Consider the following 134766-nt stretch of genomic DNA (forward strand, 5'->3'; position numbering starts at 1 on the left):
AACATCTCTGTTGATGACTGACATCAAGCTCCTCATTAATGGTGCTTTTTGGCTGTGCTGTGCGGTCACCTGCCCTTACCAGCTCCTCACCTGCAGCACACGTGAGAGGTGAGCCAGGCTCCAACCCCAAGCTCCTGCTGGGGTTCAGTTTCACCCCATTTGCAAGGGCTGAGCTGGGAGTCAGGGGCCATGGGGCTCACAGAGCATAATTTGTGTCTGGTGACAAAGAAGAGTGAGGTGCCATGAGCCTGGAGGTATCATGATCCTTGTCACCGGCATGGCTTAAACCAGGGGAAAGTCACAAGAGCAGAAGTGTTCTTGTAGGTGCCACAGCATTTGTGACAGAGATTTTGGGGGTGACTCCATTTGGTGGGGAACAGCAGTGTAGCATAGCAGTCACCAGCACAAGCACAGTCTCGGGGCTTCTCCCACACTGGGGGCCAGTGTGACTGGAGCCAACGCAGCCCCTTCCCTGCCTGCAAGGCAGGACACTCTGGGCAGGACTGGGAGGATGTTTGAGCACCCCGGGCTGCCGCTCACAATGGGCGCTGCGCAGTCAGTGCCCGAGATAACCCAGCAGGAGGCGGGAGGAAACAGCTTGGGGCCCCCTTGCCAGCCAGTGAGCGGCGCCGCTCCGGCCCCTCGGCATCGCTCCGGCTGTGGTCGACCAGCCTCCCTGCGGCCCCACTGGGCTGAAAGCATCCATTTCAGGTGCCTGTCGGCGGCGATTAAGGAGCACAATGCTGACGGCCGTGCGGGGGGAGCCCACGGCCACGCGGTGCTGGGGCTGCCGCAGGGGGAGCGGGAGGGGAGGACTGGCTGCCCAGCACGTCCCAGCGCGGGCGCTGCGGCTGCCGCGGGTCGTGCGAGGCTGCGGGGCCGTTACGCAAGGGCTGGCGAGCGGCGGAGCACGGCCCCGGGTGCCGGGACATCCTGTGTCCCACGCCGGCTCGGGGTGGCCCCAGGCTGCTGGACACCTGTGGACATGAGCCACAGGAAAACCTCGTGGCTGCAGGATGCGGCTCAGCCTCGTGATGCTTTTCGCATTGTGGGTGGCAGTTGTAGCACTGGAGGCTCCCAGCTGCTGTGACCAGCTCAGGCATCTGGGATTTGGGGCAGAGGATCTGCGCAAAGGGAGAAACTGATTGTGGCTACTCAGGTGGCAGTTCTCCTGGGCATTTTCCTTGTGTAGTTTGCAGGCACCTCTAGAGTGGGCAGGCAACTGGGTGAGGGGCTGCTCATGCTTTCTGGCTCCTGAACCATGGAGTTGCCAGCTTGTGGCCAGATGGGGAGGAAGGGGCAGGATGGGGAGGTGCCTCTGTGTGGGCAGAGGCCAAACTTGCCCATCCCGCTGATAACAATGTCCTAGTTGGTGTCTGCATCAAGAATGGGGCTAATCCTAATCCAGGGCAAGCATAAAGGGCCACAAGTGCTGCACGCCAGGGAGCCACGTTCTGGTTGGCACTGGCCAGTGTGCCTTAGTTTAGTGTCCTAAGCCCCGAGGTCAGGCCAGCTAGCCCAGTTCCAGCTCAGGCTTAGCTGAACCTGCCCTCCAGGATGGAGGCAGAGCTGCCTTAGGGCCTTGGTCTGCCCACTGCTGCCAGGGACACCCTTTCAACCCCACAGCTGCCAGCACAGCAAAGAACAAACACACAGAGCTCACATTTCAAGTTGTGTGTGGCTTTTCAACCCCATCAAATAACTTTATTCACACAAACGTCCCTTAATTTACAAAGCCTCTGCCATTCATACATATCAGGGGATCCACAGTGTTCAAAGAACTTAAATAGAATGTTTCATACCAACCCAAGTAAATCAAGTACAAAAAATATTTATATAAAGTTGTTCACACATAGGTCCTAGATTACCAGCTTCTGTGCAAAAAAAAAAAAAAGAAAAAAAAAAAGAAAAATACAGATTCATTTACTATTATCTTTAGTTTGGAGTCTGGGTTTAAGCCTTCTGCTCCTTCTAGCACAGGAGCTGTGGGAAGTGGGGAGAGCCCTCAGCAGGGCTGGGGCACGGTGCCCCTGTCCTGGGGCTCACCCAGAACCCCGCTGGTGTGGCAGCGAAGCAGCTCACCCTGCAAAGCTGCTGTTTTCTGCTGAGTGAGTGAGCTGAAGGCCCATGCCAGCCTGGGCAGCTGCTGTGGAGGGAACAGGAGCCAGGCTGGGGACACCAGGCACTCTGGTATGGCCCCTGTGAGCTCTTCCAGCAGCCTAGACACACCCTCAGGGCTAAAAGCATTTGGGCAGGCTCCAGAGAAATGATCCGGCAGATCACAGCTGGAAGAGAGCAGCTCCCTGCACTTCCCTTCCAGCTACACCCACCATACCTCAGACACCCTGCCCTGAAGTGTGAAATGCTCTGGACATGAAGGGCCCACACACTGGATGTGCCTGTAACCAGCGGAGGAGCACAGGAGCCACTGGCACAACTCTTCCCATGCCAGTGGCACAAGCATTGGCTGCATCCTGGTGCAAAGGAAATGGGGGCTCTGCTTTCCCAGTGCTGCCCTGGCTGATGGGATGGGGGCTGTGAGGAGTGGAGCACAGCACTGAACTCCACTCACCCATCCCTTGCCAGCATTGCTGAAAAGGGGACCAGGAGCACCCTTGCCCTGGGCAGCTGTAGTGTGAGACTTGGGCAGCACAGGTCTGGGGTAAGGAAGGAAAGCAGCAGCATGTTTCCCTGTTCTCCTGACCTGCAGAAAGCCCAGGGAAACAAATCCCAGTTTGTGCCCTGCAGCAGCTGTCCTGTGACGGAGGCTTAAACCCAGACTCGTACTGCATACGGAGGAGACAGACACTGCACACAACGGAGGATTTCCACGACGATGGTAATGCTTGTTTTACATCTTATTGCTCCAGAAAGGCTCTGGGAGCCTGTGATATGTAAAGGAGCTGGGTCCTGAGGAGTAAAGGAAGACCACAGGGGTAACTCTTATCTGTCACTAGCACTGCTGAACCTCAAACACAGCAGCAAGGGGATATAGGGGAGCTAATCTAACCCCTCTAGGCTAGAGCCACCTCTGCTTTCCTCCCCATGGACCAAAGCTGGCCGCGAGATCCCCGTGACACCTGCACGATGCCGGTGGATTCGGCCCTGCTGCAGGCTGGTGCAGATAACACGTTTCCCAATCCTCCTGAGGCTTGGCTTGTTCCCCCCACCCACCCCACATCCCTCTTGTAAACAGCAAAATCAGAAGTAAACAGTTTCATACAATCACTCCCCCGGCATGAGAACCATCTGGGGCCACATGAGCCCGGCAAGTTCTCCAAGGGGGGCTTGGCTCCCCCCACACTAACCAGCTACCCCCAGCACCTTGATGCTCAGCTTCACTGCAGCCAGGAAGAAACAGACAGCAAGGCCCTGGGCTGGGAAAAGGGCCACAGGCTCGGTGCTGCTTTCTTAAACTTGGGTTTTCCCAGCGGTGCATCCTAGTGCCAAACATCCACAGCAGAGTTTGGCCTGCAGGAGTTGGCAGGTGACGCCCAACAGATCCACCTGGGAAGAGAAGCCTAAACATTCTCCATCCCACAGCATATGCAGGTTTGAGCTGCTCCCTGTTCCCACCTTGTTCTAGAGGGAGTGCTGGTCTGGGCCAAAGTAACTGAAGGAGAGATGTGGGGAGCTGTAAACAAAAGGTTCCTGTATAGTCTGGGGAGTTGAGCACAAACAGCAGCAAAATCAGAGAGAAATGCTCTTAAAAGGATCAACTAATCAGGGAAACATCCACATTGGCCAAAGGCTAGCAGCCCTAGGACTTCTCCTTGGAAGTGTTTGCTAAATCCTAAGTAAGGCACTACGGTCTAGCTCACTAACATCAAGCTGCTTGAAAAACACATCTGCAATGCAAAAGCTGAGGTGGAGATGTGTGGTTCGAAGATGGCCTGAAACAGCAGTGCACCAAGAGGGCTGACCTTCCCAGGGCCGGCTGGACTCACTCCTCTTCTGAGAAGAATGGGGCAGTCCACTCACTGCCTTCCAGCTTCACCTCCTGCCCTCTTACTGCACCCCTTCAGGTCAGGGTTCGGTTAGAACAGCTGTAACAGTCAGGAGCAAAGGCTCTGCCAGGTGGAGGAAGGACGGTCCAGTGATCAGGGCACTAACACTGCACTTGTGAGTTAAATGGTTCACTCTCCCCTTCCTGTGGGATGCAGCATAGGAAGCTGCAGGAATCCCACCCAGCTGCAGCCCATAGAAGCATCACTAGGGACAAACACAAGCACAAGTGTGAGAACAAGGGCTTGGTAGTGTATTTGTGCTGCCCAAACCTTCACAAGTCACAGACAGCCAGTCTGGAGCCTCCTGGTCCTCCTAAGAAGGACCAGGCCTTCCTGCAGCCACAGCTTAGCCTTATATCCTGGAAAAGATGGAAAAGAAAGAAACCCCTCCATACTTTCCCTGCTCTGCCTGAGCCCACCTGAATTTCCTCCATTTCTGTTCATTCCTGTGAGATCAGCATAGTACACTGAGGAGGAGACACATGGAGCTGCTGCCAGTTAGGAACCTTCCAGTGATGGCAGAGGAAAGTTGCAGGCAATGAGCAGTTTCCACAGCCAGGGATGAGGGGACTAGGGGGACTGTTTCCTGCTTGTGGCCATGGCCAGCTCCAGACTGAGCACCCTGGCAGCTCAAGAGTGATGCTGGGTCAGACCAGCCCACTTGCCAGACCACTGCTGGGTGATTTCACCTGCTGAGAAACATTTTAGGTGGTTCAGAAGCTGCAGGGTAGAGAAGAGGTGGTGCTTTACATTGCATTTACAGTGAGCAAAGTCTAAAGATCATCAGCACAGGGTAGTCCCAGAGTAGGAGCTTTGCTTTAAATACAGGCAAGGAAATTGAGTATTAACTGCTCAGCCTGAGGTTCCAATCTCCTGACCTGAGCTGTACTGTAACACACCCTGAACAGCAGCATTGCCTTTTGCTTCCTGGAGATCATTAGCTAGCAGGTAAAAGTGTCCTGTGGGAGGCTAGAATCCAGTTCATGACCCATAAAGGCCAAACCTTCCCTCCACAGCATTGTTCCTATCAACTGAAGTTTGGCATTAAATGGATCAGAGCAGTGGACTGCTTTCTGTTTCTTTTGTAATCAGATTATGTCAACCTGAAAATGTACTCAGCTGCTCCCCAGTTCCCTCTGTATAGCAAGACAGTAACAAAGATGATCATGAAATCCAGCTTGGGAAGACCAGCTTTGCCAAATGGCTTTCCAGCTTGTTTATCCTACTCTATCCTAAAGTCAGCTGCTCACAAGCCTGGGCAGCACCACCTATTCAGGAGCTGCCTGGCTATGAAGTTATTTAGCTGCTTGCAACATGTGGTTCAAGAGACTCATTTTTCCTAAAGCACTGCACTCCCAATGCAAACCTAGCCACCACTTTGCTCCCATTTTTCCTAAGCAAAATCAATAGCTTTGAACTCAAAAATTGTGCACAGCTGGACTCAGAGCTGATGTCTGGCAGCACACCTTACCATCAGCCTGCTGATTCCCACTTCCTTACAGAACCACATTCCTGGAAACATCTACTGAGTCACAGAGCAGCACAGGAGACACAGGGAGGGCTGGGCAAGGGCAGCGCTGCTCTCTGGATCTTGTTTCAAAGTCTCATGAATGCAACAGTTGCCAGCTTGTGTTATTCCACAGGCCCCTGCAGCCCCCTCCCACACCCCCATAACACCCTTCCCAACACAAAAAAGTAACACTCAAATATTTCACATTGCCAGAGATCCTGCAGACCAGGGATCTTCTGTATCAGCATCTTCCCTTATCTTTGACTTCCTTGTCGTATGTAAATAATGGAGATTATGGGTCCCTGGTAAATAAATCTGCAAGAAAAAAAACAAGAGAGGAGAAAGAGAGGTCAGGTTTGTCAGTGGTTTGTCTCAGTTACTACACTGTGACTCCAGGAATTGGCTCCTGGATGGAAGAGATGTAGTACACTACTCCTGCCACCTGCTCACTCATCATCCCAGTTAGTCCAAAACAGGTGCTGCCACATCTGTCTACTATCCATTGCTTTTGCTATCAATCCAGATAGGAACTGGACTCAGTTTACAGTCAGTTTTTTCCCAGAGGGACTCAGACAGCAGTGTATGGAGCACACTGCCAAGGACAGCGCATATCCAGCTGCCCCAGGGCAGGAGCTGAGCTGGGACAGGCTGGTTGGGGCTGAGCATCTCCCCACACCCCCACAACTGAGCCCCATCCCACACAGCTCCCCACAGTGACAGTCCTGCTGGAACAAGGACAAGTGCTCCCACGGCAAAGCCTGGCCTTGAGAGTCCATGTGATGTGTCTGTGAGTGCTGGCTCCCTGTACTTCACCAGGAAAGGTGGAACAAGCTGCAACCCCTGAGATGCCTCGCACCGCGCGCCCGCTGCGTCAGCAGCAGCTCAGGCATCGCAAGTGACTCTGCAAGAAGTGAGTAAAATCCAGGTTGGTGAAACTGGAAGCAGAGCAGGAGAGGTTCACAGCTCAGCCCACAAGGATGCTCAATGCCAGGGATTTTAGAGCAGAACAGGCAGGTATTTGCTGCACCAATCCCTGCTTTGGCCAAAGCCTCAACACACAACAGCCCCCATGGTCCCTGTGGCAGCAGAGGTGCTGCACCCCTTCATCCACAGCCCTGGCACTCTCCTGTCCTCTGAGCTCAGGGACATGGGAATGCTCAACTCTGCACATAAGCCACCAGCGTTTTCCACATGATTTGTTTGCAACCCAGAAAACTCCCTGTGGACAGCAGAAGAACAGCACACATACACATGATGTCATTTCTATACTGAAAATACATCCTTTAGGATGTCCCAAACTCAACGAGGCACCAGGGCAGAGCCCTGGGCAGCAGTTGTGCTGGGAACCAGCAGGGGTGGTCCATGAGCTCTAAACTCAGACAATTACACAGAAAAAAAATGGAGGGGGGGGTGTGGATTGAGCTCCCCATTCAGCAGGGGCAGGTCCCACCCCACCAGGAGTGGGAGAGGGGCTCTGCAGAAACAACAGAGGAGCAGTGGGAAAAACCCACTGCAGAAAAAATGCCACTGCCCAGCAAATTACTCCAATCCCGTAGCCCTAGGAAATCTCATTAAAGAAATCCCTGCCTGAGGAACATTTCTAAAGGACAAGGCTGCTCAGTGCAGAAGGCAGTGTCGTGGGCACACTCCCTTCCAGGAGAGGTTAACCAAGGGATGCCATTTTTGCAAGCTGCCATCGGAATAAAGCCTTTCCGTTTGAGGAGGCAAGAGGCACACAGACATCAGGTCAGGGCAAACATACAAGGATTCTTCTGGAAGTTTTCTCCTATTATGCAGCTTCGTTAGCAAGTAGGGCAGGGTTTCTGTTAGTGCTTCCCTGGAGTAGGAACATTTTCAGGGAAAGTGCTTGCTTGAGCAGCCCTGAGCTCACTGCTCTGAGACAGGAGAGCTCACCCCACTGACGCACGTTTGTGCAGGGGCTTGTTCAAGAGCTTTTAATCCCTCCACTGATGCCACTTATGGTTTTAATCAGCTCGAATGTTCATTCGGCATCAGCAGGACGTGAACCAGTAGCCCATGGAGCCCTCACCCAGCATGCAAGAGGTCACCAGTGTGTGGGTCACACAGAGGGGTAGTGGCAGTGGGGTCTGCACAGCAGAGAGGACTCGGTGCAGAGGAGGGAGAGATAGCCCATCACCTCCTCGTGTTAACCATATCATCTGCCCCTATGTGGGAACACAGAGAAGGAGGGAAGGGGGCTGAGTGCCTGATTTATCTCCTGAGCCTTCCCTCTTGCTCTGTACCTCTACTTGTGATGCATGTCTTGGGTGCATCCTTAAATCCAACTGCAGTAACCTCCCCCAGAAGGCAAAGCAGGGGTGACAGCATACAAACACAAACAGCAAACATGGTCCAGGTCACCCTCAGGGCTTCATTTCACCCCAGGGAGAATCAACACTGCCCAGAAGGGTGCCACCACTCTATGGGGTGGGCCCTGTGATGCTGCATTCACTGTTACGGCTGAGAAGAGGAACTGACCTTGCTTTTACTGTCCTGTGGCTTTCGTCCATGCCAAGATCCACAAACCACACTGAAAACAGTATAAAGTCAAAACCAACATTGTTTTAGGAATGAAATGGCTGTCTTTTGCCTAGCCAGTGAGTAAAACTTGAGCTGAGTGATACTAACAGACAAGATCTAATTTGATGCAGCAGCAACAAGTTCACTGACAGCTCTCAGAGCTGCTGCTGTGTCCCTGATCCCTGTCCACGCTCCAGCTCTGAAATTCCAGAGGGCAGCTGTTTATCAGCAGTGCTGGGAGTGGTTGGGCACAGCACCAGAGAGCTCTGGCCAGGGTAGACACCATCATGCAGGGTGAGCAGACGAGCTTGTTCAGCATCAGCTCCTGGTGCACGTTGAAAATGCAAAGAGCAGAACAATGCAAATACAAACAGTCACTTTCAGCTGAAACTGGAATAATCAAACCCAGTGACAGAGGAGTGCTGGAGAGAGCCGGACTGGCCACAGCTATTGAACACCTTGCTGCTCATGACAGCCCCTCAGATGCTGCAGCCTGCACAGATTCTTGCCATTCATCTTGAGCATCCACCCAAAATCAGACCAACTGTTTTATCCACAGTGAAAATATTATGGAATACAATCTACCAGAACAAGCTGCCTCTACACCAATCACAACCACTGTAGTTTAATGTCCCCTGTGAATTAAAACTACAAAGTTTTTAAACATGTAACTGTCAGTGGCGGGTGATGCTGTACTCACCCTTGGTGTTTCTGTGGCCAAGGCCCCCGTGTCACTGCAGTGAGCAGCAAAAGGCTGCACTGCCACTGAACCTTTTTCCTCTGCAACCTGTCTAAGGGACGCACAAACCCACCCCAACAGAGGATTCCACTGGAGCGACATCTCTGGTAGGCCCCTCACCATCCCCAGGGAATCAGGAGGGCAGCTACAAAGGCAACATAGAAAGAAGATGTTCACACCGCAGGAAAGGAGAGACATTCCAGCTTTTCAGTACTGCGAAGGAGGGGTGAAATACTCAGTGCAGACAGTGCTGGGCATCACACAGTCAGAGAGACCCATCAGCAGATACCCAGCACAACCCAGCCACTCCCTAGTTGTAATAGAAAAGCTTTTGTCCTCTTAGCCCAAAATGCAGCTTTTGCCAACAACTCTAGAGAGCTGTAGATAAAGTTAGCTATACCTAAACATTTGCAGAAGGTAGGGAAGAACTGTTCAAATCAAAAAGAGAATACCTTTGTTTTTCCCACGGAAATGCTGCCCACCTCTGCTGGAACTATTGTCCCTGGGCCACCAGCACAGGGAAGAGCAAGGAGAGTCATCTCCACCTCAGGCAGCCCAGGGTCCAGCATAAACCAAGCCAAAACCACTTTCCTGTCTGAGAATGACATTTCCTATCTGCATTTTGGAAGGATAACAGAGCATGAAGCTCTCAGGTGCGTGCAGCATCCATGGCAGAAATAAAGGCGAAGCTGCTGAGACATGAAGCGAAACCTGAAGAGGTCAGTGGCATAACAAAGCATAAGCAAATATCCAATTTCCTGGGTCAGGGAGGGTTAGAGTTTTCCAGGTTATGACATGAACCAAGGCTGAGCAGGTCTGAACTGTCCTGGGGAAGAACCTGCTGCATAATCCAGCATAGCAAAGCTACACGCCAGTGCCACAAATAAGTTGGAAGAGGTTACGTGAGTTTCTCGGTCAACTAAAATTACCTGAGAGCAGAATTCAGGCTCTGCTCTAAATCCCATTTTAAGCTTCTCAAGCAGGTTTCCAATTTAAGATTTGCATTTAATAGCAGCCAGAAGAAGGCTGATTTGAATGCACAACTACACCAGGAAGACCATACAGCAAAGGGCACCAAATATTCTGGCCGCCCCACGAGTGAGGCGGAGGAACACTCCGGGTTTGCAGGGAGCATATGGCCGGGGCTGGGCTCTATCTGGGCCAAGCGACCACGCTCCATGTGCCAGGTTGGGTTATGTAAGAGCATCCCTGGCTGCTGCAGCTGTGTCACGACGGAGCGATCGGTGCAGACTCACGGATGGAGTGGGGCGGGGGGGGGGGGGGGCTGCAGAAGGCAGCTGGGTTTGAGCAAACAGCCGCGGGGTAGGACTGTCCCCTCGGTGTTTGTTATCCCTTCATGTACTATTCCGCAGATCTGCGCAGGATGAATTTTCCCCCGAGGGCAGGGGCTGGTTGCATAACGCAGCAGCATCGTGTCAGCACAGCGCCAGTGCAGATGGCAGAGCCCAGCCTGACCCTCCACGGGCAGCAGAGCTGCTCCCACAACCCCACGCCTCGCCCCGGGGCACAAGGCAGGGTGTCTGCTCTCGCCCTGGGGCTGAAGCACACCCATCTTAAGGGCTCATATTTCCACAGATACACTCCCCCACCCTAATCCCCAGCCCACACTTGCACTGGGACCAGTATCCAGCCCCAGACAGCAATGCTTGAATCAGCACTTGAGATGGGTGTTAAATATTTGTTCGTGGAAGAGTGCAGAGGGCATGGTCTGTGGACCAGTTTGGACAAACCAACAGAGAAGAAGAAGACCCACCCAATAGGTCTTTTCATTTCTGTCCCTATTTGTCTACAGACAGCACAGAGTGTACCTGGGTACACAGAGGGGGGAGGGTCAGGCACCACAGCATTTTCCATAAGCTCAGGAACCCTCAGGTGGCAGCAATGAGGGGTTTTAGCAAAACCTGCCAAAGTACCTTCACCTTCCCCACTGCCTGCTGCTGGGGGCTTGCTCTCAGAGCTGGACAAGCACGAAACCATTAGCTGAGGGCTGGTAAGTGCTGGCCAGGGACACAATTTCCTCCCTCTTTGCCCTCTTGCATCCATGGTCAGCTCCAGTCCAGCTGGCTGTGTGTGATTTTGGGCTGAGGTGAGGGCTGGGGCCCAAGCTGTGATGCCAGCACCTCACACAGGCAGGCTGTCAAAGATCTCCTGGGACCAGTGCAGGGCAGGCAGCTCTGCAGGAGCCTGAGAAATGATGTGGGCTGGAAAGACGTCAGCCTCACCCCTGGTAATCTGTAATTCTTCAGTTTCATTGAAATGTTTGGCTGGGAGAATCCCGAGTAACAGCTCCTGTTTACAGACAGCTTTGCCATGTAGGCAACACCTCCCAGTCCTTTTGTGTCACTGGTGAGTGACACTGCCAGCTACACCACATCCCTGGGGGTCCTTCCAGACCATGGGTGACCATCCCAGCCTCAGGTTCAGGACCTCTGAGCTTGAGACTGTTTAGCAGGATGGGGAGAAGGGAGGGGACTCTGGACAGAGCTGAGCTCAGTCTGAGCAGCGCTGTTTTTAAGCTTCCTTCCTGAGTAGACACAGGTCTACAAACACAGATGCTGGAGACCAAAGCATCTCCTGGGTTTGGGCCACTAATGTTCACACCAAAGGGAAGTCCTGCCTTTAAAAGGGAAATGAAACAGAGCCACAAGATGGACCCACGTGCCTTGTAGGTGAAAGCAAAGAGTTTTGTGCCAAGACAGATGTGCCACTTGGTGCCTACTCACTGAGCCAGCTGGGCCCTGAGGTGTCCTGTCCAACTGTCACAGGGGAGAGGCATGGTGCTAGACAGGGAGCTCCAGCACAGACCTTGGAAATTACATCACACAGCAGAGGAGGCAGAACTGGCAGATCTGAGACCTGAGAGAGACAGATGTCCCCAAGGCTTATACCAAGTGCTTGCAGCTGTCTCTGCTGTGCCCCAGCCTGCCTCAGCCACCGGCCAGGGCCTCTGAGGCCTGGGCAAGGCACCTGCCCAGCCCTTCCAGCTCCACTGGGCCCTTGGGCAGTGACAGGATGTGCAGCTGCTAATTCTATTTCTCACCTCCATTTTATTTTTGCAGTAGAATAGGTGAAAACAACCTCAGAAGCAGTGCTCTGATGAGTCACTATAGAAATAGCTCTAGGAACATAAAAGACTCCTTTGTGTCACCACAAAGTGCACTTGGGCCAGTAAAGCCCACAGAAATAAGACAAAAAGCGTGAATCACTTACCCAGCTGCAAAGCACAGCGGTGCCTTGCCCTGAATTTAAGCAGCACATGTAACCTGGTCCATTCTGGTTTCAAGCTCAAAGGCATCAGGTCGATCCTGCGGGTTAGCAGCCAACATGTCTTTCAAGAGCTGCTTGATCCCCTCAGACATGGAAGTCCTGCGTTTCTGAGGGATGTGCAGCTCCATCTTTGGGTTTTCTAGCAGCGCTTCCCCAACGGGCACAATCTCAGTCCCCTGCTTGATGTAAGTCCCCAGCAGCTCCTTCTTGGTCTCGGCGTCAATGAAAGTGATCCTCTCAATCATGGCCCAGATGATGATGCCGAGGGCAAAGATGTCAGCCTTGGCAGTGTAGTGTCCCTCCCACACCTCGGGGGCCATGTAGAAATCAGAGCCACAGGCCGAGGACAGCCAGTACTTGTTCACATTCACATTTTTGTTCTCATGCCCACCCTCCTTGCCCCGAGCAGTCAGGCCAGCACAGACCTTGCTCAGCCCAAAGTCAGCCACCTTGAGCACAGGGGTGCCAGATTTCTCAGTTATCAGGATGTTGTCTGGCTTCAGGTCCCGGTGGACAATGTGGTTCTTGTGCAGGAAGGCAATGGCGCTGGTCAGCTGCAGCATGAAGCTCTTGTTGGTGGCTGGGTCAGGCCTTCGGGACAGCACGTACTGGTTGAGGTCTCCCCCTTCACAGAACTCCATGACGAACCACAGGTAGCAAGGCTCCTCTGCATAGCCCAGGATCCTCTCACCTGACCAAAAGGGATGAAAGGGATTTTCAGATACATTTCACAGTCCATACTAACCCAGGATGGCTGAGGAACAGGTCTGATTTATGTGGATAGCAAAAATTTTGGGAATGTGACTGGGACCTATCGCACTGCAGGGCACCAGCAGTGATGCATGCACTGCTGTGGCTTCAAGTGCTTTGAGATCCTGTTCAGCACGAGACACCAGCACCTCGTTTATCCAAACCCAGCGCTGGGAACCAGCTCAGGGACCTCCTCCAGGCAAAGTGCAGAGAAGACATCTTCTTCAGTCCTACCATCAGGCCATTCTCCCCACACTGACAGCCAAAGCAGCAGAGGCTAAAAGCACCATTAGTAGTGAGTCTACAGGAAAAAAAAATCACTTCTGCGAATGCCTCCTCTCCCACCTGAGCTCTGCTGCAGGAGGCAAAAGCTGGCTCATTCCATACACTTTACTGGAACTGCACACAGGGAGTAAATCACAGCCCTTAATACTGTGCCAGCACAGTCTTGCCAAGAGTGGTCACACCAACATCCAAGCCCTGTGGCCCACTGGGTCTTCTGAGACCAAATCTGCGCAGTTAAGGACTGCATTTGTGCTGGGGAAACGCTGCCACTTCATCCAGCTTTCACTGAGTGCCAACAAGTCTTTAATGAGAGGAAACTGGAGGTCCAAGCTGCAAACAATGTTTGCTGAGAGTAATCTCAGCCACACTTGTGACTGTAAGTACTCCTAGTACTCAGTGTTACACCCCAAACAGCTGCTTCCTTCATCAGACATCAAACTGAGCTCTTCAAGCTCAGTGCATCTCAGGCTTTACTCCATAAAACTCCTGCCTAAGGAAGGACTCTCTTGCACATCAATTAGACATGTGAAGAACACAACAGCATCATATCAGCTAATGGGGCCAGGTCTGCCACTGGTGCTCCCCAGAGACGCCAGGATGCCTCAGGGAGCATTGGCAACAGACCCACCCCTGTTAGCTGATGCCAGGAATGCAAACCCCGTGGTCAGACCCCAAACCTCCTCTAGAGAGCACCCAGGTGATTAGCAGAGCCTACACACACCCCCAGAGCAACATTTTGCTCTAGAAATTGATTTTTTTTTTTATCCTCAAGCACCATAAGAGAGAAGCTGGAGGATACCACTCACCTCGGCCACAGTTAAAAAGTCCCACAGCCAAACTCAAGTGTTTTTGAAAGCAGTTAAATAACTCCACCTATTTGACAAAGATGGGTTTTGTTTGAGCAAAGCCCCAGAGAGCATTTGGGAAAGCAAAAAACTTCCAGCAGAGGTAAAGCCAAGGACTACCAGGGACACTCAGCCCTGGGCTGCACTGGTCAGCAGTTGGTGTGGGTGGGAATATTGGTTATTTGCACAAACAGTCTGTATCCATGGCTACTGCTGTGGAAATGGAAATTTGCACAACAGAAGGATTTGGCTGCACCTCCCCATGATCAGCAATCTTTTGCTGAGATTAGGTCTGAAGGTTAGATCTGGGGGATGAAAGAACAGGGTGGAGTTACACAGGGTACTGGCTGCACTTTGGGGTCTCATCTGGCTGGAAAGAGGCTCACCATGAAAGCCCAAGGGCCAGCTGGGAGCAGCACCGGACAGTTTGACTCTGGAGACTAAAATGCTGACCAGGAAAAGCAGCTTCTCTGGTGCAAGCCACCTTTGGCCTGACAGCACAGAAACTGAAGGAGAGGCTGCTTGTCCTGGGAGCAGAGACCCCAGCACAACCAGCACAGCCCCAGCTCACACAGCTGCCACCACCTTGATTTGTTAAACCCTAGGGATATCACAGCAGGACACAGGGTTCAGTTTTCCTGCTCCCCTCTGCAGCCATACAGCCCCAACATAGGGAGCAGGAGTGTCTGTCGCTTCTCTAGGAATCAAACCAAGACAAAGAGCTTGGCAGAGCCCCACATCCCTCACACACAGCCAGGTGGGAGCATCCACACAGCACTGCTGGCAGCCCCTTCCCACAGGAAGTGGCTCAAACACTGGCTCAGCAGCAGCCAGGACCTGTTAGCTCTGACAAGCCAAGGTTTGTTTTTAGCATAAGGAAGGCTCTGATTTAAAATCCGGCCCCTGAACCTCAGCAAGCACAGGAAAGATGACGGGAATCCAGCAGTAGCTGAGCACCAGGCACTTCACTTTGGGTGGAGCATTGTGAGTGGAGGCTTAAGCCAAAAGTAATATTTCCTCATTTTCTTTCTGTAATCTGAAAGTGTTTTAGTTGTTAAATCATCTTCCTGCCTTCAAAACAAACAGCTTTAAACATAAAGAGCTGGCAAGACGCTCCCTAAAGATGAGATGTTAGCAAACTGAAGACAAGCAGTCAAGAGCTGAGGAGATGCCAATGACAGGCTGGACCTGTTCTCTATCACCAAGCCAGCATCCCCATGTGGTCCCTGCCCAAACACATGATGGCACACACTCACACTCCATCTTTCCAGCAGCACACACAAACCTCCCCCACCTCATCCTGGGAACTCATTAGCAATGAGCTAATTTGCTTAGCTTCACAGAGGAAATAAAAATCCAGTGAGAGCAGAAGCAGCATCCCAGCGACCACCACCACATGTAACCTCTGACTCCCTCTGTGTAGGGAGGCTGCACCAGAGAGATGGGAGCTGGCAGCATGGAATTCCAGGTAGTTGGAATGATGGCAATACGTGTAGGTGATTCCAGGGCAGCCCACAGGTGAGGCTGAGTGCTGGTGAGAGGTTCATGGCTGCACAGGTGACATGGGACGAACAGGAAGCAACGCCTTATACCTGTTCACTTAAGGCAGCTGTCACTGCTCTAGGTTAGGAACAAGAGGGGCATGTGATGTGCACAAGCACTGGAGGTTCTCCTGTGTCAGGGCTCTGAGCACATTGCACGGGAACGTGCCTCTCCTCCAGCTCAGCACCGAGCTTTCACCTTCCTTTTCACGCCCTGCCCTTAAATTTAATTACTTCACATCTCGTTAAAATGATAAAGGTTCAGGCTCTGCGCCGTAGCTGAGACCAAACCCTGCCTGATAACCCGACAGTTGTGCTCCCAATTGAGAAAGTCTCGGATTAATCCTGGCCATGCCCTGAGCCCCGGCACGTTGGCACAGCATCTGCGCCGGCCCGTAAATAGCCCAGCTGCGGTCGTGCAGAATGGCACGGCAGCACAGCTCCACGGCCACGGCTCCAGCCCTGCTGCTGGCAGGGAAGGGGAGAGGGAGACCTGCAGGGCTCACCCAGCTCCAGCTTTTGTTTTGAAAATATTTATTCACATCTATCAGACCCAAGGCTTGGGAAGGCAGCAAGCACAGGCCGACTGGCACAACACAGCCCCGAGGGCAGCCAAGCAGACGGAAAGGAGAATGTGTTCCAGCTTGGTGTTAGGAGTTAAACTACTCCTGTGCAGGCTGGGGATGCAGAGCCCAGCTTTGCTCCCCTTTGAGGGACTGCAGTAGGACCAGAGCAGGCAAAGCCCTCCCCACTGCTGGGAATTCAGGAGGCTCAACCCCCTCGAGAGATGGGGCACCTATGGGTCTCCTTCCCCACCTGGAGATGGGGCACCTCCAGCTACCCAGGAGCTTTCCCCAAGCCAAGCCACCTGTCCTTAGGATGTGCAACATGACAGATGGGGGCAGGACTCCCCACTCCTGCTACAGCTGGACACACACGAAGGGAAGAGTTGGCTCTTCTCCCACGGAGCTGTGTGCCCTGGCTGTACAGGAATTTGGACACTGCCCTTCTCAGGGAGCCTCCCTTGGGTGGTTGTGTGAAGGAAGAGCAGAAGCTGGGATGCATGGGGAGAGCCAGACAGGTCTGGACATGTCCAGCCACCAGAGATACAGAGGGGACAGGCAGGGCAGGGACAGCCAGAGCCACAGGTTTGCTCAGAAGATGGATGTCAGGAGCTTTGCATGAACTCTGTGCCTGACACAGGGTCTGAGGGTGCCTACACTGGGGGCTCAGGGAGACTGAGCACCCCAAGGAGCTGACAGGAATCCTGGCACACAAGTTTGGGGAAGGAAGGATTGGGGTGATTGGTTCTGCTCACAGGCTATGGGGGCACAGGGGCATCAAGGCCACAGGGCTCCAGTATTTTTCCACATCTCACAGCACATTGGAAAAGCTGGGTCTGACAAACAGCCAAGGGAGCAAAGGGAGGGAGGGGAGGGAGCATTTTGGAGATGCCACCATCACAACCATCGGCTGTGACAGAAGGTGACCCCTGACAGCCCCGTGATGCTGCTGAGGGACCCCAGGGAATATTAGAGTATTAGCCCAGACTACAGGCGTTAGTGCTTCCAGGGCTGTTCCACAGAGCCAGCAATGGGGGGGACATGGAGACAGTCCTAAAGCTGTGAGATCTTGAGCTGCAACAGGCTGCAGCCTTGGGGTGCTCAGAGATGGGACAGGTTGGGCAGAGAGGGGGAGATGTCCCCTTGGTGTGACTGGGGCACAGGCTGTGAAGATCCTCAAGGGATGTGTGTGGGCTGTGGCACAGGTCAGGGTAGCAGATGGAGTCACAGGATTTGGGGCGTAAGGGAGGTCGAGTCAGTGATGGCCAGGGGTCCAGCACACAGGAATGTCCCCCAAGGGTTAGGTATGAGCCTGGAGGGGACAACAGGACTGGGGGCAGGACTGCAGGGCACATGGAGGGACCCCACTGGTAGTGTTGCTAGACATGGGTGGGATTTAGGGAATGGTTTACTGGGAGCATCATACAGGAAAGTAGAGGGGGTGGCACAGCATGGGGGAACAGGGTCCAGAACAAGGGTCCCTCAGGTGTGTTCAGGGTGAGTGGCAGCAAAGAGACCCTGTGGGGGAGCCCTGCAGGGACAGGACAGAGATGGGTGATGGGTGCAAGCCTAGAGCAGATACCCCAGAGAGGACCCCCAGAGTGCAGAGGTGATGGGTGCTCAGGAGCACAGCAGGGAGAGCCCAGGGGTGGTTACACTGGAAAAGCAGTGAGTTGAGGTGGGAAGAAGGGCATTGTGAGAGCTGGGGGGAGCTTTGAGTGCTCTTAAGCACAGGGAATGCCCAGGAGGGACTTGAGCAATAGGGTGATGGGGAGCAAGTGAGGGCAGCAGCAGTGCCTGAGGTGCAGGTATTGTGGAAGGGTGTCCATGGACAGAATGGGAGACAGAATCAAGATGACCTGCACGGGGCATCCCAGCAGTCAGATGCTCTGGGGGTGTAACCCGGGAGTGGGGCAGGAGGACCTGGGTGTGGAGGCCATTGATGGCAGCAGGAAGGTGGCAGACCCAGGTGCTCAGGGGTAGGGATGGGTGACACAGGTGTCAGGGACAAGGACTCTGGAGGCCCCGGACGTGGGAGGGCAGCCCGGGAGGTGCCCCAGGAGGGCGCTGAGGCCGTGCCGGGGATGCCGGTACCTTTGAGGGAGGTCTCGACGAGGCGCAGGTAGAGCTGGCTGCGCTTGTTGCCGTGGCTCATGCGCTGCCCCAGGCCGTGCCGCTGCAGGACGCACTCCTCGAACCGCACCACGTTGGGGTGCTGCCGCCGGAGGCTCGTCAGGGCCCAGAACTCGGCCAGCGCCAGCTCCACGTTCTCGGGAGCGTCGCAGCGGATCCGCTTCACCGCCAGCCGGGCGCCGCTGCGGCCCGACACCGCCTCGTACACCACGCCGTAGGCGCCGCGGCCGATCTCGGCCAGCAGGCTGTACCGCGGGCCACCGCCGCCGCCGCCGATGCCCGGCCCCGCCACCGCCGCCGCCGCCGCCATGGCCCCGCGCCGCGTCGCCCGCCGCCGCCGCGCCGTTCTTTGTGTCCCGCGGCGGCCGCCGTCCATGGCCCCCCCCGCCCCGCGTGCCGGGCAGCGCCGCGCGGGCGAGGGGGCACGCGCCGATGCCGCCGCCGCGCCGCGGGGCGGAAAAGCGCGCGCTGCCGGCCCCTTTAAGCGCTCGGCCAATCGCGGCCGCGCGGGGCGAACCACCGCGGCGCCGGGGGGGGGCGGCGGCCGCCTCGACGGGGCTCGGCCTCTCCCCGGTGCCGGCCCCGTACTCGGAAAGGGAGGTCCGGGTTTCCCGCCCCGGGCGCGGTAACTGGGTCGCGGCGCCGCCAGCGCGGCTCGGCGCGGCCGGAGCTCAGCGCGGCGGCAGGCTCCTCCCGCTCCCCCGCCACGGTGGTACGCGCCGCGCCGGTGTAAACAGGCCGGTCATGGGGGCCCCGGCGTCCGCCGTGGGTCCCCCGCTGTCCCTCCCTCCTTCCCTCCGGGTGCAGCCCGGGGGAGGCGGTGCGGGCTCAGGCCTGGCCCGCGGGGCTCACCTGGGGAGCGGCGGCGGGGGCTCCGGGCCGGGCGCTGCGCGGCGGCGTGTGAATGGGCGGGGTGGGGGAGCAGCGGCGGCGCCGGCGGTGGGATAAGAGCGTGGCCGCGCGCCCTGACGTAACCCCTTATGTAACGGCGGGGGTGACCCGCCCCCACCAGCCCCCTCCCACCGCCCCGGGACGGGCGGTGAACCGGGGGGGCGGGATGCCCCGGGGTGGGTTGGGAGGCGGTGCACCGAGGTTTGCCGTGCGGTACAAGGGGGCCGGTGCACCGGGGAGGGCTGTGTGTGATGCCGCCAGTGGAGTGATGCTCCGGGACACGATGCTGGGTGCACTGGGGAGGGGGGCGGTGCACACGTTGTAGGTGATGACCCGGCGGGGAGGTGATGCCGTCAGGGTGGTGATTCCCCGGGAGGGGGTGGTACCCTGGGACCCAATAAATCCTCAGGACCCGGTAAATCCCCGGGAGTCGTTGTGTCGGCGGTAGGCGCGGTGCTGGATGTTCGGCTAACCGGCGCTGTGCAGCCGCACCGGGAAGGGCGGGCGCGTGGCTCGGGGGCGGTTTCGCAGCTCCGGCAGCTTCGGGGGCCCTCCCGGGCGCTGCGCTCACCCCGACGGTTCGACCCCATTGCCGGGGATCACCGGGGGCTTTCCAACTGGAAGTTCCCCGGGAAAGTGGCTGCGATCCCGAGAGGATCCCGCTGCCCTGCGGGCCGGCACCGAGGGTTTTGGGGGCACCCCAGGGTGGCGTGGAGCAGCGCGGTACCCACCGGGTGTCCGTGTGGTGGGACGGGCACTGGTCCCAAGAGCGGGACGCGGCGACCGCCCTACGCCGGGACCTCGAGGGGCGGCGACGGCCGGGGGGAAGCCGTGGGGCTGCAGTGTGTCCCCCCGGGATGGCCATGTCCCCGCAGGGTTGAGTATTGGCTCCGCTTGGGGCTGGTTTGGTGACATTTCTCCTGTGAGCAGGTGGGGTGGACCACAGAGGTCCCTTTCCCACGCACAGTGCCCAAATTTCCTTTCGCTTCCCAGGCCGTGGGCATCACGAATATCCCGTCCACTCCGGGCTGCACGGGGGTCTCATCCTGTTCCTGGCGCTGTTGGTGGCTGGCAGCCCCCCGAGCTCGGGGCTTTGCACGCCGCCGTCTCGCTCCCCGTGCATTTGGGGAGGGAGTGGCGATCCAACCCCGCAAAATGTACTTTTCCAGCCACCTCTCCCGCGTTTTCCTGACCCCCGCGCGGTGCCGTTGGCAGCGGGCACTGCGGCCGGTCAAAGACAGCATGTGCAGAGCCGGTTCACGGAGGAGCTCTCAAAATTCCCTGATTTCTTCCCTGCTGAGCCTTGTGCCGCTGCCTTCCCGCAGCCCCAGGAGCTCCCGGCTGCGTCACGCTGGTTCCCCCGGGAAAGGGACGGCGACCCCCGGAGCCACCGGCGACTCCAATGCGGGGTTACCCCGCGGTGTCACGGCGCCGGCTGCGGCTCCTGCAAGTGGTTTGACCTCAATTTGTTTTTAAATGGAGCCACTTCGCCTCCCGGGAAATCTGCGGGGGTCGTGCCGCAGCCCCGTGCCCCCGGTGCCGCTCGGCAGCCTGGAGCGACGGGGACGGTGGCAGCGGCGTGACTCGCCGTGTGTACGAGAGCGCCGCTTCTCGTACCGCCATCGAGTGGCACTTGTGCCTCCTGCCCACGCAGGGAGGTCACCGTGTGCCCGCCTGGGCAGCGCTGACCGCCCCCTGCTCCGGTGCTCCCTTTGCCGGAGGTTCGCTCCTGTGCCGTCACGCTCGATCGGAGCTCCCGGGGGCGGTTTGGAGCAGAACCCCGGGCATCGCCCACCCGGCGTTTTACCCCACGTCCCACAAAATGCGTCTGAACACCTCCCTCTCCTGCCTCCGGCAAGGCCAGGCAGGAGTGCAAACGTTTTGGGACTTTCTGGAAAAGCCCTGTCCCTGAATGGGATAAAGCTGAGCGTGCTGGGAGATCCACAGCACAGCGACTGCCATCCTGGGGAAGCTCCTGCGGGCAGCTCTGGGTTGCCATCCCTCTGCTTGGGGACACTCCCGGCTGCTGGCAGAGCTTGTACCAGCTGCAGGGGCGATTTACCCCATCCCGGGATGGAGAGCCCTGTCTGGTCTTGGGGAAAGTCCTTCGGGGGGGCCTGGGGGCTCAGGGGCAGAGTGGCAGCGCCGTGTGACGTGAGCTGACATTAACTCCCACCTGCTTCCGCGGGTGCCTGGCACGCTCGGCCCCCTCCTCGCCGAACGCACCTTTCACTCATGTAGTTAGGAAAAGTTAACTTTTCTATTACCGCACATTTCACTTATCCAGATACTTAATTACCATTGTCCCAGGGAAATGTCAGTGTGACTCAGAGACACTTTCCCATTAGGAAGAGACAGATGAATATTAAAATGACTTGCTTGTGGGTGGGCTGGCTCCCAGCTCCTCTCCGGGGGGACCCTGTCACCCTCCACATCCTGGACCCATGGAGGACCCTCTTTCCCAGCTCAGTAGACCTGTGGCACTTTGCTCTGGGGACAGGAGTAACTCGACCTCCCACCCGGAGCAAAAGGAAGGAACCTTATTTCAAACGACATTTCCCTTTGCGTCCTTGGGATTTGCTCAATCTCTAACACATCTCCCTCGTGTGCAATTACCCTGTGCGGGGAGGTGACTGCACCCCAGGCCGCTGGGTGCATATATACATATTCATATAAAAATAATGGCTTTGGTGTAGAAATGCTCCACCTCACCGTGTCTGTGGTGCCCGCATGGCCATCAGTCCCAGCAGCAAGGGTTAAACTGCCAGAGAGCTGCCCACAGCCCCTCGCCCAGAGTGTTGTGGTTGTGGTCTATTGCAGATACGTTTTGTTCTTCTCAGCTTTGTTCTGTGCCTGCACAGCCCCAGCACACCCCGACACAGCGAGGCAGGGCTGTGGCCGCCCTCTGCCCCTGCGGGGCCTGAGCTCCATCCCCCCTCCCTGCAGCCCCAAGGATGGAGAGGTAGGTTCCTCCATTGGCCCTGAGGTGGATGCAGGGCTCTGCCCTCACCCCCTACCCCATGCCCTGCTCCCTTGGTCCCTCTGTGTTGGCATAGCCCCAGCCTGGATGAGTTAAAATCCACCTCCAAACAAAATCGTTGGGGTCCCGCCTGCTTTTCAAGGATGCCGACGGACCTGATCACCAGCCCTGACAGAGGACCACATGCGCAGGCTGCCGTGGCTGCTGGATGCCCAGCAGAGGGTCCCAGCAGTGTCGATGGCCCCTACTTCCCTCACCACTGCTGGGAGGGCTGAGCAAGGGGGCACCAGGTCCAGCAGCTGGTGTTCGAGCTGGGAGAACAGCAGGTTGCTGGGAAACATCCCTCTTGAGCTCCGATAAAAATAGCTCCATCTTCAAGGCAAGAGGACTGGCTGCACTGCCAGTGGCACAGGAGATGTGTCTGCACCCACCGGAGTGTGGGGCCAGTGCAGGATGTCCTATGGGGTCTGTGCCTCGGACCCCCATCCCACACATAGTTGTGACATGGTGCAGTGGGACAGTGGTGCAGGGGCTCAGGGATTGCCTGTCACTGCTCTGGTGCTGTTCTCCTTTATCCCCAAATCAGACTTGGAAATGCCTGAGAACAGGAATCAGGGCTGAGTGGGAAAAGTGGGGGTGTCTTTTTCCCCACACCCAGCTCCCCCTGCCTCTTTGGTTCATCTCTGTGTTTGCCCTCATGAGGAAGAGGCTCAGGGAGATGTGAAGCTGGGGGGAAGAAGCCCTGGGGCTCTGAGCCCTGGCATTGCAGACGTTGGGGGGTTTCTATGCAAAGGCTTTTTCACCTGACAGCAGCTAGGCTGGGTGGGTCAGGACATCCCTTTCCCAGGGCATGAAGACCCTTTCTCCCTTCCCAGCATGTTTGGATGGGCTCACTTCTCTCCCCAGCATCTCCATGAGGACGGTGCCTCTCCCCAGCCTGGAGAGCAGCGTGAGAGGAGGTCAGGGTTTCACCTTTCCCCCTCCACCCTTCCTGAACAGGATTTGAATTTGGTGTCCAGGGGATTCACACCCCCAGCAGCCAAACCCCTCTGGGGCGCAGCTGTGTGGGAGGATGGACAGACCCCATCCCAGTCCTCTGCCACCTTCCTTGTTTGGGGCACGCATTTCAGCCCCGAGGACTGAGGCTGGGCACGACAGAAGTCTCCGAGTGATGCAGCCGCAGTGGTGGGATGTGCACCCCGGTTCCCAGGGCGGCTGGGGGCTGCAGGGAGGCCTCGGCGGTGCGGGCGAGCCTGCTCGGGAGGTGGCGGGGATGCTGCGGGGCTGATTATTCACAGCTTCCCTCGCCCCGATTGGCTCTGCCGCCGCGCACAGCCGGGCCCCGCCGCAGGAGGAGACTCCGTGGCCATAAAAGCGGGGTGAGAGGCAGCCGGCGGTGAGTCCGGTGGACAACCCGGGCAGCACCGTGGGGCCACTTGCCAGTGTGGCCTTGCCACCGATGACTGGTGCAGCCTGAAGCCCGTGGAGGGACACCCATCAGCCACGACCCGTCCTGACTTGGCGAAGCGGGTGCTCGGCGGGAAGGGGAGCAGCGGCAGGTAGGGCTGCCGGGGTTGTCATCCTCCTTCCATTGCGTGGGCACAATCAGGGGATCACTCTTGCTCCCCAAAAAGCGACAATTTAAGAACACCCCCTGAGCCGCAGCGCTGAGAGTGGTTTGTGGTTGGACTTGTGTTTTTTTGGGGAGCTTCCACATGTCTGCAGGTCCCTTTCGTCCCTTGAGTGGTTTCAGAGCCCATGAACAGCTGTCCAGAGCTCTGCTGGGGTATTTCCATGCTGCTGCCATGCCTGCCATCCTGGCAGCAGAATTACCCAGGGCTTCAAGGGGCAAAGGGAGTGGGCAGAGAGGATGGGGGGGTTCTGTCTCTCCCTTCTTGGCACAAGAAGGCTGTGGCTTCTTCAGCGTGGCTGCTGTGCTGAGTTTTGAGTAATTATATTCCAAAAGTTACCAGATTTTTGAGAAGCCTTGTCCTGACGGTGTTTCCAGGAAATTTTTAGAGGTGAGGAAAGGAGATGCTGGAAGGTTGATTATTCTTCTCCACCAGAAATATCCAAACCTGTGGAGTTGAACCTGTGTGGGAGGAGGGATCCGCTCAGTCTGGGCGAGCTGTTCACATCCTTTGTTAGGTGTAATCACAGGTTAGTCAAGATGGGGTCAGACTCTGCTGTCCAGCACACACAGTCCTGATTCCTCATCCCTCTTTGGGTCACCAGGTCTGTTATTGGTTCCTGGGGTGCATGGATGCAGCTTGGGGGTTTTCCAAAGCAAAGCCTGGTCTTTGAAGATTCAAGTGGAAATGGGACAGGGGCAGAAGGGACACCAGCAGGCACCTGGCACAGGTAGAATGTGCTGAGAGTGGTAACAGAGGCTGGGACTCAATGCTGGTATTGCCAGACCCTGCCACGATCCTTCCAAGGCTTTTCTCCAGGAGGGATGGCTCCAGAGCCTTGGGCGTCTCCAGGTAACACAGGATTGAGCTCGAACTCTGCTTTTCTTCTTCCTCCCTTTGTGTTCTTTTCGCTTTTTCCTCCCGGCTGCTTCTTTCCTCTTTTGTCCAAAGCCCTTTGTTGTCTTCCCCTTTTCCTGCTCCCGTTTTGCCAGTCCTCCTTATCCCAGCTTCAGGAGCAGGCAGAGCACTGCCGGGACATTTGTAGCACCACCTGGACATGGTACTTTTGCAGTGGGGTGTCCCAGGGTGTCCTTGGCCATGCTGTGCTCGGAAAACCACAGCTCCCCTGAGTGCCATGAAATCCTCCATCTGGAGCAGAGTGACAGGGATGGGACACACTGTGTCCAGAATGCCAGAGGTCTGAACTGTGCAGTGTCAGACAAATCAGCAGCTTGTTCCCAGCATGGGAACATTCCTGGTGCTGTCCCTGCAAGCTGCTCTGGTGGCACTCACGGGGATACCAGCAGTAAAGGAGCAAGGGAGAGGAAGCGGGTAGAGAAAGGGGGGGGGAAAGTTTCCCAGAGGGGCTCCTGGGAAGCAGTCATCAGCTCTTTTTGGGAGCTTCATTCCCCCTCGTGCTGCAGCTGGCACCTACCTGTGCGGCTGGCATGTCCTTGCTTCTCGGTGCTGTCCTGGTGGCCCTGATGCAATAAGGGACTGTCCCCGTGTCTCAGTGGTGAGGGCTGGCTGAGGTCCCACTGTGCCTCTGCCATCCTGGGCAGCTGCCACCCTGTTCCCTGCCATGCTGCCAAGGCACTGGGAGGATTCACGGAGCTGGTGGCAGTGCAGCCAAGGAATGCAGACAGCTCGACACACGATGGTGCAGATAATTCAAATTAAATTTTAATCTAGCATGAATTAATACTGTGGCATTAACATTTCTTCATCAGTACCAATTACAGTACATTAGCAGCTACTGCTGGAGAACACAATAGTCTCTAATATGCGTCATTAATGTGTAACAGATCCCTCTGGGTCATGCCTTACCCACCCTAGATAAAAGCAGCCACAGAGGCAGGCAGGGGCTTGCAGCCAGTGCACCCCTTTGGGGCTGCCTCTAACTCCGGGGCTATCATGATCCCAGTGGCACTGTGATCCTGTGGTACTGCAGCCAGGGTTGGCAGTGACCCCTCCAGCCTCACCCAGGGTCAGGCTTAGCACTGTCACCTGCAGAGCCCCTCTCCCAGCTAAGTAGTGTCCTCGTCCGCAGAGGCCAGAGGCTCCACCACGGCTCTCAAACATCTGGAGGATGACGATCATGGTCTGCAGGTAGGCTTGAACCCAAAGTCCTTCTTTTCCCTCCTTTCTTCTGATGCACCAGCCCAGCAGACTTGGTGGGTGGGAGGGAGGGGAGAGGAGGCTGCACTGGTGTGGGGTACAGCAGCCTGGGGTCAGTCCACACTGGGCCATGGCATCACCCCATCCACTTGCCACTGCAGCTCCATTTGCTGTGGTTCTTTTCCCCAAGGCCAAGGGGAACAGCTGGTGATTCATACGCCTGCGCCATGCAGACGTGGCAATCACAGAGAAACCCAGTGCTGGGGAAAAAAGGGACTTTTCTTTCTAACGGTATGGTAAGAGAGATGGAAAGGATAGATGAGATGAGATGAGATGAGATGAGATGAGATGAGATGAGATGAGATGAGATATGAGATGAGATGAGATGAGATGAGATGCAACAGTGCTCCTGCCCACAGTGACTTGGTAGCCACCAGGGACTGGCTATGGTTCTAGGCTTGTGCCAAGGACCAGGCTGCAACCAGGGTAAGGGGTGACATCTTGTCATGTCCTTGCTGGGAGCAGCATCTGGAGGTGAGTCATGTGGGAATGGGCACAGGCACAGGTCCCTGTACATGTTCCCAGGAGCAGCTCACAGATGGAGGTGGTAGGTGCCCAGTGCCTATGGAGAGGTGATGGCCCCCCCCAGATGGGCCTCCCCTGTGTCACCTGGCACTGGGACAGTGACAGGTTCTGTGCTGTCTTCCCCTCTCCAGGCAGCATCTGCAGGGCGAGATGGCACGGCGGGCACTGGCATTGGCACTCTGCCTGTCCCTGTCTGCGGTGGCATCTGCCGACTGTGTCACCCAGTGCTCCCTCTGCACAGCCCAGACCCGCGGTGCCGAGAGCAGCGTCCAGCCCCTGGTGAGTGCCGGCCACACACAGATGTGAGCCAGGGAGCCACAGCAGTGGAGTGTCACAGGTGCAGGGTGGCAGAGCTGGGTGGCACCTGGTGTGGTGGTTATGGGCACCCCAGGGTGCTGGGGTTGTGCAAACATCGGCTTCTCACTGAGCTGAGCAGCACGGTGGGCACGGACTCCTGGGCTTGGGGTGGGGACATGCCCAGGGTGGGGTGGGAGGAAGGCAGGGGCTCACCCCGAGCACCTGGGGCCGCTGTGGCCGCTGTCTTGCAGATGTGCCTGTGGGAATGCCAGGGCTCCTTGTCACCCGGCCCCGAGTGGGAGATGTGCAGGAAGGCGCTGGCGCTCCTGGCCCCGCTGGTGGCCCTGGCCGAAGGGACAGACCCGTCGCTACAGGAGGAGGCGGAGGAGGCTGAGGCGGAGCCGGAGCAGGGTCTGGGCCCTGCAGAGCTGCCGCTGGCGCCGGCCAAGCGCTACGGAGGCTTTATGAAGATGATGTCCAAGGGGAAGCTGCTGTCCCTGCTCCGCGAGAACGCTCACAGCAAGGGCGGCCTCAGCAAGAAGCTGGGGGGCTTCAGCCGCAAGCCGGGGGAGCGAGCGGCCCCCGAGGACTACCCGGGGCCGGCAGGGGACGGGGACGAAGAGCCCACGGGTGCCGGGGCCGAGGGGCAGGAGCTGGCGCAGCTGCACAAGCGCTACGGGGGCTTCATGCGCCGCATCCGGCCCAAGCTCAAGTGGGACAATCAGAAGCGCTACGGGGGCTTCCTGCGGAGGCAGTTCAAGGTGATCACGCGGTCGGACGAGGACCCCAGCGCCTACTCAGGGGAGGTCTCAGACCTATAGAGCCAGGCGTGGGATGGCAGCACCACGGTCCCCATACTGCCACCCCGACTGTGCCATCGCCCCCAGCCCTGTCCCCTGCCCGGCCCGGCGTGACTGGTGTCACCCTTGCCTCATTCCTCCAGGGGACCATGTGTTCCATCCCCAGTTATCCCTTTCTGGTTCACCTGCCCATCCTGTGCACAGGAGGGGACAGTGCCACTTTTCCAGCTGCTGGCGGTGTGGCTGTGGCCCAGCCCAGGGTTGCTGGGGACACATATCCTCCATCCTCCCGTGGCTGCCGGAGCACAGCACGGTCTGGAAATAATCGCAGCCGAAGTACAGGGCAGTAGGCTCTGAGCACGGGGAAGGATGAGCCAGGGCAGGATCAGGGAGGTGACTGCCGTGGCCATGGGCAGAGGTGGCTGGTGGAACCACAGCACCATCACCAGGTGCTCAAGCGGCGCTGAGCCCAGCCCCCACTCCCTCCCTGAGCCTCTCACAGTGTCCCACTAATCCCAGCACCCACCTGGTGCCCCTGGGCTCCCCCTCCAAGAACGACTCTAGAGGCAGGGTCAGCCCTATACCCCCAACACCCAACCTCCCCCCGCAGTCAATAAAAGGCAGATGCCAATGAAGCTGAAGCCATGCTGGGTGCTGAGCCTCCTCTACAGGGCAGAGCAAGCACCCCAAATTGGGGTGCCCAAATGGGCCAAGGGTACTGGCAAAGTTCCTGTGCCATGCGTGCCAAAGGAACATGGGACCCCACGCACCTCTGGAGCCATATCCTGACGGTGACAGGGCCATCTCAGCTGAGCAAGTGCAGGGCAGGGATGCTCAGCCTGCTGCAGAGGCAGGTAGGGTGCTGGCAAGGTACCTTCTGCAGCAGCAGGCAGAGAAGACTCCCATGGGAATCACAGCTGCTGCCCCAGCTGGGAAGGGGCAGTTGTGCTGAGGGCAGGGGGCAAACTGTCCCTTTCCTGTTCATGTGTGACCCCACCAGCAGCAGCTCAGTGCTGAGGAAGCCCAGCCTGGGCAGCAACTTCCCTTTTGAGTGTCTGTGTAGCCCCACATGGCAGTTCCTGTCCCTGGTGAGACACAGCCCAGGCACCAGCCCCAAGTTGGGAAAAGGGGTGAGGTCACTGCAGAGCACTGGAATACTCAGCTCACTCACAGCACAGGCTGGAGCCAGCCCAGCCTGCCTGCATACCAGTCTGGGCACCTCAGCTCCAGCTCAGCCCCCTGCACCTAAAGATGCAGCAGGGCCAGCCCCTGGTCAGTCCTTGCCCGTGGGGTGCACTGCTCGCCTCCCTCATGGTGCTCAGGGGAACCAGCACTATAGCCCTCATCTCAGCCTCGACTTCCTGCCTTCCTCTTCCCTCCCTCCAGTGCACGCTAGAGGGCTGTGCAGGATGAACCCTCCTCTTCTCCTCCCTACAGGACACACAGACCCCCAACCCCAAAGTGCAGCCCCAGTGCCAGTGACAAGGTGACCCCCCCTGAGCACAGGGACACGCTGATGTGCGGGAGCAGCACAGGACTTTTCACTTTTATTATAAAAATATCTTGCAAGCAAAAAGAAAAAAGAAAAACCCAAAAGAAAAAAGTCTGTACAAGCAGTCACATTGCTTCCAAAGCACCCCCTAGGACCCCAGGTGCCCCCAAGCCCTCTGCATTTCCACTGCTGCAGGAGCCAGCAGAGGGTGAGACTCCACACGGTGGCCCAAGTAGGGGGCACATGGAAGACATTTGTCCCCATGGGCGGGCTGGGGGGGAGCCTGCCCGGCCCCCAAGACAGAGCTGGGGCCAGGGGGTGGGGGGAGCATATAAGTCTCTTATAAACTCTGTAGGGTTTGGGGGATTCTTTACTGAGGCCTCAGTCTTAATTTTGCACATCTTATTCTAGTGTTAAGTACACAGCAGTACACCCACGTACAACACAAAACATTGGGGTTTTCAGCTCTAAAAATTAACAGTTACATGTCAAACAGTCAAAACATGTTACACGGTACCTGCGGGGAGCCAGGCTGGGGGGGCCCTCGCACGCTTTGTACAAGCCTGGGGCAGCGCTGGTGGGTCCCAGTGCAGGGCAAGGCTGTGCACAGGAAGATGATGATGAGGAAGATGCTTGGTGCTGGGGGCCAGACCTGGAGCTCCCCTGGACAGCAGGGTGGGGGCCTCAGCTCAATGGCCTTCCAGCCTCTTGGCCTTGGGGCGAGACAGAGGTCCCGCAGAAGGGACACTTGGGAAGAGAGGCGGACACTTCGGTCCTTCCTTTAAAGCCAGAGTTTGGTGTCCAGGCGTGGTGGCAGGCAGAGCCCGAGAAGGCAGTGTGGGGGCCCTGTTGGTCCTGGGGAGCCATGGGCCAGGCAGTGGCATCCCCATGAGAGCTGGTGTGGAGGCACTGTACCTGTCCCCTCAGCCCAGCTGGAGCTTCCCAAGGAGCTGATGCTCCGCTGGCTGAATCTGCTTGCAGGCAAACCCGGCACACTGAGGTTGAGCAACCCTTGATGGGGGTCCTGAAGGGATGAAGCTTCCAGCTCCAGGACCAAATTGCCCCCCAAAATTACATCTCTCTGGATGGGAGAAGACCCCCACAAGTATTGCGGGCTCCATTTCCATCCTAAAACACAGGTACCGCGGCGCATCTTCACATCGCTCCCAGTGCGTCCAAGAGAACAGTCTTAGGGAGGAGCAGAGCTGCTCCCCCCAGGACAGGGGGTCCCAGCAGCCACTGGTCACTTCCTGGTGATCTGGACACTGGCATACTCTGAGCCGGCCTCCTCGGGGCGCGGGGCTGGCCGCTTGGGCGCCTTGCTGAGGTGCACCATGTCCAGGTCAGCATAGGTGAGGTTGTCATCGCCGTTGGGCGCCTGGTTGGTCTGGATGCAGGCATACTCCGACTGCTGGCTCATCTCCACCATCCGGCGGATGGTCTTCCTCTCCTTGTCGAAGTTCAGGTCCGCGTAGGTCAGGTTGTTGGGGTCGGATTCCTGTGCGAGGCACCAAGAGTTCTTCCTCTGGGAAGATGCCCCTGTACCCCACAGCCCTGTTCTGGAGTCAATCCTACTGCAGCTCAGCCCAGGGAACCTCAACCCTGCTTGTGTGGGGGAACAATGCCAGCAGCCACCACGCTGCAGCCATGCTCTACCCCATGCTACAGCTTCAAATCGTGAGCCACCCTGTCCTGGCTTCAAAACCACTGCCACAATTCCAGAGCTATCACTGAGGCCACTCCATCCCAGCAGGGCCAGACTGCCCAGTCATGCCCACGCGGGAGCTAGCAGAGCCTGGGTGGGATGGACAGATTGCTGCTGATCACGACTTTGCCCGTAGCTGCGTCACTAAATGCAAAATAACTCCACAAATAGCCTGGCTGGCTATCGCACAGCTGGTTCTCCAGGCAGCACCAACCCAGACTGTATTGGGAGGAGAAGGAGGAGGAAGGCAGAAAAGATTCTGGGAAGTAGCTACTCTCTTCCTGGGGCAGCCTCTCTTCCACCACCAGCTAGAGAGTGGAGACAACTGAGATGTTTCACTGGAGAACCACCACCCTTCCACTCCCATCTCCAGTGGCTCCTGGCCACTCTCCCTCCCCAGTCCCAGGATGACCCACCTGGGTCGTGGCCTCACTGCTCTTCTCTGGCTCATGTAACCTGAAAGGTGGAACAAAAACAGTCAAATGGATGGAGTGTCCTGTTGCCCCTTTCCCTGGTGATGGAGCAGCTGGGGAGGACAGATGCAAGCCAAGGTCCTTGCAGCTGCACCCAGCAGGACAGGTCCTGAGCATTGGCTCGTGCTGGTCCACCTGCCTCTCTGCTGGCCAGAGACCAGCTCCCACCAGCCTGCTCAGCCCCACCACAAGCAAAAAATTCCCATGGGCACAGAACCCCATCTGGGGAGATGGGCAGAGACTCTGCTCCTGCCTTCCCTTTTGCAAGTTTTGGGGATACAGCTCTGTCCCAACACTGAGGGACTCTGTGGGCTGGACGTATCCAGCTCACAGTTCTCACAGGTTACTCAGTGAACAGAAGAGATCTGCACTCACCTGGCAGACGGCGAGCTTTTACCTGCCGAAAGAGAAGCAGTTTAGGAAAAAAGTAATTCAGGAAACAAGATAAACGCCCCATTTCCCTGGGCACAGAGAACACATGCAGAGACTGCTTCAAGGACAAGGACACATCTTTTCCCAGAGGCAACTGCCAGCAATTCCCTGGAGTTTCAATCAATTTCATTCAGGACTGTTCCTGGGGGAGAACAGGAGGTGCATGGCAAGGTTTAAACCAGCCAGAGCTTTCCCTGCAGCCTGCAAACAACCTGGGCAGCACTATCAATCACCCCACTGGGCAGGACCTGCAGCTGCACTGCCAGGAGTTATTTTTCAATGCAGCAATGGGAAACTCATGGGAAAGAGAGGAAAAACGGGGTTGAGAGCAGCTGCCTCCCTGCCACACACTCGGCTCTCTTACCCTTGATCTGCTTCGTCCGGATGAGGTATAGAATGGCAGCCACCAGCAGGGCCAGCACAGTGCAGACCACACCCACCACGATGTAGATGAGCATATCATCTGAAACATCAATGAAAAGGTCACCATGGCCCGAGAACCTGGTACCTCCCAATCCCTGCAGCTTCACAATTGGGATTGGCCCAGTGATGCATGAAGCATCAAAGAGGACAGCTTGGTGCCTGCCACCGTCACAGCCCCCAGCCCCCTGATATGGAGATTTGGTCCTTCAACCAGATTTGGATGGGGCTTTGAGCTTCCTCAGAGGGTGACACCACACAGTCGCCCTGGCAGGCACCCCATCCCAGACGCACCCTTATTCATCTGGAATCCCTTGCTCAATCCTCCTTGGCCCGGGTTGGAGATCCACAGGAAGGCTGAGTAGTTGGCAGGGGCCTGGGCATCGTGCACCACCATGCAGGTGATCGTGGACCCATTTTTCTCCTCCGTCGCTTGCACCTCCACCTGGCTTTTCAGCTCAAACAAGCCCTGGGACACCTCCGATGGCTGGGAGACGTTCTCCACCTTTATCCCAATCCCATTCTCCAGCCAGGAAACAGACACGTTTGCTGGGTAAAACTCCTTCAGGAGGCAGGTGAAGGTCACAGTCTTGTTCACCTCAACAGGGCTCGGCTCAGCACGCACTTCCCCACTGGGGGAAACTGGGAAGAGAGGCAGAGCTTGGTGTTTGGTGTCCCCGGCTCTGCTGCCCACAGGGTGCCCTGCTCCTGCCCCAGGGACCCCAGCCCCACAGGAGCAGGACACCCCAGCACGAGTCCCCAGCCCTCACCTCGCAGGACTCTGCTGAGCTGGTACCTCTCACGCAGCGGGACCTGCAGCGTGGAGTGCTGCACCTCACAGATGAGCTGTGAGCGGACGTCATCCTTCTGCAGGGTCACCTTCACTGTGCTGGACACGTTGTAGGTTTTCACCCCCCATTCCGTGACCTGGGGCAGCTGAGCCAACATGGGCTCCCTGTTCTTGAACCATTTCACCCCAATCTTTTCGGGAAAGAACCCTCCAGTTGTGCAGTTGAAAGACACCGACTGCCCCGCCTCAATTCTCTGCTCAGGCCCAGACACGAGCGGGGGGCTGGGTTTGGCTGCGGGGAGAAGAACAGGGCCATCAGACCAGGCTCTGCCCCCCACACAGCCCTGGGCTGGCCAGGAGCAGAGTCTCCTACAAGGGCACAGGAACGGCCCATGGGATCCTCTCCTGGACCAGCCCTCAGCCCCTTCCCCATCCCTGCTCTACCTGAGCAGAGCCCACTGGGCTGATTCCCATCAGGAGCTGCTCTGGGAGCCCCACTCACCTTGCACAGACACCTCTGTGCCACTGCCACGCTGAAACACCTCATCCACACTGCTGTCTGACCTGACAAACTTCACGCAGTAGTAGGTGCCCATGTCCTCAGGTTGAGCGTTCCTGATGCGGATGGTGAAGTCCGTGTTGGACTCATTCACTGCTCTTGTCACACGGGGATCCTTTGTTTTCTGGTCATAGATGGTCTTGTTCCCATTGCCCCAGCCCTTCAGCCACTTCACAGGACCTGCTCCAGCAACTCCTGATATGGTGCAGTTCAGGGTGATCGTCTCTCCCGCTGTCACCGACACCTTGGCCTGAGGCTGCTGCAGACTGAAGTTTTGACCTGCCTGGGAACCCACACCTAGAGAAAAAAAGAGAACAAGTCTCGTCTGGCATCACACATCCAGACTCCCAACTGCTCTCCCAGCCCTGGGACAGGCTGAGCACCCCTAGTGACAGGCTGTGGCCATGGGCACAGTGCTCAGCCCGCAGGGCTCGGCAGCAGAGCTGGACGGAGCTTTGCTTGGTGACTGCGCTGTGTTCTGTACGGATATATCATGGAGCACATCCCAGCTGCCCATGTCTCCAACATGCTGGGCTGCCTCCCACAGCCACCTGGCTTTGTCAGCCAGGAGAAAGAAGCGCACAAAAAGAGGTGCTCCAAAGAGCCAGCTCCCATCACCAATGTGACACTGCGTTTTCTGTCCTGAATCTGTCCCATCTCCATATAGAATCCCAGCCCCAGTGATCCCAGCAGAGCACAGTCAATCCTCTCACCAATGCCAGTCAAGCAGGCACTGTTCCTGCTCAGCAACAACCACAGGGATCCATCGCCTTTGGAGCATCTCCACACCACTGGTCCCTAATCCAGTCACCTGTGCCACACCTCCCTGCACAGACAGACAGTGACATCCCAGATAACCCCCACTACACATCCATGGGTTACCCAGGGGTTCATTTTGACAGTGCTTCCCATGACAATATAGTTATTGCAACCAAATTCATAGAAGATTTCAAGCCTGGTCACTGTTTAGAGGAACATTTTTTTAAGCCACATGGGGAGAGAAGTGGGGGAACCACTTAGATCCACCTGCTGGTAACAGGTGGCTGTGGCACCCAGAACTGGTGTCATGGTCACACATAGATCATTGTGTTTGAGCAGGTAATGCTGAGTAGCATGGGGAACACATGGACCAGCACCCCACATTTCTCACACAAGAATCATGGAATCACAGAATCTTTTGGCTGGAAAAGCCCTAAGATCGCTGAGTCCAACCATTAAACCAGCACTGCCAAACCACCAACCCAACCATGACCCCGAGTGCCACACCCACACATCTTTTAAATCCCCCCAGGGATGGTGACCCCACCACTGCCCGGGATAGCTGTCTTACCCTTTCAGAGAACTTTTCCAACCTAAACCTCCCCTGTACACCTTGAAGCCACTTCCCCCTGTTCTGTTGCTTGTTATTTGGGAGAGGAGAATGACTTCCACCTGGCTACAGCCTTGTTTCAGGGAAATCCAGGACAGCAACTTGTGCCAAAGCTTCTCTTGGGACACAGCAGAATAATCTCTGTCTGGATGCTCCCAGGAGGACCTGCTGTAGGACAAGCTGCTCTGACCCCTCTGGCCACAGCTGGCTCTCACAGAGACCAGAGCTGATTTTTGGCAGCTGTTAATCCCTCCTGACTCACAGTGGTATGTGCCGTACCCACAGATGTTCCCACTGTTCCACTGTGTGTGGAATTACTCAGTCTCTATGGCCAGAATTACCAGGAGCAGTTTCTCCAGACTGCCCCAGTTAAAGGCTTTTTGCCCAGGACATCAGTCCACAGCATCCTCAGCCAAAACCTTCAGGCCTCGGTGTTTCCCTTTGAAGGCATGTCAGGGTTAACACAGCAGCAGCATTTGACACCAGAACAGGTTTTTCCCACAAAACAAGCACAGAGGGACAGAGTTGGTTTGTGTCACGTCCAGATGAGTCATTCACTCTGAGCCTTGGTCCTGCACCTGAGCAGTGGTGCCCTGAGCACCTGCAAGGCAACCCCATGCTTCTCAGGTGACACCCAAATTGTGGGGAGCAGCCCTGGAGCAGAGGCCTCATGCACTCCACGTGCTGAACACAGCACTGACACAGGGCAAAAACCACTGGACCTGCATCTGTGGCATCTGCTGTCGAGAGACCTTTTGCAAGAAATGGTTGAGAAACGCAGAGAGGAAGTTCATAAGCACAGAAGCATCATCGCATCATCCGTCTCTTGCCAAACCACTGCACATGCATGTGACACAGGCAGGGACCAGGCTGCTACAGGCAGAGAGACTAGCAACCCCAGCCAGAAACCATACAGACCCTCAGCCCATCCATGTACCCAGGGGGGCCACAACACCGAGTACTGTCTCCACCAAAGCTCATTAGCGGGCAGCACTCAGTACAGCAAGGGACACGTCCCACGTGTGGCCACAGGAGCAGGAGGCCAGGGCCACACCCCACCGCACACTGTGTTCTGTGATGGGTGTGTTACTCACTGCTCCCCTCTGCAAAAGCAATTTCTATCCAGTGGTTACCCCCATGTCTCCTTGAGGGTCCCCTGCACTGCGTAGAACTGCCTACACCGCCCCACACAGCCCAACCTCAGCGAGCCGAGCACCTCCTCTTCATCCTCCCTCTCTCCATCTGCCCATCTCCCCAAGAGGTATGCAGTGTGCTGAGGGGGAGAGCTGGGGATGTGCCTGCTTGGGGCCCCGGAGCTGACCCCAACACCAACGGGTGTCATGGTGGGCACTGCTCAACCCCAAAGTTCATTTCTTGGTTGCAGTGATGGATCTCAGAGAAACAGCCACGGAAGCACTGGGACATTAAGCCGAGTGTGGCTGGGTGCCCTGCCTGTGGCTGGCTGCCATGCCTGGTGTGCAGCAAGGGCTCCCCACTACCTTGGCACAAGGATCCTGCCTTCCTGGAACCACAGGGATTTATCCCTGCAAGCAGCAGGGATCTCTCCCAGAATCCAGATTTGCAGCCAAATGTGGATGGTGTGTATGCATTCCACAGCACCCAGCCCACATTCCCTCCTCACTGGGGCAGCAGCGTGCCTGCCTCCCGTGCCCAGGGATTAGCATGCACAGAGCATGCTGTTGCCCAGGGATAGGATGCAAGGTGCTTTCCTGACTGCTACTGCTCCCAGACAATTGAGGGGAAAAAAGGGCTTCACACTGCCGGCAGCACTGCTTGCTCAGAGGCTTCACTGGCAGCTCTTGGTCACCACAGAAAACACTGAGGCTCCAGGCAGCTCCTCAGATAGAATAAAATGAGGCTTTGGGGTATTTTTCCACGTGTTCTGCTCTGCTACCTCAGAGACATTCACCCAGCTCTGTTCAGATCTCCCTATTCAGGGATTTCTGATCTATGACACACAGCCTCTAGCCATGATCCACCACAGGAACACCCCAACAAAGACCAGCTCGTACCTCCTAGCTGGGAAGCAGGAGTCCCAGTCAGACCTGGCTTCTCCACTTCCTGCCTGCATCCAACACCCCCCACCAGGACCAATCTGACCCCTTCCTGCTCAGAATGACCCCAACCCCCTGCAGCAGCTCACAGCAGTGCCCCCCCCACCAAGGGAAAACACAAAGGGGAAGTTGGCAGAAAACCCCAGAACACACAAGTTAGAAAATGCAAAGTTTCCACCAAAGCTTCTTTCCTCTTTCTCCCTGAACACAGCTTCTCCTCACACACAGCCAATGCCCCCCATTTTCCTTCCTCTTTTGAGGTGCTCACCCAGTGGGAAAAAGCCCAGCCAAGCTCTCTCTAGTAGCTCACAACATGCTTGTGCACCAGGAGTGGGATGTTGGGGGCTTCAGGCCACAAACACGAGACACCACAATTTCTCACTGATTCCCTGCTTATCCCCTGTCGCCTGGTGACACTTTTTTTTCTTAGACTTGGATTTCAAATCACTTGGAATTGGAACACGATCCTCTTGCCCCCAAGATCATGGGGAATTTAGGTGCTCTGACCCTGTAATCTGTTCTGTCCTACACTCCAGAATTAGCCAAGGGTTTTAGAGTCCTGAAAAGCATCACCTGACAGTTCCCGCGTAGGTGGGAGCACCCTTGCAGTGCAGACCCGGAGCACTTCCAGCCCAGAGAAGAGGCAGGAGCATGATCTGGCAGAGCCTGCCTCCTTCCCGTTATTCAGTTTAATTTGGGAGCAAAATAATCCCAGCTCTCACTGCAGTGCAAGTTTTCCATGTCGGTGACACATTTTTTTCTATATTCCACCTTTTGAAGTATTTGATATTGAACAGATTGCAAGAGGCTGGGGTTTAATTCAGGAGAGGCTGCTTGGATGCTTCCTGGTAAAAATAGATTTTTTTTCCTCTGAAGGAGCTGGGTAAGGAGGCTCTGGGATGACTGTGTGATCCAGAAAGGATGTGCAGCTGGTCACCGGCATCTGAAGCCCCACAGTCACTCACTGAAGGAACAGGCCAATGGGCAAGTGAACCCCAAAATAATCCTGCTGGAATTTCACCTGCAGCAGGGCTGCCAGGGGCGGAAACTAACAGGTGCTGCCTATAAAAGGCCTGGAATCTGCTGTTTAGGGAAGGCAAGAAGAGCCCTGGGGATAGCTGCTGAGTCCTGGGCAGACCCCAGGGTGCTCAGGGAGGGCTGTAGTAAAGGCTGTGTTTTACATCCGTGACATCAGAGGAAGCCTCGGCCCACACGCAGCCACCATTTCCAAGCTCCCCTCCTCCAGCATCAGCAGAAATTCATCCCAAGAGCCAGAGCCCCAGCAGGAAACTGAATTCCCCTTTGGAAGATGCTCTGTGAAACACAGCTGAAATCCTCTGTGGAGGCAGACCAGCATGGAAGGGCTCTGCAAGACACAGTTTCTCAATGGGGTTTTGCTGTTTGGTTTCCCACATCTCACTGCCTTTGCCCCACAGGAAGGTCTCCTCCAGGACCTTTCCTTTTCCCCTTCACTTCTGCAGAAGCTGTCAGAACAGCCAGCAGTGGGAGCCTGGGCCAACTCTGCTGGAGTTCAGCTTAGTTTGAGCCATGGCCCAGGAAGGATTCCGCCATATGGAAAAAAAAGACGTGCACGTTTGCACCTAAAATCAGGGATGCAAATCACTTCACAACCCCGAGGTGTTTTTTTTCCCATGGCCAGCTCAAAGAAACGGGGCTCTTACTCCAAGACCACATTTAATTAAGTTCAGGAGCTTTGCTGGAGCTATTCTTTCACGCAGGAAATCGCAGTGGCTCACTGGGAAGCCGCGCTCACCGCCAAAGCCTTCTTGGCTCTCAGCAGCCGGAGTTTTCAGTTTGGGGCCAACACTTCTCAGTTGTGATCAGGCGACTCAAAGCAAGGAGTGTTGTGCTGAAAGCATTTGCTTTCTACCCAAGTTTGCATCCAACTCTTTGCCCAAGTAAAGCTTTGATGGTAAATATTTCAATGGGCTTGGGAGAATGTGGGTTTCCCCCATGAAACCTGGGCTGGGCTGTTTGTAGTGCGATCTGGCTGGAAGGGTTGGGATTGGAATAGAGCAAAAAGCTCAGCAGCGAGATGCTCCTGAAGATGAATCACTACTGCCGTAGGTTTGCCTCAAAAACCCCGTCCCTCCCTTGGCAGGGAGAGCGATTCCTTCAAAATCACCCAAAACGAAACTCCCTAGAAAGGAAACATCCTTGAAAGCAGCAGTCACCACAGGGCTTCGTTCCTGGTGGGATGAGAGACTTCCCGCTGCTGGTAAGGGAAACAGCCAAGAATGGCACACTTAGACTGGTCCTTTGCTGTGTCCCTCAGCTTTTATTAAGAGAGTGGTGGAGCCATGAGCCCCTGGGAGGCCTGGGGCACCCTGAGCCTGAGGCAACACAGGGCTTCATGGCACAGGGTGCCCGGAGGTGTTGCAATTCCACCGCTTCAGTGCCCAACGGTTGAGTCGAGAAAGAGCCCACCGTGGGGTGAAGCAGGAGGGTAGCATGAAAAACAAGTTCTTGGCAGAGAAGACAGGCAACCCTCACCAGAGCCTCCCCATGCCTTCTCCACTACCATCTCCAAGTGGGAATTCGGACTGCTTGCTGAGATTTGCCTTACCCATAGCTGGCAGGGGGTGCTCGCAAATGGGTGGGAACAACATGCCTCTTCATGCCCCTGCCGAATTCCCTGCCTGGCTGGGAAGGGGAATGTCTGCCTGCCTTGAAGTTTGGTTTGAGAAGAACCGCCGGGCAAGGGCCCCGCGGGAGCCCCTCGGCCACCGCCGCTCTCTAGGTCACCGCAGGAAAGGTCAAAGCAACCGTGCGCGGAGAGACGGCGTCATGTCGGTACCGGAGGTGTGCGGGAGCGGGGAGAGCCGAGGATCGGGGGAAAACGGAGGACAGGGCAGGGAGACAAGGGGGGGAGCAGGGCAGAGGAGAGGAGCAGGGCGGGAAAAGAAGGAAAACAGGGGAGAGCAGGGAGAGGAGCTGGGTGGGAGGGAAAGGTGGAAAACAGGACAGAGGAGGCAGAAGCGGGAAGGAAAAAAGGGGGAAAACAGGGCAAAGGAGAGGAGAGAGGAGTAGCGTGAGAAGGGGGAGAACAGGGCAGAGCAGGGCAGCAGGGGGGAGGGAAAGGGGGGAATAGGGCAAGGAACAGAGCAGGGAGGCAGGCAGAAGCCATGGCTTACCTGGCAGGACGTTACCGGGCAGGACGAGCAGCAGCAGGCAGGGCAGTACCCAGGCGGTGCGGCCGGGATCCCGGGGATGCGGCTCCATCGGTGCGGGGAGCGGAGCCCGCGGCTTCACAGCGCGGCCCCGCGCCCGGCTCGGCGGCTGGGTTTGATAAATAAGACAAATCAAAAAAAAAAAAAAAAAAAAAAAAAAAAAAAAAAAAAAAAAGAGCTAAATAAGCGCAGAACTGCAGCTGGCGAAGGAAATCGCTCTTCTCAGCCCCAAAATGAGGAAGGAGGCCGGGCTCCCCCCCTTCTCCCCCCGCGGCGGGCGGGCAGCGCACACGCACGCACCGACACGGACCCGCGGCCCCGCCGCCGCCCGTGGGCACCGCACCGGGCTCGGGGCCGCTGACGGGGCCGCCGCGGCGGGGCCCCGGGCGGGCGCGTGCCCCGGTGCCGCGCGGAGCCGCCTCCCCCCCGCCGCCGCGCCGCCTCCGTTGCCGTGGTACCGGGGAGGGACGGAGCTGGCCCCGGCTTCGAGACCCCCTCCGGCTCCCAGCAGCCCCGGTTTAGCGCCGCTTCCCCCCGTGGCGGGGGCGAAGGCAGCCCCGCCCGCCCCGGGGCAGAGTCCTCCGGTCAACCCGGTGTGCGGCTGCCTTAAGGTGGGCTGGGAAGGGAGCCCCGGGACCGGCCGCCAGCAGCCCCCGGGTGCCCGGTCCCTGTCGGCCGGGGCAGAGGGAGGCGGCTCCATGGCCCCGGGGCTGCGGGGATGGGGACCGCTCGCTCGCCACAGGCTGCCGGTGCAGCCGCCGCTTCGGCACAGCCTCGATACAAAGCCCAGCATCTCTGAGCTGGGATTGGGGTGCAGGAGCACACAGCCTTCGGGGTCCTCAACATCCACAGACCACCGGGGGCTGAGCCAGGACAGCCCCAGGCAGAGGCACAAACAGCACGCAGCCTTGGGGGTCCCAAATGCGCAGGGCCCTCCCAAGGGACCACGCAGGGCTGAGCTGTGAACCCGTGGCAGAGGCACGGGTGGTGTTTTGCCGGTGCCACAGGGACAGGTCAGCTTGGCCCACGGGGGTCAGGGCTAGGAGGGGACACTGCTGCAGCACAGACAGGCAGAGGGTGGATGGGGAGGGAGTGGAAGTTCCTGCACAGCACGCTGGGAGAATGGGGACATCCCCGTGATGTCCCCTCAGCGAGAGCCTGCATGAGGGAGAAGCAAGAGCCTGAGGACAAGGCATCTGTAATGGTAGGCAGGGCTGATGAAGAGGAGGAGGGTGTCGGGGTGTCAGCATCCATGGGATTCATGTCCCTGCACTGCCCTGCTTCTCCCTGACACAAAGTCCTTCCCAGGGGAGTTGCGAGGACATATTCTCCACTGCCTGCACCTGTCACAGCTTCTCACACCTCCCAGGGGCACTTCAGCAAGGCCAGGCCAGGTACCTGGGATGCCAGGTGCAATGCTGCTCCCAGCACTACCCCACTGTCCCCTCTGCCCTCCCAGGGATGGGGTAGACACTGCAGAGCGGGAGCTCCCAGCCCACCCAGCATCACCTGCAGCATCCCCAGCAGCACAGATCACACCGACCGCTCTCCCACACTGGGCCGGGTCCCCGAGGACACCACTGGATGCCATACTGGAGGAACCCGCTGCCGGCTCCCCCCTCCTCCCGTCCCTCCCCAGGCAGCCGCCAGGGCTGTCGGTTTTATTTAGAGCCTCGCACAAACACAGCCGAGATATCTGAAGTGACTTGGCACCATCAATCTGCGCACGGCGTCCGCCCGCGCATCCCCGGCCCCGCCAGCCTCCCCCTCAGCCCCAGCTACGCCCATGGGGCACATCCAGCCTTAATTTAGCACTGCTGGGAGCCGAAACCAGCCCCCCAGGCTTCTGCACTCACCTCCCTCTGTGATCCCCTGGCAGCTGGAGGCTGCACTCAAGGGTTGTGGCCAGTACTGCTGCCACAGGAAAAACTTTTGTGGCCAGCAGCACTCGTCCTGGAAATCCCAGCACGGCCATCATTTCCCTTCACAGAGCTGGCCAGAGTGGTCAACAAGGAGCAGGGATCCAGTGGTGCCCTTGGATTTGGCCTTTTGCTCATAGCAATAATTTCATTGCACAGAGATGGGACACAGGGACACATTATTGTTGTCCACAGGCACCCCACAAGTGGAAGCAAGGAGGCAGGTACTGAGCTCTGCTCTGATGACCAGGGATAAGACCCGAGGGAACTGCATGAAGCTCTGTCAGGGAGGTTTGAGGTTGGATATTAGGAAAATGTTCTTTTACCAGAGGGTGTTTGGGTACTGGGATAGACTCCCCAGGGCACTGGTCACAGCCCCAAGCCTGCCAGAGCTCAAAAAGTGTTTGGACAATGCTCTCAGACACAGGGTGGGATTCTTGGGCTGTCCTGTGCCAGGTCAGGGGTTGGACTCGATCATCCTTGTGGGTCACTTTCAGCTCTAGATATTCCATGGGATTAGCAGTGGTCTGTGGAAACCTTGCAGCTGCACCACCGTGGGCAGTGCATCCCACCCAGCCCAAGCCCAGAAGCAGGGACCCTCAGAGCAAGTGAGAGCCCAGCAGGAGAGCAAATGCCAAGGACACACTGCAGGCATTCACAGCCACCTTTCCTGGTTATTTTTACATGGAAGCACAGATCCTGGAGGCCTGGTTGGCTTCAGCCTGTCTGGGATGTTCTGCTCGGTGTCGAAGGTTCAGACAACCTGTTCAGAGGCGATCACAGAGCAGAGCCAGCCCGCACACAAGCAGCAGCCACCGCAGAGTGCTCGGAAAGGGAAGTTAAAGCTTAAAAAAGCTCTGTAAGAGAAGGTACCGCGCAGAGCAGATGGCGCGGCGCGAGCTTCCCGGGAAGAGCTGCTATTGCTCCCCATTAGGAAGCATATGGGCACGCTCAGCTGCCTCCCCTCCTACCCATGGCCCTTCCACTCAGCATCACAGGGGCCCTGCTCCAACATGAGAGCTTTGGAGGATACAGCCTGGCAGGGCAGACCCTGCCCTGCACTGGGCAGGGAACCAGGGGGAGAGGAGCATTCAGCGCCTTGTGTGCCTGAGACAGAGGGATGACGTGAAATTTTGGGAGTGCAACTCCACCATCATCATCATCCTCCTTCTGCACAGAACACCCACAGTGAGCAGGAGGCTGCAGCACTGCTTGGCAGAGCGGGCAGTGCTGCCAGGCTCTCCGTGCTGCCAGCGGGCACCCAGGCTGTGCTCGCTTTGCAGCATCTCCGTACCTCAGCTCAAAACCCCTGCTCCAGCAGGGAGGATTCCAGAGACCCTGGAGGATTCCAGAGCTGGGCTCTCCCTGGCCCCAGGAGCTGGGCAGCAGCCAGCATGGGGACAGGGCAGTGTTTCAGGAGAGCTCTACAAGAATAAGGTAAAGATTTTCACAGCTTTGAGGCACAGCGAGGAACTTCCATCACACTGCTAGCACCTGTTTGGGGAAGGCACATGCTCCGTGTGGCAGGGCTGGGCCAGGCTCAGCCAACCCCATAAGTTTGGGTGCTGGACAGGCAGGGGTTTGCTCCCCTTCCCTATTCCCAGCAAGGACCACAGCTCAATGTCCTCTCTGCACTCCCTTGTTCCCAGCCAGGCAGCTCTGCAGGATCTGTTCCCTCCTCAGGACAAGGTGGGGACCCATCCACATACAGAGACCCCCAGCCAGGGCAACAGCACTCCATCTCTTGTCAAAGCCTAGCAGCATCCAATGGGAACAATTGCAGCCTTCCCAGAGCAATCCCAGTGGAAAGTCTTGCAGCACTGGTTTTGCCCAGACTGTTCTTTCATGCCATAATCAGCTGCCTGTCTGATCCTCTCCCAGCCTGATGGCCCCCGGGAGCAGTGGTGGCTCACTTGCCTGGAGGGGATTCCCAGGGGATGGAGATGGGAGAGGTTCCAGTTTCTGCCCTGCAGGGCCAAACCTGGGCCTGTTAATGAATCACATTTCACTGATGGAGGTGACTGCAGTCGTTCCCTGCCAGGGACTTTGTCCCTCATGATCCCCACTCCAGCAATGGGATGGCACAGTGGGAGAAGTACCAATAGCCTGAGTGGCCACATCACACCAAGACACAGCCATTGTCCCAAAATGCTCAGTCCACTCTTCAAAACTCAAACCAGCTTAGGGATACAGAAAAAACCCATGAATGCTTTGGATATCAACCTGGAAAATACTCCAAATTCAGCATCCAGAGGTGCTGATGCCCAAGCACCAGCAAGCAGCCAGAACTTGTCGGAGCCCTCTGCAATAATGACTCAATGACCTTAGAGGTCTTTTCCAACCTCAAAGATTCCTTGATAAATTAAAAAACGCAGCACTGAGCACATGCAGCTGCAGGGACTCACCACCCTGGGGAAAACCAGCACCATCCTGGCCCAATCCTAGCCACAAACACCTCCCAGCCAGCCCAGCCCTCTAAGAGGTGTTACTTTCACAGCTCACCACAACCAAACACCCTGTGGGACCACATCAGAGCACCAGGCCCACACAAGGTCTGTTCTGGTACCCACAAGACAGTGCAGCCTCCATACAGCCAGAGAGCAGCATGTTCCCCCCATCCCTCCTCCAGCTTCAGAAACAAATTTCAAGACCCCTCCAGCTTAAGATCCAGGTGGACACATCCTACAGCCCCCACCCCCACCTCTCAGGCTTCAGTCAGCACCCAAAGAGGGCTTTCAGCTGGGAGAGAAACAAAAATGCCTCTTGAAGCGGGGAGCACCAATTACACTGCTGATATTTAGGGCTTCCAGCACAACAAATGGAACTGCAGCTTCATTAGGTACCTTGCCAATTTAATCCAAGACATGCAGTACAGGGGAAGCTTAAATTAGTTTATCTCATGTTAACTTATAACAAGCAATATGTTAATGTGGGTATGGTTTTCATGGACTGTGACCCAGGGAAGGGGCACCCACAACCCTCTAAACACAGAGATGCAGGAGTATCTATCCTACCTGTCCCCTCATACTCTTGCAATAGCATCCACCACCATAAACACCTGCAGCTAGGGAAGGGGGCACCAAATCACCCTTTTATATGGGAAAGACCCTGGAGAGGGTGATGAGCTGCAGGGCCTTGTTAAGGCTGTGATTGCCAGGAGATGGGGATAGGCTGTGGAGGATGCTCTGTGCCTGGGCTTTGCCCCTCACCTTTTGAGGGGGCTCATGGGACCTACCTGTAACTGTTTTAGCCAAGCTTTTATTGGGTAACTGAGGAGTTACAGCTGAATTATTTCAGCTCTCTCAGGTCTTTGTTAGGGCTCTGGGGCCCAGTTGGTGCAGATGGTGTGAAGGGATGAGTGGGGTGGAGGTGAGGTGCTCCTTGACATGGGGCATTTTCTGTGGAGGCCCCTCTGTGCACACTGGCCAGGCCCCCTGGGTCTGTTTCTGCCTCCTCCTTAGGGAGCAGGGCTTCAAATCACAGCCCACTTAATTTTAGTGTACCTCTGCCACTGAATTAATCCCCAGCACTGCCAGGATCAGCTGGTTCCCTCCAAGCCCCTGAAATGACTTTCAGGGAGGATGAGGGAGGGTTACAGCACTTCCTGCCCACACTGGGCTTTGCTGGGTTGGAGTGATGCTCTGAGTGCCCTCATGGCACTCACACAGTGTCACCCTGGACTTCAGCAGTGGCAGCAGAACCCAGCGTCAGACCACCCACCACCATCAGAATGTCCATCACTGTCTACCAAGCAGGAAGAAAAACCCACAGGCTACAGCAGGGGCTGTATCCACAGGGCAGCTCAGCCATCCCAGGGCCGGGCTGTGCTCCCAGGCTGCTCCCACCCAGCAGTAGTGCCCTGTGGGATGCTGGAAACCGGGTGAATTGGCTGGGCTTCCTTAATGCAGCCCAGCACACTCACACTCTGGGGGAATTCCTCACGGCTGTGTCAGAGCAGGAAAGGTGGTTTATATCCTGTGCCTGGCCTGGAAACGGCCCTGGCTGACCTGAGGTGAGGGGTTTTAGGGTAAAACTGCTGACAGGCTGGGAAAGCCCAGCAGCAGTGTCAGCTGGGAGGGACAGGGCTGGCAGCGCTGGCGCCTGTGCCCACTGAGGTGCTGCGAGCGCTGGCAGGGCTGTGCTGACCTTTGCTGCCAGACAGGATCCTGCCCCTTGCCCCAGAGAAAGGTTTGCTCTCTGCTGTGGGTCTGCAACATATGCACAGCCCCGGGACTAAACTGCACAGGAAGTGATGCAGTGACCATCCCTGGAAGTGCTCAAAAAACATGTGAATGTGGCACTTGGGGACACTGGTTAGTGGTGGACTTGGCAGTACTGGGGGAATGGTTGGATTCCATCTTAGGGGGCTGTTCCAATCTTAACTGGTGACAGGGATGGGGGCACAAGAGAGGCCCCACTCAGAGCAGGTCAGCAGGAACACAGGGTGGCCCCAATCCTGTACCCTTTGTGCCAGTGGTTGCAAAATTGGGAGACATCTGTGCTGTCTGTATGGGGCATGACTGGGCTCACCCCAGCTCTGATGGGTTCCAGAGCCACAGGGAACCTTGGTCCCCACCCTGGGACCCTGCCCCAACCCCAGGAGCAGAAGTGCTGCAAAGGAGGAAGTGGCAGGGACAGGGGGGAGGGCAGGCAGAGAGCTCCAGCCATGCAGGGACATTTCAGAGCTGGGTGTTAATCATTGATAGGTTCCTGGGAGCTGTTTGAACTAAAGCCTCCCTCCCCCCTGTGGAGGGGGAAGTTCTGCACTGCACTGGCTCATGGGGATGTGGTGGCAGTGCCAGTACCCAGATCCCCCAGCACACAGCCAGCCCCATGGAGCAGTGCTGGAGAAGACCTTGATCTCCCCTTGGTGGTACCACCAGGGCTGTGGCGGAGCTCAGAGCTCGGCCAAGGGAAAAGCGATATCATCTCAGTTTCTAATGCCAGTTGGGTTTTTTTCTCTTTTTTTCTGCATCCTCTCCAAGTTCTTTGTTGATTGCAAATCGTTATCATGAAAGCGCATCCGAGGCTGCAGCAGCAGATAACGCTGTGCTGCCGGGCCGGCGGCTGGAGCTCAGCGAGGCTGCACTGCCTGAGAGTCCTGCGGCAGCTGCGGATGGAAATAAAACTGCTAACGTGGGGGATTGATCATGTTCAGCCAGCTCAGCCCATTGCTTCCTGCTTGGCAGAGCCCTTGCTGTGAAGTGCTAAAATCCAGGCTCAGAGGTGGGATTTGTGCTGTGGAACCTGGCGTGTGGGCATCGCCGGAGTGATGCCCCATGGAGGGCTGAGACTCGGCATATGAGGTGTAGGGGACCTGGTACAACCCCGTGTACAACTCTTTACTGCAAAGGAAGGTGCTGCGTCTGGCAGTGGGGGCTTCATGGGGTCATTTGTGAAAGTGCTGGATCTGATGCCTCACAGTGGGAATGGCATGACTGCTGGGATGCAGGGGGGCTGCACCCCTGAAATAGCCAGACCAAGCCTTTGGAAGAGGATGCTCACCAACTCTCAGGGCCATCCCCAGCCCTCCTGCCAGGCTGTCCCTGCAGTCACTATCCCCATGTTGTCCCCATAGCAGCCCCAAGGCTCAAGGGCCACATTCTGGACAACACATTCAACACATTCTGTTGGCTCTTTCTTTCGACCCTGTTGAGACCAAACATATCCACATTGCTTGACTCAGTGCTCTCAGCTCTGTGAGGCTGGGGTTATTCTGACCCTGCTGCTGGAGGCTGGATGGAGAAAAATGCTTCTCCAAGGGGTTTGTGTTGGTCTTTTTTTTTTTTTTTTTTTTTTTTTTTTTTTAATATAAATTGAAAGGCAGCAAAAATCTGGAGGATTAATTCTGGGTCGGCAGGATCCACCATGGTCCCAGTGACTGCATCGCTCCAAGGGGCTGGCTCTGATAAGGAGCTGCAAATCCGACCTGCCAAGTGCTGCCATCCCGCTAGAGCCTTGGAGGGGGATCAGGGATTTAGAGGGTCTGTGTGATGTCTAACAGGTTTAGAAAATATTGCCTGGGATTATCCACTCGCGGCGGTGACCGGAGACCTCTGAGCCGCGGCAGACGCCGGCACCGGCTGATGTTTGCTGAAGGGGGTCCTGCGTGCGGAAATCTGATCTGCGTGTGCCTGTCTGCATTCGTGTGCACGTTCCCTCGTGTGCACACGCGCGGATGTGCAGCAGCAGCAGCGGCTCTGGGGCGGGCTGGAGGTGTGACTGGGGCTGGTGGCCCCCTGACACCGCGGGGGCCGAGCCGTGTCCAGCCCCCCGTGGCTGCCAGCCCCGTGCTGGGTCTGGGGTGCCAGAGGGGTGCTCCAGCCTTCGCTGTGCTGCAATCCTGTAAGGGCAGCTCCTGACCGCCAGCGTTAATGATATCCACCCAATTAGCCCAGCCTAGCCCCAAGGATTAGCGGATGGAATCATCATCCCAAGGCGTAAGCAGTTAACGCTGCTAATTAGTCATCGCGTGAATCCCAGCGCAACCACAAAGCGCAGCGGCCGCGGTAGCCGTGGGCAAGGGGTGATGCCCACCCAGCCGGGCTCCGGGAGACGGGAGCTGTTTACGGAGAATTTGCCGGGCTCGGGGAATCGTTATTTTTACACGTTGCCATAGCTACTGATACCATTATAAAATTAAGCCTGAACCATGTGGAAGAAATGGATCTGTCAGAAAGAGTTATTTTCGGGAGCGCGTTGTGGGTCCGGGCACTGCCCGCCGCAGGGCCGGCGGCGAGGGGCCGAGCCCAGCGGGGTGATGGGGATCCCCGCTGGAGGCAGCTGCATCCTGCCCACGGGCACGTCGCCGGAACGAGGCGCCGGGCAGGCTGCGGAGCTCCGGGATCGCCTGGAGCCACCGGCGCCAGCACAGCCCCTCTGGGCTGGCAGCATCGCTGGGCACGTCCAGGGCGAACAAAAGTCCGCTGAGAGGAAGCTTTCAGGCCGTGCTGTGCTCCCTCCCGCAGCGCCTGCTTTCCCCCTTCTCCTGCTTCTCTCAATATTTTTCCCTTTCCCTGCACTTCTCTGCAGAGGGACACTTGTGCCGGGCTCAGGGCAGCCAGCGCTGGGGCCACGGCCAAGCACAGCCACACTTTAAGGTCGCTCGGTGCTGGGAGGAGCAGGGAGCACCAGGGACCCCACAACGTCCTGCCCTCGGGACAGGGAGCTCCCCTAAGGGTTTCCCTACCCTGAGCTTTTCTTGCTGGACAGAACCCCCTGGAGCATCACCAGGAGCGTGCACGGCTCGCTTCGGGTACAATGTGCCCGATGTTGGGAGGAACCAGGACCACTCCAGAGCGATACCAACAGCTGATCCAGCATGAAGAGCCCCGGGAACTCCGGTGCAGGCAGGACCCCTCTCCCACCCACTCTGGGACCCTTACTCAGGCACTGGCAGGACCCAGCAGTGCAGCTTGATCTGCCCTTCCAGTGCCGGCTCCAGAGGGTGAGTGATTGTCCTTGAGCAATGGCCCGTCCAACACTGAAAGCACAATGTGAGTCTTTCTTAAGCACTGGATGTTCCTGCTTGTCCCATGGCCCGGGAAACCCCTCTTCAAACACTGCCAGAGTCTTGGCCTCACGCTGTCCTGCAGTGAAGGACTGCACAGGCCAAAGGAGCATTGGGCACAAAGGATGTGCGTGACACTTTTCAATTTCACTGCCTAGCCCCTCTCCTTGCGACTGAAGAGATGAGGAATGGTCATAGGGCAGCCCCTCATCCACTCCACACCCCTTCAGCTCCAGTAATTTAATGTAAATTAATCCAGGTCATCCAGAGAGGTTCCCAGTAGCAATAACTGCAATAGCACAACCTCCTACTAGACACCAGAGAATCCACAGGGAAAAGCAGCATCCTCCAAACCCCTTCAGCTCTTCTCAACTTAAAGCCATGGTCTGCAGCCCGGGGGTCCCAATTTGCTTCGTGAACATGGATGGACAGTGCCTGGGAGTCCGTCTCCTCCCTGAACATCCCGGGTGCCATGGGGTGGCTGCCCCACACCTCGGCTGTCACTGGGGCTGTGCCTGGGGGGCTGGAGGTACCCCCACTGTGCTGGCCAGAGCCCTCACTCTGTCAGGAGGGGACGAGGCTGGCAGTGAGGCTGTGGCACAGAAACAGTTCCTATGACAACCCCAAATCCCAGACCTGTTTATCCCCTTTGGTGAAAATCCACAACAACCGTGAAACCAGGGAATAAGCTTCAATAGTAAGACATGAAATAAATCAGAACCAGTGTAAAGCATGTTGGCGTTTTACTCTGGCTTCTTTCCTTTCCAAGGAAAAGCCTGAGAAACAGGGCACTGTAAAGGGGTGACCTAACAGACTTGGAATTGGAGGGAGCAGGTTCCAACCATGCAGCATCCCAGGACTTCCTCCTCCTGTTGTCTCTCCTGGCAGGAAACCAGCAGAAGCCAGCCAGCAGGCACAAACAAGACCCATGAGGCATTTTTTGGGGACAATCAAAGTGTCTCCGAGACCCTCTCACTCCCTCCAACCCCTTCAAAGTACCCAGTGCTCCTCCAGCTTCTCTTGCTGCTTCCTGCTGGCACAATGTCCCCATGGCACTGCCTGGTCCCCTTGGTATCATGGGGTCCCTATGGCATCATAGGGTCCCCAAGCCATCACTGGATGCCTGTGGCATCGTGGGGGCCCTGTGGGGTCCCTGTGGCATCAGATGCCCTTAGACCCATGGCTATTTGGGTGATGCTGATGTGCAAAGGGATTGGCCTGTCTCTCCCTGGGGATGGACTTGTGGCCATCTCAGTCTCAGGGTAGCTAGGACAGGAATGGGGGAAGGGATGGGGACAGAGCAGGGGTAGAAGGGTGTCTTGGACAGAGACAGCCACAAACCAGGCCCTTGGCTGTAGCTGCTGCCCTGTCAGACACTGGAGGAGACCAGCTGGAGCCATGACTGCTTCTGGAGACACAATGTCCCCTGGGCACCCACCCCTGTGACAGACACTGACACTGTGGTGTGCCTCTGCTTCTCATCGCTGAGCTGGAGCACCCCAGGACAGGGGACAAGGCATATATCCCTGTCTCTCCCCTTTTCTTCTTGCCCAGCCCCGGCACCAGCACAGCTCAGCATTGTCCCATTCCCCACGAGTGCAGCCAGCTCTCTCCTGTCCCTCAGGACACAATGGAGACACCTACATCCCCCCATTTCAGCCAGCCCACGCACTGAGACCATGCTATTCCTCTGTGTAAATTAAATCACTGCTCCCCTCCCGTCACTGCTGGAACCAGCCCATTCCATCAGCCGCTCTCCAGGCTAATTGCTCTCTGTTACTTTGCTTTCTGCTGGAGGCTGATACTCCTCCTTGGCTCCTGGCACAGCCCACACTTCCCACTCTGGCTCCCCAGCACAGCATGGAACAGCACACACCATGGCACACATCACGGCACACACTGTGGCACACACCGTGACACACACCATGCCTCACCACCACTACCTGGCAAGCCCTGCCAGCCCTCTTGCCTTGGCACCTCCAGGTGTTTCCCACCTCCCAGCATCAGGAGTGGATCAGATGCCAGAGCAGCCCCTGAGCATCCCCTGGCTGCCCCAAAACCCATCATAGTGCAGCCCAGATCAGCCTCCCCAGCCCTTTTCCTTGGCCTTGCCATTACATGAGGTCCTGGCAGCAGGCTCACACACCATGCTGAGGAACAGCCGACATAAACCTGGCATGGCACCGCCCTGGAGTGTCCATGCACAGGGACACAGCCCAGAACCTGCTTGGAGCCAGCATGTCCTCTCCCCCCAGGACACCAACACTCTCCCAGTACCCGTCCAGGCACCACCTCTGCTCTGAACTGAAGTCCCCAGCTGTGGCAGGAGGAGCCTGGTGGGTGCCAGCCTCAACCCCAGCACTGCCCTGTGCTCCCCCCCAGCAATGGCAGCTCCCGACCTCCCCCACACACCCACCAACCAAGCAGGTCACTTAGCGGGATGTGACAACCGGCAGCACCAGGAAAACAGCACGGATGAGCAGTGGATCCATGACCCCAGCATTGCCTGGTGCTGCCCCCTGAGTGAGGCTCTGCTCCCCCAGTGAGGTTCTGCTCCCCAGCACACTCCTACCTTGTGTCCGTGCCCAGGCGCTTGTTTGTGCTTTCACTGCCGGCACACCCCAGGCTGGTGGCTTAAAGGATTTTCCTTTAATAACCACCAAATCCCTCCCCAGGGCAGTAAGCTGCAGACCTGGGCCCTTTCCTAGGTGCAGACCATTCTGCCGGTGCTCTGCTCACTCCCTGCTTTGCATATGCTCCTATAAAACTGGATTTCCCCCCTCCTGATTCAGCCCAGTGCTTAAAAAGCCCTAAATCACCTTGAATTTCATTTCTTCTGGTCCTCAAGGTCTATCCCCGGTTTCGGTCTCACCCACATATTTTACATACTCGTGTTCGCAGCCTCGATGTGAGATTTCTGCCAGTTTTGGTGTTGTACCTGCAAAGAGCCTGGGCAACCCAAGTCCTGCTCAGAGCAGCCTCAGCTGGGAAATGATCCATGGCATGGTCATGGCTCAACTCGGGAAATGATGCTGGGAGAGGCTTCATCTCAACACACCAACCCCACTACCTCCCACTGAGGGGGCCAGGCCGAGTCCCAGTGCTGGACCCCTGACCTGGAAAACTCATCACTACCACCATGCCTGCAAGGTGCTAAGTGTCCTCAAGCTGTCCCTGAGAAAGGACTGACCCCAAACTGTCCCCACTTCACATCCCCAGAGCAGGGGACTCTTACTCAGTTGTGCAAATGAATTTCCGTAGTGGCTTTTCTCCCCGCTGTGATGATTCTGGCCCCTCAAGGATCTCCCTGCCAGCCCCACTCCCCTGGGTCGCACTGTCTTCTTTCACTTCTCTTTTCTCATTTCACAGAAAAAAGTAGGTAAAGCTGAAAACTGGTGACTGTATCAGCTTTCAAGGTCACAGGCAGCGGTGCTGGCAGGTTCCTCTGCCTGGAAAGCCTTTTTTGACCTCAGTTCCTCCTGACAAGGCAGCTGCTGGGGCCACACGTGGCGTGGTGGGAGCTCAACTGCCACGGCTGGGGAGATCGTGGCTGGGGAGCTGTATGTGGTGACTGGGTGTTGCTGGGGGCTGCAGCAGTGCCCAGTGTGGAGCGTGATCAGCAGCTTCCTGCCATTGCCACTTCTGCCCTCTGGCTTCTTGCCACTGGCTTGCTTCCTCACTTGGAGGTGGGCACCGAACACATGGGCACGAAGCAGGGAATGTGCACAGGGCAGATGTGCATTGAGCAGTGGTCGGCATGGAGCACATGTGCAGGAGCAGAAGTGCAGGAGCAGAATATGTGCACGAAGCAGATGTGCACGGACTGGCTGGGACTGGAGCTGAAGATGTGCACGGACCAGGGGAAGGGCCAGAAGGGCCAGCTGGTACCAGCTGCCCTGGCCTGAACAGCATCAAGAGCCCCTTGGGGAGGGCAGGGAAACGTGGGCAAGGGCTGGGCCTCAGCCTGGAGCAGCAGCACCAGGGGCTGTTCCTGAGAGTTTCCTGCTGCCTTGCCAGGAGATGCAGGTTTTGTGGGACTGGGCAGGATCCCTGCCCGGGGCAGGTGGGAGTTGGGAGCTGACCAGTGAGCTCAGCAGTAGCACAGCTGTGTGAGGCACACATATCCCCCCAGGACCCTGTGGGACTGGCACTATTGCTCTTGCTCTGAGCACAGCAGCACTGGACAGAAGGCTGTTTGCTGGCTTTAATGAGAGTGGTAAAAAGATAACACAAATTATGGACCCGTGGGCTGGGAAAGGGCCAGTGGAAGCCCATGCTGGTGGACACAGGTGTGTGTGAGGTCCTGCTGGTGTCATCAGCACCAAACGGCTTGCACAAGGCAGAAGTCCTTGGCCTCGTGGTCCAATCCTGTGGTCGAGATGGCTTCCAGGTCCTGGGAGAGCTCCCCTGAGATGCAAACATGGTGAGCATAGTGTGCCGAGCTGAGATCGGGGCGTGCTGAGCTGAGATCAGGGTGCGCCATACAAACAGCTCCACTTCTTCTTTATTGTGCCCTGCAGAAACGTCCCTTCTTCCACTCTGACACGGCCTGGCCGCGCAGGCAGCGGTGCCACGCGTCACTTGGCAGCTACCCTGAGGCTGGCGTACTCGGTGGGGGCTGTGCCCGGGCTCCTGCCGTGCTGTGGGGCCGGGGGCAGGGGCTGCAGGTCGGCGTAGTGGATGTCATTCTCCTCCTTGCTGCTCTGCTGCAAAAAGGGCACGCAAATGGGGAATGCTGCCAAAAGGAAAACCTCACAAAAATAACCCTAAATCAGAATGTCAAGAGCTGGAAGTGACCTGAAAGGATCACCAAGACTGCCTCAAGGCCCTGCACAGGATAACTCCAAGGACCAGGTTCAAGCCAGGCTGGTGATGCCACAACTGCAGAGGTGGCCCTGTGCTATGGTGCAGAGTGTGCAGGGAGCACTTGCAGGCAGCTGCTGCCTATCTGATGTCCTCCCCTGGCCCCAGAGTCTTTCAGGGCTCCTGCAAGCCAAGGCATCAGCAGGGGTTGTGCATCCCCATACTCACAGCTCACTCGTACCTGGCTGGGCAGGTGGGAGCTCTCTGCATCCAGGACTTCACTGTAAGGGGAAAGATAAGGATGGCCATCAGAACTAAAGGAAGATGGTTCCTTTCCCGACCCAGCACAGCCCTAAATTCTACTCCCAAATGTCAGCAGGATGCCCCTGTTGAAGGCAGAGAACAGGGACAAAGGGCTGTCTGCACGTCTGGGCTGGGATCAGACACACCATCAGGGGCTGCAGGGAGCTCCCTGGTACTGTGTCCTCCCTACCATGAAGCTCCCGTGAAACACAGAGAGAACCAACAGAACAGTGCACGTGTGAGTAAAGGACCTTTTCTGGGGCAAGTTACAGCTCCAGACAAGAAAGGAAGCCAAGATAAAGCAGGTGGATAAGACAATTTGCTCATTTAGGGGTGCAGAAGGAGGAGGTGCTGTGTACAAACCTGGGGGTGCCGGGGGTTCCTGCACAGCACTGCAGAGGGACAGACGAGAAGCTGCCCATGGTCACTGTCCTGGCCGGGCACGGACTGCCCACCCTGCCTTGGCGCTTCCTCCTGTACATGCAAAGGGCGACGGAGAGGCCGAGGAGGAGGAGGAGGAGGAAGCAGAGCACTACAGCTGCAGTCCCCATTCCAGGAATCAGGGCTGCTTCTGTGGAGACAGAGGCGGAGCAGGAGAGGGTGGTGGGTGTGGGGCAGAGCAGGGCCTTGCTGTTGGCAGGGTGGGGGCTATGGGATGGGGTCCCTGGCAGCAGTGCCCTGCTGGGCTGCACTCACCATACACAGACACCTCTGTGCCACTGCCACGCTGAAACACCTCATCCACACTGCTGTCTGACCTGGCAAACTTCACGCAGTAGTAGGTGCCCACATCCTCAGGCTGAACATCCCTCATGTGGATGGTGAAGTCTGTGTTGGACTCATTCACTGCTCTTGTCACACGGGAGAAGGGATCCTTTGTTTTCTGGTCATAGATGGTCTTGTTCCCATTGCCCCAGCCCTTCAGCCACTTCACAGGACCTGCTCCAGCGTGTCCAGACGTGGTGCACCTGAGGATGAGCGTCTGCCCCACTGCCACTGACACCTTGGCCTGGGGCTGCTGCAGAATGAAGTGCTGACCCACCTGGGCACCCACATCTGAGCACAGAGACAGGAGGGTTCAGGGATGAGCATGGGGTGAGGCAAGGGCTGTCTCACAGGCAGAGAAGCCCCAGTGTCCCCCAATTTGCACGTGAGAGATATCCTGGGATGTGGCAGAGACAACATGCAGGCACTGGGAGCGAGGAAACTCTTCAAAAACCGGTTCAAAATGAACAAGGGGCAAATCTGAAAAATGAGCAGGCTGCCCAGGGCAGTGGTGGAGTCACCACCTCTGGAGGGATTTAAATGACATGTAGAGGTGACCCTGGGGAACATGGTTTAGTGGTGGCCTTGGCAGTGCTGGGTTAATGGTTGGACTCGAGGAGCTCACAGGGCTTTTGCAACCCAAACAGTTCTGCTATTCTATGACTTGATAAATCTGCATCCTGTTCTGTCATTTGCAGGAGGTGCTGCAGCTGCATGGAGGCCAGAGAAGTGCAGAGGGAGCCAAGGGGAACTCCTGGCAGGAAAAACTCCTGAGTGCTGTTAAACATTAACACCCTGGCTCTGTTCCACACCAGCCAGGATCACTGGGGCTCTGCAAGGAATTGGGGTTCACAGCCAGGAGCCAGCCAGGAACCAGTGTTCTAGGCAGGGATGTGCAGCCCTGTAGCCCAGCACAGCCCCTCGATCCCTTCTTGTCCCAAAATCCCTCCTGCCCCCCAAAACCCCTCCAGTCCCCAAATCTCTCCTGCCCAAAGTCCCCCACACGTTTGGCAGCGCCTCGGCAGGGTTCGACTCGGCTCTGCCCGTCCCCAGGGCTGGGGATGCTCTGCACCCCCGGGGACGGTTTGATACCAAAAGGTGGTCGGGGAAGGACCACCCACCGCCCCGCCCGGTATTTATTTTTGCCGCCCACTCATGTTTATGTGGCAGGCGGGGCAGGGGAGTCCCGAGAGGTTCTGGGGGACCCCCACCACTTCCGACTCACCCAAGAGCTGCCGCTGGACGGGGCTTCGCTGCCCGGACAAGAGCAGAGCTGCTGCTGCGGCCATGGATTCTGCCCAAACTTTGGGAAGAAAAAGGGGAAGCGGGACAGGAAACGGAGGCGAGCGGGTGATTAACGCTTTGGTGTCTGCCCGGGACGGGCAGGGGCCGGCAGAGCCGCCGGGCATCACCCGCGGTGGGCATCACCCTGCAGAGAGCCCGCCGGGCATCACTCCCGGGCCGCCCGGCACCGAGCGGCTGCTCCGGGCTCGGGACAGGGAGCGGCTCTGCGTCCTCCCCGGTTCGGTGAGGGGCAGGAGCACCGGGGCTTCGGGATGTGGGACACGCACCACCGACCCATGGGAGACACCATCCCGCACCCGATCCTGCTGGCAAGGGCTGGGCGTCCCTTTGGCACCCCAGGGTGCTGAGCCACGGGCTGGCCATGTGTGGGAGAGCGTGCTGGATCCCGGGTCCCTCTTGCTGGCTGCTCAGTGCTTGTGCCCATGGCTGTGGCTGTGGCACACATCTGAGGGGAAAGTGTGGTGGACATTGCCGTTATGGACCAGCGTTGCAACAGATGACATGGACACTGAGAGCAAATGGGACATGATTGCATGGAGGAACTGTGCTGGTGGTGACCCCTTTCCTTCCCCTTTCTGGGTAAGAGTCCAGCACCATGATAAGCTAAGCCCAGTCTAGCTGAGTCAGCTGAGCAGGGTCCAACAGAGTCCAACAGAGCCGAATCCAGCTGAGCAAAGCCCAGCCATCAGGGGGCAAGACCTGGAATACCCATGGTTCCGGTGATGCAGGAACTGCCTCTCATGTGCCTGATCCTGCTCCTGCTCTGCAGAGACCCGGGTAAGTGGGGCCTCCACAGCTCTATCATATTTCCCATGCACGCTTTCCCACACTGCTGGCCTGGCAGTCCTTCCCTGTGTCCATGGGTATTCAGGGATCTCCTCTTGCTGCCTTCCTTCCAGCTTGCTTTTGTCTCCAGATGAAATTCAGTTTACTCCAGCAAGAGTCTGGGCTCTCCTCATCCTGCAGTCCCCAGCAGCCTGGCAGACAAGGGACAGGAATATCTCTCTGTCCCCTGCTTCAGTCTCAGGGCCGGGGTCTGATGATGTCTTGTGCTGTAGCCCAGCCCTGGGGCCCCTTGTCAATTCCAAACCTTCCTGCTGCTCTGCCCAGGTGTGGGTTCCCAGGCAGGTCAAAACTTCAGTCTGCAGCAGCCTCAGGCCAAGGTGTCGGTGACAGCGGGAGAGACGATCACCCTGAACTGCACCATATCAGGAGTTGCTGGAGCAGGTCCTGTGAAGTGGCTGAAGGGCTGGGGCAATAGGAACAAGACCATCTATTACCAGAAAACGAAGGATCCCCGTGTGACAAGAGCAGTGAATGAGTCCAACACGGACTTCACCATCCGCATCAGGAACGCTCAACCTGAGGACATGGGCACCTACTACTGCGTGAAGTTTGTCAAGTCAGACAGCAGTGTGGATGAGGTGTTTCAGCGTGGCAGTGGCACAGAGGTGTCTGTGCAAGGTGAGTGGGGCTCCCAGAGCAGCTCCTGATGGGAATCAGCCCAGTGGGCTCTGCTCAGGTAGAGCAGGGATGGGGAAGGGGCTGAGGGCTGGTCCAGGAGAGGATCCCATGGGCCGTTCCTGTGCCCTTGTAGGAGACTCTGCTCCTGGCCAGCCCAGGGCTGTGTGGGGGGCAGAGCCTGGTCTGATGGCCCTGTTCTTCTCCCCGCAGCCAAACCCAGCCCCCCGCTCGTGTCTGGGCCTGAGCAGAGAATTGAGGCGGGGCAGTCGGTGTCTTTCACCTGCACAACTGGAGGGTTCTTTCCCGAAAAGATTGGGGTGAAATGGTTCAAGAACAGGGAGCCCATGTTGGCTCAGCTGCCCCAGGTCACAGAATGGGGGGTGAAAACCTACAACGTGTCCAGCACAGTGAGGATGACCCTGCAGAAGGATGACGTCCGCTCACAGCTCATCTGTGAGGTGCAGCACTCCACGCTGCAGGTCCCGCTGCGTGAGAGGTACCAGCTCAGCAGAGTCCTGCGAGGTGAGGGCTGGGGACTCGTGCTGGGGTGTCCTGCTCCTGTGGGGCTGGGGTCCCTGGGGCAGGAGCAGGGCACCCTGTGGGCAGCAGAGCCGGGGACACCAAACACCAAGCTCTGCCTCTCTTCCCAGTTTCCCCCAGTGGGGAAGTGCGTGCTGAGCCGAGCCCTGTTGAGGTGAACAAGACTGTGACCTTCACCTGCCTCCTGAAGGAGTTTTACCCAGCAAACGTGTCTGTTTCCTGGCTGGAGAATGGGATTGGGATAAAGGTGGAGAACGTCTCCCAGCCATCGGAGGTGTCCCAGGGCTTGTTTGAGCTGAAAAGCCAGGTGGAGGTGCAAGCGACGGAGGAGAAAAACGGGTCCACGATCACCTGCATGGTGGTGCACGATGCCCAGGCCCCTGCCAGCTACTCAGCCTTCCTGTGGATCTCCAACCCAGACCCGGGAGGATTGAGCAAGGGGTTCCCAATGGATAACGGTGCGTCAGAGCTGCTGGGTTGGGGTGCCTGCCAGGACGACTGTGTGGTGTCACCCTCTGAGGAAGCTTGCAGTCCCAGGAAAGTTTTCCTGCGGGGGGTTGGGGTGCCTTTCCCCGAGCCCTGGTTGCTCACATAATCTGTCCCCGTTGCAGGTGAGAACCTTCTGTCCAGCCTCCTCCTCCTGTGGATTGGTATCCTGCTGGAGAAGGGGCTTGTCGGTGGGCTCCTCTTTTTCCTCTTCAAGCACATGAAGAGAAAAGCATTGGAGATGTTGCCCAATCCTGCTCCATCTCAGTCTCTGGCTCCTTGAGCTGGGTCTCAGGGCATGGCCACTGCCAGGAGTGATGTATGAATCTGGAAATAAATGAACCAGGATGCAGAGACTGTCGTGGGCTGCTCCGCACCACCAGTCCCGGCCCTGCCTGTGCGCTCTGCTCTGGGGCTTGGCACTGCCCATCCCTGCTCCCAGTGCTCAGTACCCAGTGCTACACACACCGTGCCCGGTGCTCGGTGCTGCCCACTCTAGTACTCAGTGCTGCCCATCCCGGTGCCTGTTTCTCAGTGCTTGATGCCCGGTACTCGGTGCTGCCCATCCCGGTGCCCAGTGTTTGGTGCCCGGTGCTCGGTGCCCAGTGCCTGATAGCCAGTGCCCGGTGCTCGGTACTCGGTACTCGGTGCCCGGTATCTGGTGCCTGGTGCCCGGTAGCCGGTGCCCCCTGCTCGGTACCCCGTGCCCGGTGCCCGGTACTCCGTTCTCCTTACCCCGTACTCGGTACCCCGTGCCCGATGCTCGGTGCCCGGTGCTCGGTGCCCCGTACCCTGTGCCCAGTGCCCGGTACCCTGTGCCCAGCGCCCGGTACCCCGTGCCCGGTGCTCGGTGCCCGGTACCTCGTGCTCGTTACCCCGTGCTCGTTACTCCGTGCCCGATGCTCGGTGCCCGGTACCCCATGCTCGTTACTCCGTGCCCGGTGCTCCGGGCGCGGTGCAGTGCCACCTCCTGGCCGGCAGGGGCCGCTGTGCGCGGGCCGGGCGCCGCGGGTCTCTTCGGGTGTTTCCGGCCGGGCGGGTTTGGCGGCGCACGCGGGGGCGGTGCGGGGCGGCCCGGCGGGGTTTGGGCGCTGCACCGCGGCAAGATGGCGGACAGGGAGGAGGCGCTGAGGGAGTTCGTGGCCGTGACCGGCGCCGAGGAGGAGCGAGCGCGGTTCTTCCTCGAGTCCGCTGGCTGGGACCTCCAGGTACCTTTGCCGCGGCCCTCCGCTCTCCCCGGCCCGGTGCGGGGATGGGCGCGCCGCGGCTCAGGAGGCCGTGGCGCTGGCGGGAGGCAGCGCTGGGCCGGAGGTCGGTGTCCCGCGGGCTCAGGCCTCGCCCCCGTCCGTCGCCGGGCTCAGCCCTTGCGGCGGGGCCGCGGGCTGGCTGAGACTGAGGCTCCTCCTGGTTCTGTCGTTTACTTTGTAGCGCGAGGTGAGGGTTGTGGGTCTGGGGTTTGTCGGGGTTGTCTAGGTTTTCCTGGAATGCTGGTGAGCTTGTCAGTGCTGTGCTGTTGGCGCTGTCAGCAAACAAACTGAGGGGGAGTCAGCCACCATTCTGACCTGCTCCTGTCCCTGCTCCTCCTCAAACTGGCTGTGTTAAATTCCGAGTCTGCTCATAGACGGCACAAAAGCTGCTGTTTCAGAGCAGTAATTTTGGCATAATTCCTGTATAAGTGCTGCAGGAAAAGGGCCTGACATTCCCTGATGGGGAGGGTGACATCCCTGCAGCAGCGAGTGTCCTGCCATGACACAGCCAAATAGCACAACCTGCTGAGGCCTCGTCTTTGCCAGGACCTGCAGCAGGGGAAATGACACCAAGTGTCTTCAGTGTGAGGTGCCTTAGGAGGTCCAACGTAACCGATGCTTCAGCTGGGTTGTTTGTGCATGTTTTTCCTGAGGAGCTTCGGTGGTTTTCCTTTCCAGATTGCACTTGCCAGTTTCTATGAGGACGGGGGTGATGAGGACATCCTGACCCTTCCCCAGCCCACACCCAGCTCCATATCCAGAGGCACTGGAGCCAGGTGAGGAGGGAGCTTCAACTCCATGCTGGAGAGCTGACAAAACAAACACTCTCTAAAGCACTGATTTTGTTAATTTTCAGGAGAAGTAGCTCTGTGTTTAGGTTTGCTTCACCTTGGGTGGTTTTCTAGAAGTTGTGAAAACCTGAGTGTTTGTACATCACAAGCATTGGTGTTATTGCACAACAAAGGCAGAGATCAGTTAGGACAACTTGCCTCATTGCTCAGGAAAAGCTTGATTTATCTTTTGACATTAGAAACAGTCTGGTGGTGACCCTTCCTTTAAGCAGATCATATCTCTGCAGGAAGCATGTTTTCTCATTTTGTGTAACAACTGAGCTGATCAAGGCGAGCATTTTGCAAAACTAAAATAGTGAATTGTACCTTACCAAATCCCTCTGAAGAAAGGGAATGCTGTCCAGTTCCCAAGAGGAGCTGCTGCCTTTGTCATGAAGGAAAAGTGCTCTTGACTCAGGTGCTGTTGGGCAGAGCCCACCTTGCAGAAGGAGCCTGTTGCAGTGTGGAATGTTCCATCTGGGAATGTGTCTTGAGGCTGACATCCTTCTTGCTGGATTTTTGCAGTGACCATCGAGTGACCTCGTTCAGAGACCTTGTGCATGCACAGGAGGAGGATGATGAAGAGGAGGAGGGACAGAGGCAAGTTGGCAGCTGAAGGCTCAAACTCTGGGTGTTTATCCCTTTCCTTCTGGGAGGACTTGTTGCTTGTGTACAGCTTCTTTCAAAAAAACCAGGTTTACACGGATATGGAATTTCTGTAGTGAAACATTTGAGATTTGACAGGGCAGGTTTGTCAGTGCAAAGCCTGTGCACAAGCACATGCTCAGCTGTGTAAGCACCAGCTGTTGGCACTGAGAGAAAGCTTAAAGTGGGATGTGGGAGCCCTGGGTTAAGAATAGAAATCAGCCCAGATCCTCCTTTGGGTCTGTAGGGAATGGGAATGTGGGAATTATGCAGGGATTGGTTTTCTTACTGCTTGGGGTTTTGAGGGTTTGTTTTGGTTGGGGTTTTGGGTTAGGTTTTGGGTTTTTTTCCACTTAAGTGTTACTTAAGGGTAAAGTAATGCAGTGTGGAGTCAAAAATAAAAATGTAGGGCCTCTTTCCAGGGGGAATGTGGAGTATTAGTAGGACAGTCTCCTACAATGTCAGCTCTAAGTAGTTAAATACCCTTAAGGTTGACGGGCAAGGTAAATGGAATGGAACTGATGTATCTGAGGGGGTGGCTCAGCCTGGATGGGCCATGGTTTGCAGGCAGCTGGGAGCTCACTCTGTGTATTACAAGCCATCTGGAAGCTAATAAACCCAATCTTCCAGAAGTGCTTAATTGCACTTCACTGACTGTGCATCCATTGCTTCCAGTTGAGATCCATCCTTTGTGTGGCATGAGCGTGTGCCTTCCCTCAGAATTCCAGCTGGATGTTGCTCTGAGGGGTCAGAGATCTGCTGGAAGCCTTGCTCAGCTGGGTAATCGAGCTGGTACCGGTGTTTAAAACTGGGCTTGTCCCTCTGGGCTGTTCCTCTTCCCAGGTCTGAGCATTGTTACCACTTGATTGCTATTGATCCACGGGTAATTTACAGTAATTGACATAAAAATAAAGTCTTTGCAGCACATGCACGTGGCTGCAGTGGGAGACACACTGGTGGTAGCCAGTGTTTGTAGATACGAGGTGTTTCACTGAGCTGCATGAGCACGAGCAAGTGAGCCCTGATCCAACCCGCTGGCTCCTGCAGAGGCATTGGGCAGGGCTGACCAGGAGCTGGGTGCTTTCTGTCAGGTTTTATGCCGGTGGCTCAGAGAGAAGTGGGCAGCAGATCGTGGGTCCTCCGAGGAAGAAGAGTCCCAACGAGCTGGTGGAGGATCTGTTCAAGGGAGCCAAGGAACATGGCGCCGTGGCGGTCGATCGGACAGCCAAGAGCGGTGGCGAGACGAGCAAGCCAAAGGTGAGCAGGGAGGAGTTCTTTCTTCTGTTCCCCATTTCAGTTAAGGTTCCACTGTCCCAGCTGTTTGGTACTAAGGAGTCCTGGAATTATCTCAGCAGCTAAGTCTGGACTCCTTTCTTTGTGCAGCTCCATTTTGTGTGTCACAGTGGCAAGAAGAGCTGTGCTTTTGTGCCACACGTATTAACTTGCTGAAGCTGTCACTGCCTGCAGGGCAGGAGATATCGCTGATGCCATGAAGCCGCTGCTCACCCACAGGGGTGGTGGGGACAGGGAAGCAGCTCTTTGGATCTGTTTTATTCTGTAACCCTGTGCCTGCTTCTCTCTCACAGCCTTTTGCAGGAGGAGGGTATCGCCTTGGGGCTACTCCAGAGGAGGAGTCAGCTTACGTGGCAGGAGAGAGAAGACCCAACTCTTCTCAGGATGTGAGTATCTCTGCTCTGGTTTGTAGCTGTCCCTCCAGGGATTTCTCTGCTCCAGCTACTGAGCTTGCCAGCCCTGAGAGTTACAAAGCTTAATAGAAATTCACAAGGACGGAAATATGGTAAATCCTGCTTCCTATGGGATTTCCAAGTGGAAAATAATAGATGATTAGGTCTTGGATAAGCAGTTTTCTAGTGATCTTTTAATTAAAATTCTGAGCCTTTCTTAGAAGTGCAGATTAGGAAAAATAGTGTGCAAAGAGCATTGGGAAATCAACTCTTCTTTATCCATTATTATGTATATGCAATATATATCCACAGATGGTAGCTGACAGCAGCAGTTCAGGATTCCCTTGTGCCTGGTTTGTGACCAAACAAGGTCGTGGCTGTGGTAGGAGCCTGGTTTAGGCTCCTCACCCAGCACATTCCTGGATCTTCAGCCATATTTACCCAGAAGGGGACCATGGTGCGACCTTCTAGGAATTGACACCTGACCATACGTAAAAGCCAGTGCTTTGAGTCTTTCCCTTAGCTCAGAGAAACCTGCTGGAATGTTTCTGCAACTTGAAGCTCCTCTGCCAATCTGGAACTTTTCACTTTGCTTCAGTTTTCGTTGTCACCAAGGTGCTCAGTGAGGCTGATTGTTCTTTTGGGGCTGCTGCAGGTGCACGTTGTACTGAAGCTGTGGAAGAGTGGATTTAGTCTGGATAGTGGAGAGCTGAGGAGCTACCAGGATCCGTCCAATGCCCAGTTCCTCGATGATATCCGCAGAGGGTACGTAGTGAGAGGGGACAAAAGGGACAGCTGTTTTCTGAAACATGAGTGTTTGTGGAATCCAGGCTTCTGAATCTGTGGCACATTTCACTTGAGCTTTCTTGCAAGAAATTAATACGGAACATCTGGTTCAGGTAAAGGGAGAGTGGGTTTGGTTTATGTGGGGCCCCGAGAGTTTGAAGTAAACACGTTCATGTTCGTGTTGAGATTTTCTGATGCATTGTGTCACTGCAGGTGAGGGCCAGGGAGAAGGAACCTTTCATTTGTGTCTGTCAGTGGGGAGCTGTGCATCTGCCCTGTCAGTTAAGCAAAGGCTGTCTGTGATTCCTGAAATTCCAAAGATCTTGGGCTTTTTGTCCACACATTCGTGCCTTGCTGCTTCAGGCACCTGCCTTAGAACACTCTCTTTGCAGGGAAGTCCCAGCTGAGCTGCGCAGGTTAGCACGGGGTGGACAGGTGAATCTGGACATGGAAGATCACCGTGATGAGGAGTATGTGAAACCTAAAAGTGTCTTCAGAGCTTTTACTGGAGAAGGACAGAAGCTGGGCAGGTGAGAAGATGGTGACACTGGTTTACTGCACGTAGTGTGAGCGAGTCACTTGAGCCTTGTGAGGTGGAGCCTTCTGATTCGTCCTTCTGAAAAAAAGGCACTGGGTGCCTGTGGGATGGGAGGTGTTCCACTATGGAAACAAGGCTCACTGACGTATACTGTGAGGTGGCCCAACCAGGAGCTGGATCCCTGGTTTGGAACTTCCATGGGTGTGTTGTATGGGAGCAGTGTTTCCAAGTCACACTTTCCCCTGTAAACTTGTGGGTGTGAGGACCCGTGACACCAAAGGGGATGGTAGAGTTGAACTTCTAGACAAGTTCCTGCTGACTGGCTGACTCAAAAATTCTGACTTCCAGCTTGCTTGTGGAGGAGCCCTGGTAGCTGGGCCTGGCAGGCAGTGAGCTCACTGCCTGATCTGGTACCCTGCAGCCAGGTGAGTTTGGTTTCTAACAGCTCACCTTGCGTCTCCCTGTTGGCAGCAATGCGCCCCAGGTGATGGGCACCAGCTCTCCAGCCCAGCAGGCAGAGAATGAAGCCAAAGCCAGCTCTGCCATCGTGATCGATGAGTCGGAGCCCGTCACCAACATCCAGATCCGCCTCGCTGACGGCGGGCGCCTGGTCCAGAAGTTCAACCACAGTCACAGGTATGAGCACAACAGGGAACACAGGCAGGGCATAAATGGCCCTGCACTACAGGGCACTGGTGGAGCAAGTGTTAAAATCCTGGATAGCCTGCCAAAAGGAGCTCTGGGCATCCTTCTATACAAGTGAAAGGGAATAAAATTGTTGTGGTTTTAAGACAGTTGCTTAATGTTGGGTAGGATTTGCTTTCCAAATTGGAATGGATTATAGACAGTGACCCAACACTTGGGAGTGTAAGTGTTACCAGCAGAACTTTCCTTGGTGTCACCTCTAAAAAACTGAATCTCTTCTAAAGGCTTTGGAAACTGGCAGATAATTAGGACCTTGGTTCAGTTGTTCTGACTCAATTTAGACTTTTCTATGGGGCTGTTCCTGTGCTGAATGGAGCACCAAGGGATGCTCTTAACACAGTTCTGTTCCTTTCGGCAAGCAAAGTTGGCTTAGATACACCACTGCTTCGTTTGATATCTCTTGAAATCCTTCTCACCTTCCTGATCTCATAATTTATACTCATTCCTCCAGTTTCTATAAGGGTCACGCTCAGGGCAAAAACTTACAAAAACCTCTGCCTGTGACTGAGTTCAGGAAATGGATCCTGTGTCACTGTGTGGCTGCTCACAGGAGCTGAAATCCTCTGGGTTCTGCTGTGTTTGACGAGCTCAGAAAGTGTCAGTTTGTTAATTGTTCATTGCAAAGGGTTTGGAGGCTTTCAGTTTCAGAGAACCCCCTGACAACACAGACAGAGAAGGCTGAGCTGAGTCTGTAGCCCAGAAAGCAGCTGCTGCTATTTCACTAAATGGGAGCAGGTTGAATCAGAATAGCCTGGTGTGGCCCGTGGTGAGAGCTGGAATACAAATGCAGTGCTGCACACTCAGGGCAGAGCAGTCACTCGTCCAGGCTGTGCAGCAACAGCATCACCCTGTGTGTTTGCTCCCTTTGGACAGGATCCGTGACATCCGGCTCTTCATAGTGGATGCTCGGCCAGCGATGGCTGCCACCAGTTTCGTCCTCATGACCACCTTCCCCAATAAAGAGCTGACTGATGAGGACCAGACCCTGAAGGAAGCCAACCTGCTCAACGCTGTCATCGTTCAGCGGTTGACATAAAGGACCCCAGCTCTGGCCACACACGGGGTTGTCTCCTCCCGCGCGTGCGCCGGCACCGTGCCACACAGGCCCACATCTGCTCGTAGCTCTGGGTTCTTAGGTCTTGGTTGGACTTTTTCTCTTTAGTTGCATTTCCCATGGGGTTTTTTTGTGATGATGATCAGTGGACTTTAAAATAAATAAACGAAAGTAATTCGTTTGGAAAGGAGCTGCAGCCTCTGGTGCCCCAGATTCTCCCAGGAGAGTTCAGTTACCTTGTGGATTGAGTTACTGCACTGGGAGAGGGGAGGAAGGCAAGGGGGAAGGGAATTCCAGGGAGCAGTTTCTGTCAGTGCACTGCTCACCACAATCCTTTCTCTTCCCTCCAGGCACTCCTCTAAAGTACTGCCTTTTTTTCCACACATTAAATATAAACTATATGAGAATGGGTGATCTTATTGTTGGGGTAATAGTTACACTCCTGTAAAAGCATTGTGGGGGAAGTCTTTGTGAAAGAGCTCGGTGTGGGGAAAACTCCAGCTTGTGCGGTGCAAGGTTTAACACTTCCCATGGTTTTCCGGAGAGAAATCCCTGACTTTCCTTTCCTCGGCACAACTCTTGGGGCATTCATTGAAGTCCCCACTTGCTCTGCCTTCGCTTTTTCCAACAGGCCAGACTGGCTGCAGGTTTAAATTGCTGTATTGCATTTCTCTGAGAAACCCTGCTGCTGACGACTTCTTTCCAAGGAGGCACAAAGCTGAATCAGCTTGAAGTGATTGGAAGTAAAGGGCAAACAGAGTCTGTGTTACTGGAAAACAAGTTCTGTCCTGAGAGGTGAATTACTGAAGTTATTGCAACAGCTTGGGTGGAAAAACTCAAGGCTGTAGTACCCTCTGATGTATTTCCTCTCCTCTGCTGAGGACTAACATAGCTGAACTCCTGGAATTCTCCAGCGTTGATCTGTTCTGTTTGTGTTCTGGGCTCAGGTCTCCATCTCTTTCCCTCCTTCGACAGAATCCTGTGGGTTAATTCCTTATGCCCAGACAGGAGGCACTGGTAGCGCTGGCACAGCTGCCATGGAGTATTGTGCCACGGCACTTTGCATTTCATCTCACCTGCTTCTGTCTCTATTCAGGGCTTCTGAGCAGAGCCCAGAGCTGTGCTGAGTCGTGGGCTGCAGCCACCGGTTCTCTGGGAGCGGGGTCCTTGGGAAAGGCTGGAATGCTCCCTCTCCATCCTGCCTTAGGCACACCTGAGCCCCGTGGCCGCTGCGCCATCACTCCGCCCCCCTCAGCGCTCAGAAACTTCCAGGTCCTCCCCTTGGTGCGAGCAGAGGGAGCTCGGGAGCAGCCTGGGGAGGGCCGGCAGGTTGGGCAGGTTCATCGTGAGGAACTCGCTTGGCTGCCAGTGGAACACCAACCAGCAGGAGCAGAGAGCAGCCCTCAGCAAGGACATTTCTACAGCAGTTTCTCAACTGAGAGCTGAATTAACTCATATTTTTCATTACTAAATGGACATAGAGTGTGCGTAACAACCAATTTGTAAATTATTGTGAAAATTGCCATTAAAAGCCCACAAACAGGAAAACAGCGTTCGACCCTTTCTAATAACAGCTGCCATCTGGTCTCAGATTTTGGATCACGTTCGCTGAGGGTGTCTCCTCTTCGGGTTGCTCTGTGAGCAGACTTCCTGTGCTGAGCTGTCTTCTACTAAATGAGATTCAACCTCTCAGCAGCATTTTTAAAGATTATTTTTTGTGACAGGAGAGCTTGGCGTTCCCCTGCCTGTGCATCACTTGCTGGTGCATTTATAACCACTGAGTAACCTGTGTGAACTAGTGCAGGGAGAATTGAGAAAGGGAATTTTCCTTGGAGCTAGAGTCAAAACTGCCTTGGGGAGTTTTTGAATCCTGATCTTCACGTGTGCTATTTTGGGGACTTGGGACAGCATCTTCCAGAGTGCTGGACAGGATGCACCCCTAGACCCAGAAACAAAGTTTATCCAACAGAAAGGGTGTAAGTTACTTGTCTCCTGCTTCTGCGTTTGTTAGCCAGGGGCAGCAGAGCACTGAGGTGGTGCCCAGCTGGTGTCCGTGGTCTTTGGATGAACTGGCCACGTTTGTGCCCCCAAATTCAGGAACTCCTCCAAGGTTTTGCTGTGCAGATTCTGCTCACCGATGGGAACTTTCACATCCACCTTTGCTGCCAGTTCTCCCCTTGCCGGTGGGAGGGAAAGGGGATAAACCCAGGGGCTCAGGGACTTTTCTCTGCCAGGAAGAGGGAATTTTCCCTAGAGCCGGAGGGTGGCAGTGCTGCAGAAAAGCCGCTTTCCCTCGAAGGCTTCTTTGAGGAGCTCTGCCGACTCCTGCTGGGAGCTGCACCTCTGGGGCACCGCTGCCAGCTCCTCCTGCCTCTGATTCTCTCCTTGGTTTTCGTAAGTCATGAACAGTGCTTATCTCCTGGTGAGCAGGTCAGCTCTGCCCCACTGCCCCAGGGAGTGTTGAGGTGGGATCAAGGTAGACCTGTCTTCTTCCAAACCTGACAAAAGAGCCTGTGGAAACTGGAAGTGACACACTATATTAAACTGTCTCCTGTGAGCTGGTGAAATGTTTCACTCTCAAATAAAATAAGCTATAAAGCAAAAATTATAAGCTAATTAATGAGAAGGGTTAATACACCAGAAGAGGAAAAAAGAGAGAAGGCAAGAGACACCATGATTTTTGTCAAGAAAATCACCTTGCACAGTTACTTGCACAGTCGAATCTCTGGAAGAGTTCAAGGTCAGGTTGGACAGGGAATGGAGCAACCTGATCTAGTGGAAAGTGTCCCTGCCTGTGGCAGAGGGTTGGAACAAAATGAGCTTTCACATCCCTTCCAACCCAAACCACTCCTGATTCCATCATTCTATTTGATGGTGTGCCACTGCAGTAGACAAATCCTTATTTCTGACACTTGTGTAGCTTTTGATTATTAGTGAGTTTGATTTCCTCTCTAGTAAAATCTCTTGCCTTTGTCATTCCATTTCTGTGTTCCAACAAAATCATAGGCCAAGACTGGGCTTTTCTAAAGCTGATTAGTTATGGTCACAAAAAAAGTCTTTTTTTCTTCTCCTTTGCCTGAGAAGTTTTTCCCTGCAAAATTTTCCTTTTTTTTTCACTGATTATTCTCCCACAGGGAGGTCGTGCCTGTGTTCCTGGCCTTTCACATCCCAATGTTAACACAGTGCTCCACATCTCACATAAAAACTCAACTTCTTTTCAGTTTCTGGGTTAGATACAGCTCACTTTCAGGGCTGTGCTGTTCTGTCTCGGACCGATGTCTTCCACTGTATCCAACTGTTTTCTCCAAATGCTGCACTTTAACAGTTTTTCTCAGCTGGGTAATTGTAGGACCTCCTGGGATTTTTTCCTTCGTATGCAGTTCTTTGTTTTCTCTTCTTTCCTTTCCTATGTCCTTGTTGCTAAGGTTTAGTTCCTGTGTTTTCTGATAGCATTTCACACTACTTCCTGGGAACTTTGCCTCCCCCTCTGTAATGCTGCTTTTGCTGTCGGATGTTTCCTGGTCCCTGTTTCTTACATGCTCAGTGCTCTGCTTACCTCAGGAGGTTTTGCTATCCCAGGGCCACATAGTTTTTCAGTGATCCTCATGTAGGAACACCCATTTCTAGGTGTAGCTGTACCTTCAGCTGCCTGTTCAGGTAAAACAAAATTAACAGCATGAAGCAGCAAGTTTTGATTGGCTTGTTTTGGTCTCAGACTCAACTAGCTCAGCCGGCAGATAAATGGAAGCAGCCTAAAAGATATGGAGAAAGAAATACCAGTGAGCACAGCAGCACTACTAGAGGATGACTGGAAATGTAGGCTTTTTTTTTTTTTTTCTTGTTGCTTTTTGTTATAATTGGTGTTAATGAATTTAAGCTTTTCTTCTCATTGCTGAACAAGCCTACATCCTTCCAGAAGGAAAAAGTGACCTTCTGCTTCTTGGGTAGGTCTTCAACTCCCTGTGTCTTGACTTAGAGGAGTGATTAAAAGGATGTCAGTCTGCTCCTGGGATGTTATCTGGAAGTTCAGTCAGGAGGTTTCTTTTGAATGCAGCTCTGCTTTACAGATCCTTTCTTACCAAAAAAAAGAACCTTGAACTGATGTTCCTTCTGATTCTGTAGTTAGATTGGAAAATGTGCTCAGGGGATTGATGTCACAGTCACGTAAAAGATGATGTGGTGTTCTTCAAAAGCCCAGCACCACGAGGGGAGGAGCTGTGATACCTGTGTTAATCCTTGGGCAGGAGCTGCTGTCTGTGCAGGAGTTTGCTGTTCAAGGTACCTGCATGAAGGATTGCTGGGTTGTGAAAGCAAGAGAAGGCCAGCCCCTTACTGCTTCAGAATGGCCTTCTTGGTGAACCAGGTGGAGTCTGGTACTCTTAAATGAGATTTAATTAAGCGATGAAGTTGCTTTTCTTACCAAGCTGTGAGTTTCCATTGGTGCTTACGTGGTGAACATGGCATCCTCCAAGGCAGGGTGTCTGACAGCCACTCCAGGCAGGGCTGGGAGATGAAGGCCACATTTCCCAGCTGTGCCTGCTGCCAGGAATGCTTTCCTGGCATCCCAGCTGCATCCCCATGAAATAAAAGCCTGACAGCTCCTCTCATGCTGTGAGACTCAGACCAGACTTCTCTGACCTGTGTGTTTCTGTACCTGTCCTGCAGGCACACGTACACAAACACATCACTGCTCTGCCTGTTGTGAGGACAATCAGCCATGGCACACAGTCACTGAATCCTGCAGAGCTGGGTCTCCTCACCTACATCCTTGTGAATGAGGTACCACTACCCTGCCAGCTTTATGGTGTGCTTTGGGCAGTCTCATTTTACCTCGGGAAGGAAAAAAGACTAAAGTTATTTGATGTCTGCTGAGAGTTCAGCTGCAAGTCTCCTCCTCGCTCAGGTAAGTGGTGCACGTGCTGTGCCACATGGTGTGACCACACATGGCTGGCACAATGGCCCTGGGAGCTGGTGGAGTGTGTCCCTGTGGATCACCTGGGGACTTCCATGGGTTCCAGAGTGCTGAGTGTGCTCCTAGGGCAGCACTGATGGACAGCTAAACAAACACACACCGTCCTACCAAGGAGCAGCTCACTGCAGGTGATGGGGCTGCCAGAATCCTGCAGGATTCCACAGAAATGAGAGGTGAAATCCTTTCTAGTTACCTGTGAGCAGTTTTTCCAAACAAGTCCCGTGTTTCGCAATTACACAGGACTGCAGAGAGTAGTACAATACTAATGATGCCACAGGCCCCCATCTTTGGCAGCTGAACAGCTCCAGCGTCAAGCACCTCTCAATCTACTAATTTATCATTTTGTGACTTATTTACAACATTCCTAAATGCTTATCTTATTTACTGTTCTGTCTTGTCTGTACTGAGCCTGTCAGTCCCAGTCCTGGGAGTTCCTGAATAGATTCCAGATGTTCTTATTTACTCAGGTACATTTCATGACTCCTCCTTTAATTAACTCTTTAATGTCTTATGGGGCCTATGGTGGCAACAGGTTCTCTCCTGCCTCATCCATCTTGGTGACTGTTAAGTCCTGGCTCCTGTTCCACCAAGAGAAGGCAGCTGTGCTAAGGGAAACCCAAGAGCCTTTGGCCATGCCTAGAACAGTGAAGGAGAGGTAAACCTTTGGAGGACTTGTTGGTGGAACACATCCAAATGCTACCTCTTGCTGCTGTGCAAAAAAAAAAAAAAAAAAAAAAAAAAAAAAAAAAAAAAAAATTCTCGTTTGCTGGCTTTAGATTGTGCTTTACTTTATTTGTTTTCAGTGGGGCTTCCTTGCCTGAGCAGCCCATCTCTAGGTCACAGTACCCTGAGAAAGCCCTGTTCAGCCAGCGTGGCTTGGGAGGAAGCTGTTGGTATCACACATTCCTGGGCCCTGGGCTGGCTGGACAGGCATCTTATGGTTCTGCAGTGGAGGAGAGGGTTCTGGGGAAGTTCCTTTGCAGTGAGTAATTCCAACAGGACCTTGTTTCTCAAGCTGCAGAGCTTTGGTTTCTCTGAGCCTTTTGCTGAATATCTGCAACAGAACATGCAGTGTAGCTGCTGTGTTGACGAGTATTTCCCTTTTCTTTCAAAACATATTTTTAAGCAACTGACAGAAAAAGATCACTTAGTGATGGAAGAGGCATCATCCTTTCATTTCAGCCCCTTGGTGAGGTTTCAGGCCTTGGGACAGAGTGTTACTGGAGAGCTCACTGCTTGCAGCAAGTCAGCCAGTGTACAGCAGTGATTACACTGGGACTGGTGCTTTTCACCAAAATCTGCCTTTCCAGCAGCAAGCTGAGCCCTGCTGTCACACAGAGGCGGGCTGTGAGCTCCCCATGCTGCTCTGGCAATCGTGACATTCTGTCGAGCTCCAGTGGGTGCCGCTGCCTCCTGAGAGGCACTGAGGGCACGACAGAGGCTTTGGGAGGAGCTGAGCAGGGCAGGAATAAAGCTTCCCTGTGTTTGGGGATAATTGTGCACTGACTTAGCCAGGAAGCAAGAGCTACTCAGCTGCTTAGAGAGGTAACTCCTGGTCAGCTCTTTGCTTTCTAGTCTGTGAGCAGCAAATGCAGCTCTGTGCACCTGGGGAGTAAATGAGTGCCAAAGAGCCAGAGGATTAAGTGCTGAGTACAATTTCCAAAGTACCTTGTGTCTGTCCAAATGTAATTGTGTGGTGAGTGAGTAGAAAATGGCCTAGGAAAAAAAGATATAAATCAGGATTTGATATTTCCTTTTGAGTTTCCCCTTTCCTCTTGAATGGGGGGAGATGTATTTTGCTTTCTTACAGAGATGTATGCCAAGATACGCTGGTGGGAGATGGGGATTTGGATCCCACCGCACTGGCTGTGGTCCAGCATGAGTGATATCTGTTATTGGGGATGTCAGTAAAACAGCAGTGAGGAGAGATGCCACTGACTCACTTGTACTGTGCCTCATTAACCAAGTTCTGACTCAGCCTGTGAAATTCAGGTGGTGTAGATTAACCCCCACTGGACAAGGCAAGGCTAAGTTGGAGATGACACATTGTAATGAACCTTGCAGAAAGGGTGTTCAGTTCCCCTTGGATACAGGATGTGGTACAGAGACATTAACACAAATTTAATGCTTCCACTGGCGGCAGGGAGAGGGTTTTGCCTCTGTTTTTCTGCCTTGGCTGCTGCAGATAGGTCCAGTGTCAGGGACTGAGGCACGATCTGCTTTTAAAGAGCCGCCTGATGGGATCAGATGTGCCAAACAGACGATTAGCGGACAGAGTGGTGGTGCCATCCCTCCCTGCCAGCCTTTTCCAGTGCCTTCTGTCCTCTGAAGCCAATTTCTCCCTCTGCTTTGCTTTGCCCAGCACTTGCAGCAGTGCTGGCTGTGAGCTGTGAGCACGGCTGCCTTGGGAACGCCGCTGCTCCCACACAGCCAGCGCCAAGGAACTGGGCTCCCAGTGCTCTTCATGGAGGATGCTCTGGGCTACAAAAGGACTGTGAAAGGGAACTGAAATGCATGTTTCTTGTCACCAGGTTAAAACACTGTGTGAGGTCGGCACTGCAATGGGAGATCTCTTGGGAGCTCACAGGCTGAAGGAGGCTGGTAATGGCAGATCTTCCACTATAAAGGAAAAACATATTCATGTATCCACATGGATGTATCCACACTTCCCATGCTCACTGACCTTGTCCTCGGTCTTAGCACAAGTGCCTGGAGTGACAGGACAAGGGGTAACATCTTCACACTGACAGAGGGCAGAGTCAGATGGGATATTAGGAAAAAAATCTTCCTTCTGAGAGCGGTGAGGCTCTGGCACAGGTTGTCCAGAGGAGCTATGGCTGCCCCATCTCTGGAAGCGTCCAAGGCCAGGCTGGGTGTGGCCTGGAGCAACTTGGTGTAGTGGAAGGTGTCCCTGCCTGTGGCAGGGGGTTGGAACAAATGAGGTCTCTTCCAATCCAAGGTATTCTGTAATTCTGTGAATAAGGGGTCCAAGCTAGTTTCCAGATTTTCTTTGGGAGAGAGGGGCTTTTGTTGCAGAGTGACCTGTAGCAAGGACCTGTCTGTTCCCACTGCCCTCTCCCTGCCTATTGCTACTACTCTGCCTGCCTGCTCTGGGTTTCACATGCTGGTTCTTTGCAGCTGGTGGTTGCTGGTGCTGAGGCAGATGTGCTGGGCTGGCTCCAGCGTGCTCCTGTAGTGCTCTGGAGCTCAGGCAAAGGCCTTATTCCACACATCCCTGAGATGTCATTGTGGGAGCAGCCTGGGATGGGGAACATAGCTGGACATAGCTTGACCTTTGGAGAGCAGTAGATTTCTCCACTTGACTGCAGAAAGCCTGGGAACTACTGCCCCTAGTACAGGCTGCACTGTGAGCCCTGACAGGGTTCCTGCCTCTGTGGGCAGGGTTTCTCCACACTCCTCCTGCAGGGCAGGTCATTTCCCCAATATCAGCTCCCCCTGGAGCCTCACAGATGCTCTGCCTTCACTTGTCAAATCCCCAGCCAGCTCAGATGTGCATTTGCAGCAGCTACTTGATGTGCAAGGCAGAGTCTTCCTCACTCCGGACAAGGAAGGCTCTGCCTCCCTGCCACGTGCAGGATGCAGCCGTGTCTGCCGTCACGCTTCTGGGCATCACCAAGATGCTAAGCCGCACAGGTCGACCCAAGGAGCTCTCCCAGAGAGGAGAGTGGTCTGCAGAGAGGCAAGATCGGTGTCCCAGGGTGCTGCTTTCTCACATGCAGAGGCGCATTTTCACACGTGCAGCTCACCCTCTCGAGCGCGCTCGCCCACGCCGAGCCTGCCCGGCTCGAGCCGCAGGCTGTGGGGGTGGTTTGAAGTGTTTATGACTCAGGCTCGAGAACACATTGTTAAAGCAAAGCTCTGCGTTGTGGTGTTGTTGCTGACTTTCAAGTGAAATGGGCAGAGCCGTGCAGAGCGCCGTCCTACCTGCTGAGAGCATCAAGGGAACAAAAGCTACCACAAAACCGTGCAGCCCTGAGAAATGCCTTTGTAATTTTAGAAACATAACTGCTGTGGAAATAAGATGTTGTATGAGTAAGTGCTCCTCGGTGGTGCAAGCCTAATGCCTCAGCCATCCCCGCGGGACAAGGCTTTTGAGATTGCATGCTTGCAGTTTGGAATACAAGGGACCTGACTCTCGCTGCGGGTTGTAAAAGGCAGAAAGTAAACTGGGACCAGAAGCTGAGAGGCAGGAACAGGCTGGCACAGGAAAGGCAGATACTCTGCTCCCCTGGGTGTCCAGGGGGAAGCTGGCCCTCTAGCCTGGTGGGCAGAGCAGCGTCACTGCTTTCTCTATGGCAGGGGCTGTGGAGGAGTTATTGCTAATTGCTGCGTGAGGAAAACTAATTCAGTGCCTTCTGGAATGCTATTTTTTTGGGATTGTGCCCCTGATTTTGTACACTGCTCCCTAGTACCATTACAATGAGGGTCTGTCACGAGGGAAGTGGGAATTTGAGGCATTCCTTGACTCAGTTTCCTGGTTCCCCAGCTGTCCATGTGATGCTGCAGCCTGTCTCTCAGTCCAGCCTCTTGCACAGCAGCCCCATGCCCAGTGTTCATCTCTCCTCACTCTCTGCAGGGCTCTTCTGGAGGAGCTCACAGCTTTTACAGCTCTGTAAAAGTGCAGGACAGAGCCCACCTGCTGCACTGGAGCTGCTTGGGGATCAGGAAAACCGAAACGTGGTGTAACCCAGAACCCGAGGTGCTCATGAGCCTGTTAGCCCTGAGCATCATCCAAGGTGGTTGAGAGGGGAGGTCAGCCCTGGTCTGCACTGTCCTGACAGAATGGCCTTGGGACAGGTCTGCCTGTAGGAGCGTGACTGTCACCAAGGCCACACACTGCTCCAGCCGAGCCTGCACGAGCTGTCCACTCTCAGTGTGGCCTTACCCTGTATCCCACAGGATACTCCTGGTCTTGTTCAATGCTGAGGTGTGTCACATTAGATAGAAAATTCAGTTTGGGGCTGGGGGGAAGTCAGTGCTGTAGGTTGCCTCTGGGAACTTGCCAGATACTTGAGATCAGTGTGGTGTTTACTGAAGTTAACCACATCCAAATAAAAGAGAGGTTTTGCCAATAGTCCTTTTCCTGCTTGCTGAAACATTCCTTGTGCTTCCCCTGCTGATCTATAGAAATCCCCTGGGCTCTGGTCTTTGCAGTCTCTCTCCTCACTGCCTCCATTACAGCCACTTTAAGTCTGATGCAATTTGTACTTTTTTTAATGTTACAGAACTTGAAGCTCTGGATTGTGGTTCAGTAGAACAGGAAAGGACAATGTCAGAGCTCAACAGAGCACTGTGCCTCAATTAGATCTGTGTCTCATTCGTTAGCAGCCTCTCATCTCCTGCAAATATGCCTTGAGAAGGATCAGGGGAAACACCAGAGATGTGACCCTGTTGACAAGACAAGCCCAAGAGGAGCAAATGACACAGATGCTCACTGATCAGCTTTTGCCTTGGAGCTCTGGCTGGTGGAGGAGTGGGTGTGGGACCAGAGAAAGGTTTGGTTTGAAATGGACCTTAATGTTTATCTCATTTCAACCCCTGCCATGGGCAGGGACACCTTCCACTAGGCCAGACTGTGCCAAACCCCACCCAACCTGGCCTTGAACAATTCCAGGGATCGGGCATCAACAGCTTCTCTGTGCCACTGCCTCACCACCCTTAAACAGTGGGTCAGAGCAGGAGAAGAATCTGCCCGTGTGCCTGATCCCTCAGATTTGCTCTGCAAGAGACTCTGAAGGCTCATGAACATGGAACACCACCAAGCAGGACCTGGGGATCCAGGCTGGCCCAAGGGAGGGTTGTGTGTTGGAAGCATTGCACCCTGACCACCTAGATTCCAGCAGCTGGGGAAGCGCCCACAGCACCCCAGCTGCCATGAGCAGCTTGCCTGTGGGTGCCAGGTGGAGCAATAGCCAGCCAAAAATAGGTATGCTTGTCTTGGAAGGTTATGATGTCACTTGGGGTTTAAATCATCCTTGGAGACAAGCAGCAGCTGTGGTTTAGCTGTCAGCCAGAGGAGTGTATCATTTCTAAGGTGGGATTGTTCCCTGGAGTCTCAGCTGCAGAAGAAGCCAGGGCTGCTCTCTGCACAAAGGCTTGCTCTCTTGCTGGGCCATTCCCTACCAGATAACAGGCTGTGGTTTTTCTTCCAGACCTTCCTGCTGGACGTTGTGCAGGTAAGTGGCCACATGAGATGGGGTTATCTGCAAAGGGGTTCAGCAGTCTGGGGCAAAGGTAGACTTTGGTAGGTAGCTGAAAGCCATCAGAAATGCATTCAGACTCACATGATCAAAATCGTGGATCAAAATCACATGACTATAAATATTGGCAGTGGAGATGTTTTTGGGCCATTTCAACACTTGGAGGGGTGTCCAGGGAATACAGATGAAACATTGGCTGGAACAAGCTGCATCATGCTGCTGCTCACAGCCTTTCCCCAGGACTTCTTTCCCTTTCAGACTGTTGTTTCCCTTCCCCCTGCCCCCCTCCCTGGCTGGAACCATTCCACATCTCTTTGATCATTTTCCTTGGAAGAGACTGGGGTCCAGTCTGCTACTGGCTTCCTGGTCAGCAAGAGCCCGAGGAGAAAATATGGCAAAAAGCTGGTCCCATGGTGAACGCCTGTGAAGATACCTCAAGAGGGTTTTTGCTGTGTTTAAATTCCTTGAGCACAAAGAGAAGTGTTCTGAAGGTTTTATTCTGATTTTTTTTTCTTTTCTTTCAGTTCTGTTTAAATAAAGTTTTCTTTATACCTTTTAAAGTCTGAACCTGCTTTGCTCTCCTGTTAATTCTTATCTTGAAACAGAAAATAAGTAGGTAATTCTAGTGGGTGCCCTGGCATTTGGCCAACGCTCAACCCACCACATTATTTAGTGCATTGGCCGGGAAACTCAAATTGGCAAACCAAAACCACTACACTAAATTGGTGAGACACTCCACTGGGAGGTGAGGTTTTTGAGGGATTCAGTGCTCCAAGAGGGTGTGGTGGGACATATGGAGTCAGTTGTGCCAGCAGCTCTTCTCCAGGCTCTAACTGGGGGCAGATCTTGCATGCAGAGGGTCACTGCTGCCCCAGGGTTCTGCTGCAGGGCAAGGACTTGAAGCAGTTAAGCAAGAAAGTAAGAGATGTTAAAAATTCGGACATTACGTTTTCTCTCAAATGTTAGTGCTTCCTCTCACAGATCTTGATCTCACAGTAGCTGGGCTGTGGTTTGGAGGCTGGGGAAGAGGCTGTACTGTGTAGCTCAGCTTGTGCAAGGAGCAGTGTGACCACCTTATCTGAGGGTTGCATCTGGCCAGCTCTGCTTCCTCCTCAGGGCTGCTCCAAGCCCTGTGCTGTCCAGGGTGCTCTGCTACAGCATGGTGTGATCCCTACCCCGTCTCCCTGAAATTCCTGTAGCACCTGTTCAGGTACAGCTCCTTCCAGACTGTAAGGAACATGGTGCCTGGGGCTGACTGTCTCACACATCATCCTGTGCTGCGAGGAATGGGGCACGGCCACTGGGGATTTCCAGCCTTTCTGGGAAGGGACCTGGAACAGAGCCTGGGAGAGCTGCAGCTGGGGAGTATGAGGGATGGATGCAGTTTGAAGCCATTGCCCATTGTCCTACCCCTGCCAGAGTTCTCACCAAGGTTTCACGAGTGCTTGGGTTCCTTTTAACCTATGTCAGGCAGAGTGTGGCAGCTCGGAATAAACCCGGGCTGGAGAGGCTGAGTTCATCCAGACACAGATTTGCTGCACTGTCAGGATGTGCTGCTGTGCGGGAAAGACATTGCTTCCTGTTGCTTCCTGTTCCCTGTCCCAAAGGCCTGGTTTGTGTCCCAATCCCCTCCCTTTCCCAGCTGGCAGGCACGCAGAAGGGGTCCTGCTGCAGCCCCCATCCTCCCACCTAACCAGAGCTTCTTCCTGGCAGGTCCTGATAGATCTGGGCAAGGCAGATTTATGCTTTCCTCCGGATTGCAGTGCTGGGAGGAAGGGCCCCCACCAGCCCCAGAGCAGCCCTGAGACATTGGAGTGTGGAGGTGTCACTTAGCCTGGTGGGAACACAAGCAACACAGGGGTTGTTTTTGAGAGGAAACAATTTTTGACCAGTTTTTAGGGAAAATAGTGCCGAGATAGTGGATGTCTTTGTGCTCAGACTGCCCTTTCATCGGGAAAGGTTTAGAATTTCTTTGAACAAAGGTGAAGTTGAAGCCAGCAGTGGGTTAAAGCATGAACAGAAATACCACCTGGCAGCAGGGGGGTGGGAGTCAGCTCGGTCCACCTCCCTGGGCCATGTCACCTGAGTCACTTCTGGGAAAAGAGGAGAGAATGGGCTGTACTGCCTCGGGTCAGCAGCTGGGAGGGGTTGGCAGCTTGTCCTGGGTTTTGACAGGTTGGGAGGTTATGGCAGAAGTGTCAAATGAATTTCAAGAAAGGCTGAACTTTTAAATCGTAGCCCATAGCTACATCTCCCACAGCAGCATCTTCAGAAGCTGCTGGCACCCCCACATCTCTCCTGGCAACAGTGAGGGGGCAGTGGGGGGAGAGGGGGGGAAATCAGCCATCCCGGGTCTGTAGTGCTGGGCTGGGCTCAGCCTTGTGCAGAGGCAGAGAGGGAGGCTGGTTATTTTTAGGGCTGGAGAAGGATCTGACCGTAGGTTGACCTTGCAACTCTCCAGTCTGGTGCACATTGGCCGGATTTGAGCAAATTGCTCCCCAGTTGTGTGATGAATTAATGCAAAGCCTTAAGTCTCATGGTGCAACACTGCGATCAATGGGGCGATGGTGTTTGAGAGCAGTGTCAGGAAGGTCACAGCAGCCCTGGTTCAAAAACATTTCTCTGATGAAAAAAGAACCTCATGTTTTTCTCTTTTTCCCCTTTATTGTGGTTTAGTTTTCTGGAGAGTAAAGGCTGTTCCTTGGGATCACCTGGCTCAGCCTGGTCAGGTGTTGGGATGCACTGCACTCTGCCACTGCCCTGCTCCCAGTTTGGCTGCCTCTGGATTTAGGAACAGTACAGGAGCAAGGTCACTGCCCTGGTCCTGCTGGCCACACTATTGCTCATCTCGGTGCCATCGCCCTTCTTGCCCACCTGAGCACATACAAGCTCATGTTCAGCTGCTGCTGTCCAGCACCTCCAAATCTCTTCTCAGATTTCCAGCCACTTTGTCCCAAATCTGGAACACTGCATGTGGTTGCTGTGACCTGAGGGCAGGACCTGGCACTTGTCCTTGTTGAATCTCATACCTTTGGCCTTGGAGCATCGATTCAGCCTGCCCAGATCCCTCTGTGGATCTGTCCTTCCCTCCAGCAAATCTGCAGCTGCTGGTGTGTGTGGTGCCTGCCAGACCACTGCTGCCTGGGGTGGTGTTTCTGTAGCTCAAATAATGTCCCTTTTATTTTTTTACAGTATTACATCTCAATGGTCATGCTTGTCCCTCTTGGCATTTCTGACTTTGTGAGTACTGTCAGCGGATGATCCTGAGGGCAGGGAATGACTGGAGCAGAATTCACTAGTTTTCAAGCCTTTGTGCTTTCTCAAGAGTTTAGGCACTGGAATGTGACCTGAACCTGAGTCTGACCAGCTGGACCCTGAGCACCAAGGGGCTGGTCAAACCTGGCTGAGTTCCTTGCCCCTGTTGAAACACTGCTTGTTGCAGTGACCTTGCTGCTGGTAAGACGAGCAGGTTATGCCAGGGACGTAAAAAAACCCAAAACACCCCACCCTGAGCGAGAGCTGCTGTGCCTGACGTGTGCAAGCGTGCCTGTGCCAGTGTGCCATGGGCTCCAGCATGGGCATACATCCAGCAGCATTTTCCCCTTTCATATCCTTGTTTATCACTAGTTCTTCTAGAGAGAGCAGGCCCAGCTCTCAGCAAAGACAACATTACTAAGTAGGGATGAGAACATGCCCCTTTTTCTACCCTGTTGTTTTTCACCTTAACTCAGGGCCTTACACATCTGCCCTCCTGATGTGGAAAGTCAGGGACCACCGGCACCTTCAGTGTGTTGGAGCTTTAAGGTAAAACATAATGCTATGGCATCATACAAGAAAAAAAACTACCCTTGGTATTTCAGTATTTAAAAGATACAAGCTAGGGACAGAAGAAATTAAAATTTGCTTCATGCTATTATCTGTTATTTTAAGAGTCTCCTCCTCTTGTGTCCCATTTTAATGCACTTGCTGAGAATCCTGGCTTTTTATTAGTCTCTTGGCTGTCCTTGGAACTTCTCTGTTCCCTTGTGGAGGCTCAAGTTAACCTCCTTGAAGTAAAGAAATAGGACGCTTTGAGGCAAAAATCCTGTGGCTGGAGTGATTCTTTTTTTGACCAAAAAAGAAAATAGCTGCTGCTGTTGCCAGAAAAAGTCCTTTTGAGTATGGCATTGTTCAAACCTGCATATTTTTTGCTGAGCCTGTCCCAGCGATGCGGAGCCAGCACTGACCTCCATCTGCACAGTGGGGAGCAGCATTAATCACAGAATTGTTACGGTTGGAAAAGATATTTAAGGTCATTGAGTCCCAGCATGAACAAGGCCACCACTAAACCATGTCCCCAAGTGCCATATCCACACGTCTTTTAAATTCCTTTGGGGATGACGACTCCACTGCCCTGCGCAGCCTGTGCTGGTGTCTGATCATCCTTTTGAACAAAATTTCCTCAATATCCAACCTAAACCCCCTGTGGCACAACTTGAGGCATTTTTTCTTGTCCTGTCCCTTGTTCCCTGGGAGCAGAGCCTGACCCCCACCTGGCTTCACGCTGCTGTCAGGGAGTTGCAGAGAACAAGATCCCCCCTGAACCTCCTTTTCTCCAGGCTGAGCCCCACCCCAGCACTTTCAGCGGCTCCTGGTGCTCCAGACCCTTCCCCAGTTCCATTCCCTTCTCTGGACATGCTCCCGGCCCTCACTATCCGTCTTGATCCCAGGACTAGAGGTTTCTCAGCAGTGCCGAGCAGGGGGGACGGGCACTGCCCTGGTCCTGCTGGTCACACGCGGAGGGGACAAGCCAGGACGCTGTTGGCCTTTGGGGTTCGCAGGGAGCCCTGGGTCTGCACTGCCGCCTCGACTGCGTCCAGCGGAACAAAGGACAGGACGAGAGGACGTGCTCTTAAGATGCACCAGGGGAGGTTTAGGTTGGACATTGGGTGAAATTCTTTCAGTGAAAGGGTCATTAGACCTCGGAATGGGCTCCCCAGGGAGGTGATGGAGTCACCGTCCCTGGAGGTGTTTCAGCAAAGACTGGACGTGGCGCTCAGTGCGCTGCTGTACTTGACATGTTGGTGTTGGGTCAGAGGTTGAACTCGCTGACCTCAGAGGCTCTTTGCAACCTAACTGATTCTGTGCTGGGCCACGCACCCCGCAGCAGTGCGGGCTGGAAATGGCGATAAAAGGGCAAAGCCCGCGGGGCCCCGCGCCCGGAAGGTCCCTCATGGCCGGGCCCGCGTTCCCCCGGCAACGGCGGTGCCGAGATGGCGGCGGCGCGGGGGGGCGGAAGATGGCGGCGGCCAGGGCGGCACCGCCGGGCGGGCTCTATGGAAGGTCGGGCGGGATCTTTGGAAGTGACGGGCGGGCTCCATGGCAGGGCGGGCGGGCTCTATGGCGGTGACCGCCGCGGCTGCGCACACGCGGCCCCTCCTCCGTCGGGCTGCGGGCGCTGCGGGTGCGAGCGGCACCGGCACCGGCATGGGCGTGCATGTGGAGACCATCGCCCCCGGCGACGGTGAGCCGCGGCGAGCCCGCTCCCCCCCACCCCCTCTCCCTGTCCTCCCCGCGGGGCCCGGTGCGGATCCCGGTGCCGATCCCGGTGCCGATCCCGGTGCCGCGGGGTGATGGCGCGTGTCTCCCCGCAGGGCGGACGTTCCCCAAGCGCGGCCAGACCTGCGTGGTGCACTACACGGGTGAGTGCGGGGCGGCCCCGGGAGCGGAGGGGCGGGAGGGTCGGACCGGCCCGGACACCGAGCGAGCGGGGCCTGCCGCCCCCCCCGCCCGCGGTTGCCTGCAGGGACCCCGGGCGCGGCGGCTCGGATGGGCCGCGGCGCTGCATCGGGAGCAGGGGGCTCCGGGCCGCCACGGGGGCCTGTCCCGGGGGGCGCGGGTGGAGGTCCTGTCGATGCCCCGTGGCCGTGGGGAGGCCCCTTATCCCCGTCTCTCCCGCAGCTTTTTCAATGAAGGGGTCTTTCCCAAGCGTATCCAGCCTTCTTTTTGGGAGTGCGCCGGGGAAAGATCCAGAGGGGACGCTGGGGCGCAGGCAGGGGCACCCCGGGTAAAGCCCCGGGGGTCCCAGGGCAGCCGAGACCCGTGGGCTGGGGGGCGGCCGGGCCCGAAGCCCTCATGGGCTCCACGAGTCACTCCCCTGGAGCTTTGGGGTCTGCGTCTTCAGAGCGGGGTCCCTCCTGCCACAGCTCCCTGCAGGAGTGTAATCCCCCTCCCCAGTCCTGCCCCAGTCCCTTCTCCCTTGCGGGGTGACACCAGGGGTACCCGTGGGGCCGCCGCAGACCACCCTGGGGTTTTTTGGGGGGACCCCGGTGCAGGTAACCAGGGCTTTTTAGTTTAGTGGTCGGGGTAGTGCTTTGACGAGGGACTGCCCCAAAGCCGGGGAGGGTCATGTCCTCCATCAGCCTTCTGCGAACTGGGGGGGAAAGAAACCAACCTTTGGACCCCAGAAAATCCTTTGGGGATCACCCTGGGGGCTCTTGTCCCCCTGGGCTGCCTTTTGTACAGCGTTGGCTCATCAGCGTGGTAAAAACGAGTTAATGACTCATTTGTGACTGGTTTTGCTAATAACCAATTCCCCTTCCCGCCCCAGCGCTTTCTGCCTCCCCTTGCTCCCCTTGGGGGCTGGGGGTGTCCCTCTCTGCGGAACGGGGCCAGGCGTGCCGGGAGGGCTCGGCGGGCATCCAGCCCATCTGCTGCTCCTCCATCTCCCCCGTCCTTCCCGTTCCCTCGTCAGCAGGGAGAGGAAGCGGCTTGGTCTGCCCGGCCGCCCCGTTTCCTCCGCCGGTGGAAGAACAAAGAGAGGCTGGCAGGCAGTCAAGTGGCTCCCGGTGGGCCAGTCCTGCCGCCTGCCAGCCCTCCCGGCTCCCAACCCTCTGGCTCCCTGTGCCGGCTCTCCCCTTCTGCGGCGCTGCTGGAGCTTGGCTGCTTTCCCCAGCTCTGTCCCCCACCCCGGCAGAGCTGTTTGGGGGTCACCAGCATCCTGTCCCTACATCACGGTGGTGCTTCAGGCAAAGTGCTACGTGGTGACTTGCTCACAACAGACCCTCCCCAGCAGCAGTGATCTGCTGCGCCTGGGAGCGGTTCTCTAATTTCCTTTATTTTATTTTTTTTGTTACTATTGTCTCCGTTTGTCCTTTATCCCCACCCCCGTTCCGTCTGCAGGCAGCTCCTGCCCCCCCCCCCCCGCCTCAGCAGGCAGCAGGAATCAAACACCTCCAGGCCCTGATGCCATTTCCCTGCGTCGGCAGCGCAGTTCCTGCAGCCAGCCCTGCCGGAGACAGGAGCGGGGCTTGGCTCACGGGAAACCTTACAAACCTTTGAATCCCGGCCCGGTTGCAGTGCTCGCCGATCCCAGAGCAGCATCAGGGATGGTGGCAGAGTGCAGTGCTGGAGGTGCCGAGCTCCAGGACTCCTTCCAGAGCCCTGCATTGGCTCCGTCCCCAGCTGCCCTTTGCTCCAGTGCTGGGGAGATCCAGCCTGTGCTGTGCAGGAGGCAGCTCTCCTGTGCTGGGTTATGGATGCACAGTGGTTTGGGTAAAAAACCACTCAGGGGGAAAAAACAGTGATCTGAGAGTGAGGGACTGTGGGGAGCCAGCTTGGTCAGCCTGCGGCTGGTGCTGCTTCTGCCTGTGCCCAGGCTCCTGCTCCATGGGCCATAGCCCTGCTGGGAGCATCCCAAGATGGACAGACAGCCCTGGTGCACCCAGGCAGTGCAGAGGAAAGAGGTGGAGAGAAGAGCAACATCTGGGCCTCCTACTTGGAGATGCCAATTGCTTATGCTGGGGTTGCAGAGGTGGAAATGTGTGGAGGGAGCTGGTGGAATTGAACCTGTTTCCCCTCCTTCCTTCCAGGTCTTGGGTCTTTTTGTGGAGACCGTGTGCCACGGGGTGTCCAAAAGAGCCTTTGATGTGAAATCTGCTACATAGGGCTCTTAAAGGAACTAAATTGAGGATAAAGTTCCCTGATGTGCCCAGTGTTTTCTACACACTTTGCTTTGTATGCAGCAGCTGGCATGGGATGGAACAGAGTGTGGGAGTGAATCAGTGGGGAGGGGATGTGGATTGGGGGCCAACAGAGCTAAGTCAGAGCAGGGAGCAGAGTGGGGGTGCTGTGCAGCTGGGGGTCCTGCAGGGCTGGTGCCAGGGGCACTGGTTGGGTGGGGCGGCTGTGGGCACCCCACTGCATTTCAGGAGGGTAAATGAGGGGCCATAGTCATACTGGGGAGTGCCAGGACAGGAGCAAGTCTGACATGGATTAGCCAAACGGCTTTGCCCGAGTGACAAAGCACATTCAGCATGTGGGGTCTCTGAGGGAGTTGGGCTTGGAGCAGAGAGGGATACTGGAGGAAACTGCCTTTCTCCAGCAGGATAGCACCGAGGGGACTGCTGTCCTCCCTAGCACCTGTGCACAGTCCCTGGGGCAGTGGTGCTCCCCCAGCTGCTCTGGGTGCTGCCCTTGATGCTCTCCCTCGGCTCAGCAAATGTCCTGTGGTTGTGAGGTGTTTCCTCCCAGGGCGTGTGTCTGCTGGTCCATGGCTTGTGGCAACTGTGGGAGCTCAGCACCATCTCCTGCACCTCCTTCCCTGCCTGCGCTGGGGTCCTCTGTCCTGCCAGGCATCAAGGATGGTGGGCAGAGCCCTCTGCCCATCCAGCTGTGGGTGATAATGGGGTGGGCTTGAATGATGAGGAGTGCTGGTGTAGGCAAGACTGAACCTCATCCAGGCATCCCTGTCCTGAGCAGAGGTTTGGAGCATGCGGGGTATTCCAGGGCTTCTGGGAAGGGTTTTCCATCCTGTCCCAGCTGGAGCAGAGCTGCCTGCCCCACTGCTCTGGTCTCTTCCTGCCTCTTCTTGGGAGGCTGGCTCTGTTCTGGAGCCCCTGGGCAATGGCCGTGCCAAGGATCAGCACCCCAGAGGGGATGGAGGGGGTGCGGGTGGGGCTCTGCACCCCTGGCAGAACCCGACCTGGCAGGTTTGTCCCAGGGCTGACTCTGCCTGCTCCAGCACCGCTCTCTGCCGCCTCTGCCCGCCCAGGGGGCCCCGAGCCAAGTCGCACGTTGCAGCCGGCGTCTCCCAGCTCCTGCCTGCCAAGTGTGGCAGAGACCTGGCAGGGCCACGCTGCCTGACTGGGGCTGTGCTCCAGAGCCCCCACTCCATCCCATGGCTGCTGCAGCCTCAGCTGTAGGGCTCTCTGTTCTTCCTCACTGTGAGTTCCTGAGATCCCTTGGGGTATCTGTAGCCCAGCTGGGATCTCTGGAGGCTCAAATCCTTCTAGGTGGGAGACAGGGTAAATGGGTCTCCATAATCCACCTGTGTGAGCTCTGCCCTCCCTGTCAGGGGCTTGGGTGAGCTGGGATGTGCCAGGGGCTGTCTGCTGCTCCTGGGACTTTGCTGGGGTAGCTGCTTTTGCCAGAGGATGCTTTGCCTCCATAATAGCTTTAAGATCTCGTTATCTCCTTGCTCAGGGATGGCAGGGATAAGCAAATGGTTGCTCATACTTGTCCAGGGCTGGAGAAATCTCCCAGGAGGCTTGTGGGCAGAGGAAGTGCCTGAGATGAGGATGCAGTCTACAAAGGATTGGAGCCTCTTTGTTTTCCCCGCTGGCATGATGGGGAGCAGGGACAGGCTCCACATGACCTTCTCCATCCTGGTTCGGGAGAGCTGAGTGATCAATCCCTCGGGCTGCTGCAACCAGCATAGTCCATCAATCCCTCTCTTCTGCAGCCGGGGAGCTGCCAGCTCTGAAGCAGTTCTTGAGGCTGGATTGGGACAGGTGAGCTTGGCAGCGGGGTCAGGCAGTGCCGTCCACTCCTGTGCAAGGCTGGCAGCATCTCCTGCACTGCTGCCTCTGCATTCTCTGGTCAGAACATCAAACAGAATGCACTTTCTGCTGGCTGCAGATGCCCTGGGAACATCCCAGTAGTCCCTGCTTGCTGTAACAAGCAGAGGGTTGTGCTGCATGGCCCCTGGGGTTTTTCCTTGGTGGGTGTCCAGCGAGAAGGGTCACAGAGAGCTGTCCTGTCTGTCCCTCCTCAGCCACCTCGGCCCTGGGAGCCGAGTCGGGGTCAGCTGGGGCCGCAGTCAGGCAGCGCTGCTGGTGCCAGCCAGCACGGCCTGCCCTGTGTCCCTGCTGCCAGGCGGGAGGAAGGCCAGCGGACAGGAGCAAGGAGCGGTGCCAGACGGGGCTGGAAGCAGGTTCAGCAACAAGAGGTTTATCCTGGAAGGAGGAAATGAGAGAACTCCAGATTTACTATTCCAAAGTCCAGGGCTACAGCGTGACCGGCTGAGCTGACGCTTGACACCCTGGAGAAAGGATTTTTGCTGTCTGTTAAATTGAAAGCTTAATTTTACTCCCTGAGAGGAGCCCACGGGTCTCGGTGCTTGTTGCCCCTGCCCAGGTAATGTGTTTTCTCCCATTCCCTTCTTTCCATTCAGCATTTCCCATCACCATGGCTGCTGGTCCCTGTGTGCCATTCCCTCTGCTCACTGCAAGCAGGGGCTGAGCACCCCTGTCCCATCTTTTTCATGGACACATTCTCCCTTGCACACATGCCCTGGCAAAGAGAAGTCAATCTGCCCCATGCCGTCCTGAGGAAGTGTGGTTTTTCAAGACTGTAGAGCAGTTTCCAGCCAGGAGAGCAGGATGTTCTGGCTGTTTTGGGAGGTGAAGAAGTGTTTTGGAAGAGAGTTTAATTTTGCTCTTATCACACAGGGTTTATTGTACAGGGCACTAGCTGTGTTAATGCAGAGCTGGAGCTGTCTTACAGGAGCTGACTGGTGAAGTTACTGCTCCTATAAGGCAGCGCCAGCTCCAAGATTCCCCAAGAAGGTCAGGCAGGGAGCAAGGGAGGGGAGGAAATTCCTCCTTAGCTCATGTTGGGGAGTTATATTTAGCTCTGGGGATATCAGCCTGGCTCAGCCCATGCTGGAGAACGAGGGCTGCCCCAGGCACACACATCCAGCGCTTGGTGCTGACTCTCCCCATCATCATTCCTGGGTCCGGGAGGGATTTGGCTTAGGTCAGCTGGGCGCAGGCAGGGCTGAGGCCAGTCACAGCCTCCAGATGGGGCACTGGAGTGTCGTCAGTGTTTTGGTGCCTGAAGGTAGAAGCCTGGTGAGGAGTGAGAGGCTTGTTTTCTGGTGGGATGGGAAGCACAAGGTCGGATCCTGCTGCCTGATAAATGGCTGTCGGTAGTGCTACAAGGTGGGCAAGATTTTCTTCCCCATCCATCTGCTCTCCTGTCAGTCCTTGGTCCTGGCATAGAGGAGCACTTCTCTTTGGGCCAAAACAGTTAAGTGTCATCCTTCCCTGTCCCAGGATGGGTGATGCCGCTGGGATTTCCTCTCCTGTACGGGTTTCCCAGGGAAAAAGAGGACAAGCTGAGACACATATTTGACTCAGAGCCATGTGACTGTCACCTGCTCAGGCTGCCCGGTCACAGCATCTCACATTACTGCTTGTGGCTCTGTCCCTGTATCACCATCATCTCCCTCTCTCTCCCCAGGTATGCTGGAGGATGGGAAGAAGTTTGATTCCTCCCGCGACAGGAACAAGCCGTTCAAGTTTGTGATGGGCAAGCAGGAGGTGATCCGTGGCTGGGAGGAAGGAGTCGCTCAGGTGCCCGGAGCTCCTCCGCCTCGCGCTCCCCGTGCCAGGCTGTGCTGCGCCAGGAGCTGCAGCGTGGGCAGGAATCAGTGTGCATGCAGCTCATTCCCTATTTTATTATTTTTTTATTTTATTCCCCTGTTCCACCCCCTCGGCGCTGGGAGGTGTGGGTGTGAATATCACCTTCTGCATTGCCACCTGCCAGCTGGCAGGAATGGAGCCGGGCCAGGCCCCAGCAACACCTACGGCACGTCGGTGACTCAGCGGTGACATTTCTGCACTGAGTCAGCTCCGAACGAGCACGGCGGGAGCGCTCAGGCCTCCCGGGCTCCGGAGCCCACGCGGAGGCAGGGCTGGTGGGCACAGCACAGCTCCGGGCTGTGATCCCACACTGTGGGCACAGCACAGCTTCAGCTCCTGCCCGCGTGACACTGCTCACTCTGGCAACACAAGCACAAGGATGCTGGTGGCTGGAGGGGATGGCCTGGCATTCCCTGCCTTCCCTCGTGTGAATTACATCTTAAGCCCTGCTCCTTTTCCAGCCTGTGCTGTCTACTCTTTCCCTCTGACAGTCTTCCCATTCCTTTGGTTTGTGCAGCCTTGCCCTTGCCCCATGCTCTTGCCCCATGTAGGGAAAGCAGTGGGGACAGGTGTGTGTCCTTCCTGTGTCACTCACCTGGCAGTTGTGCCCATCTCCTGACCTCCCTTGTGTTTCTGTGTGCCCCAGATGAGCGTTGGTCAGCGGGCAAAGATGACCATCTCCCCAGATTACGCTTACGGTTCCACTGGCCACCCAGGGATCATCCCACCAAATGCCACTCTAATTTTTGACGTGGAGCTCATGAAATTGGAATGACCCATCCCAGCACCCTGTCCTTGGGTAAGGAGGGGCACCTTCTGTCAGGGACTGTGTGGATGGATTGAGGACAGCTCAAGGCCCCTGTGTTTGATCTTGGGGCAGTGTGGGGAGGTGGGATGGGGGTGAGAGGGGGGCTGGGCAGTAGTGGGGATTATGAGGACAGGGCAGGTCTCTGGCTGTGGGTAGAAGTTGCTCTTGGGAGTCTGGTGAGCTGGGGTTCAGATCACTGCAGTGCTACATGCAGAGTTCCCAGCCTGGCAGAGCGGGTTCATGTAATGGAGGTGTTGCAGTGCCAGTTCTTTGTGCCTGGGGCTCTGAATGCTGTTGCTGCACCAAGGGGGCTCAGCTGCCACACCCCCTCCTGCCTTTCATGCTGCCAGGGCATGGGGCTGATGGTGTGGGCAGGAGGCTGTGACTATGACCCAAGGGTTGGAGCACTTCTGCTATGGAGACAGGCTGAGAGCTGGAGTTGCTCAGCCTGGAGAAGAGAAGGCTCTGGAGAAACCTTGGAGCACCTTCCAGAGCCTAAAGGGGCTCCAGGGGAGCTGGAGAGGGACTTCGCACAGGAAGTGACAGGGCAAGGCAGAACAGCTTCACACTGACAAAGAGCAAGGTTAGATTAGATATTGGGGAGAAGTTCTTCCCTGTGAGGGTGGAGAGGCCCTGGCACAGACTGTCCGGAGAAATTGTGGCTGCCTCATCCCTGGAAGTGTCCAAGGCCAGGTTGGATGGGGCTTGGAGCAACCTGGTCTAGTGGACAGTGTGCCTACCTGTTCCAGGAGGCTGAAACGAGATGGGTCTTTAAGATCCCTTCCAACCCGGCCCGTTCTGTGATTCTGTGGGGCTCTGCTGTGGGGTGTGGGGTCCCCACGGTGTGGGCAGGGTGGGGCTGTTCTCCCCCCTGTGATCAAGGCGTGACTGCTGCTCTGAGGGCCTGGTATGGTTTGTGTGGAGGCTGCCATGCCCTGGGCACATCCCCTCCTTGTCTAGCAGGCAGGCAGCTCTGTCATGCTGCCTCTCCTCTCTCCCCACAGGTTTGGCACATGGAGGAATCCAGAATCTCAGCTTCAAGAAGAGTGCACATGACTTTGTACGGAGCTTTTCCTGATAGTCCACTACACTCATTGTATAACCTTACACCTTGATTGAATGCCTTTGGTCACTAAGCTTTGCGTCTGACTCTTCCTCCTTGTATCGTGTTTTTATGTCTTTTTAAACTATACGCCGTAAACCTCAACTCTTTTTGGGTCAAGTTCTTAATCTTATTTTTGTTCCAGGTGTAGACTATGTTTTCCCAGTAGCACACAGATGGGCTGACCTTAGATAGGAATAATTTGAACAAAAGGAATCCTGTTAGTTACTTGTTTTGGTGCAGATTTATGGTGTTTTCAAACCAGAAATTGCTGCTGCTGCAAAAGCCATAGCAGAGTGAGGTTGTTGAGGCTGAAGGGATGCAGAGAGCAAGGTAGCACTAGGATTGTTTATAGGAATTCTGCCTGGAACGGGACAGTGAGGGAGCCTGGCCTTTCCCTGCGCCCTGGGGAGCATCACTGCGGGCATTGTGGGTTTGCTCTGGGAGAGGAGGGCTGCTCTGCCCCTGCTTCACCCTGCCATCTCATGGTGGGCCTGCCTTCCCCTCCAGACCACTTTTGGATTTAGGGAGTTGGGTTTCCACCAGAGCTCCACCACACCCTGAAAATCCCGTAGCATGGAGCTTTCTTTTAAGAAAAAGGAAAACTGGACAAAGGGAAGGTGCTGTCTGCAGTGGAGGTGGTGGGGGCTCAACTCAACAAAAACACCTCTGTCCTCCTTCCCCGTGGAAAGGAACCATTAGCCCCCGCTGTCCCTGCTCTGAGCACACCTGCCCATTCTCTCCTGCCACCTGATGCTGGTCATCGCTGCTTGCCTGGTCTCACAGGACGCATAGCTGTCCCCTGTGCCCTCTCCCTCTGCCCTGCCCAGTCTGTTGGTAACAGAAATCCCCGCCGGTCACTTCCTTCTCCGCCGCACAAAGGCATCCAGTTTATTATCGCAATAAAAACGCTTTATGCTGGCTTTTCTCAGCCCTGTGTCCTGGAGGTTTTTCCCTCGCCTGTCTGTCGCTCAGCAGGGGCTGGGCTGGGCTTGGGGTGCTGTGTTGGGTGCTGTTCTGGGCTCTTAGGGTGCTGTGCCAGGCTTATGGGGTGCTTTGGGTGCTGTGCCATGCTCATGGAGTGCTGTGGTTGCTGTGTCAGGGTCTCGGGGTGCAGTGCCAGGCCTGTGGGGTGCTGCGCCACGGTTGTGCTGCTGTGCCTTAGTGTGAGGCTCAGGTGCTCAGCCCTGGGAGCATAGTAGGATGCCTGGGGCTCCTGTGCTCTGTGGGGAGGTGATGGTGGTCTGCTCGAATTTCCATCATTAATTGCCTCACCATAACCTATTAAGCATTGCCCACACAGCCTCATGCCCTTGTGGCTGTGACTCAGCCCGGACTGGAAGCATGAAGGATAGCTGGATGCATGTTCCCATGGTCCTTGCAGCTCCAGGGAAGCCTTTCCTTGCATCTTTCTGGATTTATTCCAGTCTTTTTTGAAAGCTGGGCACGGCACATGGGGCACAGCACATCACATCACCTGCTTTGGGTTTTGCTACTGCAGCTGTGGGTGTTGTGTGTAGGACCTGCTCAGGCACCACTGTGGGTCAGTGCCTGGCTCCTCTGCTGACAACCTTTGATCAGTGTGCCACAACTGATAACACAGCCACAATCAATAACACGGCCTGTCCCAGCTGCCAAGCAAAGTTTATGTGTCCTGGAGGGAGCAGTGGCCCTGGGGCAGGAGCAGCTCGGCCATTGGGATGCATCCAGGAGCACCAGTGCTTGCACAGGGCTGTGCAGAAGTCAGCACTGCTCTTAACTGCTGCTCAGTTAAGCAGAACAGGAGCTTGTGGGGCACCAGCAGCCCGCTCTGTCCTTTACTGTGGCTGTTTCTGGGTGGAAGCTTGAGGCCAGTTTGGGTTTCTCTTCCTGCAAAGCTTTTTGCTTTAATTATTAACCGGTGCCAGGCAGTGCCATGGCTTCTGGCTGGGGCTAAGCCAGGGCAGGGGGGAGGCTGAGGGAAGCCACCTGCCCTTGAGCCCTCAGCCCCTGCACAGCTCCTGCAGCACCCACGAGTGCTGGTGGGGTCTGAGTACTTCCAGCTGTGCTTTGGCGGGGATGAGGGTTTTAGGGAATGAACAGACTCCAGGGAACAATCCTCTCTGTCTGTGTAGGACTCTCTCTGCCTCTGGCGCTTGGGCTGTTCTTGTCCTGGGCTGGTCAAGGCAGCCGGGCACCATCCAGCTAAAAATAACACCAGTAAATAAAACACTTCCTCCTGGCCTGCCACACCAGAGCGGAGGCACAGGGAGCAGGACGTGTCTGGCTGCGGCTCCACAGCAGGACTGGCCCTGTGCCGGGGAGCTCTGGGCTGGTGCCACCAGGTCCAGGCCTGCCCAAGCACCCTCAGTGTCCCCCTGCCCAGCTCCTGAGGACACGGTGGCCCATGGCATCCTCAGTGCCAACAGCAGAATGTCACCGCCGGCTGCTGGATCCCCAGGTGACACGGTGATGGCCCATGGCAGCAAGATGCCACAGCCACCCCATGCTGAGCTCTGTGCTGGCTCAGTTTCTCCACCTGCAGCGTGGGCGTCCCACACCTGGCACGTGTCCCAGGTGACGGCTGGGAGGGTGTGGGACACGGGATCCCGGTCACGGCCGCGTCAGCCCCATGCGCCAGGGCAGCGAGGTGTCAGCGGGAGCCACCGCCCACGCAGGGGATTACGGTGGGGAACCCCCTTTCCCCCCCAGCAGGCCCTATGGAGCCCAGGAAGGATAAGGGGGGGGGGGGGGCAGTCGAGGGGCCAAGCCATGTGCTGGGGGTGCCAGGAGAAGTGATGGATTGTGGGGGGGGGGGGGGGGAACCATGGAGGGGTGCAGCTCCATCCCTGCTCCCCCAGGATGCCCAAACCTACAGAAAGTCATCCCTGTCCCATCCCAATCCCTGACCCATCCCTGCAGTACCCGGGCTTTGTGTATTGTTGCCTTCCTCTTCCTCTTCCTCACCCGTGCCCTACCTGACAGGGGTGCAATCAGCTGAGGCTATCTGGCCCCTCCCTGGGCCGGGCCTGGCTATAAAGTTCAGGGGCCAGGCAGAGGGTGTCACAAGGATCTGGGAGCTGTTGGCAGGTGAGTCCAGAGGTGCCGGGGTTGGACTTGGGAGGGTCTTGTCTGTTGAATACTGCTGCTGTCCCTGGGCTGTAGGTGGGATCCTGCCTGGTTCCTGCAGGGCTCACATCTGGATCTGGATTTGGCCCCTACACCATGAGATTTGGATGATGCTTTTTGGGGCACAAGATGCCATAGCGTAGGTTTGGAGGGCACAGCTTTGGGCACAATGTGAGGTGCAGAGGGGGCTGACTCTGTACAAGGGCTGTTGCCATGGGACATCTCACTGCTGTGTCTGGGTAAATGTTGGAATGGCCCCACTGGCCAGCTGGACATGGGGAGCAGAGGGGTCTATGAGGGGCAAAGGGGCTATTTCCATGGGAGATCCCACTCCCCCATCTGTGTGGTGTTGGAATGGCTCTGTGGGACAGGTGAACATGGGGAGCAGGGTCTGCCCGGCACACAGCCATCCATGTCCCAGCCACCAGGAAGTGGTGGTGGCCCTGGTGACATAGCCTTGAGTCACACTGGAGATTCCAGGTGACAGCCCGTCTCCGGTACATGGGCTGGGAGGGATGTTTGGAGAGAGGCAACTCAGTCCTTGAACTGCCCCATCCTTGTCCCCAGACAGCAGCAGCAATGGCTACACTCTACCCCTCCCTGGAGGACATGAAGGGCCATCAGGTCCTGCAGGTCAGTGCCAGCTCAGCAGTGTTACGGGGGGTGAGCAGACCCCAGTGGGTCCCTGTGGGGTCTCACCTCAGAGGGTCCCCAGGGTGGGGGGCACAGAACTGAGCACCCTGTCTCTTGGCAGGCACAGGCAGCGGCTGGGGTGAGGACCCCTCCCACCACAGTGGTCACAGAGAAGCCAAAGCTCACCTTGGGCACTGGTAAGGTGGGGCATGCAGCTCACCCTGTGCAGGGGCTGTCTGGGGAGGAAAAGATGCTCAGTGGGGGAGGAACTCAGCTGAGACCCCCGGGGACTTGGTGCATGGGTTGGGATTTTGGGGTCTCTTTTTGCTGGCCCAGGGTCCCAGGGGGCTCCTGGGATGGAGGGGGCAATGGCTGTGGGTTGGGGAGGAAGGTGGTCCCAGGAGCTGAGACCACCCTCGGTATGTCCCTCAGAGCCACCTGTACTGTACCCCAACCTAGCCGAGCTGGAGAACTACATGGGGCTGGCGCTCTCCAGTGAGGAGATCCAGAAGAACCTGCACACGGAGGACAGCACAGTAGGTGTCTGGTCTGGCAGCCCCCTGTGGCTCCCCATGGGGGTCCCTCTGGTTCCTCATCCTGCCTGAGAAAGGGATGCAGCACTCCCAAAGGCTGAGGTGCACAGGGCCCTGTGTCTCCCCTGTCCCCACTGACCCCCAGCTCCCCCACAGGCACTGACCCCTGCCGGGCCCTCCCCAGGCCAGCTGGTCGCCCCCCTGACTGGGAACAACGCGGGGCTGCGGCGGGCAGAGATCAAGCCGGGTGTGCGGGAGATCCACCTGTGCAAGGACGAGCGGGGCAAGACGGGGCTGCAGCTGAAGAACGTCGACCAGGTGAGGGGCTGGGCTGGCATGGGGCTGGGCATGGCACAGGACAGTGTGTCATGGCATAACGTGACATGGCATAAGCATGACAGTGGAGCACAGCGTGACACGGCAGTGTATCATGGCACAGCAATGTGTGGGACTAAATGTCACAGCGTGCCACAGCACAGCAGGGTGCAGATGGCATGGCATATCATGGGCATGGCACGGCCATTGGTCCCTGTGCCAGCCCTGTGCCACCACTCCACTGTGTCCCCAGGGCATCTTCGTGCAGCTGGTGAAGGCCAACTCGCCAGCAGCACTGGTGGGGCTGCGCTTCGGGGACCAGGTGCTGCAGATCGACGGCAAGAACTGTGCAGGCTGGAGCAGTGACAAGGCACAGCGCGCGCTGAAGAAGGCGAACCCAGAAAAAATCGTCATGGTGGTGCGGGACAGGTGAGTGGATGGTGGCACCAGTGCTGGTGGCAGTGCTGGTGGCAGCACTGATGGTGCTCTCCCCACAGGCCTTTCCAGCGCACTGTGACCGTGCACAAGGACAGCACCGGCCACATCGGCGTTGTGGTGAAGAAGGGGAAGATTGTGTCGCTGGCCAAGGACAGCTCGGCCGCCCGCAATGGGCTCCTCACCCACCACTACATCTGCGAGGTGAACGGCCAGAACGTCATTGGCATGAAGGTAGGGCTGTGCCCTGGTGGTGCAGGACATGCCTGGAGAGTCCAGGATGTGGCCAGAGAATCCAGGAGGGAGGGGGATACTGAGCAAAGCTGGGCACCCCATGGACCCCCCCCTGCTCTCTCCCACAGGATAAGCAGCTCATGGAGGTGCTGGCAGGAGCTGGGAATGTGGTGACACTGACTATCATCCCCACTGTGATCTACGAGCACATGGTCAAACGGTGAGAATGTGGGGCTGCAAGGACCCCCTGCACCCCACAGGGACCCCCTGGTTCCCCCCACTGACCTCCCTTCTCTCTGCTCAGGCTCTCATCAGGGCTGGTGAAGTCTTCCATGGACCACTCCATCCCTGACCTGTGACACTATTGCTGCTGTTCCGGGAGCTGATGCTGGAAGCCCAGAGGGCCTGCTGAGGGGACCCCACAGCACCTCCAAAGGAGCTATTTTAGCACCAAACCTCTTCTCCCTTCAGGGTCTGGTGGCTGCTGGGTGGTTCTTCCTCTCCTCAGCAGGGATGGGGCAGATGTTCTGTACCAGGGTCCCATTGTCCCCATGTCCCTGCTTGGGCCACCCCCGTCAGGGCGGATGCCAAGGGCTGGCTCCAGCCAAAGCAGACACAGACCCAGCGACATTTATTACATCCACCACAGAGAGCAAGTACAGGACAGGGGAAACAAGAAGAGGGGGGTTACAGCTTTTTCAGTTCTGTATTTAAAAAATATATTATATAGATTTGTCTTTCAAATATAGTCGTTACATTTATTTCTTGGCAAAGCTTTGGATAGTCTAACAGACGTGTACACAGATCCACAAATACATTGCACGAGAGGCGAATATCCCAGCTACCCCAGCTGCCTGGACACTGCTGCTCCCCAAATCTTCCCCCCCGCACCTGGTGCTGTGCTGGTGGCAGAGCTGCTGTCCCCACTGCCCCCCAGCACGGGCAGAGCCAGCGGAAGGGAGATGCAGGGAAGTGTGGGGCACACAGGATGTGGCATGTGCCCCTCTGGGGACCGCTGGACACTGGTGTGTGGAGCAGCACTGGCTGCCAGGGCACCTGGCCAGTGGCACCCGTGGGTGGGGGAGTGGGCTGGGGTTGGGGTTGGGGTTGGGGAGAAACACTGTTAGTTCAAGTCACGAAGAAACCACAGACATTCGTGGGGTGGGAGTGCGGCGCGCCCGGGGGAGCCCCAAGTCCCGCACCCCAACAGCCCCGCTGAGCAATCCTTGCTGTCTTTGTGTTTCAACAACAAAAAAAAAGGCATTTTTCCGGAGGCCACCAGCAAAGCGGGGGTTTGGGTGGGCCGGGGCAGCAAAGGGCTTGGCTCTGCCTGCACGGCACTGCCCACACCCCAGCAAAGGCATCCGAGCTCCAGCACATGGTGGGATCACCGGCATCACGGCTGACAAAACTGCAGGAGCCCCCGGTCCCGCTCCCCGGCAGCCAGAGTCCCAACAGCCGGGCTTCAGTCTGTACCCAAAAAAAAGTGAATATAGTGCAAAGCAGAGGGAGGGGGAGCCCATGGCTTCCTCGGGGGGCTCCGTGCGTGAGCTGCAGCCCAGTTCCATCCCCGTGTGGGAGGCATCTCCTAGGGAATGGGGGGCTGGCCCGAACCGCTCCGGAGCTGATCCCTGTGTCTGGACAGGAACTCCCCATCCCCCTGCCCACAGACAGACACTGCACCTGGAGCAAGGAACCGCTGCATCCCCAGCGCTCCACGCTGCCAGCGGCTCCTTGCCATCACCCGCCCGTGGCAGGGCTGGCTCCGGGGATAACCCGGCGACAAACAAAAAGCAAGTGCGATGGAGGGAGAGCCGCCCCGGCGGGTGCAGCCCCACAGCTCCCCGCAGCCGGAGGCACAGGCAGGGCTGTCCATCGGCGGGGGGTGACGCTGGGTGCCAACACCCCTCTTCCAACAAAGGTTCTTTCCCTCCTCCAGGACAAAGGAGCTGGGGGGAGCAGCACACCTCGATGCACCCACAGACCCCTCGGCCCCTTCCCACCCGCCAGTGCCACGCCGGGACTTTACAATCAGCGGTCGGGTCCGTGGGGGCGGGCGGAGGGCGTCGGAGGGGTCAGGGCTGGGCAGTGCCTCCGGGGCCGGGGCTGGCGACGGGGCGACAGCCCATCCTGCGGATGGAGTGCAGGGCGACGGTGCAGCAGCCCCGCAGCAGCGAGCTGATGTTGTAGATGGGCTGGCCCTGCCGCCGCTGCGAGCGGCACAGCCAGGCCACCGTGGGCACCGCCGGCACCACCACGGCCAGCAGATCCACGATGAAGTGGCGGCTCCAGTAGCTCTTGGAAGGGTTGTTCTCGCAGCCGGTCACCTCCGTCAGCTCCTCCTCCGCCACGCAGGCGATGGCCACCGAGGGGCTGGCGCTGGGGGGCTGCCGCACGGCCGGGTTGCAGGGGACACCCCCCTCGGCACTGGCAGCCGCCGTCGCGGCGTCGGGCTCGGCCACCATCAGGTCCGTGGTCCCGGTGGGGTTGGCGAGCTCGGGGACGGGCATCGTGTCTTCCATTTCAGAGACCCAGGCGGAGGTGGGGCTGCCCAAGCTGCAAGCCTGGGACTTCATCACCTTCTCTAGGATGGTGTCCAGGTCGGGCTGGCAGGGCACGAAGTCCGTCTGGATGGCCCGCTCCTGCATGCAGCTGGCCTGCACCCCTGCCTCCACGCTGCTCCGCAGTCCCAGCACCTTCTCGTAGGTGTTGCTGGGGGGCAGGCGAGTGCCGGGCTCACCCCCCACCTCCACCTCCTCCATCCCCACGAAGCCGCTGTCGGCCCCCTCGTCCAGCGAGATGGTCTGCGAGCCCCCCACGTTGCGGTCCCCGGCTCCCTGGTCGCTCAGCTTGGTGTAGGTGGAGCTGCGGGTGAGGGATCGGGCCGGGGATCCCCCGGCCGACTCGCCGGCGCCCTCCTCCTTCGGCGCCCCATTCTGTGCCACCTCCATGCTGTGCAGCAGCGTCTCCAGCTTCTTGTTCTGGATGTTGATGTCCACAAAATACTTCTGGAGGCCTTTGTCCTTCTCCAGCAGGTTGTTCTTCACTGTGTCGATGACCTGCTTCAGCTGCTTGATCTCCTTGCGAGCCTCTTTCAGCGCCAGCTGGGCCTCCACGCGGTGGCACTCCTCCTCGATCCAGTCCTCCTGCATCCGTGACAGCTGCGTCTTCAGGTCCTCGATCTCGGCATCCCTGTGGAGACGGGAGGGCACCACCGCGGCGCTCAGGGGGCTGCAGGGACAGCCCCCTCCTCGTGTGCCCAGCACTGGGTTGCAAACAGAACACCCAGCAACACTCCCAGCTGGGAACAAGGGATGGATCCAGTGGCTCAGGGACCCTCAGGAGTGATGCTCAGGGAGTCTCAGTATGATGCTCAGGGAGCCTCAGGAGCAATGTTCAGGGACCCCTAGGAGTGATGCCTGGGGACCCTCAGGAGTGACACTCAGGGACCCCAAGGATGGATGCTTAGGGACCCTCAGGACTGATACTTGGGGACTCTCAGGATTGATGCTTGAGGACCCTCAGGACGGATGCTCAGGGCCCCCTTACAGCACTGTTCAGAGCAATGGGGGCTCAGGGATCCCTGGAAGTCATGCTCAGTCCCGAGAGGGTGCAGTGCCCAGGTCTCCTGAGGGCTGTGTGGGGGTGGGCAGGTGCCCCGGGCGGGCGCGTGGCAGCTGGCACGGCGGCGGGGCTGTGCCTAAGCCTGAGAGGAGCAGATGGGGATTAGCCACCCTCTGACGCTGAAATTCAGCAAAGGCATGGCAGGGACTTAAACAGGGTGAGGGGGGAATGCAGCCACTGCAGGTGGGACGTGGGGCTCTCCATTTCCCAAATCTGTGCCTCCCAGGTTGGACAGACAGCAGTGCCAGATCCCACATACCAGCAATGCCATGGTACAGCCAGCAGTGACCTCGGTCCCAGAAAGACCAGTCCCAGACAGGAGCTGTCACAGTGGGTGGCAATGGCTGGTGCTGGCATGACATGCTCACCTGTCCTGCAGCCGCTCCTGTGTGTCCTTCAGGCGAGCCTTCAGGTGCCGGATGCAGACCTCCTTCTGCTGCAGGGGAGTCAGGTATTGCTCTGGTGTCGGTGGCTTTATCCCATGGTTGTCACTGCAGAGGTTGTACTTGGACGAGCGCCTGCGGGGACACAGATGTCACCCACTGCCAGTGCCAGGGTCAGCAAAGGCTTGACCCAGGGGTTCTAAGGCCTGCTCTTGGGGTGCAGCCCCATAATACATCCCAAAGGAGCCTTGAGAGCAGGAGGGGCAGGGTGGGTGCATGAGAGTGCTGTGCCCTGTCAGGAGGGTGAGTGCAGCTCCTGGACACACCAGTGCTGCTGCTAGGTGCTGAGCCCTCTGTGGTGATGGGGCATGATCACAACTGGGGCACCAAGGTCTCTGTGTGCCCAGAGTGACCTTCCTGGAAACAACTGATGTGGATGGAGACCCCAGGGTGGGATCAGCTCTGCCAGAGATGGAGGCACAAGATGGGGAATGGTTTGGGATGGAGCAGGTCTTGAGACAGCGGTTGTCCTGCCCATGGGGAGCAAGCCAGGGAATCCAGCATCTGCTCCGGACTGGCCCAGCAGCATGTCTGGACCCTCCTTGTGCCACCACTCACACTGGGGCAGATGAAGTGACATCTCTAGTCCAAAGCCTGGGACAAGTGCAGAGAGCAGTGGCTGGCCAGGGACAGGGCTACATGGCCAAGCTGGGAGGCACGTGGAGAGCTGGGAACTGCACGAGTGTCTCTAGCACAGCAGTGGGGGAACCAAACTCCCCAGGTACGGAAAGGAGGCATCCCAAAGCCCCCCTGCACGGTGTCCATCAGCCCAGCAGCCTTTAGCCATGGCCAGAAGCATTGTGTTAGAAGCATCCATGCCTTAGAAGGCCCCATGGCAGGATGGCCACTGCCCCTGGCCACAGCACACATGGAACCTGCTCACCATGGTGCCCTCGGGCCCCTCAGATCCTCCCAGAATGATTCCACCTCTGGGAGCTGGCAGGGGGCAGAGGACAGGCAGGCGATGAGCAGTGCACCACGGGCTGCTGTGCCTGCAGGGCTGGTGCCCGTCCCACAGCTTGGTGCTGGCTGTTAGTGCCCCGAACACACCCGGAGTTCCCAGCTGAGAAGCCAGGGGGCCACCAGCTCTTGCCAAACCTTTGCCGGGCAACACAAGGGGATGGAAGCGAAGCTCTTGCCCTCGTGCCTTTGGTCTGGAAGGATCCGGGTGCTCCTCAGAATGCAGGAGTGGCAGGAGGGAGCGTGCAGCGTGCAAGCCACAGCCACAGCAGGACGGAGGGAAGAGGATGGGGGATTCCTGGGTGGCAGGCGGGGGGACAGGGAGGGAGACGACACAACAGCAGCGGCGGAGAGGTTTGGAGGAGGAGGGTAGTGAGGGTCTGTTGGAGACACACCAGCAGCTCCGGCTCCCCAGCCACCAAGCGCACAGCCTCGCTCCAGCGGCCCCTGCGCTCCTGTCCCCGCTGGGCACCGGCAGCACGGGGGGCTGCTCCCCCTGCCCGGGGGCACCCGGCAGCCGCCCTGGGGCCACGGGTGATGGGTTACCTTGGGGTGGGGCTGCTGTCGCTGCCCTTGCAGGAGCCAGAATTGCTGCTGCTGCTCAGCGAGGAGGTGCCGTAGGTGTCCCTCCCGGGGGGCGAGGGGCGCCTGGAGGCAGGGAGAAGAGGCTGTGTCTCAGGCCGAGTGGCTGAGGGCGCTGAAGACTTAAAGAAGGAGGCAAAGCCACTCCGTCCATAAACCCCGCGACTGCCAACCACCACACCGAGAACACACAAGACAAAAGGACAAAACAAACAGCAGGGATCAAAATTGCACGGACATGGCGACGGGCACAAAGGCAGGGCTGGGGGGGACGTCCACCCACTCCCCCTTCCCTGGTGTGGCAGCCCATGGATGCTGGCACAGCATCCTCGCACCCTGAGGACCTTGGGAACCCCTGGGATCCCCTTGTAAGCCCCTTGGGAGCCCCTTGAGAGTCCCCTGGGAGCACGGTCCCAGCATAACTTGGGCCACACCTGCCCGAGCATCACCTAATGTGGGCAGCTCTGCCTCTTCTCCCTGCCCACGCTGAGCCTGTACCTCCATAACAGCAGTCCAGGCCATGGAGACATTGGGAGGGGAATAAATGCTTTTTCCCTCTTTTTCTCTCTTTATCACTCAGCTCAAGGAGACAATTTCCAAGGGCTAACATACCTCCTAGTTTCACTGCCCCAACCCAGTGCTCTCCACCACTGCCTGCCCTCGCCTGGATGGACGGAGGGGTCGGTCCTGGCTGTGGCACAGACGGACAGAGGGACGGGGCGTGCAGCACTCGGGGAGCTGCATGCACGGACAGGGAAGTGCTGTGCAGCGGGCAGCGCCATGCAAACCCCTGAAAGCTGGGCTGGGGGTTCGTGCTGCGAAGTGGCAGCTGGTGGTGGAGGTGTGGGGATCGTGGGGATCGTCTCATCCCGGCTGCAGGCGCTGGTGTCCAGTCCCGAGGCCAGAGGTTGAAGCATATTCACCTTCGTGATCCTGTGGACGCGCGTCTGCTCCCCGGCACAGACATGGCCACGGTGCCACGGGTCCTGGGCACAGGGAACTGCGGGCAAAGGCAACAGAGAGAGCAGGTGAAGGCAGGAAAATGGCCCTGATGAGATCAGGACCCTGTGGGGTCAGCCCAGGCACCAGGGCATCAGTATAGTCCCCAGGGCCACCAGTACAGAGACAGATGAGGACAGCATCCCCTGCACATCTGGCCTGTGCTTCCCATTTGTCTCCCATAGCCCAGAAATGGCAAAATGCTGCATGCCTGTGGTCCCACCAGGATCCTGTGGGCACAGCGTTCTTAATTTAAAAGGCAGATCAGAAGCAGAACAGGTGCATTCCCATGGTCTGGAACCCCTTTAGTACCATGGGACAAGCCTCTCCCTGCTCCCAGATCCCCATCCCTTTCAGGAGGCAGGGTAATGCCACAGGGACACAGAGTGCCTGCAGTGGTGGCATTACTGGAGGCAGAGATGGTACAAGGGCTCTGACCCAGCCATGGAGCTCCCCAGGCACGCAGCTCTCCCTGCAGTGGGCTGGGTGCCTGCTTTTCCTTAATTAAGTGCAAATCCCCCATTCAGCAGTGAAATCAGGTGAGGAAGAACAGATCCCTGCATGATGAGGCAGCAGCTGCTGATCCCTAGGGAAACACAGAGCCCGCTTTCCTGTAAATAAATAGGCCAGATCCAGAGGCTTGCAGCACCTCGGGCACACGCAGGATGTGAGGGAGTGAGGGAAGCATCTGCCCAGCACCCGCATCCTGCTGAGCATCCCATGGCACCGCTGGGATCCCCACTGTGCTCCCACATTGCCAGAGACCGACAGGCCAGGGGCAGCACGGGGGGCCCCCCATCCCCACGCCTATTCACAATGCCAGCATTTATCTCAGATTTTGGCAGAGCAATGCAGGAGATGGGACCTGCCAACAGATAATCGATGGGTGACAGGAAACACTCCATGCTGCTGGCCCTGCTCCAGGGGAGTGCGAGGAGTGGGACAACAGGGGAGGCAGAATAGGAAGGGGGGCATATCCAGCTCAGCCCAGTGCAGCCTTCCACAATTACAACTCCAGGTTGTTTTTATTTCAGGATACCTCAAAGCCCATGCTGGCCAGTCCAGGCCCCTGCTCTGCTCACGCTTGTCTGCTCCATGACCCCCAAACCAGGGCACCAAAGATACCAGAGCACTGGTGCTGTGAAGTCCCAAGTCCCAGCAGGCACAGTGCCCTGTGACAGAGGGGTGCCAGCACCCCTGGGACACTGCAAGAAAGATTTGGCATCCTGCTGCTCCCAGCTAGGATGGATTTGCCTGGAGATGACCAGGGCAGGGGAAGGCAGTGTTCTGTCCTGCTGGGTCACTGCTCCCAAGTGGGCAGCGAGCTCTGCTACTGCAGCAGCGTGAATCAGCATCCACCAAGAGCCGCGCGTGGCCTCAGGCTGGCGGGAGCATCCTCCAGGGTTCTCCAACACCCTCCAGCAGTGCCACACGGGGCTGCAGCACAGCCTGGACTCCAACAGCTCTCGAGCAGGGATTTAGGGAGATTTGAGAAGGTTGATTCCTCACCCACTCCCCTGCAATCCAGTGGTATCTGGTATTATCCCAGGGCGTGTGGTGCCCATCATCAGCTCAGCTGTACCTGGATCTTCCCCACTCATGGCAAGGTTACCTCATGCCACACTGCTCTGTGCAGGGGTCCCTCTGTGCCCCACTGACACCAGCAAGTGCCAGCACTGCAGATGGCACATGTGTGTCCAGCACATGGGGCTCCTGAGAGCACCCCACATCACACCCCAGGTCCCTGCTGCCAGCACTGCAGCCTGGAATGGCTCTGTAGGCACACTTGGATTTGGCCACATGTCAGGGGGACCTCATTTCCTCCTCCTCCCGCTGCTGCAGACTTATCTGGTGCCCACACTGAAGCTTGGTGCCTTCCACAGAACCCAGGGTGTCTGGAATTCAATCAGTGATAATAAACTGTCATTATTCCCAAAGGATCAATGGGCCACTTCAGTCTCCCAAGTGTCACAGGCTTCCAGGACAGGCTTCCAGCCCACAGGCTGCCCAGGACAGGGAGGGTGAACAAATTCAGCACCAAAGCTGAACAATCCAGAGATTGTCCCACAAACCACCTGCATGTGGTCCTGCACCCTGCAAATCCCCTAAAATGCAGCTTGAGGGCTGAGCAGATTGGGCATTGCCCGCTGGAAAGACCAGTGTGTTGCTGGTGCTGCCAATAGCAAAACTCCCTGTGAGTCTCCCAGCACATGTGAAACAGAAGGGCAGAGCTTTTACAAACAACAGCAGAAACCAGGGCTTGTTACATGCAGTGGAATTAGCCTGGAGAATTCCTGATAAAGAAAAGCAATGGGCCTTGATAAGGAAACAGCTGGAGCTACAGCATGAAAAAGCAGATCCCCCACAGAGGGCTGGGATGCAGAATCAGCACAAGTCCCCCACACTGCCACTGTCCTGGGGTGGGTGACACTACGGGGATCATCATCTTGTGGGTTCTCAGCTCCTGCCAGCCACAGAGGGGACGTGGGGCATAGCTGACTTACTGATCACACTGTGACAGTGATGGATGGCAGAGCAGTGACAGAGTGGGGGCTCAGCCTGGTGCCCCAGAGGAAGATTTCCCCAGGCTCAGCTGGATCACTGCCCCCCAGAGATGCTTCTTCGCCTCAAATTCTGCCACTTCCCCACTCCTTGCTGGATGCCCTGGCTGTGCCAGTGATGGACAAACCAGGCTGGGCAGGTAGGGCTCCTCCTAGATGCTTCTCACGTGGGAAAGAGGGACACAGGACCCCTGGAGAGACCCTCATCACTGGCTCAGTGAAGCCTCCGATGGTTCCTCAGCTTGTTCCTCTGAGGGTTTCATGGCTGCAGGCTCAAGAGTTTGCTCCCATCAACTTCCAAAGCTCAGCTTCTGTGGGATTCACAGGGATCCAGCTGCTGCCAGCTCACCCCATCGCCACAGGGAACACGAGAGAAGGTGTGAGAGCCCTCAGCTCACTGCCAGTGTGAACCCTCAGCACAACACTGCTGCGCCAGCAGCCACCACATTTCCCTGGATTTCTCGCTCACTGCTTCCTTTGTCGAGGCTCCCATCATCCTGCCTGCTGCCGGATTCCTGTGTTTCCCTTGGCACATCCTGTGTGAGGAATATTTTGCCATGGTGGCACTAAGCCAAAGCGTCTGAGAGCAGCTTCACCCACTGCAGAGACCTGGGAGAGGAACCGTGGTGTCCCCATGGGTCCCCTGGGAGATCTTCAGCCTCCCAGGATGAACAAGATTAAAAGCAGAGGGAATACCAAGAGGGAAACCACAGCTTTGTTTTTCCAGGGGCCAAAAAGGGCTCCCAAGGATCTCCCCTGCCTTACTGACACTGGCTCTGCTTTTCTACAGGCTAAAAATAAGCAAAGTGCTGGATGTGGCCAACAACCAGCAGCTGATGTGGGGCAGAGCCCTTGTTCCTGGACAGTGGCAAGGCCAGGGCTGCTTGCACTGGAAAAGGGACTGGGATACAGCTGGGTCACAGTGGGAAGGAGGAGGATACCGCAGCCAGGGCTGGCAGAAGTCCTGGTCCAGGAGGGGTTCAGCACTGGGGCCACCACCTGGGCAGCTGGGGGTAAATATCCCTGACTCTGTCCACTCCTCCTCCTGCCATGGGGGATTTTTGGGATACAGGGATTGCTTTGGTTTTGCTACAAGAAGATTCCAAGAATGTGGCAATATCTCCAGAGCCTGGGAGTCTCTGCTCCAGTGTAGATGGATTAATCCCAAAGCTTCACCTGGGTCCCGGGGAGAGAGAGATCACGAAATCGCAGACCCATTTAAGTAGGAAAATACCTTTAATAACTTCAAATCCAACTGCTAACCCAGCACTGCCAAAGCCATCACTAAATCCAGCTCAGGGCAGAGACGAGTGCTTGGGGCACAAGCAGAGACAAACCCCGTGGGGTGTTTATGCAACACCACCAGAAAAATCAATGTTGCTAAGAGTGGTTGTATCCCATTCCAAAAGGCAGGAGCATCTCCTTTTATTCTCCTATTTGTTATAAAATGCTGAGTTGACATCCAGAGATTACAGGAAAACAGACACCATTTGGAAAGCTCGGGTTATGCAGCTCATCACTTTTCCAGCTGACCTGGCTGCAGCTCCAAATGGGGAGGTGGCAATTCCCAGCCCTCATTAGCTAAAAATAAGGTGCTTGACCAGAGGGCAAAGGCTGGGCTCTCACTGGGGACTCTGGAGCCAAAGGGAAATGGGAAAAGAGCTCCATGACAAGTGCTGTAGCAGCATGAGAGCAGGAGTGGGACACCCAGGACACAGACCCTGTGGTCTCACCCCGGGCCCGGAAGGTCAGCAGGATGGGATGGAGGTGACATCCCACTGCACAGCCCATCCTGCAGAGGTGCTCTGGCAGGAACCGAACTGAACTGTGTGAAGCAGAAGGAACAGCCCACTCCTTTGAGATACAAAGGCAAAAACCTGGAAGACAAACCCAGCTTCCAGTGCAACAGCTCCTCCTCCCCTCTGTGCCTCGGCGCGGCGGAAGCAGGTCTCCCCTAACCACCATCCACCTTGAGCGAGGGCTGGCAATGACGGCGGTGCCGGGGGATTAGCCCTGCTCCTCACACCGCTGGAATGGCCTACTTTAATCACACACCACATCTCCTGCCTCAGCCCACTGCAGCACTTCCGAGAGGGGAGCACGGGCACTGCCTCTCTGACCCCCACCCTGGGACCCCTGGACACCAGGATTTGCATCTCCTGGCACAAGGTCATAGCACAACGTGCCTGTTGCCCAGAGAGGGTGGGAACACTGGGATTTCATAAGCAGAACAGGCACCCAGCAGTGGGTTCTGTGTGACAGCCACAGCGCTGACCTTGTGGGGAGGAGAGAACAGAGCACCCGGCTCATCAACCCACTCGGGTGTTCCGTGTCCCTTTGGAGATGGAGCATGAAGCCATTAAATAATAAAATGTCAATTGCAAAGCAGCCCCAGCTCCTGCAACACCCCATGGTGCCGGAGACACTTTGGGATGCTGCACGAGCAGAGGTAGGGCTGGTGCTTGAAGGGAGAGTCTGGTGCAAGAGATGTGGGTTTGGGGCGTGCAGGGAAGGTTTGGGGTGTGCAGGGACCGTCTGGTGCATGTGATGTGGGTCTGATCCATGTGACATGGGATTGGTGGATGCAGGGAGGGTCTGGTGCATGAGATCTGGGTCTGGGGTGTGCAGTGTGGGTCTGGTGCTTGCAGGGAGGGTCTGATGCATGTGACAATGATGCAGACAAGGGTCTGGTGCATGAGATATTGGTCTGGTGCATGTGATACGGGACTGGGGCTTGCAGGGAGGGTCTAGTGCATGAAATGTGAGTCTAGGGTGTGCAGTGAGGGTTTGGAGCATGCAGGGAGGGTCTGGGGTATGTGATGTGGGTCTGGGGCATGCAGGGAGGGTCTGGTGCATGTGAAGTGGGTCAGGTGCATGAGATGTGGGTCTGGCGAGTGCAGTGCTGGTCTGGTGAGTGCAATGTGAGACTGATGCTGCTGTGTGGGTCTAGTGTGTGTCATTTAGGTCCAGGGCTGTGAAGCAGGACCGGTGGGTGTGGTGGGGGTCCAGGTGGGTTTGCAGTGTGGGTCAGAGTACATAAGATATGGGTCTGGTAAGTCAGACATGGGTCCAGTGCGTGCCATGGGGGTGCAGCGCATGCCATGGGCTCTGGTGCAGCAGTACGGGTCTGGTGTGTGCCGCGGGGGTCTGGCACACGCAATGCGGGTGCGCTGCGGGCCCGATGCGTGACCCGCCCCGAGCACCCTGTGCCCCGGGAACCCCCCCCCCCGCTCCCGCCCCCCCGATGCGGAGCGGCGCTGGCAGACCCGGCTGCGCCCCCCGCCTCCCCCCACCCCGAATCTGCAGCCAGAAAGGGATGAGTCACGGCGGCCGCGGGGCCCCGCACCGCGCCCCCCGCACCGCGCCCCGCACCCCGCACCGCTCACCTGCGCGGGGCCCCGCCGATGTCGGGGGCGGCAGCGCCGGGGTGGGGGGCTCAGCGACCTGCCGGGGAAAGGGAGAGAGCGGACGGTGAGCGGCGGCGGCGCGGGACCCGGTGGGGTACCCGGTGGGGTACCCGGTGTGGTGCCCGGTGCGGTGCCCGGTGCGGTGCCCCCCGCCCCACCCCGCACCCCGCGCCCTCCCCCGCCTCCATCACCTGCGCCGGCCTCCATGGGTGCGGCGGGGTGGCCGGGAGCGCTGGAGGGATGAGGGAGGGATGAGGGAGGGATGGAGAAGGGAGGGAGGGATGAGCCGTGCAGCTGCGTAATTTGCTCCCTCCTCTGCGATCTTAAAGCGACGGCGCAGCGGGTGCCTCCCCCCGCCCCCCCCGCCGGGTTTCCCCCCGTTTCTATGGCAACTCCCCTCTGCCGGAGCGGCACAACCACCTCAAAAAAAGAAACCAGCCGGGTTTTGGGGTTCCTCCCAGTCTGCGAAGCCCCCCGGGAGGGGTGTGCCCTGCGCCCGGTGGCTCTGGGCTCCTCTCCCCGCGTAACCCCGGAGGAGGAGGAGGAGGAGGAGGAGGAGGAGGAAGGGGAGGGGGGAGCCGGGACGGCCCCGCGCTGCGGCCACCCGGCCCTCGGAGTCCCCCCAGCGTCGTAGTTTTAATTTTAAGCAGTCCAGCCCTGAGGAGATCCCTGCCTCTAATTAGTGACGCACTTTCATAAAGTCAAGTCATTAAATAACCGGAATTCTGTGCCCCATTTCAATGCCTCTGTCTCAGCCCTAATCGCCGGGGCTGGGGTGGAGAAGCAGCAACAGCCACCCCGAGCTGCTGTCCCGGGCTGTGACTGGCGTCCGGCAAGTTTGGGAGATGAGGCTGAAGGCTGACACGGCACGGCACGGCACGGCACGGCACGGCACGGCACGGCACGGCACGGCACGGCACGTCCCGTTCTCCAGCACAGCCCGGTTACTCATGGCACTTCCCACACGCTTCCTGCTTTAACTGTCAAGAGCAACCTTCCCAAATTATTTGCCGAGGGAACGTCTCGGGAGCCCCCGCGCCAGGTTCTGCAGCACGGCACCAGCTCCTGGGGCGCTCCGTGCCCGCGGCCAGGAGCGCTCAAGGTCGGCTGCGGACACTCCCGTGGGGACCGGGAGCGTGAGAGATGTACACGTGCCTGTGTTACAGAATATCCAGCGTGTGTGGATCCACATACGGACTTATGGAGGGAAATGTTAATGTGGGAAATATTCACAGTCAGAGTAGAACCTGTGCCCAGTTTGGGTCTGGACCCGAGGCCCATTGTGCTTCCCAGACATTCCCAGCTCCCTTTGTTACTCCCCCATGGTTATTTCAGGGTTTTGACAAACCTGTTCGGTAAATACATGTCAGTCTTTCTTCTAGCACTATTTCCTGCATGCTTTGTACCTCATTTATCCCGACACACAGACTGTTTTCAGTGTGTATATATATCCTGCCTCCCATTTATTCCTGCCCGCCTCCAGCTGCCTTTTGTTTCCCTCTTTCCCGGTGAATCCAATGCACAGCCTCTCTCCTTGAAAGGAAAATTAATGAGTTATCACATCTGCTGCCACTGGAGCAGCTCTGACCATGTGGCACAGGCAGCAGCTCTGCTGTGAGATGCAGAGTCATTCCTGATGGCTTTTGGGAAAGAAAAATGGTTTCTCCTTCCCTCTGCAGTCTGCAGTGCTTGGTCTCCCAGGGTACTCTGACCTGAAGAGTGGGAGCAGCGCTCCAGGGAGACTGAGCCTGCTGCAGGGAGAGAGGGAGAGGTTTTCACCAAACCCAAACCCTTTTCCCAGGTCAGCACCTGGTATGGAAGTGCCAGGTCTGCCATAAGGAAAAGATGAGCTGTGCTTGGTTCCAGTCTTGGCCTGAGCCACACTCCTGTTCCCACCCAAAAATAGCATTTCTTTTGCAGGAAACAGAGAGGTTTTTACCAAACAGGGATGCTTTTCCCTTCCTTACACCCAGAAGAGGAACCCCTCAGAGAACAGCAGCAAAGGCCCATTGCTTATTTAATCAAATATTCCTGTTCAGAAAGGACACTCAACTAGAACACCCCCACAGCCAGTGGCCACCCCATGCCATCCCCCTGCCCCACGCTGGGGCTTCACCTCTTTCAAAGTGTTTTTACTCCCTTAAACAGACCGTCAGAACCAAACCTCCCCAAATCCCATGGGACAGGAACCCCACACATTAGTGGGCCCAGAGAAACAGAAGTGTCACTGAGGTGAGTGAACACCTGGAAGTTGGGTGACAGTATTACTCATCCTTTCCCATTTTAAGTAAAATCACCAAGTCCCTGACTCTGAGATGAACCCATAGGATTTGATCCTTCAGAAGGAACACCAAAAAGCAAAGAAAACATCTTCTGATTTTTATTGATTCTACATGAAGGAACAGTGATGTCCCCACAACACCAAAGCACCTGAGCAGGGCACAAACATTCCTCCTCCAGGTGGGAAGCAGACAGAAACCAAGAGCTTCAGAAAATGACAGTAAAAGGGATAAAATTTATCCTAAATTAAATAAAAATGCAAGGAACTAATAATATTTTAATAAACATCAATTTTTAAATAGGTCTACACATGAATAATGGTGTTAATAAGTTAAAAAGCTCTGTGAAATCTGAAAATGTGGGATTCTAGGCAATAGAATTTCTTACTGCAGCTTCTGGAATCTTCTGGAGCCAGTGTAACCTCTGTCTGCCTGAACACACAAAAGCAACACTGGAGACAGTACCCAGATATTAAAATATTAAATACTGAACATTCTTTGACAGGAACAATTTTAAATAGTCTAATTTTTTTTTTTTTTCTACAGAGAGTAAACAGATAACTCTTACTGATGGTATTAGAGAATTAACAGACACAAGCCTTGTTAAAAATAATTTAAGCTCCAAAGGTAGTCTCTGAGAAAGGTTTTGAAGGACTTTAATGAAATTCCTTTGAGGACTTTTATAAAATCCTTCACAATGTAAATCTCTTATGTAGAATATATATTTTAGTGGTATTTTATTAATATATTGTATAACTATAATATAACTCATCATGTAACTATAAACATTAATAGTAAGGCCTGTAGGGACCACCTGGGGCAGGACCCCTGCACAAGCCATTACTGGGTGGTGTAGAGGACAGGGAGCTCTGCTCATCTCCCACAGTTTGACAAGACATTCCATCCTTTTTCGAGGAAAACTATTTGCTGGAAAATGCAACCTAAGCTGTATTTTGATCAGTTTATCTGATCTTGTCAAACATGGGCCCGGCAGTGGCTGTGAGGTCAGCAAAGGGCTCATCCTGCCACAGCTTGAGGACCAGCTGCTTCTTCAGCACCAGAAAGATGTAAAATGTGGCTGCAGCTTCTTTCCGGTTGTTTCTCCTGCAGAGCTCCCGAAAACTGAAGGAACACACGCCTGATCTCTTCAGTTGCTGCGTGAGGGAAATGACAAATCAGTCAGGTCAGCTTCTCCACCAGTAAAAGTGGAGCCTCTGGAGTCCAAACAGAGAGCACTGCATATTCTCTGCCTGAATGCCTCAAATAGGATCCAATCTCCTTAGAATCATGGAAGCACACACTGGTTTGGGTTGGAAGAGACTTTAAAGACCATCTCATTCCCCCACACGGGATACCTTCAACTAGACAAGGTTGTTCCAAGCCCCATCCAACCTAGCCTTGAACACTTCCAGGGATGGGGAGTCCACAACCTCTCTGGCTATCTTCCATCTGTGTTTACAGAAGTGGCTCTTAACATTTTAATGCCATAATCGTGTTGGTACGTATGTGTGTTACTAAAATCTACAATTCCACCAAATTCCATTGCACCAGTGGAGTGCTTCCATCACGCTTTGTGATTGGTAACAATAAATATCCTTGAGCAATTCTTTAGTTTCAGAGTTCTCTCGTTTTTTAAAGGCTGCACTCAGGTGTAAATATTTATTTATTATTTGCACAGAACCTCTGAAATACACTTAAAAAAAAAAAGAGCATTCAGAAAATTCTAGTAATTCCAGCAGCTGTGGAAGGGAACACCACACATCAAGCATCCAGAATCCTGATTTTCCACAGAAATACCAAAAAAAGCACGTGCTGCAAGTGAGGGGCAGAGACACAATGGGCAGTAGAAGAAGGGGCTTTTCTAACATGGTCCAGCTAAAATCAGAACCAACTTTTGGTATCTAATAATCCAGCCCTGGTACCTGTAAAGTTTTTTGTAACCGAAGAGTTCTTTTGCCCCATCTTATTTCTTCACTGTCTTTCCTGGTCCTTGTTTGCTCCTTGAAAGGAAGTAAACAGAAGGTTAGTCAGGGTGTGTAAAAAGTCACACACCAAGAGAAAAAGGATAGGAGTTCCAGCCTGACTGAAAATCCAGCTGGAGCTGGGCATCTGGATGGCCAAACTCAGGGAATCTGGAGCCTCTGACACCTCTGTGCTCACATGAGGTTGTGTGAAACAAAGGAAAGATTGGGACCTGTGTGCTTTGTGCTACAGAGACAGCTCAGGTGCAACAGGACATGGACATGGTCCCAGTGAGGCAGCTCCACAGCCAAGTACTGCTCTGTGGGACTGGGATTCTGACGGGATTTGCACTGGCCAGGGGCTTAAAGAGATGTTCAAATTTTTGCTTGAGATTTTGGGCTTAACCTCTGAAGTCTGCAGCTGACTGCTCCGGTTTCAGAGTACCCGAGCATCCCCAGAGGCAGCAAGGTTGAAATTACTTCCTTCTCACTGGAAGCAAAACTCCCTGTAAGCTCCTGATGCTATCTCTTTTTTATAAAGAAACAGGGTTCTCTTCTGAAACAAGGCAGGGCCATCAGCTTAGAACACACACCTTTGGGACCTCCACCTGCTGTGCTTCAGCTTCCTGGCCCAGGGAATTTTTTGAGCTGTCGGAAAAGGCTGCTCCGTCCTCCTGTGAGCACGAAAAGGACAATCACTAGGCCTGACCATTTTGCACACAGTGCAACTCTCATTACACAGTTCTGTTCAAAGAATTTATTGCAATGAACTTTTCCAAAATTAGTTAATAGCAGCTATTTCCACCATTTCTTTCCTGATACAAGGAAGGACCTTGCTGTAGGATTTATCCTACACCCGAATATGCACCTACGAGCAGAGTTCAGGCACGGAGCACATGTTTTCTGCTGCCATTAGCTCCAATTTCATCACTTTTCAACATTAATGAGCCTCATATTCTCTAAAGAATGCCCTTTAGCATAAGTGAAGATTGAAGAGATACTGCTTAAGTATTTCCTCAATATTTCCTCAATATGAGACACAAAAGATAAGTTTTATTCCTTATCAAGATTATATTTGTCTCTTTGGTACTATATTTAATATTTAGCTCTCATTTATACTTAGTGATTAAACTGTAATCTGTGCTGATTAATAAACATTTAAATTAATCATTCATTCATTGTGGGAGTTTACCAAATTATAATTAAACTTTCATCACACAAGCTACTTAATGCTCTCTTGACTGGTTTTAGCATCCTTTCCAAATATTAGTAATTTCTTAACGTGTTTTAAATGGAACCTTAGCAAAAAGTGGAACCAATAGATACACTTAGGTCTCTAATACTAAGGGAAACTGCTCACTATAATTTCACCACAGTTCTCATTGGTTTCATTTCTGTCATTCTGTGATGTCAGCATAAAGGAATCATTTCTAATTTTTCTCTCAGTCTCGGAATGAGCTGGCTCCTGCAGGTAACTTGGCTCTTCTACTGGCAGCATCTCTGTATTAATAGAAAACCAAGGTTGAAGAGGCAATTATTGTGAATCACTCTCCTTAATAAAAACCCACTGAAAACCAAAAATCACACCCAAGTTCACAGTCTTTGAGAGGAAGAGCCAGAATAAGCAAATATTGAAGAAACATCATTCCCAACAGGAGCATGGAAGAAGAACCTTCCAAGGCAGGTTTTCCTTTTCTGAAAGTTGACCTTTATGGAGTCACAGGAGGTGGGTTTGTTAATTAATTTTTGAGGCAGGTTAAGTTCCCAGCAGAGCAAAGGAGTGAAAGTGGATACATGCTTCTCAGAAGATCTAAAATGGAACATTTCTTCTTGCCAGATATTAACCAAACACATCTTCCAGATACAAGTGGAACTATTTACATTAATTTGGAATTTTGGAGACCAGTTTGATTAAGCTTAGAATAAGTGGAAAGTTGGGGTGTTTTTTTGTTTGTTTGTTTTTGTTTTTTTAAATTATGTTTTTAAAAAACCCCACAAGCAACATTACCCAAATCTGCAGTTTCAGAGATACTTAGAGAAACCAAAGATGGAACCAAAATATCTCCTTATGCCACAAGGAAGAAAAGACTTGGATTTCATTTAATTTCTTAGAAAGAAAAGAATAGCAAAGTAGTAATTTGTGGAATACTGCATAGAAACACCTCTTGTGTCTCTCAAACATTATGTAGAATAGAAAATACTTTCTAACAGCTAATTCTGCACAACATAATTAAAATATTACCTGTAGTATCTTGCTCTTTTCTCACTTCTTTCATTTCAGACATCCTCTGTATTCTATCTGCTCTCATCTTAAATCTGTCAATCTTGAAGCATTTTTCAAACAACTGAAAATAATTATTTTTTCTATGTTTGCTTTCAGAATATCATGTCAGATTATTTGCAAACATCAACACAAAGATATGAATATGAGCTGTGTGTTAATGACTGCAACCCAGAATTTCAGTATTTGAATTAGGTCACTCTGAAAATCTGCAAATTATTTTTTTGTTTTTAAGCAATAGCCTTCTGCAGCTCCAACATCAATTCCGTGAAAAAAACATCTTAGGAGCAGCTTGGATAATTTTTCTTGAAGCCAGCCAGTAAGGAAGGATGAAAGAAACATCTGCAGTTTTCATTCTCTTAAAGAGCAAGTTGTAATTCTGCAGCTGGACTCTAAGTGGTGAAGCTGCGCTGCTGCAGTGAACCCTTCCAAATCCATTACAATATTCTAATAATAATGTCCGATGTGCCTTTAAAGTAAATATAAACAAAAGATGTCTCAAATTGATTACAAAGAAGAAATAAACCAGAAAACAAAACAACAAAGGAGAAAGTATAAGAAATGGACAGAAAAGTAAGGTGGTGTGTCTCAGTATAAGATCAGTCAGGTGCCAGTGTGTGAAATGAAACATCAGCTCTCATGTTCCTTTTCTAATTTTTCACTTGTTGGCATGCAGGAGGTAAAGGCCATGACCCCACAGATGATGAAACAATTAGTGGGGGGTGTGCAAACCATCAGGTGTCCAGCTGACCTGTACTGCAGAGCAATGCTCAGTGCCCACCTGCAGCCAGCTCCAAGTTCAGACTGGAGTCTGCAAAACCTCTCTCAGTCAGATCTCAGCTCTGCAACAATCCTGGAACCTACACAGAGCCATAGATCCCACAAGGAACTGATCTTTACCTTTTGCAGCTGAGCATGAACCACAGGCTGTGCAGGATGGGACAGGAGTTTATCCACACCTCCCCACTCCTTCCACATCATCGTTTTCTTGGTTGGGGGAGCGAGGTCCAGCATGGCCAGGAGGTCTGTGCAGTTGGTGAGCTGCTTGTGAATGGTCTGGCAGCTGAGCTCCTTCTCTACATCCACCAGCAGCTTCCTCTTTCTTTGGCTTTTTTTCCTCTGGGTGACAGCTACAGAAAGCAAGCATTAATAACAAGTCTTAACATCTATTCCTAGGACATTAAACACACAAAAAAGCCCAGTGAATCAACCTGGCTGCTAACCTTCTGAACACTGCCTAAACTTGAAAATCAAAGTACTAGTGCACAGGCCATTCTTTCAGAAGTTTCTATGAAGTTTTCAAAGCTCTTTGTACTCTTTTACTGGAAATTCCCTTATGTTTAATTGTGGAAGACAAATGACTCTTTTAATAAAGAATTTGGAACAGGAGAATTTAATGAGAACACATGATAGAGCAACAAGACTGAGTAAGCTGTCTTTAATCCATCAGGAAGTTAAGTGCTCCAGGAACTGCTGATGCACTCAAGAGGTTTCATTACCTCATAATTAATATCTGTATTTGTCAGTTTAATCCTTTAGCAATTTAATCAAGAGGTAAACACAAAAGAAAGACACAGCTTAGTTTTATAGCCATAACTTCCTGGATATTATTTGGGCAGGCCAGAAAATTCAAATATTGTAAATATTGCTGTCAACATGAGCTTGTTTATTCATAAACAGCCACCAATGTGATAGGGGACATTTAGATTTCCTCTACAGAGGAAATGTAATACTTTTCACCTTGGATCATGTTAAAAGTTCATCAACCAACGTTTTCCAAAGGCTTGAAAGTTTTAGGATTGTGATTTTAAATATAAAAGACACTGATGCATTACTGGCAATTAAAGTTTTTCAGGTGAATCTTCAGTAACACCCCTGAGGCCAAGTTTGCAATGCTACCAGAGCTGAAGAGCAACAAAACTTGACCTGGTTTTGGTCAAACATGGAAGAAACTGCAAGCAGAAATTTAGGCAGTTGAGATAAATAACCCGAATCTGGGTTTGTGTAATATTTACCGTTAAATGGAACTCTAACAGCAGCAGCAGATGAAATCTAAGGTTGGGAATAATCTAATATTGCAAGTATTTTCACTACTAAGAAGGAACTCAATCTTAGTTAATGCAAACATTCATCAGAAACTGATCAACTTCTGACCTGTATCATCAACTGGCTCAAGCACAAATTCCTCTTCCTGAAACAGAATTGTTGTCTCACTCATTGTGTGATTTACATCCTTAACCATGGTGTCTGCACAGTTGGACTCAGCTGCAAGACAACCCAGCAAATAACCCAAATTAAAAAAAAAAAAAAAATTACAATATGGACTAATTTCTCAATCACACAACAGAGAATGATATCAGACAAAAACAGTGAAAAATAGGACACTGTGGTTTTGTTTATAATCTCACTTATGTTCACCAGTTCCTTCTCATACTCTGCCCTGCACACTTCCCTTCACTGATTCCAGAATGACCAGGCCATACAGAGACAGGAGAACTGATCTGGAGAAAACCCCACACAACAGAAAGTGTTTAGGGGCAAAAGTGTTTCATTTCAATCCCTATCTGTTTCCAGTTCCAGGCAAGTGCGTGGTAGTGTGGACATTTCTGTCAACAGAAAAGGAACAAGTAGCACCAGCAATAGAGCAAGGAGAGACAAGAGCCACTCTATCCCTTTAAAGCTGTTCCAGAATTCTGTGTTTTAAACTAACACTCTGATGGAGAAGTAAGGATTTAAGACAGCAAAATTTTCTCAGAAATAGTTATCAAAGCTTAATTTCTTTCATCAACATCAAACCAAAAGAAGATTAACAACACCTTTATGAGCTACTTAAGTGTCATTCGTCGCAGAAATATGAAGCCAGATATAGAAGCAGAGAATCACTTCTGTTGTAAAAGACCTTTAAAGCTCTCATTAGGAAAGTTCACTGTTACAAGACAGCCTTATTTGGGTTTCTATCCCCCTCAAAAGGGACATCACACTGTGAGCAGCAAGGTGGACCAACAGCATATCCAACAGGATGTCACATGAGGGTGTTCCTAAGCAATGTCAAGTTACATATCTGGAATCCCTAAATCAAATAAAATTATCCTAAAATGGTGGATGAAGCAGTTTAGGGGGAGAAAAAAGGCAAAATAAATGACGGGAAAAGGCACAAGGATACTACAAAAAAAAGCTGAATGTGAGTGACATTAGGCATTAACACAGGAACAGAGGGTTTATGTGAGATGGAGCAGACACTGCAAACTCACTGGCTGTGCTGTTCTCTGGCAGATCTTGTGACAAAGGACGTGCTTCCTCCACATCAAGAATGTCTTTATCTAGGGCATTTTGCTCATCCCTCAACAGGATTTCTTAAATACAAAACACATAGTTCTAATCATTCTAAGCCTTAGAAGTCATGAAATAGCCTGATACCGGCTAATGTTAGTCAAGGTTAATACTCTGCAAAGAAAGCAAGCTCAGCTTCTGCAGATGGCCGTCAGTGATATGGCTGTCTGCAACAGCACACAAAGGAGGGGATTAGTCCCAAGTTTGAGATTTCCACCTTTTTTTTTTTTTTAAATTATGGCCTTGATAGTGTTAACAGGTATCAATCTGTAAGGTTTATATAAATACTCTAAGTCATAGTGATGTAGAAGCTACTTTGCTGCCTTTGTTATTATGACAGTAAGGATAAAAATGCTGCACTATTTCACCTTTGAAAATAGAAATTAAATTGTTAAACATTAAGCCTAATGCTAACTAAATTTAATGTCTTTAATTCTAAAATAATGAAATACAGCCTTTAAACCAATTTGATTTGGCAGTTTCTAAGTGAGCATAGATTTAGTGACAGGTAGGAAAAAATATGCATGAAAACAACAAATAACACAGAATTTATGTTTGACAACAATAACTTTTGTGCTTTCTTGACTGTTTTCCTGCAAGAATAAAAAAAATTCTGTTTGCCCATGGCAAACCCTACCAATCATATCTGCAGCATCATCCTCATCCCCAAAATGGTCATCCTGGAAGCAGTAAACATCTTCATGCAGCACAGATTTGTGTCCACTGGTGCTGGCTGAGTTGGGATCGGCCACCAGACTGTTACTGCTCGTCAGGACACTGCCCTCAAAGAAGCTCTGTCTCCTCAGTGCATCTGCTTCTTCATCTGAGGGAACACACAATTCCTGATCCCTCATTTGCATGAGTTTTGGAAACCCAGATTGATTAATTTCCTAATTTTTAAAGTAATTTTTAAAAGATTGCAAGACATCCCATACCTCAAATGGAATAAACAATAAACAGTGTAATCTAATTTAGTAAAAGCAGGAAATGTTTGGTTTGGTTCACAGTCTCTGACACCAGATTATATTGCTTACACAAAATTTTGAACCTAAGACATCATGATAGGCCAATCAGTAAAAGCATGAAACAAATCACAGCTTTTTCACACGTAGAAAGAGCTCACATAAAAGTTTCACATAAAACACACTTCCCCTTATGAAAGACTTCCAATTTCTCAACTTCTCTCACCAAAGTTTCTATCACAGAGAAGTATACTGCTTTCATAATCCTCTGCAAGTGTGATTTCTTCAGCTCTACTCTGATTCAAGGTAAAATGTTCAGCAACATCAATGGCCCTGATGAGAAAAATATTATAAAAATATAGGGTGAACTGAAACCCAATGAGCATTCAGCTGAAGGTGAAAACTTGTTTCTAAACAGCCTTCAATCCTGGCATTTTATTACATATTTCTCCACTCTCTTTTGCAAGCATACTTGGGGTTTTGTGATTTTGTTTTTGTGTATCTACCTTGTCAGAGGGCAACTAATTAGTGAAACATCATTTAAATCAAATGACACAACTCTTTGGGCAGGTAGAAAAAACATCTTTACAGAGTCGGGACAGTGAGGCACTTGAATAAAGTGTATTATATTGCAGCTGTACTTAGAAAATAATAAACTCTTACTGATCCCATCAAACCATATTTATGAGGAGGTACAGAGCAACCCTCGGTGGAAATCTCTTGTCCTGGACCTTCGGGGCATCAGAGCCATCAGAAACATGACTTTGCCTCCTGCTTTTTATCAGTTTCCTACATTAATGCTGCTGTGTGTCAAAAAAGCCTAAGAAATATGCTGGCTTTTTCTCAGGAGCCGGGCTGACTATTGCAGATAAAACACCCCAGCCCCAGAGAGCAGTGGAGCAGAAACAAAATGAAGTTACCCACTGGAACAGTGCAACACTGTGTGGTTACTGGCCACATCTTTCAGGATTAATACTAATTTTTATCTTTTCTCTTGAGGTTCAGAAAGCTGTTTGCATCCTTCACTCAGACAATTTAAAATCCTGAAGTCTAAATTCAAGACATTATTTCATTGTGAAGGTCTGTTGATTAAAGGACTGAGGAAAGCTACCAAAGCACAACGCCTGTGGCTGTAGCCTTGTAGAGCTCAAAACTTAGGAGAATTCAGTTATTAAATCGAAACAACCCAATCTGAGTCTTGATCAGATAACAGCAAGTATAGCTTCTACTTCTGAAAACACTAAAAGAATGAATAAAGACTAGGGAAGCATTTACTTTACGTCTGGTAGTGGTGCTTCAAAATCATGAAATTCTTCAGGCAGCGTAATGGACTGATAAGCAGCCTCAAAGTTCTCTGGTGGAAGGTCAAGAAGCCCTGAAATAAACAGACAACGTAACAAAATAAGTATCAATAAAATAAAAGTAGTGTTCTCTCCCAAGTAGGTATAATAAGCCTATAAACCTGTCAGGAGGGGCTGCTGTCATTCTAAATCACAGAAAGGTAAAGCTTAGGCACCCAAAAGTGGATTTTCAGTTTCCATATCCTTAGGATGATCTATTTTTTACAGATACAAAAGAGTCTGCTTCAACAGGACCTGAAATTTGTAAGTACTTGTGTTGGTGAACAGCTGCTTTGAGTCCCTGGAAGGTTCTCCCAGCTGACTTTTAGGCCAGAGTCTTTCACAGCACTGCAAATGAATCACTTTGCTTTCCTCTCCTTTGCTCTGTCTTCATAACTCTGTTCTCCGGCATCAAATAAATGTGTAGTCAGACTGAAATTACTTGGGAATCAGAGAATCCTGGGAAAATTCATGTGAAGAGGGATTTCTCAAGGTCATCCAACCCAACATTTTGCTCATAACAGGGTTAATTTCAAAGTCAGATCACTTTTGACTATTTCTGTTGATGGAGATTTCACAGCATCCCTGAACAGCCTCTTTCAGCATTTTACCACTTCTGCTGAGATTTTTCTCCCCCTTTTATCTAGGTAAAGTCTCTGTTGCCACAATGGTGACTGTTGTGTGTTCTTGAGTTGTGTGGTGCTCTCCAAGTTGCTATAGGATCTATCTCCAAAATAGTCACAAGTTGTGGCCAGCAGATTTCTTCTGGATATTAAGGAAAATTTCTTCACTGAAAGGGTTTTCAAGCCCTGGCACAGGCTGCCCAGGGTAGTGCTGGAGTCACCATCCCTGGAGGGATTTGAAAGACATGTGGTATTTGGGGACATGGCTTAGTGATGGCCTTGGCAGCGCTGGGTGAACAGTTGGGCTGGGTTTTGGAGGGCTTTTCCAGCCTAAATGGTTCTGCAATTCTCTAATTCTGTGATCATATCCTTGAGAACAATGCAGAGTAATTATTCACTAATTTGCAAACCGACCAGGTCACAAAGCACATTAAAACTGGCCGTAGACACTGGTGTTCTCAGGCTTTTTTTAGACAACAGTGCCTCCCATTTATTGCCCAAGAATGACAAACACAGAGCCTGTTGGAAAAGGCTCCAGTCATCTCCGCTCCCTTCTCCCTGTCTACATGGCTAGAGCTCAAAACACAGTCAGGTCTGGCACTGACACTGTTAGACATGTTGTTGGTGTCATCAGAAATTAAAATTAATTATCTAGCAATGGAGGCTGAACTCAAGCATCTTTTTGTAAGCCCACTAAAGATACTGTTCCTGTTAAGGGAGTCAAAGACCTGAAATAGCACTAAATTAAGCCAGGCTCAACACCAGCAGTAGGCACTAGCATGTTCAGTATCCTTTGGGATCAGTAATGTGTATTTAACTGAAATATCCAAAAAGTAATTTTAAAAATGAGAGCTATAAAGGACACAGATGAAAAAATGCTGAATTTTGTGCACACCTGGACGAAAGGCTGTCTTCATTTTGGTCAGAGCTTCACTGCAGTCTGCCAAGAGGTACTTTGCTTTCCGGTGGTAAATCCGCACCACCCCCAGGAGTAAGTGTCCCGAGGTTCGCAGAGCTATAGCACACTGTGAGGATTTTAAAAAAAAGTTGTTCAGGAGTTTGTATTTTTGGCAAAAACGTTAAAATATTACACAGAAGTAACAGAATTTTCTACAAGGGATCAACACCTCCACCCCAGGACTCTCCAGGAGATCCCTCCTCATGCCACAGCTTACCTTTGGGGAGAGGATTTTTCGTACGGTGGCCTCTAAATTGCACTCAAAGATATGTGCCTTGGTGAGCTTCTTCTCCCAGTGGGCAGCCAGCCAGATTTTGGCCAGCGGACCCCGCCTGTTGATCAGCAAATTGACGTAGAACATGGTGCCTGGCCAAAGGTCTCAGGGCAGCCCTGACAAAATTCCTGAGCTCTTCCCCTGGCAGGAGGAGATGGGTCCTGGGGCACCAAGTGGGATTAGGGATTTAGTGCAATCTGAGGGGATGGGGGACCCAGTCGGGTGTTGTGGGGAAGGGGGAACTTAGTGGGCTCTGAGGGGATGGGGGGACACCAGGCACTGAAGGGGATGAGAGGATTTATGGGATCTGAGAGGACAGGGCACCCAGGCAGATATTGAGGGGATGTGAAGACTTAGTAGGATCCAGAAGGGCTGGGATCACCCAGCTGGGCACTGAGGGAATGGGAGAACCCTGACAGTACCGAAGGAATGAAAGGATTTAGCAGGACCCTCAGAGGGCGAGAGGGGGGGATTTGGCGGGATCCTCAGGGCACAGGTCAGGGTGGATTGAAGTGTCTGAGGGCACAAGGGGATTCAGCCACGCCCTGAGGATTTAGCAGGACCTGAGGAGATGGAGTGACCAAGACGCTGAGGGGCCGGGAGGATTTTGTGGGATCTGAGGGGACAGGGGGCCTGAGCAATGCCAAGGAGGGGCGTGTCGGATTTAGCGGGATCCTGAGGGATGGACGGGCGCAGCCGGCCGCTGAGGAGCCCTGGGGAGATGAGGAGCCCCGCTCGGCTCTGCGAGGATCGAAGGGGATTAGTAGGCGCAGAGGGGGCTCGGCGGGGCGGGCGGACCCTCCTCAGGCCTCAGCCGAGGGCGGGAAGGCGCCGCAGGGGCCCCGCCGGGCCCGCCCCCGGAGCCCGCTCAGGGCCCGTGTCCACCCGCCACGGCTCCGCACAGCCCCGGAGCCTTCGGCAGGGCCCTGCCGCTGTACCGGGGCGCAGCGGCAGTGTCCACAAATGCCTGGAAACACGGTGCCGCACCCCTCATTCATGAGAGTGGAGAGCAATCTCAATGTCCCCATCCATTTCTCCTCCTTCCTCTCTTCCTCTGCTCTCCTCTCCTTCCCCTTCCCTCCTCTTCTCCTCCCAACCGCTTTCACCCTTGACATTCTAAGAGCCCTTTTGCAGGCACCGCCCCATCTCTTTCTCTGCAGGTGAGCAGCTCCTGCGTGGCTCCAGACACGTCTGATAAAACTCCCCTGGTGGTGCAAATTTGCAGGAGAAAAAGAACCAAACAAACAAACAGACAAAAAAACACCAAAAAAGGCAAAAAAGCCCCAGAGCCTCAGGTCGGACCTCTGTGCAGAGGGTGAAGGCAAAAGATGCACAGCCATGCATCTGTGTCAGCTCCAGCCACCCCGGAGAGAAGACAGTATGTTTGCACACTGAGGTGTCACCAGCCAGAAAAAAAATAGTTTGCCACCCTCTGCTTTGTGCTTTCCATGCTTTATATTCAGGCAGAACACAGCAGGGCTCCCGTTGCTCCCAGGCACAGCCCGGAGCATCGGCTGTTGCCGTATCACAAGGCACCTGTGGTTTTCCCTGTCTCCCTGGTGTTAGCTGAAGATAACGAGATCTTAATTATCACCAGAAAAGTGCTGAGCCTCTTCCCAGCGGCTCTGCAGCTGGTCGTAGTGGCAAGCAGGACTCCATCCCTCCAGCTGCCTTTGGGCTGGGGCTCAGACGTTTGGGGATGGAGAGGGATTTTTCTGCTATAAACCATCCCTGCAGTGGTGGATCCCCAATGGGGACTTAGAGGAACCTCCCATGAGCCCCAGAGCAGGCATCCACTGCTTTTCCAGAGAACCAAACCTGTCCAGGAACTCCATGCCCTGCAAGAGGGGAACCATCCTCACTTCTGCCCACTGTGCAGCTCCAGCCCTCCCCAGCACCAAGGCTGATGTCTAGCCCTGCCTGCCTTGCTGGTGGCAACAGCTCCCAGGAGCAGTTTGCTGGATCAGGAAACCCCACTCCACCCCAAGCCATGGGGAGCACTGGGATGTTTTGTCTGGGGTACACGGGGACTGGCAGTGACGGGCAGGGAGGCTGTGATGTGCTGGACACCTCTGGTCCTCCCAAACTGCTGGATTTCTTGGTGATGTAGAGCCAGCTCCTGAACTGCCCGGCTGCTTTTTCTCTGACCTCCGAGTCACCTTGAGCTGTGCTGGCTGCAGGTACTCTCTCTGCCACGGGATGCTGTGAATGCTAAGGAGGCAGGAATGAAACTTCATCTCGGTGGTGAGGCTGGATGGGGGTCAGCACTGCCAGTGGGCACCAGACAGCTGTGCACTCCCCAAGGTTGGGCTCTGCTGCACAGGGCTGTGTTTGGGAACAGAGCCAAACAGCCTGTCTAGCTCCATCACACTACTCCTGCTGTCTTCTGTCTGCCTGAGGCTCCCATTTGCTGTCCCTCTAATCCGTGTTTCAATCGTTTCGTCTGAGGAATGACATGTACCCATCCCTGGTTCCCCGTCTGGCTCCTTCACCCTGCTCCATCTCCCAGACTCCTTCCCTCCCTCCTCTTTCCTTTTCTTTCCAAGTCGTCTGTCTCTCCCCTCCAGCACTCCTGCAGTTTCATTGTGAATTTTGGCAGTGCTCCCTCTGACCTTGGCTGTCTCCCTCTTCTCTTTGCTCCTGCGCTGGCAGCACACATCTTGCCTGTCTCAGTCTCTCCTCCCCTTCCCTTAGTGCCAGCACCTTGGGGATGGAGTGGCCTTTGCCAGCCCACAGCCTCATGCTCAGCCACTTGGGATCAGGCAGGGGAAAGTTTTTGGGCTACCCAGAGGCCCCTTCAAATGCCTGGGGTCCCCTCCAGCTCCCATCCAGCAATGGCAGTGGGATCCTGGGGAAGCACAGTGCAAGGTGCAATGCCAGCAGGACACATCCCTCCCCCTCATCCATCACAGGTGACCTCTCAAGCATTGCTGTGGGATTGGGGTGCAGGATCAGCCCCGCAGGCAGCACGGAGCCCTGATCCCACAGCAGGCTCAGCCCTGTCCCTGTATGAAGGCAGATGGGAGCCACAGCATGAGTGCCTCTGCTTCTGCCTCACAAATCCCCATCCTGGCCAGGCTCCTGGCCTTGGCATCCCTGCATGCATGGGCAGTCAAAGGGCTTGGGTGCTCCAGAACAGAGGGCTTGACCACAGCTCTGCTCAGGAGCAAACTGGTGGCAGTTCTGTCTTCCCAGGGAATTTGGCGATGGTGAGGCAGCAGATCTGCTCCTGCCCATCTGTTCACAGTGAAATGCCCGCCTGCTCCAAATCCATCTTTCCTTGCTGATTTGGGACAATCTGTGTCCCATGACCTACTTGTCTCCAAGCATCTCCTGCCTTCCCGCAGAGTGGGTTGGTACTAAAGTCTCTCTAAATGTAGTTAACGTGGCAGGATGCACTTACATTTATTTTTAATTCTGCTTCTTTCTTGGCCCACTTCTGGCTGCATCTCTGGGGACACTGTGGTGGGAAGCCTCTGTGTTTCATAGAGTCACGGAATGGTTTGGGTTGGAAGACACCTTACAGATCAACTCCTCCCAAGCCCCCTGCCATGGCAGCTCCATGCTCCTGGTGCAGCTCAGAGACTGGAGGTGCTCCATGTCTTGGTCTAGAGGGCTCCAGTCAGCATCACGGATAGACACTGTGCCTGGATAGGTGCATGAGCTTGGATTGTGTTGCACCTGTCCAGCCCTCAGAAAACACAAATGCACCTCTTTATTTGTGTGGCATGCCCTAAAACTCTCTGACCCTTTTTCATCAATTTTAGCTGTATCTAACAGAGACTTCAGAGAAAATCCCTGCCCTGTCATGACACAGGTGGCAGGAGAGTCCCATCTGACATCTCCATACAGAGCAGTGCCCAGATACTATGGATAACACAGAGCTCACTGTAGATGCAGAGAGGAACGCACTGTGTGCAGGGACAGGGTTCTGGACATGATGGAGACAGAGTGCAGGGGACACGGGGCATCCTTGCAGCCCCTGCACTGAGCTCACCCAGCGCCTGCAGCACTGGGTGTGCTTGTGGAGATGCTGGAAGCATGTGAAGGTGTTGAAGGGAATGGCAATGTGATGGACAAACCTTCCCGGCAGCTGTCAGCAGCCCACCCCCTATTGCTTGGGATTTACGTCCACATCTCCAGGCACTGCTCCAAATGTGGAAATAGACCACATCGTATTAACAAACGAGGGAAAGCGTGTGGCTGCCAGCAGGTCGCTGCTGGGGCACGTGCCTGGGTCTGGTGCCAGGTCAGGGAGAAGAAGAGTGCAGGCACTGACATGAATGCTCTGGGAAAAATGGAATAAATAACGTCTCTCTCTCTCTCTCTCTCTCTCTCTCTCTCTCTCTCTCTCTGTGTGTGTGTGTGTGTGTGTGTGTGTGTGTGTGAAGGGGGGACATTATGCCATGGGACTGCAGTGGGATTGTGGTGGGACCGCAGGGGCCAGGAGCTCCTCTGTCCCAGGCTGGGGCATATCATACCTAGCCCAAACCCAGGTCAACCCCCACTTTCCCCGGGAATTTGGGGACAGGCTGGGCAACGTCCATATGGGACCTCTCCCTGCCGTCTTTGGGGCTGGGGATGCTCATGCTGCAGCCCCAAGGTGCCCAGCCCAGCTCCGCCTCGGGTCCCACAGGGGACTGCCGGTTGTGGGGGGCACGTCCTCCCAGGCAGACCCCACACAAAACCGACCGTGCTGCTCTGTCCTCTCCAAAGCCCCTCCCCACGCAGCCCCCCCGGGGTGCCCACGGAGGGTCCCGGCGCTGTCGAGGGGGGTGCACAGAGGGGTCCCTGTTGTAGAGGGTACGTGCACGGCAGGTGCCGGTATGCACCCGGGCGTGTGCATGTGTGTGCCCCCCGTACGCGTGTGTGGATGCGTGTGCGTGCGGCGGCCGTGCGCGACCGCCGCTCGGGGCACCCACCGCCCGCCCCGCGGCGGCACCGGCACCGGCACCTGCCCGGGGAGGCGGGGAGGCGGCGGGGGTAGGCAGCCCGACGCGGGGCACCGGGAAGGGAAGCGGGGCAGCTCGGTGCGGGCATCGGCGGGGAGGGCAGACCGAGCGGGAGAAGCGGGAGCAGAGCCCGGTACACGGAGCGGGGCCACAGCCCGGTGTGGGAGCAGGGAACCGGAGGGCAGAGCCCGGCGGGAAAGGAGGGTCCGGTGAGGGGCAATTTAGTGGAGTCACAGGGACACGGGTCCCCACAGGGGGTTTCAGACGGATTCGGGAAGGTGGGTCGCGCGGTGGGAGCCTGGTTTGGGAAGGGGAGAGCCAGGTGGGACGACCCGGTTCGGAGAGGCAGGTGCCGGGTTCAGGGAAGAGGAGCAGCCCGGTCTGGGGCTCGGCTCTGGGCAAGGGAGACAGTCCGGGCGGGGTCTCAGCTCCGAAGGTAGCCCGTTTCGGCTAAGCGGGATCCCAGGAGAAGGAGCAGCACGGTTCGGAGACCTGCGGGGTGGGGTTGGCAGCCCGCTCAGGGGAAGCGACTCCGGGGAGGGGAAGCAGCCCGTCCGCGGGGTTCGGCTCTGGTTTGGGGAAGCGTCCCGGTTCAGGGACCCGTCTCCGACCCAGAGGAGCATCCCGTCCCGATTCGACCGCTCACCTTCGGCAGCGCAGGCCGGCGGCGGTTCCATGGCGTCCCCGCGGGCGGCGGAGCTGCGGAGCCCGGACGAGGCGGCGGCCGCGGGGGCTGGTGCGGGTGCGGGGGGGCCGGTGCCGGCGGGCCCGGGGCTGGCGCTGGCGCTGGGCTGCGCCCTGGGCGGCGCGGCGCTGGTGGTGCTGGCGGGGGCCGTTCCGCGGGCGGCGCGGCCCGACCCCACGGTGCCGGCGCGGCAGATGGAGCGGCTGGAGGCTCGGGCAGCCCGGCTCCGCGCCCGCCTCGACCGCTGCACCGTGGCCGGGCTGGCGCTGCTGGCTCTGGGCGGGCTCCTACTCGCCGCCCTGCTGCTGGCCGCCGCCGCCGCCCGCCGCCGCGCCCGGGCCGCCCGCCGCACCGGTGGCACCTATGGCTCGGTACGGCTGCGGCTGCGGAGGATATCAACTGAAGGGACGCGGGCGCTGCTCGAGAGTCAGCTGAGCCCCCCACCCCAGCCCCCCGAGGGGCCCGGCTCCTAGCCGTGTGCACCCCAGGGACCCCCCGCCACTGGCAGAAACAGGGTCTCCTTGCTGCACTCCAAATCCGATACCATTGGGTGAAACTTCACCCACGCCAGCCTTCAGCCACCATTCTCACTTCCTTGAACCCTTCTTGAATGGTGCTCTGGCCCAACAGCACCGGACTGATGAGGCTTTGCGGTACTCCACCAGACTGCATGGCCCTGGCCTGGGTTGTTCCCCACCACCAGCACTGGGACAGCATGTCCTTGGGACCTCCTGTCATCTCCCAGCACCTTCCTGGATGGGATCCTGCCACCAGCATCATGGCAGTGGCACAGTCAAGGCAGCCATGGGATTTCTGTGCCATGGTCGGTTGCAGGCTGCACTGGATGTGAGGCTGAGCTCCTTCCCACAGCCAGGACCTGACTGCTCCTCCAACAGATCTGTTTCTGCCATCAGTGACCATTTTTAGCAATAGTTTCCTGCAAAACTCTGGCACAGAGCTGGTGCTTGCACTGCTTCAGTCAGAAGGGACGCAGCAAGCATGCCCACCACCCATGGGGTGGGGTCCAGCCCCCTGCCACCCCCAGCCCTCACACCCCACCAGCCCTATTCTGCACAGCAGGATGAAGGCCAGGACACATGCCTGCACCGTGCCAAGCATCCTGTTACCACCAGCAGCCCTGGAATGGCCTCTTCAAAAACCATGGTGCTCCGTACAGAAGACAGTGGATGATTCTCAGTGCCTCGAGGTGACGTGGTGGCCGTGTTCCACACTGGCCTGGCAGTGCTGCTGCTGGGGTGTCCCCATGCTGGCCTTTCTGCTGATTCAAGGGCCATTGTCTGTGGTGTGAAGGCAAAATTGCATCTCGGGAATTAAACATGAAGCGTCATTAAAGCACAATGTTCTGTGGAAAGAGAAATGGCTATGAGCAATGTGCTGGGAAAAGGAAATAATTATCCCACTGGAAAATGCAGACCCACAAAAGGTGCTGTTTATCATGAACTGCCACCAGTTTTCAATTCATTCCATAAGCTACCCACTTCAGTAATTCTTAGGCAGGGACAAATCCCTCCAGACAGCCTAACACAAAGAAAAGTGATTTTTATATCTGGTTGCCTGGGTAGGGTTTTATTCCAGGGCTTCCAGTGTCTCCTTGTATGCTGGGAATGGTGTCCTCTGCCCTGTGTTTCCATATAATGCTTCACTGATTATTCTTCCTGCTGTTGTGAAGGGCCACATGCCACATGCCTCTCTCCCTGTCACATCATCAGCCATGCTCTGTATTTATTGTAAGATCCCAGGAAACAACCTTGAATCACCTCACACCTGCAATCCTGGCACCCAGGCACCTTTCCTTGGGATGAAACCACACTTGGAGTGAAATGGGTGGCTGTGCCTCACTGTCCCCAAACAAGCATTGCCTGTCTCAAACAGCCCTGGGACAAATGGCTTTAATCAGGGCCTGAGGGGCCAAATAAAGGGTCCAAGGAGAGCAGGGGGGTGAAATGTCATTGTGGCTGTCACCGAGCGGCTCTAGGTTGGGGGGGGGGGGGGGGGTGATGCTGTGGGAGGGAGGGAAGAGAGGGAAGGAAAGGGAAGAAGAGAAGAAGGGGAGAAAGGGGGAGCTCTGAGTCTTCCCAAGCCCTGAGAGGGCAGATGTCCCTCCTGCAATTCAGCACTGGCCCTGCATTTCTGGATTAGAAAAATAAACCCGTTACATGAAGAAATCATCCTTATCCCTTTTTTGTTGCTTTAAATAAGATGGAAGGAGTGTTTTCAGGATGAAAAGCTGAGCCTGGTGAAGGTTACAGCTGCTAAGCACCTGCTGTATGTGAGCACAAGAAATACTCGCATGGATTAGGGCATGAGGCTGCTCAAGAAACTGCGGGAAGGGGCTGTTACTGCTTTGTCAGCACGTTGCTGGACTGTGCCTTGAGTCCCTGCAGGACTGGGGAGAAGCCTCTACATGGAGGGAGATATATTTACAAATGAACAAGCTGTGTTAAGGAAGGAGTGCCATTAAAGAAGATTCCCCACTGAGAATTCCAGGGCTGGGATGTGATCTTGTACACAACCTCCCCTAGGCTGAGGTGTAGCGTGGCTGTGGCAGAGAGACGTGAAGCTGTCTGACCTGGCTGTCCCTTCATCACTCTGGCAGGCACTGGGAAAGAGGCAGTAGCATGTGGTGCTTAATGTGCAGGGGAGTAGTAGGAAGCAATCCAAAATATTCCAGAGTGCTGAGAAAAATCTGGCTGGGAAAGGCTGATGCTGCACAGCCTGAGCGCAATGAGGGTCAATGGCTCGCTCCCCAGTGCTGGTGTTTTGGGGGTGTCTTTCTTTGTGCCAGGGGTGAGCAAAGCAAGCAGGGAGGGCCCAGCGTGCCTTTCCCAGTTTCATATAACGGGGGCTGCTTTGTTTTCCTGCTGGGCCACACACACGGCTTCCCTGTACCCAGGATCCAAGGGATGTAGCACCGGCTGCAGGGTAATTAGTGATGCCGGGGGTTCTGCCATCCCATCGGGAACATGCAGGCAGGTGCTGTGGGCTGGGCGGGCTGGCAGATGGCCTGAAGGACTCTCTGGGGATCCTGAGCCATTACCAATAATCCAGCGCCTCTCTTCAAACCTGTAGTGGAAGTGCTGCTGCTGGAGGAGGGAGGCTGAGCCTGTGCCAAGACCGCACACCCAGACCCAGCCACTCCTCCCAGCTTCCCCATAAAAACTTGGGGTGTGTTACTGTGCTCCCGTGCATGTTAATGTTTCTTGTCGCTTAGGGCAGAAACAATAGTGCTGGGGACAGTGACACATGGCTGAGGGCCTGAATTGTCCCTCCTGCTGAAGGGAGAATTGGCCCTCACAGCCACTATGGAACAAGCCTGCAATGGAGGCAGCTGCCCCCCAGTCATTCTCAGGAAACGGGGTTTGTGCTGGCCACAAGCCCTACAGATGGAATAAGGAATGTGATTGGGATCACTGGTCCTCAGGTGCCACCTCTGCCATGCTCCAGCTCCTTTGGTGGCACCGAAGCCAGCTGTGGGGACAGTCTCCTGTTGCCACTATCCTGTGACATGGAGAGGAGGATACTTGCCTCCTTTTACCCATCCTTTCTGGAGAGCGGATGGCTCAGCCCTAGGAGCCCAGAGGCTCAGGCAAAGGCCTGCAGCAGACACTTGTCCCCTTTGGAACCCGCTCCCCTCCTCTGCCACCTGTTTCCCAGCTGCACACCACGGACCCGCCGGGGCAGGGAGCTGCAGACAAAAGCCGGTTCCTCACCCTGCCGCAGCCTCTCCCCGCGCTGACTCGCTTTAATTAGCCCCATCAAAGCCGGCTGCGTCTCTCCCTCCTGGTAGGTCGCAGAACATGATTAATTCAGGCACAGAAAACAGCCGCCCCCCGCAGAGACGGCCTCTCGATGAGGCCAAAGCTGTTTCCTCTTCCCCCATCCAGTCTCTCAACCCCAGCAGCAACGTTGAGAGCTTCTTTCTCCTGGAACGAAGCTGTGGATAGGCAGGCTGTCCCAGGAGCCGGAGGGGACAAAAAGAGCAATGGCCTCACGGAGCCCTGGGTCTCTCTCCGTCCCCCCCCATGCTGCTCTGCTCATGGGCATTGCCCACAGCCCATCCGTGAGTCCGCAGCTGGGAGTTCCCCTGAAAAATCTCTGGGTAATGCAGTAGGTCTGGGCTCAGAATCAGCCCCTCCACGAATGGGGGTCCATGCATGAGCCCTGGGGAGATGCAGGGGATGCTCCAACTGCTCCCAGCACCAGATTTCTCCAGCTGGTCTTTCCTGCTCCCACATGTTCAGGGCCCAGGGTGGCACGCACCATAACACAGCTTTATTAACTGCATTTGTAGGCAAAGAGGTTTTAAAAAGAAAAAGCCTTTTGGGAAAAGAGATAGATGGGGGGATCCCTTCCCCCTTTTTATTTCTGCCAACGCAGCTGCGTGCAGTGTTCCAACAGCACTCAATGCCCCGGAGAGGCAATTACTGCAGGAGCAGGGCTGGGCTGTTCTCCACTTCATTTTCCTAATACAGTTACATCGTCTTGGAAGAGTGCTGCTGTTCAGGGGAAGGTACAAAGCGGGCTCCCAGCGTGGATCCTCTGCCTCGGGAAGGGCTCTGGGGCTTCCCTTTGCACAGTAGGGAACAGAGGGACCACCCCAGTAAGCACCAGCACGACACTGTTGTCAGGTTTTTATTTCAGTCTCGTGAACATTTTTCCAAGAGATCAAACCATGAGAAGAAAAACAGTGTGAGTCCCTGATAGGAGAGAGCTGCAGGCCCAAAATCAACTGAGCTGGGGAATCTGTAGGGAAGGGAAGCTTCTAGAGAGCTCAGGAGCCTGAGCCAAGCAGATCTCACCCATTCTCCCCAAGCCAGCCAGGCAGAGCCACACGCAACAAGACTGGCAGTAGGAAAACATGTTCAAAAAACCTCTTTTGCAAAGCTCCCTCCCTCTTACTCCAGATCCATGCAGTGCCCAGTGGGCACCCCTTGCCACATTGCCTGCAGGGCTTCACAGGCACCCCAGGAATGAAAAACGCCACGACTTCAGGGAAGAGAGGGGGCAAGGAGAGCCAGGAATTCAATCTATGTCTCTTCTCATGCACATCAAAAGCTTTTCTGGTGCTGCTCTTCAAAACCAGCAGGCACAGGCGTACACTCAGCTGCTGCTGGGGGTCTGCCCATGGAGACCCTGTGGGTTGGGCTCTCCAGCCCTTCAGTCAGCACCTTGCTCAGATCAGAGCAAAAGGGAAACCCACTCTGTGGAGAGCCCACTCCAGCTGTTCCCTTTAGGTTGCTGTGGTTTCCTGCAGAGGAGCAGCAAGGAGCAGCTCCCTCCTCACACCCACCACTTGTGGGACCCGAGCAGCAAGCTCTGCCACCCCAGAGAAGCAGAGGAGAAATCCCACACCACCCAGGCCGTTCCCAGAGCACCACACCCCACACTCCCACCTTGCTGGGTGCAAACGGCTGGGCACCCTCAGAGGAGCAGAGAAAGAAATGACCTACTACTGCCTCCTCTTCTGTTCTGCAAACAGGGAAGCCTTTATAGCTGATGGGACACACGCGAATGTGGCCCCAAACAGAGAGAAGGAAAATGCTGCTGGAAGTATCACGTCCATCAGAAGAGGAGTGAAGAGGCAGAGTGCCCCTGCTTCCCAGAAGATTTGTTCATGAGCAGCCACATGGTGACTCCTCACATGAACATGTCATCGTAGCCTGGAGGGGGAAGGTGGTCAGGATCCGGCCTGGGAAAAAATTCAGAGCAGAGTCAAACATAAGTGAGAGCTCAGGCCTGCAGCAACAGGGATGAGCTGGGATCCAGTGGCAGGCTGGAAGCAGGATGGAATACCAGCATGGCCAAGGACCTACCCAGGTCGCCCAATTCCTATGGGGCCGAAGGGGTCAAATCTGGCGCCTGGTGGAACAGCTCCTGGGGGAAG

The 134766-nt window shown here is 55.2% G+C and overlaps 11 protein-coding genes across 17 annotated transcripts in view; 5 read left to right on the plus strand and 6 right to left on the minus strand.

Moving 5' to 3' along the window:
* Positions 1-1670: 1670 nt before the first annotated feature.
* Positions 1671-20716, minus strand: STK35 (serine/threonine kinase 35). The gene is made up of 4 exons (XM_066199226.1): positions 20580-20716; positions 18164-18789; positions 12029-12776; positions 1671-5832 (listed from the first exon to the last, which is right to left on the minus strand). The coding sequence occupies exons 1-3, from the start codon at positions 20714-20716 to the stop codon at positions 12064-12066; spliced, it is 1476 nt and encodes a 491-aa protein (XP_066055323.1). The 3' UTR covers positions 1671-5832; positions 12029-12063.
* A 2769-nt stretch (positions 20717-23485) lies between these two features.
* Positions 23486-28140, plus strand: PDYN (prodynorphin). Of its 2 annotated transcripts, XM_066198865.1 has the most exons (5): positions 23486-23632; positions 24140-24556; positions 25755-25813; positions 26539-26686; positions 26956-28140. In XM_066198865.1, the coding sequence occupies exons 3-5, from the start codon at positions 25794-25796 to the stop codon at positions 27523-27525; spliced, it is 738 nt and encodes a 245-aa protein (XP_066054962.1). In that variant the 5' UTR covers positions 23486-23632; positions 24140-24556; positions 25755-25793; the 3' UTR covers positions 27526-28140. The 2 variants fall into 2 exon arrangements, with proteins under 2 accessions (XP_066054962.1, XP_066054961.1); XM_066198864.1 differs by lacking the exon at positions 24140-24556.
* Positions 28141-29023: 883 nt separating this feature from the next.
* On the minus strand, positions 29024-44974 carry LOC136298357 (tyrosine-protein phosphatase non-receptor type substrate 1-like). 2 transcript variants are annotated; one of them, XM_066199020.1, is made up of 9 exons: positions 44944-44974; positions 39975-40119; positions 33319-33672; positions 32797-33108; positions 32321-32668; positions 31971-32069; positions 31550-31571; positions 31118-31157; positions 29024-30494 (listed from the first exon to the last, which is right to left on the minus strand). In XM_066199020.1, exons 1-9 carry the CDS (start codon positions 44953-44955, stop codon positions 30240-30242), a joined length of 1587 nt encoding a protein of 528 aa, XP_066055117.1. In that variant the 5' UTR covers positions 44956-44974; the 3' UTR covers positions 29024-30239. The 2 variants fall into 2 exon arrangements, with proteins under 2 accessions (XP_066055117.1, XP_066055118.1); XM_066199021.1 differs by lacking the exon at positions 44944-44974.
* An 8661-nt stretch (positions 44975-53635) lies between these two features.
* Positions 53636-56602, minus strand: LOC136298281 (uncharacterized). Of its 2 annotated transcripts, none has more exons than XM_066198919.1 (5): positions 56536-56602; positions 55242-55601; positions 54909-55116; positions 54484-54523; positions 53636-54142 (listed from the first exon to the last, which is right to left on the minus strand). In XM_066198919.1, the coding sequence occupies exons 1-5, from the start codon at positions 56597-56599 to the stop codon at positions 54017-54019; spliced, it is 798 nt and encodes a 265-aa protein (XP_066055016.1). In that variant the 5' UTR covers positions 56600-56602; the 3' UTR covers positions 53636-54016. The 2 variants fall into 2 exon arrangements, with proteins under 2 accessions (XP_066055016.1, XP_066055015.1); XM_066198918.1 differs by having other exon boundaries at positions 53636-54145.
* A 601-nt stretch (positions 56603-57203) lies between these two features.
* Positions 57204-59429, plus strand: LOC136298250 (tyrosine-protein phosphatase non-receptor type substrate 1-like). The gene is made up of 5 exons (XM_066198876.1): positions 57204-57392; positions 57726-58079; positions 58290-58601; positions 58730-59077; positions 59231-59429. The coding sequence occupies exons 1-5, from the start codon at positions 57326-57328 to the stop codon at positions 59386-59388; spliced, it is 1239 nt and encodes a 412-aa protein (XP_066054973.1). The 5' UTR covers positions 57204-57325; the 3' UTR covers positions 59389-59429.
* Positions 59430-60193: 764 nt separating this feature from the next.
* Positions 60194-66785, plus strand: NSFL1C (NSFL1 cofactor). The gene is made up of 9 exons (XM_066198944.1): positions 60194-60313; positions 61031-61128; positions 61708-61782; positions 62919-63084; positions 63414-63506; positions 64168-64277; positions 64691-64828; positions 65308-65472; positions 66415-66785. Exons 1-9 carry the CDS (start codon positions 60212-60214, stop codon positions 66575-66577), a joined length of 1110 nt encoding a protein of 369 aa, XP_066055041.1. The 5' UTR covers positions 60194-60211; the 3' UTR covers positions 66578-66785.
* Positions 66786-83185: 16400 nt separating this feature from the next.
* Positions 83186-92313, plus strand: FKBP1A (FKBP prolyl isomerase 1A). Its single transcript, XM_066198899.1, has 5 exons — positions 83186-83291; positions 83422-83469; positions 89291-89403; positions 90119-90271; positions 91285-92313. The coding sequence occupies exons 1-4, from the start codon at positions 83255-83257 to the stop codon at positions 90245-90247; spliced, it is 327 nt and encodes a 108-aa protein (XP_066054996.1). The 5' UTR covers positions 83186-83254; the 3' UTR covers positions 90248-90271; positions 91285-92313.
* A 1496-nt stretch (positions 92314-93809) lies between these two features.
* SDCBP2 (syndecan binding protein 2) lies at positions 93810-97157 on the plus strand. Of its 3 annotated transcripts, none has more exons than XM_066198954.1 (9): positions 93810-93822; positions 94347-95123; positions 95245-95320; positions 95556-95659; positions 95813-95974; positions 96225-96400; positions 96469-96640; positions 96769-96860; positions 96945-97157. In XM_066198954.1, the coding sequence occupies exons 2-9, from the start codon at positions 94992-94994 to the stop codon at positions 96997-96999; spliced, it is 969 nt and encodes a 322-aa protein (XP_066055051.1). In that variant the 5' UTR covers positions 93810-93822; positions 94347-94991; the 3' UTR covers positions 97000-97157. The 3 variants fall into 3 exon arrangements, with proteins under 3 accessions (XP_066055051.1, XP_066055050.1, XP_066055052.1); XM_066198955.1 differs by lacking the exon at positions 93810-93822 and having other exon boundaries at positions 94434-94451; positions 95058-95123; XM_066198953.1 differs by lacking the exon at positions 93810-93822 and having other exon boundaries at positions 94243-95123.
* Positions 97158-97320: 163 nt separating this feature from the next.
* On the minus strand, positions 97321-103166 carry SNPH (syntaphilin). 2 transcript variants are annotated; one of them, XM_066198952.1, is made up of 4 exons: positions 102862-103166; positions 102214-102315; positions 100633-100782; positions 97321-99832 (listed from the first exon to the last, which is right to left on the minus strand). In XM_066198952.1, the coding sequence occupies exons 1-4, from the start codon at positions 103164-103166 to the stop codon at positions 98716-98718; spliced, it is 1674 nt and encodes a 557-aa protein (XP_066055049.1). In that variant the 3' UTR covers positions 97321-98715. The 2 variants fall into 2 exon arrangements, with proteins under 2 accessions (XP_066055049.1, XP_066055047.1); XM_066198950.1 differs by lacking the exon at positions 102862-103166 and having other exon boundaries at positions 102214-102815.
* An 8429-nt stretch (positions 103167-111595) lies between these two features.
* On the minus strand, positions 111596-123326 carry RAD21L1 (RAD21 cohesin complex component like 1). Its single transcript, XM_066198852.1, has 13 exons — positions 123168-123326; positions 122888-123017; positions 121305-121404; positions 120256-120362; positions 119705-119890; positions 118989-119090; positions 117892-118002; positions 116638-116867; positions 115699-115801; positions 114817-114956; positions 114050-114130; positions 113418-113495; positions 111596-112649 (listed from the first exon to the last, which is right to left on the minus strand). The coding sequence occupies exons 1-13, from the start codon at positions 123309-123311 to the stop codon at positions 112458-112460; spliced, it is 1704 nt and encodes a 567-aa protein (XP_066054949.1). The 5' UTR covers positions 123312-123326; the 3' UTR covers positions 111596-112457.
* A 10175-nt stretch (positions 123327-133501) lies between these two features.
* PSMF1 (proteasome inhibitor subunit 1) overlaps positions 133502-134766 on the minus strand; it is a 6407-nt gene continuing 5142 nt past the window's right edge. The window contains exons 6-7 of the mRNA XM_066199100.1: positions 134696-134766; positions 133502-134571 (exon numbers count right to left, since the gene is read on the minus strand). The exon at positions 134696-134766 is cut by the window's right edge and continues 88 nt beyond it. Coding sequence (XP_066055197.1) covers positions 134520-134571; positions 134696-134766 — 123 coding nt within the window. The 3' untranslated portion in view covers positions 133502-134519. The remainder of the gene's footprint in view (positions 134572-134695) is intronic.

This window comes from Chamaea fasciata, unplaced genomic scaffold (genome assembly GCF_029207755.1).
Source record: "Chamaea fasciata isolate MVZ Bird 193981 ecotype frontalis unplaced genomic scaffold, bChaFas1.0.hap1 SCAF_17, whole genome shotgun sequence".
Taxonomy (NCBI): Eukaryota; Metazoa; Chordata; class Aves; order Passeriformes; family Sylviidae; genus Chamaea; species Chamaea fasciata.

Excerpts from the sequence above, each read along its gene's own strand:
- STK35 (XM_066199226.1), bottom strand. The coding sequence starts at position 20,716 with ATGGCGGTACGAGAAGCGGCGCTCTCGTACACACGGCGAGTCACGCCG. Across the intron at positions 18,790-20,579 it reads CAGATTTCCCGGGAGGCGAA|TACGGGGCCGGCACCGGGGA; the intron begins GTGGCTCCATTT and ends TCCCTTTCCGAG. Across the intron at positions 12,777-18,163 it reads CGTCGAGACCTCCCTCAAAG|GTGAGAGGATCCTGGGCTAT; the intron begins GTACCGGCATCC and ends CCTTTTGGTCAG.
- SDCBP2 (XM_066198954.1), top strand. The coding sequence starts at position 94,992 with ATGGGCTGGGAGGGATGTTTGGAGAGAGGCAACTCAGTCCTTGAACTG. Across the intron at positions 95,660-95,812 it reads TGCACACGGAGGACAGCACA|GCACTGACCCCTGCCGGGCC; the intron begins GTAGGTGTCTGG and ends GCTCCCCCACAG. Across the intron at positions 96,401-96,468 it reads GTCATGGTGGTGCGGGACAG|GCCTTTCCAGCGCACTGTGA; the intron begins GTGAGTGGATGG and ends CTCTCCCCACAG.
- NSFL1C (XM_066198944.1), top strand. The coding sequence starts at position 60,212 with ATGGCGGACAGGGAGGAGGCGCTGAGGGAGTTCGTGGCCGTGACCGGC. Across the intron at positions 60,314-61,030 it reads CCGCTGGCTGGGACCTCCAG|ATTGCACTTGCCAGTTTCTA; the intron begins GTACCTTTGCCG and ends TTTCCTTTCCAG. Across the intron at positions 63,507-64,167 it reads GACCCAACTCTTCTCAGGAT|GTGCACGTTGTACTGAAGCT; the intron begins GTGAGTATCTCT and ends GGGCTGCTGCAG.
- RAD21L1 (XM_066198852.1), bottom strand. The coding sequence starts at position 123,311 with ATGTTCTACGTCAATTTGCTGATCAACAGGCGGGGTCCGCTGGCCAAA. Across the intron at positions 123,018-123,167 it reads GAAAAATCCTCTCCCCAAAG|TGTGCTATAGCTCTGCGAAC; the intron begins GTAAGCTGTGGC and ends AAATCCTCACAG. Across the intron at positions 120,363-121,304 it reads GCACCACTACCAGACGTAAA|GGCCATTGATGTTGCTGAAC; the intron begins GTAAATGCTTCC and ends TTTTCTCATCAG.
- LOC136298357 (XM_066199020.1), bottom strand. Across the intron at positions 32,669-32,796 it reads GCTCAGCAGAGTCCTGCGAG|TTTCCCCCAGTGGGGAAGTG; the intron begins GTGAGGGCTGGG and ends CTCTCTTCCCAG. Across the intron at positions 32,070-32,320 it reads GGGATTCCAGATGAATAAGG|ATGATATGCTCATCTACATC; the intron begins GTGCGTCTGGGA and ends TTGATGTTTCAG.
- LOC136298281 (XM_066198918.1), bottom strand. The coding sequence starts at position 56,599 with ATGGCCGCAGCAGCAGCTCTGCTCTTGTCCGGGCAGCGAAGCCCCGTC. Across the intron at positions 54,524-54,908 it reads GGAACCCCCGGCACCCCCAG|TGAAGTCCTGGATGCAGAGA; the intron begins GTTTGTACACAG and ends TTCCCCTTACAG. Across the intron at positions 54,146-54,483 it reads GCTCCCACCTGCCCAGCCAG|CAGAGCAGCAAGGAGGAGAA; the intron begins GTACGAGTGAGC and ends CCCTTTTTGCAG.
- SNPH (XM_066198950.1), bottom strand. The coding sequence starts at position 102,695 with ATGCTCGGGCAGGTGTGGCCCAAGTTATGCTGGGACCGTGCTCCCAGG. Across the intron at positions 100,783-102,213 it reads GACAGCAGCCCCACCCCAAG|GCGCTCGTCCAAGTACAACC; the intron begins GTAACCCATCAC and ends GTGTCCCCGCAG. Across the intron at positions 99,833-100,632 it reads CAGGAGCGGCTGCAGGACAG|GGATGCCGAGATCGAGGACC; the intron begins GTGAGCATGTCA and ends CCGTCTCCACAG.
- LOC136298250 (XM_066198876.1), top strand. The coding sequence starts at position 57,326 with ATGGTTCCGGTGATGCAGGAACTGCCTCTCATGTGCCTGATCCTGCTC. Across the intron at positions 57,393-57,725 it reads CCTGCTCTGCAGAGACCCGG|GTGTGGGTTCCCAGGCAGGT; the intron begins GTAAGTGGGGCC and ends TGCTCTGCCCAG. Across the intron at positions 58,080-58,289 it reads CACAGAGGTGTCTGTGCAAG|CCAAACCCAGCCCCCCGCTC; the intron begins GTGAGTGGGGCT and ends TTCTCCCCGCAG.
- FKBP1A (XM_066198899.1), top strand. The coding sequence starts at position 83,255 with ATGGGCGTGCATGTGGAGACCATCGCCCCCGGCGACG. Across the intron at positions 83,292-83,421 it reads GACCATCGCCCCCGGCGACG|GGCGGACGTTCCCCAAGCGC; the intron begins GTGAGCCGCGGC and ends GTCTCCCCGCAG. Across the intron at positions 83,470-89,290 it reads CTGCGTGGTGCACTACACGG|GTATGCTGGAGGATGGGAAG; the intron begins GTGAGTGCGGGG and ends CTCTCTCCCCAG.
- PDYN (XM_066198865.1), top strand. The coding sequence starts at position 25,794 with ATGACGATCATGGTCTGCAG. Across the intron at positions 25,814-26,538 it reads ATGACGATCATGGTCTGCAG|GCAGCATCTGCAGGGCGAGA; the intron begins GTAGGCTTGAAC and ends TCCCCTCTCCAG. Across the intron at positions 26,687-26,955 it reads AGAGCAGCGTCCAGCCCCTG|ATGTGCCTGTGGGAATGCCA; the intron begins GTGAGTGCCGGC and ends GCTGTCTTGCAG.